At 46.3% G+C, this 123,890-nt stretch overlaps 1 protein-coding gene across 3 annotated transcripts; it reads left to right on the forward strand.

Annotated features, from left to right (window-relative positions):
• Nucleotides 1-24,175: 24,175 nt before the first annotated feature.
• Nucleotides 24,176-116,720, forward strand: LOC132871398 (uncharacterized). Of its 3 annotated transcripts, none has more exons than XM_060905526.1 (4): nt 24,176-24,260; nt 114,307-114,533; nt 114,806-115,031; nt 115,705-116,720. In XM_060905526.1, the coding sequence occupies exons 3-4, from the start codon at nt 114,836-114,838 to the stop codon at nt 116,226-116,228; spliced, it is 720 nt and encodes a 239-aa protein (XP_060761509.1). In that variant the 5' UTR covers nt 24,176-24,260; nt 114,307-114,533; nt 114,806-114,835; the 3' UTR covers nt 116,229-116,720. The 3 variants fall into 3 exon arrangements, with proteins under 3 accessions (XP_060761509.1, XP_060761508.1, XP_060761507.1); XM_060905525.1 differs by lacking the exon at nt 24,176-24,260 and adding an exon at nt 104,895-104,969; XM_060905524.1 differs by lacking the exon at nt 24,176-24,260 and having other exon boundaries at nt 114,280-114,533.
• The last annotated feature ends 7,170 nt before the right edge of the window (nt 116,721-123,890 follow it).

The following is a 123,890-nucleotide window of genomic DNA, read 5'->3' on the forward strand; positions in this document are numbered from 1 at the left end:
AAACAGCCTGTCTAGTAAACATCCGGACCAGCAGACCACTCGAACTAGTCTGCATGGACTACTTGTCCTTAGAGCCTGATGGCCGCAGAAAGAAGAACATCCTTGTCATCACTGACCATTTTACAAAGTACGCTGTTGCCGTATTGACCACTGACCAAAAGGCCAAGACAGTAGCCAAGGCTTTGTGGAACAACTTTTTTGTCCATTACGGCCTGCCTGAGCGTTTACATAGTGACCAAGGTCGCGACTTTGAGTCTGCAGCAATCAAAGACCTTTGCCTCCTCTTAGGAATTAAAAAGACAAGAACTACTCCCTACCATCTGTGTGGTAATCCCGTGGAGCGGTTTAACCATACACTTTTGGAGATGCTGGGTACCCTTGCGGAAGAAAACAAAGTCAAGTGGCATGACTATGTTCAACCTTTAGTACACGCATACAATTGCACCAAAAATGACACAACAGGCTTTTCTCCCTACCAGCTAATGTTTGGGAGGCAGCCAAGCTTACCTATCGACGTTGCATTTGGCATCAATCCAGCGGGTCAGAACAAAGTTACTCACACAGACTATATGAAACGTCTCAAGGAGAACCTGCAAGAGAGCTACAAAATTGCAATTGAACATAGTGAGAAAATTGCCCTGAAAAACAAAGAAAGATATGACATGAAAGTAAGAGAAACTGTCCTGGATAAAGGAGACCGTGTCTTGGTCAAGAACGTTGGATTGAAGGGAAAACACAAGATAGCGGATCGTTGGAGCCAAACTGTTTACAAAGTGGTGAAGCGCATCAATGATTCTCCTGTCTGTCATCGCCCCAGTCAACTCTGATAGTCCCCAAAGGACGCTGCACCGTGACTTGCTCTTACCTTGTGGCTTCCTAGCACCATCCATCAAAACAGAAGTGACTCAGCACAAGCAAAAGAAAACTGCAACCCAACCTGCTCAGAGTCCAGCATGTGAGGAGGGCGAGCTGAGAGATCCCTGTGAAAGTGAGGAAGAAGTTGTCGACTACTCTGGTGTCCCTGACACAACTTACCCGTCAATCACCATTGTGCATGAAATCCCTCAGACTAGAGCAACTGCTCCAATGAATCCTGCACCGGCCAACCTCCGACCTGAAGCTGAGGTGTTCCAGCCTGCTGGAAGTCAGCAGCAAGAGCTCAGCATGGATGAGTCTTCTAACTCCTGTGAAGATGAACTGGAAGAGGGTGAATCGTCTGCTGATCTAGAAGAGGAGAAGGAAAAGACCAGCCTTGTGGAAGAGGAGAATGAGTCAGAAACAGTGCCTGAAACGGAAGGAAGAGTTGAGCAGGAATCTGGAAAAGAGAGAAACCATGATGAGTCATCTGAACATGAGCTTGAGGATCCTAGAGTGGATGATGTCCAAGAGAGAGAAGACACAGAAGTGAGACGATCAACCAGACATAGGGCAGAACCTGACCGACTTACGTACCAGACGTTAGGAAATCCCCTGACTTTAGTAATGCAGTCTTTATTTAAAGGACTTGACCAAACTTTTACTAAAGCTTTAGATTTATCTCCCGTGATTAGTCCTACTCTCTTAGATGTAGGCCACTTAACCACTGTTTAAGTTAGGAGTACATGCAGAGACACATGCACATTCAGGAGGGGAGGATGTAGCCCACCTAAATTGCACTGGGTTATTGCATGTAGTTAGAAGTATTTCCCCCCTGTCCACTAGATGGCGCTGTGCCGATAGTAAATCAGTGCATTACACTCGAGAAGAAGGCACCACGGCGGCATTTTGTTTTCAGCAGCAGATAGAGTTGCAACGAGTGGGAAAAGATGAACAATATTTTGATACTCTAGAGTTAATTTTTGAAGCAATCCTTTATTTCTAACATTCAAGAAGAGGTTTTCAGTTGATATACTGTTTCTGAAGCTGTATTTTGTGTTTTTATCATTTCATCTCTGATTGGTTTTTTTGTTGTGCATTCTTCTGCCACATTTGAGAGAGAGAGAGAGAGAGACGGCGAGCCAGTGATTCCGCTGAGGAGTGTGACTGTATGTGTTCATCAATCTGTGAGCCCATGACCTGGACGCATCCTGGCTACATTTCCTTGGATTACAGATAAGATTTTGAAATCTCCATCACTTACATACTACCCGGGTAGTGATTTAAAAGGCCTTGTTTTCATTTTTTTCTTTATTCAACAATACAAAGTATGTACAAGGAAGATCCTTTTTTTCCCATTTTTCTACTTTTTTTTCCTTTTTTTGAGGATTTAAAGGGCACTTATTGCACTTTCAACTGAAGCTTTTGAGTTTGAACATTGGGGTTAAACATTGGACATCAAACTTTGGGATTGAACTTTATTGAACTGTATTGAACATTGGGTAACTGACTGACTAAACATTTATACTGACTGACTACTAAGGGCTTTACTTTTTTTCTATTGTGGTTCACTATCTTTCTGTGTGTTTAATAAATGTTACTACCTCTTTCCTCATTTAAATACTGGTCGTTGCCAATTCTCTCCTTATAGTCGAACCTAGCTCTGATTACTCTGGTAATATAGTGGTCTCATATTACGTTAACTAAGAAGCGTTACATTTGGTTTCGGGATCAGCATGATGATACCTTGAGTCATAGTTGTTGGAAGAGCTTCACTGTCAATGCTTTATGAGAAGACCTTCACAAAAAAGGGAGACAGTTCTTCATCAAACCTTTTATAAAACTCTGAAGTTAAACCATCACATCCTGGGCTTTTATTTTTAAAGATTATGAATTGCTTTTATCACCTCATCAAGGGAGATGGTACAGTCACAGGTATCCCTATCTTCTGAGGAAATCATTTTACACTGGCTGATTGAATCTATAAATGAGTTGGTAGCTGCTTCAGAATATTTAGACATGTATAAGTTGCTATAAAAACTGTAGCAAATGGAAGCTATATCTTTAGCATCATCAAATTTGTTTATCCCTTTTAAGTTTATCAACTGTGGCAAGCGCAGCCCTATTTCTTTCCAGTCTAAAAAAATAGGCTGAGTTTTGTTCACCCTCCTCTAACCACTTGGTTCTAGATCGAATATATGCTCCTTTAGCTCTTTCTTTATCTAAATCATCTAGTTTTTTTTAATTATTATTTTATGTATTCAGATCTCTCCCTGGCGGTGTTCAGGAGAGAACTATTCAATTTCCAAAATGAAGCTTTTGGACTTGCTGAGTGACCTCCAGACAATCATACTGATAAATGGATTGCTCTGTGATCAGTCAGAGGAGTGCTATAAATATGACCTGAAACGTTATAATTTAGCAGACACTGAGAAAGTAACCAGTAGTCGATTCTAGACTGCCTTCAGCAGCCCTTATTGGACCAGGTATACAGCCTAACATTTGGAAACAATTCCCTCCAAACATCAGTTAGATTGAATTTTTCCATAAAACATTTTAAGGTGGGGTTGAGAGATACTGATTTCCTCGGAGGCCATCTATCTAAGATATTGTTTAATGCTATGTTAAAATCCCCCCTAAGATTAAAGAGGCATTAGGATATTTGGTGAACTAGTCAGAAATTTTCTCTTCTAAGGTATCAAAGAGGGTGGTATTCTCCATGAAAGAGTAGTATCCATAGATATTAATTATACTAATGTTAATATTATTTATGGCTATTATCATAATAAAGTGACCTGAGGAATCTTGGTCTCAATAATATTTCCATTAAAGTTATATTTAAAAATTCCTACTCCAGCTGAATGCTCAGATCCGTGAGCTAACCATATATCATTTCCGCACTGACCTCCAAAAGCTTATATCACTGGGTGTTGAGTGACATTCTTGAAAGAAAGAAAAATCTGCCTTGTACTTCTTTGCAAACAAAAATAATGCCTTATGTTTCGTATTATTTTTAAGACCCCTAGCATTGATAGACAACAAAGATAAAGACATTAAATAATAATATGAAAAAAATTTTGAAAACTAGAGAATTTCAACTTTTTCTCACAACACTTGATGCAAATGAACTCTACAACAGATCAATGAACCTATAGCCTGAGCAGTAAGGGCAAGTAGGTCAATGCATATACGCTAACTTATCTTCAGTAAGTAAAAATTCAACCATTTGGTTGAAATCCAAACACTATTTAACCCTCTCAGAAAAAAAAAAGATGACCATATAACTTGAATATAAAAGTAACACTGTAGTATTGGACCAGGTGGGTGGAGCACAGAAGCACGGCAGGCCAGAACTGAGTTCTCAATGAACTATTTATTGTTAGCTTTTCAGCCTTTTATCACTTCCCAGCCATGCACGCGCGCGACACACACACACACACACACACACACACACACACACACACACACACACACACACAAGTGTTCTGGTTGGGGAGAGCTCCCTTTCTCTGCTCTCCTCTCCTTTTAAAGGGCGCGGTCACTGGGGAAGACACACAAACACAGGTTAATCCCCATCAGGTGCAATGATTCCACCACTTACCTTCCCTGACTCCGCCCTCCATTCACAGACTGACGCTTGGCCATGCCCCCACCACCACATACCCCCACCGCCCGACTCAGGCCAGGGAGCCGTCCGGCCTGTAGCCGACTCCCCCCCCTTGACGGGAGAGGAAATCCGCCACGACCATCTGCGCCCCTGGCCTGTGGACCACCTTGAACTTAAACAGCTGGAGTGCCAGATACCAATGGGTGATCTGCGCATTGGCATCCTTCATGCTGTGGAGCCACTGCAGGGGCGCATGGTCCGAACAGAGGGTGAAAGGGCACCCCAGCAAGTAGTAGCAGAGGGCGAGGACCGCCCACTTGATGGCGAAGCACTCCTTTTCGATCGTGTTGTACCTGCCCTCGCGGACTGACAGCTTCCGGCTGATGTACAGCACTGGGTGGTCCTCCCCCCCCCCCACGTCCTGGGACAGAACAGCCCCCAGCCCTCTGTCTGACGTGTCTGTCTGCAAAATAAAGGGGAGAGAAAAGTCAGGGGAGTGTAACAGTGGCCCCCCACACAGTGCAGCCTTTACCTCCGAGAAAGCCCTCTGGCATTGCTCTGTCCACTGGATCGGATCTGGTGCCCCCTTTTTAGTGAGATCAGTCAGCGGGCTGGTGACGTCCAAATAATTAGGTATAAACCTACGATAGTAGCCAGCCAGCCCTAGGAACTGTCTCACACCCTTTTTGGTCTTGGGCCGGCCACAATCACTGCTGTCTTATTAATTTGTTTATTTGCATTTATTAATTTGTTAATTTGTCTTATTAATTTAAGCTGTGGGCGGCACGGTGGTGTAGTGGTTAGCACTGTCGCCTCGCAGCAAGAAGATCCGGGTTCGAGCCCCGTGGCCGGCGAGGGCCTTTCTGTGCGGAGTTTGCATGTCCTCCCCGTGTCCGTGTGGGTTTCCTCCGGGTGCTCCGGTTTCCCCCACAGTCCAAAGACATGCAGGTTAGGTTAACTGGTGACTCTAAATTGACCGTAGGTGTGAGTGTGAATGATTGTTTGTCTTTATGTGTCAGCCCTGTGATGACCTGGCAACTTGTCCAGGGAGTACCCCACCTTTCACCTGTAGTCAGCTGGGATAGGCTCCAGCTTGCCTGCGACCCTGTAGAACAGGATAAAGTGGCTAGAGATAATGAGATGAATTTAAGCTGTTCACAAGCCACAGTCCTTGATACTGAAACCTGGGATTGAACCACAGATTTTAGATTTTTACTCTAACACTCTCCCTACTGAGCTATTTCAGCAACTCCTGGGGCAAGTACATCATGGCTCTATCCAAACAGTTGGATACAAAATTTGTCCCTTGTCAAATACATACAGCAAGCCGAAATTTTGTTTTGAGATTACATTGCAGGCAGTTAGCAGACACTCTTATTATGGGGCTGTGGTTACAGCACTGCTTTTTCCAGGTCACTCTTGAATGCTGGATCAGTGGAAAATATCGATGGAGAAAGAGTGCTTGGCCATCAATTGGGCAGTCCTCACTCTCCGGTACTACCTGCTCGGACACCCATTCACCCTCTGTTCCAACCAGTGGGACCACCACGTGGATCCCTCTGGGTATCGCCCATCAGCACTTTAAATTTGATTTGGCCCACAGGCTGGGGGCTGCATATAGTGGTGGCGGATTACCTCTCCTGCCAGGAGTGGGGAGTTTTATAGATAAAATTAGGGCTGTTGAAGTTAATGCAAATTCCTTTTAACGCCACCATTTTTTCCCCATGTGTGATTAATGCATGCATTTTCTGTGCCCCTCCCCTGTTGTTTCAGAAATCAGGAAGTGACGTAGAGAGAGCGAGCAATGTAGTGAGTGGCTGGTCGGCATAAGTCATGATAAAGTGCACTTATGTACAGAATCAACTTATATCATTGCATTCTGATTGTTTATATAAAATGTGTGTATTTTTATATGCTTTTGATGGTCCAATGGGGAGAAAAGAGGATGTGTTAAGGTGTGTATGTGTGTGTAAGTGCACAGGCTGCACACTGGAGTGAGAGTTTGTTTTATTCTGAGAAATTTGTGAGTTATTTAAAAGTGTTTATAAATGCAGTTTTTGCTCATGAATATTCTGTATATTTACCAGTTATTGCATTTTACTAGAAAACATCTTTATGAGCTGTGTGGTTTAACAAATGCATTTATTTGGGTTTTGTATTTTTATTTTCTTTATTTAAAGACTTCCAATATTGCTGTCCAGAGTCCACATCACATAGTTTCTTTAGTTTATTTTATTGCATAGTTTGAGGTTGGATTCTAAATAGAGAACTCCAGGAAAATACTACATTGTTTTGTTCACACTGAATTGTGCTAAACCATCAAATTTAAGTTAACACTGCTTTGTTTTTTTTTTAAATGCAGTGGGGGAATAAAATACCCACAAAAATCATTTTTGATGTGTCCAGCCTTATCCTTCCTGACCTGGCCACATACATTTGCATAAAGCAAACATATTTATCCACTCCCACTTCCCAAAACTTGAAAAGTATCCCTTTAAGGTTGTTGTACTTAGAGTGGGTGGGCAGAGCACAGACGTACGGCAGGCCAGAACTGAGTTACAAAAGCTCTTTATTGTGACACTTTTCAGTCATCCACAAACTTCCAGTCACACAGACACGCACACACACATCAGTTGTCTGGTTGGGGAGAGAGCTCCCTTCCTCTGCTCTCTCTCTCCTTATATAGGGCACGGTCATGGGCAGACACACAAACAGGTTAATTGATATCAGGTAAGGTGATTCTGCCACTTACCTTCCCTGACTCCGCCCTCCGTTCACAGACCGACGCTTGACCACACCTCTGCTGCCACATCCCCCCACTGCCCGACTCAGGCTGGGGAGCCATCCGGCCTGCAGCCGACCCCCCCCCCCCCCCTTGATGGGAGAGGAAGTCAGCCATGACCATCTGCGCCCCCAGCCTGTGGATCACCTTGAACTTAAATGGCTGGAGTGCCAGATACCAGTGGGTGATCCGCACGTTGGCATCCTTCATGCAGTGGAGCCACTGGAGGAGCGTGTGGTCCAAACAGAGGGTGAAAGGGTGTCCCAGTAGGTAGTAGCGGAGGGCGAGGACTGCCCACTTGATGGCAAGGCACTCTTTCTCTATAGTGCTATAGCGGCCCTCATGCACCGACAGCTTTCTGCTGATGTACAGCATGGGGCGATCCTCCCCCTCCACCTCCTGGGACAAAACAGCCCCCAACCCTCTGTCCGACACGTCCGTCTGCAAAACAAAGGGGAGAGCGAAGTCAGGGGAGTGTAACAGTGGCCCCCCAAACAGTGCAGCCTTTACCTCCGAGAAAGCCTGCTGGCATTGCTCTGTCCACTGGACCGGATCTCGTGCCCCCTTTTTAGTGAGATCAGTCAGTGGGCTGGTGATGTCTGAATAATTAGGTATAAACCTATGATAGTAGCCAGCCAGCCCCAGGAACTGTCTCACCCCCTTTTTGGTCTTGGGCCTCGGGGAGGCTGCAATCGCTGCTGTCTTATTAATTTGGGGATGCACCTGCCCATTGCCCAAGTGGAATCCCAGGTACCGTACTTCCACCTGCCCAATCACACACTTCTTCGGGTTGGCCGTGAGACCCGCTCACCTCAGCAACCTAAGGACAGCCCTTAGATGTTGCAAATGCTGCTGCCAGTCATTACTATAATGTCATCCAGGTATGCGGCCACGTATGTGGCATGGGGGCGGAGGACCCCCATGACTTTTCTATCATCCACACAGAACCGGACCGACCTGTAAGGTCTTGGGGACCAAGACCACTGGGCTGCTCCAGTCACTGTGGGACTCCTCGACGATGCCCATGTCAAGCATGGCCTCGAGTTCTTTGGGGTCTCTTTGGGGCCTCGAGTTCTTTGGGGTCTCTTTGGGGATTCTGACTCGGGAGATGATGTGGAAGAGCACGTCCGCAATACTACATGCTGAGATAATGCGAAGAGGCACTGCTTCTGGGTATCGCGTTGCATAGTCCACCAGAACTAAAATAAAGCCATACCCTTACGTTGACCGATCTAATGACCTGATGAGATCCATCCCAATTCTTTCAAACAGGGTCTCAATTAATGGCACAGGGTGCAAAGGTGCTTTTGGAATGGGCGCTGGATTTACTAACTGCCATTTGCAGCATGCCGTACACCACCTACAGACATCGCCGCGAATCCCCGGCCAATAGAACCGGGCCATTATTCGGGCTAGTGTCTTATCCTGCCCCAAGTGTCCAGCCATGAGATTAAAGTGAGCCGCCTGGAATACAAATTCCTGGCAGCTCTTTGGGATCAAAAGTTGTGTAATCGTTTCCTTAGTCTGAGTGTCCTGTGTCACTCGGTATAATCTATCCTTCATAATGGAGAAATAGGGGAAGGATGGGGTGACGTTTGGCTGGAGCGTTTGACCATCGATTACTCTCACTTGGTCATACGCATGCCGCAGAGTCTCGTCTCGTGACTGTTCTAACGGGAAATCCGCGAGGGATTCCCCGAGAGAGGGAGGAGGAGCCTGCTGCTCCTCACTCTGATGCGGAGATGATGTAGACGGCTCTGTGACAGCTGCTCCCGCCAATGCCACACCGGGACCTCCCCATGCTGAACTACGGCAGGACCCACTCTTCACTAAATGACTTATTAACTCCCGAAACCCCGGCCAATCAGTCCCCAAAATTATCGAGTGGGTAAGGCGAGGATTAACTGCCGCCTTTACACTAAATTTTTCCCCTCGAAATAAAATGTGGACTGACACTAAAGGGTCGTTGTGAACATCCCCATGCACACACAACACCTTCACCAATTTTGCTCCCCCCAATGCCTTGTCTTGCACCAGGCTTTGGTGGATTGAGGTCTGATTACAGCCAGAGTCCACCAAAGCCTGATATGTATCCCCTTGGACACTCACTGGTATGCGATATGCTCCGGCCTGATCGAGGGTGGTTCCTGGCGCATCAGGGATCCGGACCACTGCGCCCACCTCCCTTGCCAAGCACTGATGCTGGAGGTGCCCCGGCTCCCTGCAGCACCAGCAAACCAGCCCGGGCTCTCTCTCTGCACCAGCGCTCTGGGGCTCACTCACCTGGGGGGGGAGACAGACACGGAAGCGGGAAACAGGAGGGCACCGCGGGTGCGGCGGGCCAGCTGGGGTGGAGCTGGCCCTCGCCTCCGTGGTGGGGGAACGGGGAGAGGACGAGACACAGAAGGGGAGGGGGAGAGAGAGACAGAGAGAGAGGAGAAGATGAGATCTGCGATCCTGCCATGGGAACAGCCGCCAAATGATCCTCCGCCAACTCGATGGCCTGATCCAGCGACGCCGGGCGATGGCACTGGACCCACTCCGCAGTCCCTTCAGGAAGTCGAACGATGAACTGCTCCAGTGCCACCAGATTGACTATTCCCTTGGCGTCGCGGTTGTCAGCCCTCAGCCACCGCCAGCAGGCGTCCCAGAGTTGCTGGCCAAATGCGAATGGGTGGCCGAGCTCCTCGAGGTGTAGAGCACGGAAGCGCTGGTGTTGTTGTTCTGGGTTGCGCCCCACACGCTGGAGGACGGCCCGGCACAGGTCCGTGTAGACCAGCCGGCTGTCGGCGGGGAGCTGTAGCGCTGCCAGCTGCGCCTCACCCATTAGCAGGGGGAGGAGGCATGCCGCGCACTGTTCCACCGGCCAGCCCCAGGCCTTTGCTGCTTGTTCGAAGAGTGCTAGGAAGGCTTCGGAGTCATCGTGCGGGCCCATCTTCATTAGGGTGAGGTGGTGGGCCCCGCCGTTGTGAGGAGGTGCCAGAACGCCTGATGATCTTCCTGTTGCACCAGCACCAGGGCCTCAAACCTTTGTGCTTGCTCCTTTCGGAGGGCGACCAGCGCCTGGTGCTGGCTCTGTTGGGCCATGGCGAGGGCATGGATCAGGTCCGCGAAGGGGGAGGACTCCATGAGGTTGTTCTCCTCTGTGCTCCTTCCCAGGTTTTGGCACCGCTGTCGTACTTAGAGCGGGTGGCCAGAGCACAGAAGTATGGCAGGCCAGAACTGAGTTACAAAAGCTCTTTATTGTGACACTTTTCAGTCATCCACAAACTTCCAGCCACACAGACATGCACACACACATCAGTTGTCTGGTTGGGGAGAGAGCTCCCTTCCTCTGCTTTCTCTCTCCTTATATAGGGCGCAGTCACTGGGCAGACACACAAACGCAGGTTAATTGACATCAGGTGTAGTGATTCTGCCACTTACCTTCCCTCACTCCGCTCTCCATTCACAGACCGACGCTTGCCCACGTCCCCGCTGCCACAAAGGTATATTTAGAACAGATAAATTATATATGATTAATTTGAAATTGTGAGTTAACTATCAATCAAAACTTGTATTCAATCAAACCCAACTCAGGAAAATAATCTAGGAATTGATTTAGTGAAATTGCTGTTGTGAAAATTCACATGAGGCTAAAGGCAAGGCAAGGCAAGTTTATTTATATAGCACATTTCATACACAATGGCAGTTCAATGTGCTTTACAGAAGTAGAAACAAAAACAGTAAACAATAGAGAAATAAAATTACATAAAATAATTTTATCTTTATTCTAAAATAATTAATTAAAAGAATTAAAAGAAAATAAGAATTAAACAATAGTAGAAATAAAATATTAAAATGCCAAAAAGAAAAAGGAGAAAGAGAAAGAGGAAAAAAAAACCTAGCAGAATAAAATAGAATAAAGTTAAAATAAATTTAAAACATGCAGAGAAAAAGATTATAAAAAAATGTAAAATATTAATTATTTAACAGAAAGCATCTGAAAACAGCTTGGTCTTTAACCTAGATTTGAAGCTGCCAACAGCAGGAGCATTTTTAATGTCCTCTGGCAGTTGGTTCCATAGCTGTACTGCATAGTAGCTAAAAGCTGCTTCACCACACTTTGTTTTAACAACTGGTTTTAATAGTAAATTTTTCTGTTGCGATCTGGTAGATCTGATTGGGTTCGGCCGCTGCAACATATCAGAGAGGTAATTGGGCCCTGTACCATTTAGAGATTTGTACACCAGCAGCAATACTTTAAAGTCAATTCTGTAGCTTACTGGAAGCCAGTGAAGGGACCTTAGAATTGGAGTAATGTGCTCTGTTCTTTTTGTTCGTGTGAGAACCCTCGCCGCTGCATTTTGAACCAGCTGAAGTCGTTTGATGGTCTTTTTTGGCAGGCCTGTGAAAAGGCCATTGCAGTAATCAACCCTACTAGAGATGAAGGCATGTATTAGTTTTTCCAAATCATGTTTTGACATAAGTCCTCTTAGTTTGGAAATGTTTTTTAGGTGATAAAATGCCGTTTTAGTGAATGCTTTCATGTGACTGTCAAAGTTTAGCTCACTGTCAATGAAAACACCAAGATTTTTAACCATTTCTTTAGTTTTAATCCCTTTTGTGTCAAGAATAGTGGTAATCCTGAGTCTTTCATCTTTTTTTCCAAATAGAATTATTTCTGTTTTATCTGTGTTCAGCTGAAGAAAATTTTGTGACATCCAGCTATTGATTTGATCGATACACTGGTAGAGACATTCAAGGGGGGCATAATCATTTGGTGATAGAGCAAAATAAATTTGGGTATCATCTGCATAGCAGTGATACAAAATTGAATTTTTATTGATAATTTGCCCAAGTGGGAGCATATAAAGGTTGAAAAGTAATGGTCCAAGAATCGACCCCTGGGGGACACCACAGGTCAAGGGCATTGACGTTGAGGAACAATTTCCCAGGGTAACAAAGAAGCTTCTATCTTTTAAGTATGATTTTAACCAATTGATAACTTTACCAGTCAATCCAACCCAGTGTTCAAGTCGATATAGCAGTATGTTGTGATCAACAGTATCAAAAGCTGCACTGAGGTCCAGTAACACCAGGACCGATGTTTTGCCTGCATCAGTATTAAGACGTATGTCATTTATAACTTTAATCAGCACTGTTTCAGTGCTATGATTGGCACGAAATCCTGACTGAAAATTATCAAAACGGCTGTTTGATATCAAGAAGGCAGTTAATTGATTGAAGACAATTTTTTCCAGGATTTTCCCGATAAATGGTAGATTTGATATTGGCCTGTAATTATTTAACACTGAAGGATCCAGATTATTTTTTTTAAGAAGGGGTTTTACAACAGCTTTTTTTAGGGACACAGGAACAACGCCAGTCTCCAAGGATGTATTTATAATTTGAAGCACATCTGTAATTATAAGATGAAGAACAGACTTAAAAAAGTTGGTGGGCAGAATGTCCAGTTCAGATGTTGAGGAACTGAGATTTTGTACAGTTTTTTCAAGAGTCTCATAATCAATTAAACAAAATTCTGACATTGTGTTAAAGTTATCTATCTGTGTCATTGGTGATTGCAGTTTTTCAATTTTTTGCATCTGAGATATATTATGAGAAATATTCTGCCGTATTTTATCAATTTTACCTTTGAAGAAGGATGCAAACTCATTGCATTTATTAACTGAGAGAAGTTCAGGTGCTAATTGTGGTGGGGGATTAGTTAGCTTCTCTACTGTTGAAAATAGCACACGGGCATTGTTCATATTCCTGCTGATGATGTTGGAGAAGAAAGACTGTCTTGCTTTACGAATTTCATAATTATAATTACAAAGCATCTCTTTATGGATTTGATAATGGATGTGAAGTTTAGATTTGCGCCATTTTCTTTCAGTCTTTCTACATTCTCTCTTTAGCAGTTTAACAGCCGGGTACTGCTTCCATGGTGCTTTCTGCTTATCATTGATTCTTTTGATTTTGAATGGAGCAATATCATCCATAATTTGGGTCATATTTAAATTAAAAAATTCCAGTAAATCATCTACAGAGTCTGACATTTTGGTTGAGTTCTGAGAGAGAGCTTGCTTAAAAAGAGCACATGTGTTGTCGTTTATGACTCTCCTGCCTATAGTCGTTGAGCTATTCTGAATGTGAGGAGACATAGAAACTTCAAAGAAAACACAGAAATGGTCAGATAAGGCCAGGTCAACAACAGTATAAGAAACAGTAAGACCCTTTGTGATGACGAGGTCAAGAGTATGACCACGAGAGTGGGTCGGTCCCTGTACATGTTGTACTAGGTTAAAGTTATCAATAATTGCAAATAGTTCTTTGGCATAAATGTTATCAGTATTATCTACATGTAAGTTAAAATCCCCAGATATAATAAGACAATCAAACTCTAAGCAAATGACTGATAACAATTCACCAAACTCTTCAAGAAAGACTTTGGCTGAATGTCTCGGAGGCCTATAAATAGTTAATAATAATATGTTAGGAGAGCATGTAACAAGTGCACATAAGTGTTCAAAGGACATAAAATCACCAAGTGAGGATTGTTTACATTGAAAATATTTGCGATCCCTCCACCTTTCCCTTGTCGGGTAACATTCAAAAAATTAAAATTTGGGGGAGCTGCTTCGATAAGGGTGGTAGCACTATTTGCTTGATCCAGCCAGGTTTCAGTTAGAAGCAAAAAATCAAGATTGTGTTTACAAATAAGATCATTAATTAAAAATGACTTGTTTAAAAGTGATCTAATATTCAAAAGGGCTAGTTTTACAGTAATATTTGATTGTGCACTCTGATGCTGTTTTAAAACAGGAAGGAGATTAGATTGGTTCACCCCCAGGGTTAAATGTGCTCTATGTTTTCTGTTTCTTATCAACACAGGAATAGTGTTAACATCGGATCCCTGCTTTTTTCTACATCCATTTGCAGGGACCCAGAGTACATCAAACAAGACTTTCTAAATGTTCCATTTGGTTTGAGGGTGAAAGGACTGGAGATGACATGTATCTTTTGGATGGTGAAAAAGATTTGTAGCCAGCTGAAAGTCCTGGACGAACACAATTTTGATGAACTGGGTACACTGCTTGTCGCGACAAATTTGGACTAGAAAAAGAGAGCGTAGCCATAGGAAACAGTTTTTTCATGCTATTTGGGAAATCCATCCGAGGAGAAGTGGAGTCGTCTGTCCTTGAATGTTGGGAGGCCTGCAAGTCAGATGTTTGTGTGTCCTTGATGACGACTTGCAAAGATGATTGTTTAGGCTTTGTAACTATGTCAGTCTGCGACATCTTATCAACTGTTTTCCTCGGTGCTGGCTGAGAAAAGATTGCAAGTTTGTAGTGGTCTGCTAAGACTTTGGCTCCAATCCAGCTGAGTTCAGTGCTATTTGGCTTGTAGAATTCTTTGCGATTCCAAAAAAGATTAAAATTGTCTATGAAATTCATACCAAATGAAGAACAAGTTTTTCCAAGCCAGGTGTTAAGACTGAAGAGTCGAGAAAAAGCAAAACTTCCTCTCGCTGGGAGTGGGCCACTGATAAAAGATTGAATTCCAGTCTTGTAGAGCTCAGAAAAAAGTTTTCTGAAATCATCTTGGACAAACAGCTGTTCTCTGAAAACATCGTTTGCTCCCACATGTACAACAATACGCTTAATCGTTTTATGCTCGGACATGAGTTTCAAAATGCTGTCTTTGGTGTCAGAGATGGATGCATTTGGAAGACAACAAATAATCATCTCATACCCTTTTAATTGTCTTACAGTGGAATCACCAAGAACAAGGGTTGTGGGATCAGGTGGTGTTACGAGCTGCTTTTTGCCTCTTCTCACAGCTCTTCAATCTTGGTGCGATCTCTTTTTACTATGTGTTTGTCCACTTGACAAATCCTCTTCCACATCCCTGAGGCATTCAAATTTGTTCTGAAGCTTTATGGGCTGTGGATTTTCCATAGGATTGTAGATCCTATTGTAATTTGTAGAACGAGCTGGTGTTGAAGTAATTACTCTTCTGTTTTTGTTTTTAGGCTTAGCACCCATCATTTGCCAGTTTTCAGTACTCACAGCTTGAGTTATGAATTCTTCCACTTGGTCTGCAATGTCCTCAGTCTGTCGGAGCGCAATCTCTGCATTCTCAGCCACTGTTTCTGTACTCCTTTCCTGAGATATCGCTTTTAATTCGTCCGTTTTTGGCAGAGCATTAATCTTTGATTCCAGAATAGAAATCCTCTGTTCTAATTCCATGCATTTTCTGCAGGATTTTTTGCTTCCTGGCATTTTTAAAAAAAAAAAGTGGAAATTAAAATTAAATTTAAAAGCTTATAAAGATGAAGAAGAGAGAGAGAGAAAAAAAGTGGAAATTCAATGAGAAAGTAAGGTATAGAAATAAAGATTAAGATAAAGAAAGTTAACCTCATCACTTCATCCATTTAACCATATTTATAGAACATTATATCATTAAAATAATCTTTTCTCAGGACATATTCTCTTTTATTAAATTGCACCAAATAATACGATGTATAATCATTTCAATTTTCACAGTCAATGAATTCCGTTGCCAATATGAGGTACAACTATTTCATCAGCTAATAAATCTCTGTTCAGCTCCAAGGTTTCAGAAATCTGATATTCAAAGCAATGTAAAGATGAATTAAAAACTAAAATATTTTGTTTTATCAATCCAAAGACAGGCAATGCACCATTAACTTCAGCGATAATCGGAGTCTTTACCATTAATAAACTTGTTGCCATAAAGGATGAGCCACTTGACAGAGACAACATACTGAATTTCATCAACCTCTAATCTTTGACTGAATGTATTCCAAATTTGACACCTCAGAGACAGGACCCAATTCCTTTTCCTGTGCAAAAATGGCATGTCCAACACTTATTTCATTTTATATACTTTCTGTAATTTGATTGTGGTCTACAAGTGATTTGCATATATTTGTGTAGTTAAATTTTTAAGACCACTTAAAAAATGGTGCTTAGAATGTTCTTAAAGATAGAAAACAAAAGCTCGTTGTAGAGATCAGAGCGGGTGGGTGGAGCACAGAAGTATGGCAGGCCAGAACTGAGTTCCAAAAACACTTTTTATTTGCACTTTTCAGCTGCAAAAACACACACTCCCAGCCACATGCATACACACACACACAAGTCATCTGGTTGGGGAGAGAGCTCTCTTCCTCTGCTCTCTCTCTCCTTATATAGGGCACAGTCACTGGGGAAGGCACACAAACACAGGTTAACTAACATCAGGTGTAGTGATTCTGCCACTTACCTTCCCTGACTCCGCCCTCCTGTCACAGACTGATGCTTGACCATGCCCCCACTGCCACATACCCCCACTGCCTGACTCAGGCCGGGCAGCCATCCGGCCCGCAGCCGACTCCCCCCCCCCCCTTGATGGGAGAGGAAGTCCGCCACGACCATCTGCACCCTCAGCCTGTGGACCACCTTGAAGTTAAAGGGTTGGAGTGCCAGATACCAACGGGTGATCCACGCATTGGCATCCTTCATGCGGTGGAGCCACTGGAGGGGCACATGGTCCGAACAGAGGGTGAAAGGGCATCCCAGCAGGTAGTAACGGAGGGCAAGGACCACCCACTTGATGGCCAGGCACTCCTTCTCTATGGTGCTGTAGCGCCCCTCATGCACTGACAGCTTCCGGCTTATGTAAAGCACTGGGCAATCCTCCCCCTCCACCTCCTGGGACAAAACAGCCCCCAGCCCTCTGTCCAATGCGTCTGTCTGCAATATAAAAGAGAGAGAAAAGTCAGGGGAGTGCAACAGTGGCCCCCCACACAGTGCAGTCTTTACCTCAGAAAAAGCCTGCTGGCATTGCTCCGTCCACTGGACCGGATCTGGTGCCCCCATTTTAGTGAGATCAGTCAGCGGGCTGGTGATGTCCGAATAATTAGGTATAAACCTACAATAGGAGCCAGCCAGCCCCAGGAACTGTCTCACCCCCTTTTTGGTCTTGGGCCTCGGGCAGGCCGCAATCACTGCCATCTTGTTAATTTGGGGACGCACCTGCCCATTGCCCAAGTGGAAGCCCAGATACCGTACTTCCACCCGCCCAATCGCACACTTCTTTGGGTTGGCTGTGAGACCCGCTCACCTCAGCGACCTAAGGATGGCCCTCAGATATTGCAGGTGCCATGGCCAGTCATTACTATGGATAATAACGTCATCGAGGTATGCGGCTGCATAGGTGGCGTGGGGGCGGAGGACCCTATCTATCAGCTGCTGGAAAGTAGCCGGTGCCCCAAACAGCCCAAAAGGAAGTGTGACAAACTGGTGTAAGCCAAACGGTGTGGAAAAGGCTGTTTTTTCTTGGAATAATGGAGTCAAGGGGATCTGCCAATATCCCTTTGTCAAATCCAGTGTCGAATAAAAATGAGCCGTGCCTAGTTGATCAAGTAACTCATCAATACGAGGCATTGGGTATGCATCAAATTTAGACACCGCATTGACTTTTCTATAGTCCACACAGAACCGGACCGACCTATCAGCCTTGGGAACCAGGACCACTGGGCTGCTCCAGTCACTGTGGGACTCCTTGATGATGCCCATGTCGAGCATGGCCTCGAGTTCTTCCCGAACCACCTTTTTTTTTTGTGTGTTCGGGCAGCCTGTAAGGGTGGCTGTGCACTACTACCCCCGGGGGCGTCTCAATGTGGTGTTCTATGAGGTGGGTGCGGCTGGGCAGGGGTGAGAACACATCCGAAAATTTGGCTTGCAACTGCGCAACCTCCAAGAGTTGGGTCGAGGAGAGGTGGTCTCCACAGGGGACCGGAGTGGTAGTCAATGTTCCCTTTTGAACCTCTTGCCCCAGCTCCGCCTTCTCTGGAACCAGTGACACCAACACCATGGGGACCTCCTCGTTCCAGAGTTTTAACAGATTGAGGTGGTAAATCTGTAATGCCCCACCCCTGTCCATTTGCCTCACCTCATAGTCGACGTCCCCGACTCGCCGTGTGACCTCAAAGGGTCCTTGCCACTTGGCGACCAATTTGGAGCTCGACGTGGCAACAGCATGAGCACTTCATCTCCCTGTGCGAACTCCCTAAGGTGCGTGCCCCTGTCGTACAGGCGGATTTGCCATTCTTGGGCCTGCCGCAAATTCTCCTGGGTTAGGTGCGTGAGAGTGTGGAGTTTTGCGTGCAGGTCGAGAACTTATTGAATTGTATTTTTGCTGGTTGAAGGTCCCTCCTCCCAATTTTCCCACAGCACATCTAGGATGCCACGCAGCTTACGCCCATATAATAATTCAAATGGGGAGAACCCCATGGAGGCTTGTGGGACCTCTCGCACTGCGAAAAGCAGGGGTTCAAGCCATTTATCCCAATTACGTGTGTCCTCGCTTACAAATTTTTTAATTATGTTTTTGAGGGTGCGACTAAACCGTCCGTTTGTGGGTGATAAATGCTGGTGCCGATCAGCTTGATTCCCAATAACCCATACAATTCGCTCAGTGTGCGTGACATAAATGAGGTGCCTTGGTCTGTTAGAATCTCTTTGGGGATTCCAACTTGGGAGATGACGTGGAACAGCACTTCTGCAATACTGCGTGTTGAGATATTGCGCAGAGGCACTGCTTCCGGGTATCGCGTTCCATAGTCCACCAGGACTAAAATAAAGCGATACCCTCATGTTGACCAATCTAATGGCCCGACGAGATCCATCCCAATTCTTTCGAACGGGGTCTCAATTAATGGTAGAGGACGCAAAGGCGCTTTTGGAATGGCCACTGGATTTACTAACTGGCATTCGCGGCATGCCGTACACCACCTATGGACATCACCGTGAATCCCTGGCCAATAGAACCGGGCCATTATTCAGGCTAGTGTCTTATCCTGCCCTAAGTGTCCAGCCATGGGATTAAAGTGAGCCACCTGGAATACTAATTCCCGCCGGCTCTTTGGAATCAAAAGCTGCGTGATCTGCTCTTTAGTCTGAGTGTCCTGCGTCACTTGGTATAATCTATCTTTCATAATAGAGAAATAGGGGAAGGACAGGGTGGCGTTTGGCTGGAGTGCTTGACCATCGATTACTCTCACTTGGTCAAACGCATGCCGCAGAGTCTTGTCTCGCACCTGCTCTAATGGGAAATCCTCTAGGGATTCCCCGAGAGAGGGAGGAGGAGCCTGCTGCTCCTCACTCTGACGCAGAGATGACGTAGACATCTGTGACAGCTGCTCCCACCAATGCGACACCGGGACCTCCCCCCGCTAAGCTACAGCAGGACCCACTCTTTACTAAATGACTCATTAACTCCCCAAATTCCAGCCAATCAGTCCAATCAGGCAAGGATTAACCGCCGCCTTTACACTAAATTTCTCCCCTCAAAATAAAATGTGGACAGACACTAAAGGGTAGTTGTGAACATCCCCATGCACACACAACACCTTCACCAATTGTGTTCCCCCCCAATGCCTCATCTTGCACCAGGCTTTGGTGGATTGAGGTCTGATTACAGCCAGAGTCCACCAAAGCCTGATACGTATCCCCTTGGATACTCACCGGTATGTGATATGCTCCGGCCCAATCGAGGGCGGCTCCTGGCGTGTCGGGGATCCGGACCACCGTGCCCACCTCCTTTGCTGAGCATTGATGCTGGACATGCCCCGGCTCCCCGCAGTGCCAGCAAACCGGCCCAGGCTTTCTCTCTGCACCAGTACTCTGGGGCTCACTCACCTGAGGGGGGGGGAGAGACAGACACGGAAGCGGGAAATGGGAGGGCACCGCAGGTGCGGCGGACTGGCTGTGCCCCATCACCTCGGTGGGAGAATGGGGCGAGGCCGAGACACAGAAAGGGAGGGGGAGAGAGAGAGAGAGAGAGAGAGGAGAGACGCGAAGAGGGGATCTGTGATCCTGCCATGGGAACAGCCACCAAATGATCCTCCGCCAACTCGATGGCCTGATCCAGCGACGCCGGGCGATGGCACTGGACCCACTCCGCCATTCCTTTGGGAAGTTGCGCGATGAACTGCTCCAGTGCCACCAGGGCGATGACTCCCTCGGCGTCGCGGTTGTCAGCCCTCAGCCACCGCCTGCAGGCGTCCCAGAGTTGCTGGCCAAACACGAACAGGCGGCCGACCTCCTCTAGGCACAGAGCGCGGAAACGCTGATGATGTTGTTCGGGGGTGCGTACCACACGCTGGAGGACGGCCCGGCGCAGGTCCGCGTAGACCAGCCGGCTGTCGGCAGGGAGCTGTAGCGCGGCCAGCTGCGCCTCACCCGTTAGCAGGGGGAGGAGGCGCGCTGCGCGCTGTTCCACTGGCCACCCTGAGGCCTCTGCTGCTTGTTCAAATAGCATGAGGAAGGCCTCGGGGTCGTCGTGCGGGCCCATCTTTGTTAGGGTGAGGTGGAGTGGGCCCGCAGCGGTGGAGATGGTGGACTCCGCCGATGTGAGGAGGTGCCGGAACGCCTGACGATCTTCCTGTTGCGCCAGCACCAGGGCCTCGAACCATTGTTCTTGCTCCTTTCGGAGGGCGAGCAGCGCCTGGTGCTGGCTCTGTTGGGCCATGGTGAGGGTGTGGATCAGGTCTGCGAAGGGGGAGGACTCCATGGGGCTGTTCTCCTCCGTGCTCGGTTCCCGGGTTTCGGCACCACTGTAGAGATCAGAGCAGGTGGGTGGAGCACAGAAGTACGGCAGGCCAGAAGTGAGTTCCAAAAACTCTTTTTATTTGCACTTTTCAGCTGCAAAAACACACTCTCCCAGCACACACACACACACACACACACACACACACACACACACATAAGTCATCTGGTTGGGGAGAGAGCTCTCTTCCTCTGCTTTCTCTCTCCTTATATAGGGCGCGGTCACTGGGGAAGGCACACAAACACATTTTAACTAACATCAGGTGTAGTGATTGTCACTTACCTTCCCTGACTCCGCCCTCCTGTCACAGACCGATGCTTGACCATGCCCCCACTGCCACACTCATTTTTAGGGGTAATAGTTATCAGTGGCATTTTGTTAATAAGGGAATGACTCAAGGAAGTGTAAGTCACCTACATCTTTTTAATTTGTTTATTATTGTTCCCATTTCCGGTTGAGAGTATGCTGTGCATGTTTCGGCTTCCGCTTCTCACTGTAGCTTTTTATTTTTCTCCCCCCTTTGTTTTTCTATTTGTGTTTTGTATAGTTTGATGTTTGTTCTTTATTTGAATGTTTTGTCCGGTGGTTGTGTTGGAGCTCCAGACCCAGTTTTGGGTGTCAGTTCCCTTCAGGCCTTGGTCTGCCATGGGTGATGCCTGTGTTCCTCGCAATGGACTGCAGTGAGGTCATTGCTCTTTTAACATCATGGTCATCTAGCGCTCTGTGCAGTGGTGCTTCTGTGCTCGGTGCGCTGTTCTGAATGATGTTGCCTGATGATGTCGTGGTGGCTGTGCAGACAGTGTGGGACATACCTTCGTGCGCCTTTTGGTGGGACTGTGGGTAGCAATGCCACTGGAATTACATCCTAAGCCTCTTTTTGTGCTTTTTTTTTGTAATTGTAAAGTGGCCTTGGGTGTGAGAAAGGCACTATGCAAGTTGAAATTATTATTATTATTATTATTATTTACGATCTTGATATTGTTGAAAATGAACTGAGTCAGGGCGGCATGGTGGTGTAGTGGTTAGCGCTGTCGCCTCATAGCAAGAAGGTCCGGGTTTGAGCCCTGTGGCCGGTGAGGGCCTTTTTGTGCGGAGTTTGCATGTTCTCCCCGTGTCCGTGTGGGTTTCCTCCGGGTGCTCCGGTTTCCCCCACAGTCCAAAGACATGCAGGTTAGGTTAACTGGTGACTCTAAAATTGACCATAGGTGTGAATGTGAGTGTGAATGGTTGTCTGTGTCTATGTGTCAGCCCTGTGATGACCTGGCGACATGTCTAGGGTGTACCCCACTTTTCGCCTGTAGTCAGCTGGGATAGGCTCCAGCTTGCCTGCCTGCCCTACAATATTAATAAAAGTAATTAATTAGTTATTTATCAGAAAACTAAGGGAGACATGAATTCAGATTGTAGCATAAAGCAAGTAGAGAGGCTTAAAGGGCATATCACGGGTAAATTCAGGAGCAAGATCAATGTAATTCTCCAATTTTATATTAAACTTTGGTCAAATATCTATAACAATCTGCATTCTCTGAAATTTTTCTTACCTTGTGCAATACCAGAAAAATTCAGTTGAAATCAAGCCATTTGAGGCAAATTGGTCCGCCTCTGAAAAAACTTGCCATTTGGATTTCCCGCCAAACATTGATTTTCATGACGTCATGTGCGGGACGCCTCCCTCTGAATCCTACGTCAGCGCTGGTTTGTTTATGAGAAAACTACCTGGTGGTTTTCTGCAAATTTCTTCAACATTTATCATGTAATTATTAAAATTGTTAACAGATGTATCGTGGCGGCATGGTGGTGTAGTGGTTAGCGCTGTCGCCTCACAGCAAGAAGGTCCTGGGTTCGAGCCCCGGGGCCGGCGAGGGCCTTTCTGTGTGGAGTTTGCATGTTCTCCCCATGTCCGCGTGGGTTTCCTCCGGGTACTCCGGTTTCCCCCACAGCCCAAAGACATGCAGGTTAGGTTAACTGGTGACTCTAAAATTGACCGTAGGTGTGAATGTGAGTGTGAATGGTTGTCTGTGTCTATGTGTCAGCCCTGTGATGACCTGGCAACTTGTCTAGGGTGAACCCCGCCTTTCACCCGTAGGCAGCTGGGATAGGCTCCAGCTTGCCTGCGACCCTGTAGAAGGATAAAGCGGCTAGAGATAATGAGATGAGATGAGATGTATCGTAGGAGGGTGTAGCAACACCAATCTTGAGGGGATTAGTACTCAGCGTTTCCCAAAAGACCGGACAACGAGAGAGAAATGGGAGCGCTTGGTCTACACAGGCTGTGCACTGAAACCATGCAAAGCTCACGCAGCCTGCTGGCGTTTTTACAGGTGATGTCACGAATCTGGCTCAAGATTCCCTTGGGATTTTTCCAGACATATTTTATTTTATTTTTTTCTGCTGTAGACAGATGGCCTTGTGCAAAATTCCCCTTCTGGATGAGTGTGTAAAGGGACATACTTTCATGTATATTAAAAAAAAAAAAAATTGGTCCAGGATATGCACTTTAAAATACTAAGTGTAACTTTTCAGAGTAATAAGAAATTTAAAGAGCATGTTAAGGGAAAACTCATAGAAGCAAACAAGTGTCTATATGCCCTTAGATCCTTACATAAGGATGGTGACCAGCAACCGGATATGAATTTTATGTTTTTGTAATTATCTATAGTTTTACCAAAAATTAAAATAATACAATTTATTTAATGCCTATTTATTTAATGCCTAACCCTAACCCTAACCCTAAACAAATATGCTCTAAGCACTTTACAATCACAAACTAATAAATAATTCAGTAACTAATTAAAAAGGCTAACTAAATAAAAAAAATAAATTTATTTAAAAAAACCTATAGATTAAAAGCAAGCCTAAAAAAATGCGTCTACTGAAAGCAAGGGTTCACATACTTTTGCCACTCACAGATATGTAATATTGGATCATTTTCCTCAATAAATAAATGACCAAGTATAATATTTTTGTCTCATTTGTTTAACTGGGTTCTCTTTATCTACTTTTAGGACTTGTGTGAAAATCTGATGATGTTTTGGGTCATATTTATGCAGAAATATAGAAAATTCTAAATAGTTTGTCTGTAGTATTTCTATTATTTATTATTTATATTATTATTTCAGAGGACAGTGGACTTCCTGGTTGAGTTGCTATGCACTTCCTGGTTCCTGAGTTGTTTACAACGAGTCCTTTTTTTCCCGCAAGCATTGGCGTTAATTACTAATCTTTTTTTTATTTTCTTTTTGTTTCTACAAATAATTTTCCAGTATTATCTTCATTTTTATTGCACTGTCGCTTTCCTTTTTCCTCGGAAGAACGCCGAGACCGGAAGCTTTCTTTTTCTCCTCCTGCATAAAGACCACAAGTGGAGGCCATCCACATCGGATCTGCTTTAATATCGACAGATCTTCGATTAAGGTACGTGAATCCTTTCATCATGGCACACCTTCAGCCTGTTCAGTATGCTGAGTGCAGGATGTTTAGTAGGGATGAGCGAGTACAGTATTATCTGTATCTGTTAACCATATGAATTATCTGTATCCGTACCCGGAAGCGGGCGGGGCATAACCTGGAAGTGGGTCTGGTTGTCTTGAAACGGGCGGAGTTTTAACCAGTATGTTATTTTAAGCATGTAATTGATATGGGTTGATCAGAAATTGTTATATTTATTGCTGATTAGAAAACTATTTACAGGACCGCATCAGGATTGAGCTTCAGATCACTGGTTTTGATCACGATAGCAAACGAACTATTTACAGAACAAGTTTTACAACAATGAAATGTAATGAACAAGAGTTTTCCTACTCAACATAACTTTCTTTTTTAACTTTTAATTTTTTTATGATCAGTGGGATTTTTTTTTTTTGGTTCTTTCTTTTTTAATTTCCACAACAGGTGTGTGTGAGTAAGAGAGAGACAGAGAGAGATAGAGGGGGACTGTGTGTAAGAGAGAAACAGAGAGAGAGATGGGAGGGAGTGTGTGTGTGTGAGTAAGAGAGACAGAGAGAGAGAGGGGGAGTGTGTGTGTGTGTGTGTGTGTGTAAGAGAGAGAGAGAGGGGGAGTGTGTGTGTGAGAGTAAGAGAGAGGGGGAGTGTGTGTGTGTGTGTGTGTGAGTAAGAGAGAGGGGGAGTGTGTGTGTGTGAGTGAGAGAGAGGGGGAGTGTGTGTGTGTGAGTGAGAGAGAGGGGAAGTGTGTGTGTGTGTGTGTGTGTGAGTAAGGGGGGGGGAGTGTGTGTGTGTGTGTGTGTGTGAGTAAGGGGGGGGAGTGTGTGTGTGTGTGTGTGTGTGTGTTTGTGTGAGTAAGAGAGAGGCAGGGGGGAGTGTGTGTGTGTGTGTGTGTGTGAGTAAGAGAGAGGCAGGGGGGAGTGTGTGTGTGAGTAAGAGAGAGGGAGGGGGGAGTGTGTGTGTGTGTGTGAGTAAGAGGGGGGGAGTGTGTGTGTGAGTAAGAGAGGGGGAGGGGGGAGTGTGTGTGTGTGTGTGTGTGTGTGTGTGAGTAAGAGGGGGGGAGTGTGTGTGTGAGTAAGAGAGGGGGAGGGGGGAGTGTGTGTGTGTGAGTAAGAGAGAGGGAGGGGGGAGTGTGTGTGTGTGAGTAAGAGGGGGGGAGTGTGTGTGTGAGTAAGAGAGGGGGAGGGGGGAGTGTGTGTGTGTGAGTAAGAGAGAGGGAGGGGGGAGTGTGTGTGTGAGTAAGAGAGAGGGAGGGGGAGTGTGTGTGTGAGTAAGAGAGAGGGAGGGGGAGTGTGTGTGTGTGTGTGTGTGTGTGTAAGAGAGTGGGGGAGTGTGTGTGTGAGTAAGAGAGACGGGAGTGTGTGTGTGTGAGTAAGAGAGAGGGGGAGTGTGTGTGTGTGAGTAAGAGAGAGACAGAGAGAGAGATAGAGGGGGGAGTGTGTGTGAGTAAGAGAGAGACAGAGGGGGGAGTGTGTGTGAGTAAGAGAGAGACAGAGAGATAAAGGGGGAGTGTGTGTGTGAGTAAGAGAGAGACAGAGAGAGGGGGAGTGTGTGTGAGTAAGAGAGAGAGAGGGGGAGTGTGTGTGTGTGTGTGAGTAAGAGAGAGGGAGGGGGGAGTGTGTGTGTGAGTGAGAGAGAGAGGGGGGAGTGTGTGTGAGTAAGAGAGAGGGAGGGGGGAGTGTGTGTGTGTGTGTGAGTGAGAGAGAGAGAGAGAGAGAGGGGGGGGGAGTGTGTGTGTGAGTAAGAGAGAGCGAGGGGGGGAGTGTGTGTGTGTGTGTGTGTGTGAGAGAGAGAGAGAGAGGGGGGAGTGTGTGTGTGTGAGAGAGAGAGAGAGGGGGGGAGTGTGTGTGTGAGTAAGAGAGAGACAGAGAGAGAGAGATGGGGGGGAATGTGTGTGAGTAAAGGCCAATTTATGCTGACAACCCAGTCCTCGCAGATAGCATCGCAGACAGTGTCTGCGTAGCCCCCCCACCTTCGCAGATGCTCTGCGTGCACCTCCCAAAAATTGTGACCACCGCAGAAGCCTCGCAGACAGCGTCGCAGACAAGAGGACTCTGATTGGTCCACTCTACATCCACTGTACACGCACTTCCGCTTCCCTACTTTCCCGGTTTGTTTTGTTTTCACGACCGCCGTTTTTAAAAACACGAGCGAAGATGGAGCAGCACGAAGAGCGGTTGATCGAGGAAGTGAGGAAGTACATACATCTATACGACTCCAGTTCTAGTCATTATAAGTAACCGGAGAATAAACACTCCACTAACCACACCCACCAACTACTCCTAGCGATTTCGTGACTTCGCGCCCCCTTGCGTTGTGGCAGTGAATAACATTGCGCACGCCTATACTCCCCGCTCAATGATAAATTACAACTGTCTGCGAAAAGCTATCTGCGAAAGCCTTGTCACAAGAGCATGCAGAGGCCTTAAGAGAGACAGAGAGAGAGATGGGGGAGTCTGTGTGTGTGTGTGTGTGTGTGTGTGTGTGTGTGTGAGAAAGACAGAGAGAGAGATGGGGAAGTGTGTGTGAGTAAGAGAGAGACATAGGGGGAAGTGTGTGTGAGTAAGAGAGAGACAGAGAGAGGGGGAAGTGTGTGTGAGTAAGAGAGAGACAGAGAGAGAAAGGGGGAGTGTGTGTGAGTAAGAGAGAGAGAGGGGGAGTGTGTGTGAGTAAGAGAGAGAGAGGGGGAGTGTGTGTGTGTGTGTGTGTGAGTAAGAGAGAGAGGGGGGAGTGTGTATGAGTGAGAGAGAGAGAGAGAGAGAGAGAGGGGGAGTGTGTGTGTGTGTGTGTGTGTGTGAGAGAGTAAGAGAGAGAGAGGGGGAGTGTGTGTTATTAAGAGAGAGACAGAGAGAGAGAGAGGGGGAGTGTGTGTGATTAAGAGAGAGACAGAGAGAGAGAGGGGGAGTGTGTGTGAGTAAGAGAGAGACAGAGAGAGAAAGGGGGAGTGTGTGTGAGTAAGAGAGAGACAGAGAGAGAGGGGGGAGTGTGTGTGTGTGAGTAAGCGAGAGACAGAGAGAGAGGGGGAGTGTGTGTGTGTGTGTGTGTGTGTGGCTTAATTTGTAATACTTATACCACTACTACCTTTATTTTTACATGAATTACAGCAAGAAAGTGTCAGACACTCAATGCGTGAAGTCAAAAAAACTGTTTTTAACCGATGGTTAAAAAAAATCTCCGACAGACAGAGACGCAACGCGAGTCGCTTTCTACCAAGCACCACGTCTGAATGAACCCACGTTTACTAGAACTCTACTACAACCCCGATTCCAAAAAAGTTGGGACAAAGTACAAATTGTAAATAAAAATGGAATGCAATGATGTGGAAGTTTCAAAATTCCATATTTTATTCAGAATAGAACATAGATGACATATCAAATGTTTAAACTGAGAAAATGTATAATTTAAAGAGAAAAAATAGATGATTTTAAATTTCATGACAACACATCTCAAAAAAGTTGGGACAAAGCCATGTTTACCACTGTGAGACATCCCCTTTTCTCTTTACAACAGTCTGTAAACGTCTGGGGACTGAGGAGACAAGTTGCTCAAGTTTAGGGATAGGAATGTTAACCCATTCTTGTCTAATGTAGGATTCTAATTGCTCAACTGTCTTAGGTCTTTTTTGTCGTATCTTCCATTTTATGATGCGCCAAACGTTTTCTATGGGTGAAAGATCTGGACTGCAGGCTGGCCAGTTCAGTACCCGGACCCTTCTTCTACGCAGCCATGATGCTGTAATTGATGCAGTATGTGGTTTGGCATTGTCATGTTGGAAAATGCAAGGTCTTCCCTGAAAGAGACGTCGTCTGGATGAATTTAAATTGGCGAAGGCGATGTCCGATGCTGTAGTATGTTCTGGCCCCATCCCAATGCAGCGTGGCGATATAGCTTACAGCAGGTTATGTTCGCTGAACTGCTGGCTGTCCAGGTGGTGCTCTGAAAACAGTGTGTGCTTTATAGATAATTGGGCTAATTTTGAGGGCACTGCTGGCCTGTTAGGGCAGGACGGTATCCATCCCACTCGGGAAGGTGCTGCTCTCATTTCCTGCAGCATAGGTCATAGTCTCAGAACAGGCCTAGTTAATTCCTGAAAATCCATAGCCAAGGCCAGGGAGCAGACGAACAGGCTAAACCGACTGTCTGTTAGTCATCACTCAGAGTCCACTACATTGAGACTGTGTCTGTTCCCCAGGCTAAACAAAAAGGTAGAAATTTTCAGAGAGTTTGGTCCAGTAACCTAATCAATATAAAATTAGATCATACTGACTGTACAGCTGGCCAGCACCTTTTATCTAAAGGTGGGGCTATTAAATATTAGATCTCTTACATCTAAAGCGCTAATGGTTAATGAACTCATTACTGATCAGGAGTTTAATGTACTTTGTTTAACTGAAACATGGATTAAGCCAAATGAATATATAGCATTAAATGAAGCGAGTCCTCCTGGATACAGTTATATACACCAGCCTCGTCTAACTGGCAGAGGAGGTGGTGTTGTGGTTATTTATAATGATTATCTAAGTATAACACAAAAACCTGGTTATAAATTTAATACATTGAGTATGAGGAACTTCAAATGTATGTAGCCTCGAAATATAAGTCTACCCAGTTTATTCCATTGCTTATTATTTACAGGCCCCCGGGGCCATATTCTGAGTTTCTTTCTGAATTTGCAGATTTTATCTCAGATCTGGTTATTTCCTTAGACAAAGCTTTAGTTGTCGGAGATTTTAATATTCATTTCAATAACCCAGAAGACCCTTTAAAAACAGTGTTTGTGTCCATTTTAGATTCAGTAAGGATTAATCAGAATGTCATAGGACCGACCCATAATGGTGGTCACACCCTCGATCTAATACTAACATTCAGGTTAAACATAGACAATATAGTCATACTTCCACAGTCTGAAGTTCTCGGATCGTTATCTCATCTCATTCAAACTATGTCGGAGTAATAATATATGCACCTCACCACGCTACTGTATTAAATGTACATTTGCGTCAACTACTGCACAGAGCTTTATAAATGATCTCCCAGAGGTATCAACTTTGATTGGGTCACTGTCAGCCCCTGCGGAACTTGATCAGGCAACTGAATGCTTAGCGTTAACATTCTGCCATACCTTAGTGTCACATGGGTTCTGTGACGAAATGATGACGCAGCCAAGAATTGCAACTTCGGTGCAAGGATGGTGGTTTATTTACAGTCCAGATTTTCCTGCAAGTGAGCAAAAATAAAAAATAAAAAAATAAAGTTGGAATTTCAAAATGTTACAAAGTAAGGTATGCCTATGAATTTAACAAAAAAAAAAGACAGAAAGGTAACTAGACTAAAATAGCAAGAAAGTTTCCAGTCTGAAGAGCAAAACACTGCACAGCTCAGGACTACAAACCAGACTGCAATGAAAATGGCCAGACAGTTAACTACCTCCTTCAGAGGACTTAAATAGTCACTAGCCCCTCCCCCTACAATTAACACAAACAGCTGTAGACAGACAAAACCCCATTTATCCTCCATTTACCTAACAATGGCAATATTTATACATAGCAAAAGTCTTACTGTGGCAGCGGGGGCGTGGTCAAGCGCCGGTCTGTGACAGGAGGGCGGAGTCAGGGAAGGTAAGTGGCAGAATCACTACACCTGATGGCAATTAACCTGTGTTTGTGCGTGTCTTCCCAGTGACCGCGCCCTATTTAATGAGGGAGAATGAGAGCGGAAGGGAGCTTCCCCAGAGGAGACTACAGTGTGTGTGTCTCTGTCTCTCTGATTGCTTATTTAATTGTCAGACTGAAAAGTGCGGCAATAAAGCCTCCTGTTCACCCTGATCTCTGTCCTGCCGTCCTCTGTGCTCCACCCACATGCAGGGAATGTTTACAGTGGTGCCGAAACCCGGGAAAGTGGAGCACCAACCAAGCAGCCCCATGGAATCCTCCCCGTTCACCGACCTGGTCCACGCCCTCGCCACAGCTCAGCAAAGCCAGCACCAGGCACTCGTCGCACTCCGGAAGGAACAAGAGCGGCACTTCGAAGCCCTGGTGCTGGCCCAGCAGGAAGACCGTGAGGCGTTCCAGCACCTCCTCGCGTTGGCGGGGTCCACCAGCGCTCCGGCCGTGGGCCTGTCTCCCCTCACTGTCACCAAGATGGGCCCGCAGGACAACCCCGAGGCATTCATCACGCTGTTCGAACAGGTCGCAGAAGTCTTGGGGTGGCCGATGGAGCAGCGCGCGGCACGCCTTCTCCCCCTCCTAACGGGAGAGGCACAGCTGGCCGCACTACAGCTCCCCGCCGACCGCCGGCTGGCCTACGTGGACCTTCGCCGGGCAGTCCTCCAGCGCATGGGGCGCACACCAAAGTAACAGCGCCAGCGCTTCCGCGCTCTGCGATTGGAGGAAGTCGGCCGGTCGTTCGCGTTCGGCCAGCAGCTCCGGGACGCCTGCTGGCGCTGGTTGAGGGCCAACGATCGCAACACCGAGGGGATCATCGACCAGGTGGTGCTGGAACAGTTCATCGCCCGCTTACCAGCAGGAACCGCGGAGTGGGTCCAGTGCCACCGCCCAGCATCACTGGATCAGGCAGTCGAGCTGGCGGAGGATCATTTGGCAGCTGTTCCGGCGGCAGGACAGCAGATGATGTCGACCCCTCTCTCCTCTTCTCCCTCTCCCCCTCCTTCTGTGTCCCGTCCTTGCCCCATTCCCCCACCGCAGAGACGGGGGCCGGCTCCACCCCAGCCGGCCCGCCGCACCCGCGGTGCCCTCCCATTTCTCCCTTCTGCGTCTGTCTCTCCCCCCCGTCAGGTGAGTGAGCCCCAGAACACTGGTGCAGAGGGAAAGCCCGGGCCGGTTTGCTGGCACTGCGGGGAGCCAGGCCACCTTCAACAACAGTGCACAGCAATGGGAGTGGGCACGGTGGTTCGGATCCCCGACGCGCCAGAGGCTGCCCTCGATCGGGCTGGAGCGTATCGCATACCGGTGAGTATCCAAGGGGATACATGTCAGGCGTTGGTGGATTCTGGTTGTAACCAGACCTCAATTCACCAAAGCCTGGTGCAAAACAAGGCATTCGGGGGAGCACAGGGGGTGAAGGTGTTGTGTGTGCACGGGGATGTTCACCGCTACCCTTTGGTGTCGGTCCACATTATTTTCAGAGGGGAAAAATTTATAGTGAAGGTGGCGGTTAATCCTCGCCTTACCCACTCTTTGATTTTGGGGACTGATTGGCCAGGATTTCGGGGTTTAATGACACGCCTAGTAAAGAGTGAGTCCTGCCATTTGACAGGGGGAGATCCCGGTGTTGCTTTGGCGGGAGCAGCTGTCACAGAGCCGTCTACGTCATCTCCGTGTCAGAGTGAGGAGCTGCCGGCTCCTCCTCTCTATATTGGGGAATCCCTCGCGGATTTCCCATTAGAACAATCGCGAGACGAGACTCTGTGATATGCATTTGACCAAGTGAGAGTAATCTATGGTCAAACGCTCCAGCCGAACGCCACCCCGTCCTTCCCCTACTTCGCAGTTATGAAGGATAGATTATACTGAGTGACACAGAACACTCAAACGAAAGAGCGAGTCACACAGCTTTTAATTCCGAAGAGCCCCCAGGAATTGGTATTCCAGGCGGCTCACTTTAATCCCATGGCTGGACACTTAGGGCAGGATAAGACACTAGCCCGAATAATGGCCCGATTCTATTGGCTGGGGATTCACGGCGATGTTCGTAGGTGGTGTACGGCATGCCGCGAATGCCAGTTAGTAAATCCAGCGGCCATTCCAAAAGCGCCTTTGCATCCTCTTCCATTAATCAAGACCCCGTTGGAGAGAATTGGGATAGATCTCGTGGGGCCATTAGATCAGTCAGCACGAGGGTACCGCTTTATATTAGTTCTGGTGGACTATGCAACGCGATACCCGGAAGCCGTGCCTCTGCGCAATATCTCAGCACGCAGTATTGCAGAGGCGCTCTTCCGCGTCATCTCCCGAGTTGGAATCCTGAAAGAGATTCTGACTGATCAAGGCACCACGTTTATGTCACGAACACTACGCGAGCTGTATGGGTTATTGGGGATTAAGCCGATCCGCACCAGTGTGTATCACCCACAAACAGACGGTTTAGTGGAACGGTTCAACCGCACCCTCAAAAATATTATCAAAAAATTCGTAAGTGAGGACGCACGTAATTGGGATAAGTGGCTCGAATCCTTGTTGTTCTCAGTGCGAGAGGTCCCCCAAGCCTCCACGGGGTTCTCCCCGTTCGAATTATTATATGGGCGTAAGCTGCGTGGCGTCCTGGATGTGCTGCGGGAAAATTGGGAGGAGGGTCCTTCACAAAGCAAAAACGAAATTCAATACGTTATAGACCTGCGTGCAAAACTCCACACGCTCACCCACCTAACTCAGGAGAATTTGCGGCAGGCCCAGGAATGGCAAGCCCGCCTGTACAACAAGGGTACGCGCCTTAGAGAATTCACTCCGGGAGATAAGGTACTCATACTGTTGCCCACGTCGAGCTCCAAATTGATCGCCAAGTGGCAAGGACCCTTTGAGGTCACACGGTGAGTTGGGGACGTCGACTATGAGGTGAGGCGAACGGACAGGGGTGGGGCGCTACAGATTTACCACCTCAGTCTGCTTAAACTCTGGAACGAGGAGGTCCCCATGGCATTGGTGTCGGTAGTTCCGGAGAAGGTGGAGCTGGGGCCGGAGGTTCAAAAAGGAACATTGGCATCACGTACCTCTCCGGTCCCCTGTGGAGACCACCTCTCCCCGACCCAACTCACGGAGGTCACCCAGTTGCAGGCCGAGTTTTCGGATGTGTTCTCGCCCCTGCCCGGCTGCACTAACCTCATAGAGCACCACATAGAGATGCCCCCGGGGGTGGCAGTGTGTAGCCGCCCTTACAGGCTACCCGAACACAAAAAAAAGGTGGTTCGGGAAGAACTTCAGACCATGCTCGAAATGGGCATCGTTGAGGAGTCCCACAGTGACTGGAGCAGCCCGGTGGTCTTGGTCCCCAAGGCTGATGGGTCGGTCCGGTTCTGTGTGGACTATAGAAAAGTCAACGCGGTGTCTAAATTCGACGCGTACCCAATGCCTCGGGTTGATGAGTTGCTCGATTGACTAGGCACGGCTCGCTTTTATTCGACACTGGATTTGACGAAGGGATATTGGCAGATCCCCTTGACTCCATTATCCCGGGAAAAAATGGCCTTTTCCACACCGTTCGGCTTGCACCAATTCATCACACTTCCTTTTGGGCTGTTTGGGGTGCCTGCTACATTTCAGCAGCTGATGGACAGGGTCCTCCGCCCCCACACCACCTATGCAGCCGCATACCTCGATGATATCATCGTTTATAGTAATGACTGGCAGCGGCACTTACAACACCTGAGGGCCGTCCTTAAGTCGCTGAGGCGAGCGGGTCTCACAGCCAACCCGAAGAAGTGTGCGATTGGGCGGGTGGAAGTACGGTATCTGGGCTTCCACTTGGGCAACGGGTAGGTGCGTCCTCAAATTAACAAGACAGCAGCAATTGCGGCCTGCCCGAGGCCCAAGACCAAAAATGGGGTGAGACAGTTCATGGGGCTGGCTGGCTACTATCGTAGGTTTATACCTAATTATTCAGACGTCACCAGCCCGCTGACTGATCTCACTAAAAAGGGGGCACCAGATCCGGTCCAGTGGACGGAGCAATGCCAGCGGGCTTTCACTGAGGTAAAGGCTGCACTGTGTGTGGGGCCACTATTACACTCCCCTGACTTTTCTCTCCCTTTTGTGTTACAGACCGACGCGTCGGACAGAGGGCTGGGGGCGGTTTTGTCCCAGGAGGTGGAGAGGACCGCCCCGTCCTGTATATTAGCAGGAAGCTGTCAGTGCGTGAGGGGCGCTACAGCACAATTGAAAAAGAGTGTCTAGTGATCAAGTGGGCGATCCTCGCCCTCCGTTACTACCTGCTGGGGCGCCCTTTCACCCTCTGGTCAGACCACCCAGTGGCTCCACCGCATGAAGGATGCCAATGCGTGGATCACCTGTTGGTATCTGGCACTCCAACCCGTCAATTTCAAAGTGGTCCACAGGCCGGGGGCGCAGATGGTCATGGCGGACTTCCTCTCCCGTCAAGGGGGGGGGGGGGGGGGGGGAGTCGGCTGCAGGCAGGATGGCCGCCCGGCCTGAGTCGGGTGGTGGGGGTATGTGGTAGCGGGGGTGTGGTCAAGCACCGGTCTGTGACAGGAGGGTGGAGTCAGGGACGGTAAGTGGCAGAATCACTACACCTGACGGCAATTAACCTGTGTTTGTGTGTGTCTTCCCAGTGACCGCGCCCTATTTAAGGAGGGAGAGTGAGAGTGGAAGGGAGCTTCCCCAGAGGAGACTACAGTGTGTGTGTCTCTGTCTCTCTGATTGCTTATTTAATTGTCAGACTGAAAAGTGCGGCAATAAAGCCTCCTGTTCACCCTGATCTCTGTCCTGCCGTCCTCTGTGCTCCACCCACACGCAGGGAACGTTTACACTTACATTTCTCTCATACAAAACAACTATTTACATTACAAAACCTTGGCTTCACCACAATTCTTAATTTACTCTTAATTATCTTAATTGGATGAAATCATTAGCCTGTAATGAAACTGGCACTACAAAGACAGCCGGCTTCCACAGTTTGGGTCCTTTGGTCACCTGGAAGTGCTGCAGGAGAGAACAGAATCAAACAAACATGGCTCCCACTCACCACGCTAAGATAAGTTAATAAAGATTGTATTGAAACCCATGTGTGTGTGATTATTTAACGATGAGGTACTTTTGTTATTAAACTATTGCTATAAACAACTTGTGTGTGCACCCACAGAGTTAGTTAGCTGGTAATTTAGCAGTAGCTCAACATAAATGATATGTATGGTATCAGGTGCTGGTGTGTAGTGTGGTGCATTGGCGCCTGGTGCCGGTACTGAAAGAGCTCCGTGTGACATTACCACCCTCCTCTCCTAGGGTGGCAATATTGGGCAGCCTGGACAGGTAGTCAGCGGCAACGTTCTGCTGGCCTTGCTTGTAATGGACACAGAACTGGAAAGGCTGCAACTCCAAGTACCATCTTGTCACCCGGGCATTCTTGTTCTTCATGGTGTTCATCCATGTCAGTGCTCTGTGGTCTGTGTAAAGATCAAAATCCCGGCCCAACAGATAATACCTCGAATTATCTAATGCCCACTTAATTGCAAGGCATTCCTTCTCCACAGCTGAATACCTTGTTTCTCATGGCAGCAGTTTCCTACTGAGGTATAGGACAGGCCGTTCTTCACCTCATTCTCCTTGTGCAAGCACAGCTCCCAGGCCACATCCGGAAGCATCCACCTCGACAAGGAAGCGCTTTTTGAAGTCAGGGGTCTGGAGTACAGGAGAGGCACACAAACACTCCTTCAAAGAATTAAAGGCAGCTTCACATTCATCAGTCCAAATGACAGGGTTACTGGCAGATTTCTTAGTGAGATCAGTTAATGGAACAGCAATGGTAGCACACTGAGGAATAAATCTTCAGTACCAGCCAATCATGCCGAGGAAAGATTTTACTTGGGTCTTGGTTGTTGGATGTGGACTATCCCTGATTGCTTGTACCTTGTCCACTTGCAGTCTGATGGTGCCTTTTCCCAACTGGTATCCCAGGTACCTTGTTTCTGTTCTTGCCCACTCGCACTTCTACACATTCAGCGTCAGACCCGCTTGCTGGATCTTCTCAAGGACATGATGCAGGTGCTCCAGATGTTGCTGCCAGGTGTTACTAAAAATCACAACATCATCTAAATATGCAGCACTATAGTCAGAGCAATCTTTGAGTACTCGGTCCATTAACCGCTGAAAACTGGCAGGTGCGCCATGAAGGCCAAAGGGCATCATGCGGAACTGGAAAAGGCCCATAGGTGTGCGGAAAGCAGTGTAGGCTTTGGACTTCTCCTCTCAAGGGACCTGCCAATACCCTTTACAGAGGTCTAAAGTTGTAATGAAATTGGCATGGCCTACCTTCTTCAGCAGCTCATCTATGCGTGGCATTGGATAGGCGTCGGAGTGAGCAATGACATTCAATCTCCGGAAGTCAAGGCACACCCGTATGGACCCATCCTTCTTTGGCATGATCACGATCGGGCTGCTCCATTCACTGGCTGATGGCTCTATCACACCTAGGTCCAGCATGTCATGAACCTCCTTCTCTGGAGCCTCAACCAGCCTCTCAGGAATGCGATAAGGTGGCTGTCTGATGGGGATCTGGTCAGGTTTGAGACAGATGGTGTGTTCCAGGAGTGTGGTTTTCCATGGCTTCTGCTGGAAGAGGGCAGGATAATGGCTGAACAGATCAAACAAGTTCATTTGTTTCTCACCATCCAGGTGTGGCAGGGTCACCTCCGTCTCACCACTCCATGCCTGCAACAGCTCCTCCGGCTCCGCCTCCTCCTCCACGTACTGGACAAACAGCGCCGTCTTGTTGTCTTTGTGGTCTGCTCGCTCATGCCAGGCCCTGAGGAGATTCACATGGTAAGTTTGAAGAGGCGTACCCTTCTCTGGATGGTGGACTTCATACGTTGTCGGGCTGATCTTTTGCTGGATGGTGTATGGCCCTTGCCACTTGGCCAACAACTTGCTAGAAGAACAGGGCAACAACAGGAGCACTTTTTGGCCTACTTGAAACGCCCTCATCCGTGCATTTTGGTCATACCACCTCTTCTGGTCATGTTGGGCTGCCTGAAGATTCTCCTGGGCTTCTTGCTGGTACTTCTCCAGCCGGTTCCGCATCTGGAGTACATACTGCATGATGCCTTGGCTGTTGGGCTCGGTGGTGGTGGTGCTTTCCCACGAACTCTTCAGGAGGTCTAGTGGCCCCCTCACTGACCATCCGTACAAGAGCTCGAACAGTGAAAAGCCAGTTGACGCTTGAGGTACTTCCCGATAAGCGAACAACAGGAAAGGCAGCCACTTGTCCCAATCCCGGCCTGTGTCATCCACAAACTTGCGGAGCATTGACTTCAAGGTTTGATTAAACTGCTCAATGAGCCCGTCGGTTTGGGGATGATATGGTGTGGTCTTCAGGGCCTTGATCCCCAGCTGCCGGTAGAGCTGCATCATCAGGCGTGAGGTGAAGTTGGTGCCTTGGTCAGTGATTTCATCAGGAATGCCAACTCTGGAAAACAACTGAACAAGAGCACTGATCACCTTGGGTGTAGTTATGCTTCACAGTGGAAAGGCTTCTGGGAACCTGGTGGCATAATCGCACACCACCAGTATGTACCTGTACCCAGAGCTGCTTGTCTCCAAGGGTCCCACAATGTCCATGGCAATTCTGTGGAAAGGAGAGGAGATGACGGGCAGTGGACACAATGGAGCTCTTTCAGACCTGCGGACACCAGAAGTTTTTTGACAGACAGGACATGTTTTACAGTAGTGTTGTGTGTCAGTGTACATTGTTGGCCAGAAGAATCTAGCACCTAACCTAAGATAGGTTTTCTGCTGCCCCAAATGCCCAGCCCATGGGACAGTGTGTGCTAGATGGAGAACAAGAGGTCTACAGGTAACTGGAACTACCAGTCGTTTCACACCTGCATCTGACTGATTGTACAGAATATCATTTTCAATCAGGTACCTGTCTGGAGCAAACTTCTCAGTGATGTTAGACTCTGCTTTTTGGAACAGTGAGCTAAGTGTGGTGTCTGCCTGTTGCAGTTTAACAATGTCATGTGGCACATCCCAATCAACATTCAACCCCTCAGTGTCAACTTTCTGAAACAACCCCCCATGGCTATACTTCTCTAAGCGTCACTGGCAACGCGACTTCCGGGGCCCTTTACCACCATCCTGGATCAGGTCATCAGACAGATTGGGTAATGGCTCCACAGCTTTCTGCGAGTGGGTTACCACAGGGCATGACACATCCACATCATTGGCAACAGATCCCAGTAAGTCATTCCACACTGGTACATCCCTCCCCAGGATAACATCAAAAGGTAAGTTTTCAACCACCACCATTTCCAGTAAGTATTTCACCCCATCAATTTCAACAGTAAGCTCTGCTAGTGGATGTTGCTTTTTATCTCCATGTACGCAATTTCTTTCTGGTTCTGATAGTCAAGACAGTTTAAAGGTACATGACACATTTTGATTAAAGACACAGCACTACCAGTATCCATCATAGCATCAAGTGTAACCCCATTAACTTTTACTTTTTGGTTTACTGGTTCCATGTTATTAACCTCAGATCTGGCATCCCCCTCCCGTGGCACATAAAACCCAGACAGTTTTGGCTTCCTTAAGGGACAAACAGATGCCTTGTGGCCTTTCTGTTGACAGAAAAAACATATCAATTCAGACCTCCCATTACCCCCAATTGTGTGTGCAGTATTGTTACCTCCCACGGTGTGAGTAGCATCCCCACCCCCAGAGTTACCTGCACTTGGCTTATAGCCCTGTGATGGCTTGTGAGGGAATGATGGGTGGTTGGGTGTCACCTTGTGGGCATTAATGTACTGCAATGCCAGCTTAGCAGCAGTCTTTCCATCTTCTGGCTCATGTTCACGGACCCAGGTCCGCACCTCTGGGGACAGGACATTCAACAGCTGCTCCATTATCACCTTCTCACCGATCTCCTCCTTGGTATGTTTTTCTGGTTGCACCCACCAATGGAAGAGATGCTTCAAGCGATGATAGGTCTCCATCGGTGTTTCTCCAGCTGGTACCATGCTCCTCCTAAACCGCTGTCGATACGTCTCCTTGGTGATGTCAAATTTCATCAGAAGGGCCTCCTTCAGCTTCTGGAAGTCATCTGCATGGTCCTCATCCATTGCCGAATATGCTTCCAGGGCCTTGCCAGTGAGCAGTGGAATCAGTCTGACTGCCCACTCCCATTCTGGCCACTGCCATGTACGTGCGAGATGCTCAAACCTCAGCAGGAAATTCTCCATATCTTCTCCCTGCTGGTAAGGGTGCAGCTTTGGTTCGCGAGGTCATCCTGGGTACATCGTCATCTGTGGGTATGCAGGGCTGGCTGGTGCTGGCGGCAGGTGTGCTGGGACGGCTGACAGGAATGCTGGCGCTACTGCATTGGATGCTGGAGGAGTTGGTGAGTATGCTGGTGAGTCTTCTGGATTTGCTGCATGGGGCTGGGTAGTGGGGTCTGGCTCTGGCTTCTGGGGTCCTCCGGATGGCTGGGATGGAGTTACTGGTGGCAGGTGGAATCTTGGGCTTTTCTCTTCAAGCATGCTGGAAGATGCCAGTTGGTGTAAGAGAGGATGTTCTTGGCGAGGTCGCATTGCTGTGAGAAAATTGCATAGTTCTTCCCGCATGGCCTCATCACGTCGCATCTGTGCCTCCTGACAAACCTCATCTCGCATCTGCTGGGCTGTGAGGAAGTCTCGTACCAAGTCTGTTAGTGATGTGGCCACTACTGAGGAAGCTGGAACACCACCCTTTGTCTTCCATCTGGCCCCCTTTGCATTGTAGTCCTGGACGTCTGCTTCTGTTTGCTCTTGCTCTGTTCCCGACTGAGCTGTTTCCCAGGCCTCATCCTTCACTTGCCTGGAGGTAGCAGCTCGGGTGAGTGGCTTGTTGATGTTGCTTTTCTTTTGGGTTGTCAGAACTGGTTTTCTTCGGCTGGCCATCCCACTTCTGACACCATATGTCACATGGGTTCTGTGACAAAATGATGACGCAGCCAAGAATTGCAACTTCGGTGCAAGGATGGTGGTTTATTTACAGTCCAGATTTTCCCGCAAGTGAGCAAAAATAAAAAATAAAAAAATAAAGTTGGAATTTCAAAATGTTACAAAGTAAGGTATGCCTATGAATTTAACAAAAAAAAAGACAGAAAGGTAACTAGACTAAAATAGCAAGAAAGTTTCCAGTCTGAAGAGCAAAACACTGCACAGCTCAGGACTACAAACCAGACTGCAATGAAAATGGCCAGACAGTGAACTACCTCCTTCAGAGGGCTTAAATAGTCACTAGCCCCTCCCCCTACAATTAACACAAACAGCTGTAGACAGACAAAACCCCATTTATCCTCCATTTACATAACAATGGCAATATTTAAACATAGCAAAAGTCTTACATTTCTCTCATACAAAACAACTATTTACATTACAAAACCTTGGCTTCACCACAATTCTTAATTTACTCTTAATTATCTTAATTGGATGAAATCATTAGCTTGTAATGAAATGGGCACTACAAAGACAGCCGGCTTCCACAGTTCGGGTCCTTTGGTCACCTGGAAGTGCTGCAGGAGAGAACAGAAGCAAACAAACATGGCTCCCACTCAGGGGTTAAATTAGGATTGGTTATGTGGGGGGGCTCTGCCTCGTACCCGCCCCTGCCCCCGCCGCCCTGCCCCAATATACTTTTTGGAAAATAACCCTCTAATTTGATAACCATATCATATTGCACAGAGATATACACCTTATCTGTGTGTTGTAGGCCTATGTGTGTCTTGTAGTGCCCCCCTACACATTATGGCAGTTTGAATGTAGATTGGTTGGCCAGTGTAACAGATTGTACAGGTTGTTGTACATTGGTTTGAAGGAAATGATTAGTGGGGGGTCTGGGGGTCCTCCCCCAGAAGTTTTTTTTATTATCATACATGTTATTTGCTGAATTCTGGTGCATTTTAATAAGTTGCTAGCTGACTTTACAGAGGTAGGTTGAGCAATATCATGTTAAATCTTGTCACATGCCTACAGGTGAAAAATGTGAAGGAGAAATGTTCAGTGAGAAAATTTGAAGGCTTGCACAATCTTAAACCAAAACAGTTGATTTATTTTGGAGGATAAATGTTAAATATGCCAAAACACTGTCAGTCAAATTGTCAATCAAATATATTCATGCAGTGAATGCAACCAAATACAAACAACACTATAACATTGGAAGCATTTATTATTATTGTTATTATTATGTATTCAATTATTTATTTGGCATGTGGTGCTTTTTGTATTGTCTAGAACATACATAAGATGAGCATATTATAGCAGCAAAATAGAAGCACAATCATTTGAATGCAGCAAAAGTGTCCAAACTACTAATTTAAGGTCAGACAATGTAAGTGATCCTGTAGTAAACAATATAACTGTATCAGATCATCAATTAGAATGTTTTACTCCCCACTAGAAGTCCCAGACAGGGGCCATTTGGCCTTTTTACCTAGAAAACCCACAAGAGGGTCAATTGGCCCCAAGTCCTCCCTGTAGACATTCATTTTGTTATGGAAATGTGGCTGTTAGTTACCTTACAGCTTAGAAATGAAATCTTACAATGCCTGTTGAATGTTGAATCTCTGCATCTTCGTTCCTTGGAGAGGAGCTTCTTTCACCACAAAATTCTTGAGGGAACTGAAGCGATAGTCCATGTGCACTGAGGTATTTATCCATCAAACAATTGTCTGGTTATGGTCACATGGGACATTCACATGTTCACATTTTAGAATAGAATGTGTTTTTATTCCTCATTCTCACATTCACACAGAAGCTGTTGAATGTTGAATCTCTGCATCTTCGTTCCTTGGAGAGGAGCTTCTTTCACCACAAAATTCTTGAGGGAACTGAAGCGATAGTCCATGTGCACTGAGGTATTTATCCATCAAACAATTGTCTGGTTGCAGTCACATGAGTCGTTATGGTCACATGGGACATTCACATGTTCACATTTTAGAATAGAATGTGTTTTTATTCCTCATTCTCACATTCACACAGAAGTAGCCAACATGACTTCACCACTGAAGTGTGAAGTGTGTGAAATGTGACCTCCTCACCCCACAAACTGCCACTAACAGCCTCATTACCATAACAAAATGAGTGATTAGTGTATTGGGGAAAAGTGGTCGGGCCAAATGGCCCCTATGTGGGTCTTCTAGGTAGACAGAAAAATGCTGGGACTTCTGGTGTTAAAGAAACTGAATTACTTTCATTAATCTTGGCATCAAAAGCCTCAGCTTGCGTACTAGATCCATTACGTACCTGTCTATTCAAACAGATAATACCTGAAGTAATTGAACCGCTTCTAAAAATAATAAATTATTCTCTCACGATTGGCTATGTACCCAAATCCTTTAAACTAGCAGTTATCAAACCCCTGATTAAGAAACCTGACCTTGATCCCTGTCAGCTGTCCAATTATCGGCCAATATCAAACCTCCCCTTTATCTCCACTGAAACGTTTAGTCATTCCAGCACGTTCAGTAAATGTTTAGTCATTCTTCCTCCGTCACTAGCGATAGCTCTATTAGCTTTACTTGTGATAAGTGCAGATTAGTTAGCTCTCTGACAGAGAAGATTACAGTGCTAGAAGCGCGTGTCCAGGCTTTAGAGCAGGTTAGTGAGCGTGAGAACAGTGTAGTTTCTGTTAGGGAAAGTCTGGACGCCCTAGGTGGAGTTAGCAATCCCCCAACTCCGGCATTAGAGCCCTTACAGCGGGGCGAATGGGTGACGGCTCGGCGGCATAAGCGTAGAGCCAAAGCTACTGCTGAGGCTCGCCCACGGGAGCACCACTCCTCTCCGCGTCACGTGTCAAACAGGTTTGCTCTCCTTAGTGATGCACCCACTGAGAAACCTGAAAGAGCTCTGGTTATAGGGGACTCTATCATACGGCACGTGAAATTAGCTCAGCCTTTAGGGGCACCAGCAGCTTTAGTCAGGTGTATACCGGGAGCCAGGGCACCGGACATAGCAGGTAATCTTAGGGTCCTAGGCAAGCACAGGTTCTCAAAGATAGTTCTCCATGCAGGAGCTAATGATATACGCCTTCGTCAGTCTGAGGTTACTAAGAGTAACTTTGTAGAGGTGTTTAAATTAGCGAAGGCGATGTCCGATGCTGTAGTATGCTCTGGCCCCATCCCAATGCGGCGTGGCGATGTAGCTTACAGCAGGTTATGGTCGCTGAACTGCTGGCTGTCCAGGTGGTGCTCTGAAAACAGTGTGGGCTTTATAGATAATTGGGCTAATTTTGAGGGCACTGCTGGCCTGTTAGGGCGGGACGGTATCCATCCCACTAGGGAAGGTGCTGCTCTCATTTCCTGCAGCATAGGTCATAGTCTCAGAACAGGCCTAGTTAATTTCTGACAATCCATAGCCAAGGCCAGGGAGCAGACGAACAGGCTAAACCGACTGTCTGCTAGCTGCACAGAGTCGTCACTCAGGGCCCACTACATCGAGACTGTGTCTGTTCCCCGAGCTCAACAAAAAGGTAGAAATTTTCAGAGAGTTTGTTCCAGTAACCTAATCAATATAAAATTAGATCATACTGACTGTACAGCTGCTGCCAGCACCTTTGATCTAAAGGTGGGGCTATTAAATATTAGATCTCTTACATCTAAAGCGCTAATGGTTAATGAACTCATTACTGATCAGGAGTTTAATGTACTGTGTTTAACAGAAACATGGATTAAGCCAACTGAATATATAGCATTAAATGAAGCGAGTCCTCCTGGATACAGTTATATACACCAGCCTCGTCTAACTGGCAGAGGAGGAGGCGTCGCGGTTATTTATAACGATTATCTAGGTGTAACACACAAACCTGGTTATAAATTTAATACATTTGAAGCTCTTCATATTCATATAATGTATGTAGCCTCGAAAAATAAGTCTACCCAGTTAATTCCATTGCTTATTATTTACAGGCCCCCGGGGCCATATTCTGAGTTTCTTTCTGAATTTGCAGATTTTATCTCAGATTTGGTTATTTCCTTAGACAAAGCTTTAGTTGTCGGAGATTTTAATATTCACTTCGATAACCCAGAAGACCCTTTAAAAACAGCATTTGTGTCCATCTTAGATTCAGTCAGGATTAAGCAGAATGTCATAGGACCGACCCATAATGGTGGTCACACCCTTGAACTAATACTAACATTCAGATTAAACGTAGACAATATAGTCATACTTCCACAGTCTGAAGTTATCTCAGATCATTGTCTCATCTCATTCAAAATATGTCTGAGTAATAATATATGCACCTCACCACGCTACTGTATTAAACGTACTTTCACGTCAACTACTGCACAGAGCTTTATAAATGATCTCCCAGAGCTGTCAACTTTGATTGGGTCACTGTCAGCCCCTGCAGAACTTGATCAGGCAACTGAATGCTTAGAGTCAACATTCCGCCATACTTTAGATAATGTAGCTCCTCTAAAAAGGAAAATGGTCAGAGACAAAAAATTAGCACCCTGGTATAATGATGACACTCGCACATTAAAACAGACCACTCAAAAATTGGAACATAAATGGCATCAAACAAAATTGGTAGTGTTCAAATTAGCTTGGAAGGAGAGCTTCCTGAAGTATAGAAAAGCTCTTAGTGCTGTGAGATCAACATATTTCTCTTCCCTAATAGAAGATAACAAAAATAATCCTAGATTCCTATTTAATACTGTAGCAAAATTAACCAGGAATAAGTCCACTATCAACACATGCACACCTGCAGTATGTAGTAGCAATGACTTCATGAATTTTTTTTAATGACAAAATTGAGAATATCCGACAAAAAATTCAAACTACTAATTTAAGGTTAGACAATGAAAGTGACCTTGTAGTTAACAATATAACTGTATCAGATCATCAGTTAGAATGTTTTACTCCCCTAAAAGAAACTGAATTACTTTCATTAATCTCTACATCAAAAGCCTCAACTTGCGTACTAGATCCCTTACCGACACATCTATTCAAACAGATAATGCCTGGAGTAATTGAACCGCTTCTAAAAATAATAAATTCTTCTCTTATGATTGGCTATGTACCCAAATCCTTTAAACTAGCAGTTATCAAACCCCTGATTAAAAAACCTGTCCTTGATCCCTGTCAGCTGTCCAATTATCGGCCAATATCAAACCTCCCCTTTATCTCCAAGATCCTTGAAAAAGCTGTGGCACAGCAGTTATGCTCATATTTACATAGGAATAACATCCATGAAATGTATCAGTCAGGATTTAGACCTCATCATAGCACAGAGACAGCACTGGTTAAAGTAGTAAACGACCTACTGTTGGCGTCTGATCAGGGCTGTGTCTCGCTACTTGTGTTGCTTGACCTTAGTGCAGCATTTGATACCATTGATCATTCCATTCTTCTGGATAGACTAGAAAATGTTGTGGGAGTTAAGGGAATGGCCCTCTCCTGGCTCAGGTCTTATCTAACTGATCGTTATCAGTATGTTGATATAAATGGTGATATTTCTAGACGTACCGAGGTAAAGTTTGGTGTTCCACAAGGTTCTGTCTTGGGTCCACTGCTTTTTTCTCTATATAGGTTACCTCTGGGCGATATTATTCATAAACATTGTATTAGTTTCCACTGTTATGCTGATGACACGCAGTTGTATGTCTCTGCAAAACCTGATGAGAGACACCAGCTTAATAAAATTGAGGAATGTGTTAAGGACATTAGACACTGGATGCTTATAAATTTCCTTCTGCTTAACTCTGACAAGACTGAAGTACTTGTGCTAGGACCACATACAGCTAGAAGTAAGTTTTCTGATTCCACAGTAACTCTGGATGGCCTTTCTGTTTCTTCACGTGCAGCAGTAAAAGACCTCGGAGTGATTATTGACCCCAGTCTTTCATTCGAAACTCACATTGATAACATCACCCGGATAGCTTTCTTTCATCTCAGAAATATTGCAAAGATAAGAAATTTAATGTCATTGCATGATGCAGAAAAACTAGTCCATGCTTTCGTTCCCTCCAGGTTGGATTATTGTAATGCCTTACTGTCTGGATGTTCCAATAAGTGCATAAACAAGCTCCAGTTAGTTCAAAATGCCGCAGCAAGAGTCCTTACTAGAACTAGAAAATATGACCACATCACGCCTGTCTTATCCACACTGCATTGGCTCCCAATCAAATTTCGTATTGATTATAAAATACTACTATTGACCTTTAAAGCACTAAATGGTCTTGCACCACAGTACCTGAGTGAACTTCTGCTCCTCTATGACCCGCCACGCCTACTTAGATCAAAAGGTGCAGGCTATCTGCTGGTACCTCGTATAGTGAAGGCTACATCAGGGGGCAGAGCCTTTTCTTACAAAGCCCCACTGTTATGGAACAGCCTTCCAAGTAATGTTCGGGAATCAGACACAGTCTCAGCATTTAAGTCTAGGCTGAAAACATATCTGTTTAGTCAAGTCTTTTGTTAATGGTGTTTATGCAGTAAAGGAGTAGATCTGGAGGGTCCTCAGACATAGAGTGTTTTGGTAAACTGGGATGTATGGATGCTGTCAGTCCCCACTCGCTTGCTCACTCCAGTTTGACGACGGTGTAGTGGCTGGCTGCTTTATGTCCCGGGGCTCCCTCATGCCTGTGTTACCTTCTGGCTCTCTCCTTTTAGTTATGCTGTCATAGTTAGTTGCCGGAGTCCCTGCTTGTACTCGGTGCAATATGTATACTGTTCCTACTTATTCAGGTGACATTGGGCATACCTAACCACCTGTGTTTTCTTTCTCTCCCCCCCACCCCAAATCTGTCCCTCCGAGTTACATGGAGTCAACAGGAAATCTTTTGGTGGAGACGGTGGGGACCTCGACTGGCTATCGTAGCCTGCAGGGAATCGGCCGTCAGACATTCTGTCGCATGTCCCAGACCCGGTGAAATGTAACTGAATTGTCTTGGCCAGGCCTAAGGGTCCCATCTGCATCTCATCATTGCTGAGGAGTGTGCTCCCATCACCCAATCAAGCATCCAGCCAGAGCAGGTCATGATATATTTTTTACCATATTAACATGCCATTGTGTGTTATGCCTGATGTAAAGACTCTCGTCTCTGCGAGCCTACCACACAGATTTAATACTTGTCATTTTTAGAGCATACCTAACAACGTGTTTTCTTTCTCTCTCTCTCTCTCCCCCCCATCTGTCCCTCTGAGTTACATGTTGATCCTGGGATTGAGATGCTGGCCTCTTCTGCCCCTCGGACCTGCTTGATCCATCCTGGTGCCCTGTGTCTGGTCAGAGTTTTATCGCCCCACTCCTGTAAAGGACGGCCCCATGAGGACAGTTGAGGGTTATACCTGTTAAAACTGTTAATATTATAGTCAGGCTGTCTGTTGTTGCCCAAATGAGGATGGGTTCCCTTTTGAGTCTGGTTCCTCTCGAGGTTTCTTCCTCATGTCGTCTGAGGGAGTTTTTCCTTGCCACCGTCGCCACAGGCTTGCTCATTGGGGATAGATTAGGGATAAAATTAGCTCATGTTTTAAGTCATTCAAATTCTGTAAAGCTGCTTTGCGACAATGTTTATTGTTAAAAGCGCTGTACAAATGAACTTGATTTTGATTTAATCAAGCTCCAGTTAGTTCAAAATGCAGCTGCAAGAGTCCTTACTAGAACTAGAAAATATGACCACTTCACGCCTGTCTTATCCACACTGTATTAGCTCCCAATCAAATTCCATATTGATTATAAAATACTACTATTGATCTTTAAAGCACTAAATGGTCTCGCACCACAGTACCTAAGTGAACTTCTGCTCCTTTATGACCCACCACGCCTACTTAGATCAAAAGGTGCAGGCTATCTGCTGGTACCTCGTATAGTGAAGGCAACATTAGGGGGCAGAGCCTTTTCTTACAAAGCCCCATGGTTATGGAACAGCCTTCCAAGTAATGTTCAGGAATCAGACACAGTCTCAGCGTTTAAATCTAGGCTGAAAACATATCTGTTTAGTCAAGCCTTTTGTTAATGGTGTTTATGAGGTAAAGGAGTAGATCTGGAGGGTCCTCTGACATAGTGTTTTGGTAAACTGGGATGTATGGATGCTGTCAGTCCCCCACTCGCTTGCTCACTCAAGTTTGTTGACAGTGTAGTTGCTGCTGCTTTATGTCCCAGGGCTCCCTCATGCCTGTGTTACCTTCTGGCTCTCCCCTTTTAGTTATGCTGCCATAGTTAGTTGCTGGAGTCCCTGCTTGTACTCAGTGCAATATGTATACTGTTCCTACTTATTCAGGTGACATTGGGCATACCTAACAACCTGTGTTTTCTCTCCCTCTCTCTCTCTTCCCCCCTTCCCCCAAATCTGTCCCTCTGAGTTACATGGAGTCAACAGGAAATCTTTTGGTGGAGTGGGTGGAGACCTCGACTGGGTCTCATAGCCTGCAGGGAATCGGCCGTCAGACATTCTGTCGCATGTCCCAGACCCGGTGAAATGTAACTGAATTGTCTTGGCCAGCCCTAATCTGCATCTGCCTGCACTCACTCTGATCTCTAATCTATAATTCCAACTGTCTCATTGCTGAGGAGTGTGCACCCATCACCCAATCAAGCATCCAGCCAGAGCAGGTCATAATATTTTTTAACCATATTAACATGCCATTGTTGTATTATGCCTGATGTCAGGACTCTCGTCTCTGCGAGCCTACCACACAGACTTAATACTTGTTATTTTTAGACATAGACACCTGTTGCCTACACTATTGCACTTTACATTGCACATTATATTGCACATTGTCCGGTATTGCTTATTGTTAGGCTCGGCTACTGCTCTAAATTTTTTAAAATTTAATGAAAATAAAACTGAGGTCTTAGTCTTTTGGCCCAGTGCTGCTTGTGGAGACTTAGGCCCCCTTGAATCATATGTCAAAGACACTGTAAAAAACCTTGGTGTAACTTTAGACTGTAATTTTAAATTGGAGAAACAAATAAATACAGTTGTAAAATCTAGTTTTTTCCAGTTAAGGCTTTTATCCTTGGGGTTGGGGCTCGTTTGCGAGTGCTTGGTGGCCGAGCTTTTGCCCATGGGGCCCGGCCGGGCTTAGCCTGAAGAGGTGATGTGGGCCCGACCTCCTGTGGGTTCACCATCCACAGAGGTAGCAGTAGGGGACTGGTGCAGTGTGGATTGGGTGTCAGTCAAAGGCAGGGGCCTCGACGACCTGATCCCCGGACACAGTGGCTAGCTGTTGGGACATGGAATGTCACTTCGCTGGGGGGGAAAGAGCCTGAGCTTGTGCGGGAGGTTGAGAGGTACCGGCTAGAGATAGTCGGGCTCACCTCCACGCACAGCTTGGGCTCTGGAACCCAGCTCCTCGAGAGGGACTGGACTCTCCACTTCTCTGGAGTCGCCCATGGTGAGCGGCGGCGGGCTGGTGTGGGCTTGCTTATAGCTCCTCAGCTCAGCTGCCATGTGTTGGAGTTTACCCCAGTGAACGAGAGGGTCGCCTCTCTGCGCCTTCGGATTGGGGAGAGGGCTCTTTCTGTTGTTTGTGCCTATGGGCCGAATTGCAGTATAGAGTATCCGGCCTTCTTGGAGTCCCTGGGAGAGGTACTGAGGGGTGCTCAGACTGGGGACTCCATTGTGCTACTGGGGGACTTCAATGCTCACGTGGGCGCCAACAGTGTCACCTGGAGGGGCGTGGTTGGGAGGAACGGCCTCCCCGATCTGAACCCGAGTGGTGTTTTGTTATTGGACTTCTGTGCTAGTCACGGTTTGTCCATAACGAACACCATGTTCGAGCATAGGGGTGTCCATAAGTGCACGTGGCACCAGGACACCTTAGGTCGGAGGTCGATGATCGACTTTGTAGTCATTTCATCTGATCTCCGGCCCTATGTCTTGGACACTCGGGTGAAGAGAGGGGCTGAGCTGTCAACTGATCACCACCTGGTGGTGAGTTGGATCCGCTGGCAGAGGAGGAAGCTGGACAGACCTGGCGGGCCCAAACGTATGGTGAGGGTCTGCTGGGAACATCTGGCCGAGCACTCTGTCGGGGAGGTCTTTAACTCCCACCTCCGGGAGAGCTTTTCCCAGCTTCCGAGGGAGGCAGGGGACATTGAGTCTGAGTGGACCATGTTCTCTGCCTCCATTGTGGAAGCAGCTGTTCGGAGCTGTGGCCGCAAGGTCTCCGGTGCCTGTCATGGCAGCAATCCCCGAACCCGGTGGTGGACACCAGTAGTAAGGGATGCCGTCAAGCTGAAGAAGGAGTCCTATCAGGCCATGTTGACCTCCGGGACTCCTGAGGCAGCTGACGGGTATCGGCAGGCCAGGCGTGCTGCAGCTCGGGCAGTTGCGGAGGCAAAAACTCAGAACTGGGAGGAGTTCGGGGAGGCCATGGAGAAGGACTATCAGTCGGCCTCGAAGAAATTCTGGCAAACTGTCCGGCGCCTCAGGAGGGGGAAGCAGTACTCTGCCAACACTGTTTACAGTGCGGGTGGGGAGCTGTTGACCTCGACTGGGAACATTGTTGGGTGGTGGAAGGAATACTTTGAGGATCTCCTCAATCCCACCATCATGTCTTCCATTGAGGAGACTGAGGCTGATGACTCAGAGGTGGACTCGTCCATTACCCAAGCCGAAGTCACTGAGGTGGTTTGCAAGCTCCTCGGTGGCAAGGCACCGGGGTGGATGAGATCCGCCCTGAGTATCTCAAGTCTCTGGATGTTGTAGGGCTGTCTTGGTTCACATGCCTCTGCAACATCGCATGGCGGTCGGGGACAGTGCCTCTGGAGTGGCAGACTGGGGTGGTGGTCCCTCTTTTTAAGAAAGGGGCCTGGAGAGTGTGCTCCAATTATAGGGGAATCACACTGTGGCAGTGGGGGCGTGGTCAAGCGCTGGTCTGTGACAGGAGGGCGGAGTCGGGGAAGGTAAGTGGCAGAATCGCTATACGTGAGGGTACTTAACCTGTGTTTGGTGTGTGTTTTCCCCAGTAAACCGTGCCCTACTTAAGGAGGGAGAGGGAGAGCGGAGGAGAGCTTCCCCAGAGGAGACTACAGTGTGTGTGCGTGCGTGTCTCTGACTGTTGGGTTACTTTCTCCAACTGAAAAGTATGGCAATAAAGCCTTCTGTTAACCTTGATCTCTGTCCTGCCGTCATCTGTGATCCACCCACACATTATTCATGCTACAGTGGTGCCAAAACCCGGGAAGGTGGAGCATCACTCCTGCAGCCCCATGGAATCCTCCCCGTTTGCGGAATTGGTCCACGCCCTCACCACGGCTCAGCAGAGCCAGCACCAGGCACTCGTCACGCTCCGGAAGGAGCACGAGCGCCGCTTCAAAGCCCTGGTGCTGGCTCAGCAGGAAGATCGAGAGGCATTCCGGCATCTCCTCGCGTCGGCGGGGTCCACCAGCACCCCGGCCGTGGGCCCATCTCCCCTCACCTTAACCAGGATGACCCCGAGGCTTTCATCACGTTGTTCGAGCAGGTCGCCGAAGCCTCGGGGTGGCCGATGGAGCAGCGCGCAGCGCGCCTCCTCCCCCTCCTGACGGGAGAGGCGCAGCTGGCCACACTACAGCTCCCCGCCGATCGCCGGCTGGCCTACGCCGACCTTCGCCGGGCTGTCCTCCAGTGCGTGGGGCGCACGCTGGAGCAGCAGCGCCAGCGCTTCCGCGTGCTGCGGATGGAGGAAGTCGGCAGCCCGTTCGCGTTTGGCCAGCAGCTCCAGGACGCCTGCTGGTGGTGGCTGAGGGCCAAAGATCGCAACACTGAGGGAATCATCGACCAGGTGGCGCTGGAACAGTTCATCGCCCGCTTACCAGCCGGAACCGCGGAGTGGGTCTAGTGCCACCGCCCGGCGTCGCTGGATCAGGCCATAGGACTGGCGGAGGATCATCTGGCGGCTGTTCCGGCGGCAGGACAACCAATGACATCGTCTTCTCTCTCCTCTTCTCTCTCTCTTTCTCCCCCCCTCCTCCCGTGTCCCGTCCTCGCCCCATTCCCCCACCACGGAGGCGGGGGCCGGCTCCACCCCAGCCGGCCCGCCGCACCCGTGGTGCCCTCCCGTTTCTCCCTTCTGTGTCTGTCTCTCCCCCCCCCTCAGGTGAGTGAGCCTCAGAACACAGCTGCAGAGGGAAGGCCCGGGCCGGTTTGCTGGCGCTGCAGGGAACCAGGCCACCTGCAGCAACAGTGTGCAGCGATGGAGGTGGGGGCGGTGGTGCGGATCCCCGACGAGCCAGAAGCTGCCCTCGATTGGGCCGGAGCGTATCGCATACCAGTAAGTGTACAAGGGGCTACATATCAGGCATTGGTGGATTCAGGCTGCAATCAGACCTCGATCCGCCAAAGCCTGGTGCAAGATGAGGCATTGGGGGGAGCACAAGGGGTGAAGGTGTTGTGTGCACACGGGGATATTCACAGCTACCCGTTGGTGTCGGTCCACATACATTTCAGAGGGGAAAAATCGATAGTGAAGGCGGCGGTTAATCCTCGCCTTACCCACTCTTTGATCATGGGGACTGATTGGCCGGGATTTCGGGGTTTGATGGCACACCTAGTAAAGAGTGGGTCCTGCCGGTTGACGGGGGAGGGTCCCGGTGTCGCTTTGGCTGGAGCTGCGGTTGCAGAGCCGTCTACATCATCTCTGCGACAGAGTGAGGAGCCCCCGGCCCCTCCTCTTTCTATTGGGGAATCCCTCGCGGATTTCCCACTGGAACAATCGCGAGACGAGACTCTGCGACACACGTTTGACCAAGTGAGAGTAATTGATGGTCAAACGCTCCAGCCGAACGCCACCTCGTCCTTCCCCTATTTTTCCATTTTGAAGGATAGGTTATACCGAGTGACGCAGGACACTCAGATGAAAGAGCGAGTCACCCAGTTGTTAATTCCAAAGAGCCGCCGGGAATTGGTATTCCAGGCGGCTCACTTTAATCCCATGGCTGGACACCTCGGGCAGGATAAGACACTCGCCCGGATAATGGCCCGATTCTATTGACCGGGGATTCGTGGCGACGTCCGTAAGTGGTGTACGGCGTGCCGCGAATGCCAGTTAGTAAATCCAGCGGCCATTCCAAAAGCGCCCTTGCGCCCCCTACCATTAATCGAGACCCCGTTCGAAAGAATTGGGATGGATCTCGTCAGGCCATTAGATCGGTCAACACGAGGGTACCGCTTTATATTAGTTCTGGTGGACTATGCAACATGATACCCGGAAGCGGTGCCTCTTCGTAATATCTCAGCACACAGTATTGCAGAGGCCCTCTTCCACATCATCTCCCGGGTTGGAATCCCGAAAGAGATTCTGACTGACCAAGGCACCTCGTTTATGTCACGAACACTGAGTGAACTGTATGGGCTACTGGGTATTAAGCCGATCCGCACCAGCGTTTATCACCCACAGACGGACGGTTTAGTTGAACGGTTCAATCGCACCCTCAAGAATATTATCAAAAAATTCGTAAGTGAGGACGCACGTAACTGGGATAAGTGGCTCGAACCCTTGTTGTTTGCAGTGCGAGAGGTCCCCCAAGCCTCCACGGGGTTCTCCCCGTTTGAATTATTATATGGGCGTAAGCCGCGCGGCATCTTAGATGTGCTGCGGGAAAATTGGGAGGAGGGACCTTCACAGAGCAAAAACGAAATTCAGTATGTTATGGATTTGTGCGCAAAACTCCACATGCTCACCCACCTAACTCAGGAGAATTTGCAGCAGGCCCAGGAACGGCAAACCTGCCTGTACAACAAGGGCACGCGCCTTAGAGAGTTCACTCCGGGAGATAAGGTACTTGTCCTGTTGCCCACGTCGAGCTCCAAATTAATCGCCAAGTGGCAAGGACCCTTTGAGGTCACACGGCGAGTTGGGGACATCGACTATGAGGTTAGGTGAATGGACAGGGAGGGGGCGCTACAGATCTACCACCTCAATCTGCTAAAACTCTGGAACGAGGAGGTCCCCGTGGCATTGGTGTCGGTAGTTCCGGAGAAGGTGGAGCTGGGGCCGGAGGTCCAAAAAGGGACATTGGCATCTCGTACCTCTCTGGTCCTCTGTGGAGACCACCTCTCCCCGACCCAACTCATGGAGGTCGCCCAGTTGCAGGCCGAGTTTTCGGATGTGTTCTCGCCCCTGCCCGGTCACACTAACCTCATAGAACACCACATAGAGACGCCCCCGGGGGTGGTAGTGCGTAGCCGTCCTTATAGATTACCCGAACACAAAAAAAAGGTGGTTCGGGAAGAACTTCAGGCCATGCTCGAAATGGGCATCGTCGAGGAGTCCCACAGTGACTGGAGCAGCCCGGTGGTCTTGGTTCCTAAGGCCGACGGCTCGGTCCAGTTCTGCGTGGACTATAGAAAAGTCAATGCGGTGTCTAAATTCGACGCGTACCCAATGCCTCGTATTGATGAGCTGCTCGATCGACTAGGCATGGCTCGCTTTTACTCGACACTGGATTTGACAAAGGGATATTGGCAGATCCCCTTGACTCCATTATCCCAGGAAAAAATGGCCTTTTCCACACCGTTCGGCTTACACCAGTTCGTTACACTTCCTTTTTGGCTGTTTGGGGTGCCCGCTACGTTTCAGCGGCTGATGGACTGGGTCCTCCGGCCCCACGCCACCTATGCGGCCGCTTACGTAGACGACATCATTATTTATAGTAATGACTGGCAGCAGCACCTGCAACACCTGAGGGCCGTCCTTAGGTCGCTGAGGCGGGCGGGGCTCACTGCCAACCCAAAGAAGTGTGCGATTGGGCAGGTGGAAGTATGGTATCTGGGCTTCCACTTGGGTAACGGGCAGGTGCGTCCCCAAATTAATAAGACAGCAGCGATTGCGGCCTGCCCGAGGCCCAAGACTAAAAAGGGGGTGAGACAGTTCCTGGGGCTGGCTGGCTATTATCGTAGGTTTATACCTAATTATTCGGACGTCACCAGCCCGCTGACTGACCTCACTAAAAAGGGGGCGCCAGATCCGGTCCAGTGGACGGAGCAGTGCCAGCGGGCTTTCTCTGAGGTAAAGGCTGCACTGTGTGGGGGGCCACTTTTGCACTCCCCTGATTTCTCTCTCCCTTTTTTGTTGCAGACGGATGCGTTGGACAGAGGGCTGGGAGCTGTTTTGTCCCAGCGGGTGGAGGGAGAGGATCGCCCCGTCCTATACATCAGCTGAAAGCTGTCAGTGCGTGAGGGGTGCTACAGCACAATCGAGAAAGAGTGCCTGGCGATCAAGTGGGTGGTCCTCGCCCTCTGTTACTACCTGCTGGGGCACTCTTTCACCCTCTGTTTGGACCACACACCCCTCCAGTGGCTCCACCGCGTGAAGGATGCCAACGCACGGATCACCCGTTGGTATCTGGCACTCCAACCCTTCAACTTCAAGGTGGTCCACAGGCCGGGGGCGCAGATGGTCGGGGCGGACTTCCTCTCCCATCAAGGGGGGGGGGGAGTCAGCTGCGGGCCGGACGGGCGCCCGGCCTGAGTCGGGCGGTGGGGGTATGTGGCAGCGGGGGCGTGGTCAAGCACCGGTCTGTGACAGGAGGGTGGAGTTGGGGAAGGTAAGTGGCAGAATCGCTACACCTGAGGGTAATTAACCTGTGTTTTGTGTGTGTTTTCCCTAGTAAACCGCGCCCTACTTAAGGAGGGAGAGGGAGAGCGGAGGGGAGCTTCCCCAGAGGAGAGTACAGTGTGTGTGCGTGCGTGTCTCTGACTGTTGGGTTACTTTGTCCAACTGAAAAGTACGGCAATAAAGCCTTCTGTTAACCTTGATCTCTGTCCTGCCGTCCTCTGTGCTCCACCCACACGTTATTCACGCTACACACACTTCTCAGCCTCCCGGGGAAGGTTTACTCCAGGGTACTGGAGAGGAGAATTCGACCAATAGTCGAACCTCGGATCCAGGAGGAACAATGCGGTTTTCATCCTGGTCGCGGAACACTGGACCAGCTCTATACCCTTCATAGGGTGCTCGAGGGTTCATGGGAGTTTGCCCAACCAGTCCACATGTGCTTTGGATCTGGATAAGGCATTCGACCGTGTCCCCCATGGTATTCTGTGGGGGGTGCTTCGGGAGTATGGGGTTCGGGGCTCTTTGCTAAGGGCTGTCCGGTCCCTGTACGAACGGAGCAGGAGTCTGGTTCGCATTGCCGGCAGTAAGTCAGACCTGTTCCCAGTGCATGTTGGACTCCGGCAGGGCTGCCCTTTGTCACCGGTTCTGTTCATAATTTTTATGGACAGAATTTCTAGGCGCAGCCAGGGTCCGGAAGGAATCCTGTTTGGGAACCATAGGATTTCATCTCTGCTTTTTGCGGATGATGTTGTCCTGTTGGCTTCTTCAAACCAGGACTTTCAACATGCACTGGGGTGGTTTGCAGTCGAGTGTGAAGCGGCTGGGATGAGAATCAGCACCTCCAAGTCCGAGGCCATGGTTCTTGACCGGAAAAGGGTGGCTTGCCCTCTCCAGGTTGGTGGAGAAGTCCTGCCTCAAGTGGAGGAGTTTAAGTATCTCGGGATCTTGTTCACGAGTGAGGGAAGGATGGAGCGTGAGATCGACAGGCGTATCGGTGCAGCCCCCGCAGTGATGCGGTCGCTTTACCAGTCCGTCATGGTGAAGAAGGAGCTGAGCCAAAAGGTGAAGCTCTCAATTTACCGGTCGATCTACGTTCCGACTCTCACCTATGGTCATGAGCTTTGGGTAATGACTGAAAGAACAAGATCGCGGATACAAGCAGCCGAAATGAGTTTCCTTCACAGGGTGGCTGGGCGCTCCCTTAGAGATAGGGTGAGAAGCACAGTCACTTGGGAGGAGCTCAGAGTAGAGCCGCTGCTCCTCCACATCGAGAGGAATCAGCTGAGGTGGCTCGGGCATCTTTTTTGGATGCCTCCTGGATGCCTCCCTGGGGAGGTGTTCCAGGCATGTCCCCCCAGGAGGAGGCCCCAGGGAAGACCCAGGACATGCTGGAGGGACTATGTCTCTCGGCTGGCCTGGGAACGCCTCGGTGTTCTTCCCGAGGAACTGGCCGAGGTGTCTGGGGAAAGGGAAATGTGGGCTTCCATGCTTAGACTGCTGCCCCCATGACCCAGTCCTGGATAAAGCAGAAGAAGACGAGACGAGCTTTTATCCAAGGTTAAGCCCTTCTTATCCTTCAAAAACTTTGAGATGGCTATTCATGCCTTTGTCTCTTCCCGCCTAGACTACTGCAATGCCCTATATGTGGGCATTAGCTGTTCCTCCTTATTCCGTCTTCAACTAGTTCAGAATGCTGCAGCCCGCCTTCTAACCAGAACACGAAGGTGGGAGCATATTACACCTGTGCTTGCAGCCCATCACTGGCTCCCTGTCAGTTAGAGAATAAATTTTAAAATTCTTTCATTTGTTTTCAAATATTTACATGGTCTGGCTCCACTTTATATATCAGATCTTCTAAAGGTTCAGACAACATCTAGGGCATGTAGGTCAGCCGAGCAACTCTGTCTTGTTGTTCCTCATTCTAGGCTAAAAAGCAGAGGTGACCGGGCTTTTGCAGTGATTGCACCAAAGCTCTGGAATGAGCTGCCACTGCACATACACCTGGCTCCTTCCTTGGCTGTTTTTAAATCTCATCTAAAAACCCATTTTTATGCCCTGGCATTCAATACAGCATGAATTATTTATCTGTATGTATGTGTATATTGTTATGCTCACTTTTTGTTGTCTTTTCTGTTGTCTATTAAGTCATACAACTTTGCCTGTCCAGCACTTTGGTCAGCTGTTGTTGTTGTTTTTAAAGTGCTTTATAAATAAACGTGACTTGACTTGACTTCCCATCCTCTGTCCTCCTGTTACCCTTCCTCCCCCCCCCCCCCCCCCCCCCCCCCCAGAGAGGAGTTGTACAGTCTGATGGTGTGAGGGACAAAGGAGTTTTTAAGTCTGTTCATCCTGCACTTGGGAAGGAGCATTCTGTCACTGAACAGGCTCCTCTGGTTACTGATGACGGTGTGCAGAGGGTGACTAGCATTGTCCATGATGTTCAATAGTTTGTCCATAGTCCTCTTCTCTGCCACCGTCACCAGAGAGTCCAGCTTCACGCCGACCACAGAGCCGGCCCACCTGATCAGTTTGTCCAGCCTGGATGTGTCCTTCTTGGATGTGCTGCCCCCCCAGCACACCACAGTGTAAAACAGGACACTGGCCACCACAGACTGATAGAACATCCACAGGAGTTTTCTGCAGATATTAAAGGACTGCAGCCTCCCAAGGAAGTATAGCCTGCTCTGTCCCTTCCTGTATAAGTGTTTGGTGTTGCAAGCTCTGTCCAGTTTGCTGTCCAGCCACAGCCTGAGGTACTTGTAGGAATCTGGAGCCTCCACCTTGACTCCTTTGATCAGAACTGGTTGTGACCTTAGTCTGGACCCCCCAAAGTCAATGACCAGCTCCTTGGTCTTCGAAGTGTTGAGCTGCAGATGGTTTCTGTTGCACCACACAGTAAAGTCCCTCACCAGGCTCCTTTACTCCTCCTCTCTGTCATCACTGATACATCCAACGATGGCTGTGTCATCGGCGAACTTCTCAATGTGACACAGCTCCAAGTTGTAGCAGAAGTCCACGGTGTACAGGGTGAAGAGAAGAGGGGCCAGCACCGTGCCCTGGGGTGCTCCAGTGCTGCTAATCACAGTGTCAGATGTGATGTCCTTCAGCCTGACATACTGCGGCCTGTTGATGAGGTAGCTGGAGATCCAAGTGACCAGGCAGGGGTCCACTTGCATCCTGTTCAGTTTGTCCTGAAGCAAAAGGGGCTGGATGGTGTTGAAGGCACTCAAGAAGTCCAAGAAGAGGATCCTCACTGTGCCATTTCCCTTATCCAGATGTGAGTGGGCTCGGTGTAGCAGGTAGAGGATAGTGTCTTCCACACCGACCACCTGCCCAGTATGCAAACTGCAGACAGTCCTGGGCATGTTGTTCCCGGGGTCTGAGGAGGCTGGGTAAGAGCCGCTCCAATGTCTTCATCAGATGTGAAGTGAGCACCACCGGTCTGAAGTCATTCAGCTCGCTGGGCCAATTCTTTTTGGGAACTGGAACGATACATGATGTCTTCCAGAGGGTGAGCACTCTCCCCAGCTGCAAGCTGAGGTTGAAGATGCATTGGAGTGCTTCACCCAGTTTAGCAGCGCAGGTCTTCAGTAGTTGGGGACACACTTTGTTCGGGCCTGCTGCTTTCCTGGGGTGAAGCTTCCTCAGTTGACCTCTGACCTGGTCTGCAGTAATGCATGGAGGAGTCTGTGTTGAGGTGGGGGATGAGGGGGCTGCTGTGATGACTGGGGGGAGGTGTGTTGAGGGAAGGAGAGATGGCTGCAGTGAGGTGGAGGGTGGGGGGGACATGGGCTGGTTGATCTGGTTGAAGAAGTCATTCAGAGCGGAGTCTCCGGGCCAAAACCAGCAGGGTCAAGGACAGTTTCTTTCACCAGGTGGTCAGGAGGCTCAACTCCCTCCCTGTTCTGCCCCTACTCTCCCCTCTGCCCCCTGCCACAGATTCTGCCCACACACACCCCTGCCCCCCCTTCAGCATCTAACATCATGTCACCCTCACAGTCCCCCCCCCCAACACACACACACACACACACACACACACACACACACACACACATACATACTCTCAACATTCATTCGCACACTGAACTCAGGGACTGCACATTTCACTTTACCTCACTCATTTGCACTATTCCACACTACCTCACCTTAACAGCTATTAGTTTATTGTTTATACTGGTTATTTCATGTTTACCTGCTATACCTCAAGTGCCCATGACTGTTTATTTTATGTCCTTTTGCTCCAATTTGTGTGTGTGTGTGTGTGTGTGTGTGTGTGTATGAGTGTTTAGTCTATGTCTAGTTCTTATCTAGAGTGTTTATACTGTTTATATTGTTTATTTCAATTATTCTATTTTTTATTTATTGCATTGCCTGTTTGCAACGTGGGTCAGAGAGGACTGAAATTTTATCTTTGCTGTTGACAATAAAGTTGACTTGACTTGATTCAGCTCATTTGCCCTCTCCATTGTCCCCTCAATGACTCTGGTCTTTGTATTGTGGCCTGTGATGGTTTTCACACCTTCCCAGACCTCCCTCATGCTGTTCTCCTTCAGATTCTGCTCTACCTTTCTCCTGTAGTTGTCCTTAGCTTCCCTCATGCAGCGTTTCACCTCCTGCTGTGCTGCTTTCATTACCTCCCTATCCCTGCTCCTGAAGGTGACCTTCTTCTTGTTGAGGACAACTTTGACTTCCTGTGTTACCCATGGCTTGTTATTAGGGTAAAACCATACAGTCTTAGTGGGGGAGACCACGTATGCACAGAAGTTGAGGTAATCTGTCAGACAGTGTGTCAGCCCCTCTATGTCCTCACAGTATGGGCTAAGCAGCACATCCCAGTCCGTGATGCCATAGCAGTCTCTGAGGGCATCTTCCATTTCAAGGGACCACCTCCTGATGGAGCTAGTTGTTGCAGACTGCCTTTGAACCAGGGGATGTACTTCAGCTATAAAAGAACCATGTTATGGTCAGACTTCCCTAGTGGGGAGAGGGGTGCGACTCTGTATGCATCCCTCATATTAGCATACAGCAAGTCAGTTGTCCTGTTGTTCCTTGTTGGACAGTCCACAACCTGGTAAAAAGCAGCCAAAGTAGAGTCCAAAGTAGTGTGACTAAAGTCCCCAGAAATGATCATAAATGCCTCAGGGTGCTGTGTCTGCAGCCTTGCTGTGACAGAGTGAATCCTCTCACATGCAGTGGCTGTCTCAGCCCTCGGAGGGATATAAACACAGATGGTGATCACGTGACTGAACTCCCTCGGCAGATAATATGGCCGCAGGCTAATGTCTAGCAGCTCTAAGTCTGGGCAACATAAAACTGTCTTTATGGAGATATGTCCTGGGTTACACCAGCGGTTGTTGACATAAATGATGAGTCCCCCACCTTTGCTTTTCCTGCATGCGTTAGTGTCTCTGTCTGCTCTCACAGCAGTGAATCCCCGCAGATCCACATTAGCATCTGGTACAAGGTGTGTTAGCCATGTCTCCATAAAGATGAATAAGCTGCTCTCCCAATAAATCCGCTGGTTGTTCAGTGCGGATAGCTCATCGACTTTATTCAGCAGCGAGTTCACATTCCCCATGATAATGGAGGGAATGGATGGTTTGCAGCGCTGCCAGTTGTCCGCTAGCCTAGCCTTTAGCTTAGCTCCGGTTTTGCAGCCCCTGGGTTTCCTCCTCAACTTCTCCAGGATGGGGTGTCGTATCCCGGCTCGTTCCATTGTTTTCAGGGCCAGCAGCTCCTCTCTCGACTAAGCAAGAAAACTGGCTCCTGGTTGCGTGTTAAAGTTAAAAATATCCATGTGATATAAGTAAAACACACTATGTCTTTGTAAATTAGATTAGATTAGATTACACTTTATTGATACCTTTGGGAGGGTTCCCTCAGGGAAATTAAGATTCCAACAGCATCATTACAGCATAAACAGAGAACAGAAATAGAGGAAAACTTCTAGATAAATTAAGTATTTACATATACAAATATAAAAAGAATAAGATATGGGGAAGAGAGGAAGGGGAGGGGGAGGAGGAAAAAAAGGGGGGGCGGCAGGAGAAATATTGCACTTTATATTGCACATTGTCTGGTATTGCTTATTGTTAGGCTAGGCTACTGCTCCTTCCCATCCTCTGTCCTCCTGTTACCCGTCCTCCCCCCCAGAAAGGAGTTGTACAGTCTGAAGGTGTGAGGAACAAAGGAGTTTTTGAGTCTGTTCGTCCTGCACTTGGGAAGGAGCATTCTGTCACTGAACAGGCTCCTCTGGTTGCTGATAATGGTGTGCAGAGGGTGACTGGCATCATCCATGATGTTCAATAGTTTGTCCATAGACCTCTTCTCTGCCACTGTCAACAGAGTCCAGTTTCACGCTGACCACAGAGCCGGCCCGCCTGATCAGTTTGTCCAGCCTGGATGTGTCCTTCTTGGATGTGCTGCCCCCCCCAGCACACCACAGTGTAAAACAGGACACTGGCCACCACAGACTGATAGAACTTCCACAGGAGTTTCCTGCAGATGTTAAAGGACCGCAGCCTCCTAAGGAAGTATAGCCTGCTCTGTCCCTTCCTGTATAAGTGTTTGGTGTTGCAAGCTCTGTCCAGTTTGCTGTCCAGCCACAGCCTGAGGTACTTGTAGGAATCCACAGCCTCCACCTTGACTTCCTTGAGCAGAACTGGTCGTGACCTTAGTCTGGACCTCCCAAAGTCAATGACCAGCTCCTTGGTCTTCGAAGTGTTGAGCTGCAGATGGTTTCTGTTGCACCACACAGCAAAGTCCCTCACCAGGCTCCTATACTCCTCCTCTCTGTCATCACTGATATACTCAACGATGGCTGTGTCATCGGCAAACTTCTGAATGTGACACAGCTCCGAGTTGTAGCAGAAGTCCACGGTGTACAGGGTGAAGAGAAGAGGGGCTAGGACCGTGCCCTGGGGTGCTCCGGTGCTGCTAATCACAGTCTCAGACGTGATGTCCTTCAGCCTGACATACTGTGGCCTGTCAGTGAGGTAGCTGGAGATCCAGGTGACCAGGCAGGGGTCCACTCGCATCCTGTTCAGTTTGTCCTGAAGCAATAGGGGCTGGATGGTGTTGAAGGCACTCAAGAAGTCCAAGAAGAGGATCCTCACTGTGCCATTTCCCTTATCCAGATGTGAGTGGGCTCGGTGTAGCAGGTAGAGGATGACGTCTTCAACACCTGCCCGGTACGCAAACTGCAGACAGTCCTGGGCATGCTGTACCTGGGGTCTGAGGAGGCTGAGTAAGAGCCGCTCCAATGTCTTCATCAGATGTGAAGTGAGTGCCACCGGTCTGAAGTTGTTCAGCTTGCTGGGCCAATTCTTTTTGGGAACTGGAATGATACATGATGTCTTCCAGAGGATGAGCACTCTCCCCAGCTGCAGGTTGAGGTTGAAGATGCATTGGAGTGTGGGGGCGTCGTGGCTCAGGTGGTTAAGGCGCCATACCATGAATGCGGGCGACCCGGGTTCGATTCCGGCCCGAGGTCATTTCCCGATCCCTTCCCGTCTCTCTCCCGCTCATTTCCTGTCTCTACACTGTCCTATCCAATAAAGGTGCAAAAAGCCCAAAAAAATATCTTTAAAAAAAAAAAAAAAAGAAGATGCATTGGAGTGGTTCACCCAGTTCAGCAGCGCAGGTCTTCAGTAGTCGGGGACACACCTTATTCGGGCCTGCTGCTTTCCTGGGGTGACGCTTCCTCAGTTGACCTCTGACCTGGTCTGCAGTAATGCATGGAGGAGTCTGTGTTGAGGTGGGGGATGAGGGGGAGGAGGGGGCTGCTGTGATGACTGGGGGGAGGTGTGTTGAGGGAAGAAGAAGAGATGCCTGCAGTGAGATAGAGGGTGGGGGGGATGTGGGCTGGTTGAACCGAATGAAGAAGTCATTCAACTCATTCGCCCTCTCCACTGTCCCTTCAACAACTCTGGTCTTTGTATTGTGGCCTGTGATAGTTTTCACACTTTCCCAGACCTCCCTCATGCTGTTCTCCTTCAGCTTCTGCTTTACCTTTCTCCTGTAGTTGTCCTTAGCTTCCCTCACACAGCATTTCATGTCCTGCTGTGCTGCTTTCATTGCCCCCCTATCCCTGCTCCTGAAGGTGGCCTTCTTCCTGTTGAGGACAGCTTTGACTTCCTGTGTTACCCATGGCTTGTTATTAGGGTAACACCGTACAGTCTTAGCGGGGGAGACCACATCTGCACAGAAGTTCAGGTAATCCATCAGACAGTGTGTCATCCCCTCTATGTCCTCACAGTGTGGGCTAAGCAGCACATCCCAGTCCGTGATGTCATAGCAGTCCCTGAGGGCATCTTCTATTTCAGGGGACCACCTCCTGATGGTGCTAGTTGTTGCAGGCTGCCTTTGAACCAGGGGGGTGTACTTCGGCTGTAGAAGAACCAGGTTGTGGTTAGATTTCCCTAGTGGGGAGAGGGGTGTGACTCTGTATGCATCCCTCACATTAGCATACAGCAAGTCAATTATCCTGTTGTTCCTTGTTGGACAATCCACAGCCTGGTAAAAAGCAGCCAAAGTAGAGTCCAAAGTAGCATAATTAAAGTCCCCAGAAATGATCATAAATGCCTCAGGGTGCTGTGTCTGCAGCCTTGCTGTGACAGAGTGAATCCTCTCACATGCAGCGGCTGTGTCTGCCCTCAGAGGGATGTAAACACAGATGGTGATCACGTGACTGAACTCCCTCGGCAGATAATATGGCCGCAGGCTAATAGCTAGCAGCTCCAAGTCCGGGCAAAATAAAACTGTCTTTATGGAGATATGTCCCGGGTTACACCAGCAGTTGTTAACATAAATGATGAGTCCCCCACCTTTGCTTTTCCCACGTGTGTGTCTCTATTGGCTCTCACAGATGTGAATCCCTGCAGGTCCACATTAGCATCTGGTATGAAGTGTGTTAGCCATGTCTCCGTAAAGATAAATAAGCTGCTCTCCTGGTAAATCTGCTGGTTGTTCAGAGCGGAAAGCTCATCGACTTTATTCAGCAGCAAGTTCACATTCCCCATGATAACAGAGGGAATGGATGGTTTGCAGTGCCACTGCTTGTCCGCTAGCCTAGCCTTTAGCTTAGCCCCAGCTTTGCAGCCCCTGGGTTTCCTCCTCAACTTGGCCGGGATGGGGTGTCGTATCCCAGCTCATCCCATTGTTTTCAGGGCCAGCAGCTCCTCTCTCAAATAAGTGAGAAAACTGGCTCCTGGTTGTGTGTTAAAGTTAAAAATATCCATGTTATATAAGTAAAACACACTGTCTTCGTAAGAAGAGCAGAAAAGTAAAAAAAAGGTGGAAAAAAGAGGTTTAAAGAACTAAAAACTACAGAGCTACTGGAGAGGCAGCCATCTCGCACAGTGCCCCACACTCAATACCATAGATGCTGTGATACTGCAATAAAGCCTAGATTCAAAATTACAGAACTGGCCCATACCCATCTTCAAAAGAAGTTGTTCCATGGTGGCAGTCACAAAGGGTTTGGGACATAAAAGCTGGCTTGCCTTCCTTTGAGACAGTCTACAGTATGCATATCAGTTTGGAAGTTGTCACTGAAGAATGCAAAGGTCCCACTGAGATTTGAACTCATATCACTGAATTCAGACTCCCAAGTGTTAACCATTACACCATGGAATCAAAGTTTAGCAATGCACTTGTTTTAACCACCAAATTACTGGCATTGACCTGGCCAAAAAAAAAAAGGAAACATCACACTGGCCACAGACTGAGATACACAGAAGCCACACTTCTCAATGCTGAAACCCGAGATTGAACCAGGAACCTTTAGAACCATCAGCTCATCCACCATTAAAATGCAACTCCAAGATGTTACTGTGACTCTTTGAGCTTGGTTTTGTGTCAAACAATTCTGACTGGTTATCTTCAGATTGCTAGCTACAGAGGCCTTCGACTGCTTTTTCAAGCGAATTTGTTCCCACAACATAGCCTTTAATCTGAGGAACCAGGCAACTGCTGTCTTAAGACACCTCCAATCAGAGAAATAAATGATGAACTGGTTAGCAGGATTAAACTTATCATGCACATTAATAACATTTGTGGTCATCTCACATCTAACCTCTGGATCGTTGAACTCCACTGAAATGTCCAACACTACTTTGGGCCAATCCTCCTCATTCTTCCAAATAAATGCATGCCCCTCAAGCCACCGCTCATTCTTCAGCAAGTCTGCCACCTTCAATCCTCTTGATGCATCATCTGCTGGATTGTCTTTGGTGCGGACATGTCGCCACTGTGATGGCTCGGATGCTTCTCTAATGGCTGAGACTCTATATGCCACAAATGTTTGAAAACACCTATCCTCATTATTGATATACTTCAACACTGAAGTGCTGTCAGTCCAGAAAACTGAACCATCCAGTTGGAATTTAAGCTCTGCCTTTAACATCAAATCTATTCTGACAGCAAGGACAGCTGCAGTCAATTCCAGCCAGGGAATAGTAGCAGCCTTCAGTGGAGTCACTCTGGCCTTACCCAGAAGAAAGGAAACCTGAATGTCACCATGCGGATGTATGTTGCAGTTCCATAGCCGCCTTCGCTAGTATCTGCAAAGTGATGTAATTGAGCATACTTGATCTTGCCAAAATTTCCAGGCTTGATGCACCTGGTAACACTAAATGCTGCAAGCAGATCCAAATTCTCCAACCCATGCTTTCCACTGATGTAAAATGTCATGTGGCAGATCATAATCCCAACCACATCTCCTCCTACACAGTTCTTGCTGCATCATCTTGGCAAGGAAGGTGACAGGTGCCAGGAAACCCAGATGATCGTACACCAAGCTGGTGACTGACAGCATGCCATGTCTGGTGAGAGGCTGCTGCTTCATTTCCATCATAACCCCTTGGCTGCCACCCATAATTAATTGTAATGTGCTGGGCATATAGGTCAAAATTGGGATATTTTGATAATCTTTCTCTAACTTGTTCAGAACTTTATATTTTTAATATTTGTATAGAAAAATCACAAAAAACACTGTTGTAGAGTAAAAATAACTTTAGTAATCAAAAACAACTTCAAAAACATCCAAAAAATGGGTCTTTTCAATGAGAACCTGTCCATAAACATGAATTACTAGTACTTGAAAACACAATGTACACCAAGGGTCCATGTATTCCAAGTACATGTAACTAGGTACCATTTCTATGATTGTCTTTGGTTTGACCCAACTGTGAGTAGAGCTCATGATATCCCAAATGAAAGGCAGACATACTAACCACTAGACCAACTCACGGTAATACAAGCCTCTGAAGTAAAAGTGATGTGCCATGTAAGGTACATAAAAGGAGGTGTTTATGACTAGTAGCATACCTCATAAGGCACAGCAGTAAAATATTTCATGATGTATATGACTCGTCCAAGGGCAATGAAGGGGTTAAACTTAAGAGTCTGTCTCCACACACCACTGCAGACCTAAAGCTCTTTCCACTGGGAGTTGGTCTCAATCCAGGTCCAACTCCTTTAGGTCTTGAGCCCTTTTATCTTCTGCAATGGGCTGCAAAACAACATGGTTATTGATAATCCATTTTTCCAAGAGAAAACCCCCCCTTTAAGCATAAAGCAGTGAGTTCTTCAATCACATAGATAGCTTCTTGTGCCGTGACCAGTGTTGTATAAAGTACTGGGAAATCACACTCAAGTAAAAGTATTGGTACCCTTCCAAAAAATGACTTTGGTCAAAGTCACTGACTGAAATGTTACTTGAGTTAAAGTCTTAAAGTATCTGACATTTCTTGCACTTAAGTATGACAAGTAATGCAAAAATAAATGTACTCAAGTAATGTAATTAAAAGTACACGTAAAAGTAAACAAGCAAAGGCAATCTGAATTTGTAATATTTTTAATATTTTGGTAAACTGAAGGTAATTTGTCACCAATGGTTCATGACAAGCAATTACACTGCTGAAAATAGAGGTGCACACACAACCATTATAAACAAGAAAAAAATAAATTGGGAGAAAAATGAAGCTGCCTATCTGGCATCTGAAGATGGAGACCACAGTTTTGACACTTTTTTTCTCATTTTTTCCTTTGTTTTTTAAACTAAGAGAAAGTACTGAAAATTAGGCATACATCACACCATTAAGAAAAAAAACATTAAAAAAAGCTGCTACTGTTATTGCACTTTATAAACTATGGAGGTGCATACACGACCAATTGCTGTCATAATAATCAAAAGAAAAAAGTAATTTGGAGAAAACTGAAGCTTATCTGGCATCTGAAGAGGGTGACCACAGTTTGAAACCTTTTTTTGAAAAAATAAAATAGTACTGAAAATGAGGCGTACATCACACCATCAAGACAAAATATAAAACAAAAAAGAGCTGCTACCGTTATTGCACTTTATAAACTAAATCTTAACATTTAACATAGCACCAACAGATTTTCTTTTTGCACATTCAAGCCCCACTTCCCCATCCCCAATACACACTTTTGCCCTTGACCTTTTTATTCTTCCCCTCTAACTTAAACCTCCTTTGAGGTCATCCTTGCACATAACCCCCACCATCACTTGAAACTGTAAAACTTTTTGTTCATCTTCAAAAGCAGCTGGCTTTCAAAATGCCTAGAATTTAGCCATACTCTTCGTGGGCTGAAAACAAGCCCTGCTATGCTGAACAGCCTTTCGCATGCTGCTGATGCTGGCAGTGGAGTGTTGAGCTTGACAGACAGCTTGCAAACAGAAGGGAAGGACTTCAGCAAGTCCATGTGGTCAGCTGAGCAGGACAGGTAGGCATCCAACTGTTTGGCACCATCTTGGGTCTTCGACACCTGCAGGGACAAGAAGAAGTCATCCTCATCTGATGAACTCGACCTGGTCGCACCCGGCTGGAGGGAGGGATCCCCTATATGCTGCTTGATGTAATCGATTCCTGAAATATAGAAAGTTACAGTACTTAAATGATGCAATGCAACCTTCTACCATGTTGTGATATCAGCGTAAGGAAGTGAAACAAAGTATTATTTGAATTTTTTTTTTTGCACTCATTCATTGTCCAATTTCATGCACCTACAACAAACATGCAAAACTGTTAATATTACAAAGTGTTGAGACACAAACACACTTTTAACTATATGCATGCCTTACCCATTTTGATGGTAGCGTCGTCCTTCGTCCATGTCGTTTGGAATTTGGGAAGAAGAATTGCAGCTGCAACCAGCTCAGCATCCCTGAACATGTGCCCAAAACGGTTCTGAATTCCAGACTGTAGAGCATCAACAAGAGGCCTGCAGTACTTCAGCTGCAACTTGACCTTGTCAAGTTTGACCATCAGCAGGTGGATTGTAGGAAGTAGCCACCCCATTTGTGCGTTGGTCTCTGCTTGCAGTATGTTGGTTGCTTGGGCAACAGGGCTCATTACAGCAGCATATTCAGTGAGAAATGCAAGTTCTGCTGGGTTGAACCTGTGTTGACAAAAAAAGAACACACACGACACCCGGATATTTGTTAGATGGAACCAAGAATTATACATGAACACTAAATAGAAATTTCACAGTTCTGATACAATGTGAAAAAAATAGCACCTATGATGAAAAACAAAAAACACTGGAAATCTGTCTTGTTTATCTGTATCTGTTATTCCATATTTACTTTAATAAAAAACATACAATTCTTAGGTCTACTTACATTGGGACCTTCAGGTCGGTGGCAATAGCTCTTAGGGCCCCCTCTCCCTTCTCTTTATTAATCCGGAGTATGCGTTCCACGGCCATGAACAAGGAATTCCACCTTGTTTTATTTGGTCTTAGAAGCTGAATGGAACAGACATCTTCAATCATCTCAGCTGCAAGTGTGGATCTTCCACATTTGTTCCATAGGCCGTAACACTTGCCAAACATTGCATGGTGCAGCTTTTTGTATGCATCATTGGAGGTTGCATTTGTGGAATCTTCACTAGCGATTAGATTTAAGATATGACAAGCACAGCGTTGGTGTCTCGGTAGTTGAAATTCAAAGCCATCATCTTCATTTAGAAGAGCTGCTGTATCAACGTACTGTACATCTTCGTCCTCATCCACTCCACCATCATCTTCCTCTTCAGACTGTGCAGACTCTTCAGCTTCCTCAACTCCCTCCGCATTGTTGTTCTCATCTTCCCCAAACACTCGGAAAGCCTTGACAAAGTTCGAACCATTATCAGTGGTCGTCCTCACAATCTTGCCTCGAATCTCAAATTCCACATGTATGTCATTCAGAGCATTGGCTAGCAAGTCAAATGTGTGTGAACCCCTCAACTGTCTGCAAGCTAAGGCTGCTGAACATCTTTGAAGAGTCTCAGGGTCAATCCAGTGTGCAGTAACACAGATGAAGCCTTGCCTTTTGACAGACCAACAGTCGGTAGTAGTGGCAATGTGGTCGACCCCCTTCATTGCCTCAGTCAGAGCCGTTTTCATTTGTTTGAAGCCATCATCAATCATGGAGGTGAGAGTCACCTGCGACATCATTTTGGCATTAGGGACAAGGTCTTTAACTAATTCTCTGAAAGGTTCCTGCTCAACTACAGAAAATGGCCGAAGCCCATGTACAACGTATTTAACGAAGGCCTTGTCAATTCTCTTCTGAGGTGTCATGGTCAAGGACTGTGTTAACGTGGCCTGCTTGCTGGTGGTGGATGCTCCACTGACCCTTTTCCGCTTTGCTGTGGTCAGCTCGATGTATTTTTGAACATGGTGCGGATGCTTTCTCTGAAACAGACAAAAAAGGACACACTATATTTAGTCAAACTGAACACAAATTAACTCACCCACACATTACTTACAAACAGTGCATCACATTTACCAATTTGCTTAAGTTGCTAAATAAAACATGCTGTACACATAAAACATAGGCTTACATTTAGTGCCAATGATGAATTGGTTGGAAATGAATATTTAAAATTGGACTTATTTAAAAAGAGCATTTAACTTGTGATATAGTAATATTTAGGATAGTAGAAAATCATAGTATGATTTTGTTTAATTTACTGTCTTGCAGTATAGTCTGGATTATCATGAAGACAGTAAAAATTGTTTGAAGAATCTGTGATTTACATCACAGCTTAAATGTATTTGAATGTCAAATATTCAAAACCAAACTGTAGGTTATGTCGCCATGGGCATCGCACCAGCTAGCACTGAAATTTGACAGTGTAGCAGTTCACCAAGACAGAATTGCAAGCTTTGCTAACCCTTGCTTTGTTACTTAGATAGCAGAAGCACACACAAAGCTTGTTTCAATTGTGTTAATGTTTTTTTTTCCATTTTGAACTTGTATGCCAGTTTTCCCTATTCGTCCTCCTTACACTTACAGCTATGCCTTTCCTTGAGCTGAAAAGGCTCGCAGCTAGGTAGCCTGCTACAGCCAACAAATGCCAAAACCACATGGAACCGAAGAACAAAGTTCGTTTGTACAGGAATGCTCAAGGTTTCACAATTGTGTCTAGAATATTCATACTATGGTTGCTGAAATGGGAATATACTGTAACAATTTCATAAACCTAGAACTTACCTCGATGTGTTTCTTTAGATTGGATGGGGAGCTTCTATAAGATAGAATTTCCACGTTTTTTGGAAGGCATAAGAGGCACTTCATTCGATAGGACGAATCCTTCACATCAACGTAAGAGAACGTTGTGTTCAAATACGGCCAGGGGTGCTCATCATCAGGTTCCTCTTCATTTGTAGCCGAAGTAGCTGCTGTCTCCGTCTCCTCTTCCATCAGGGCTGTTGATTGCGGAGCTAGCTTTCTGCTTACTGCGTGAAGCCAACAGGTGTAGCCTATTGGTTGTCATGCGCAAGTGGTGAACAAGCCCAGGCACGTCCTGACTTCGTTGCAGTCAGTGGGGTTAAAACGTTTTTTTTTCCCTTTCTTTTTTTGTAACAAGTAACTAAACGGCTCTTTGAAAATGTATCAGAGTAAAAGTATGCAATTAAGTTAAAAAATATAGTGAAGTAAAAGTGAAAGTTCTCAAAAATTTGAAAACTCAAGTAAAGTACAAAATCTCCCAAAATGTACTTAAGTACAGTAGTGAAGTATTTTTACTTCGTTACTATACAACACTGGCTGTGACTGATCTCTTTAAACAATCATCTCATCTCATTATCTCAAGCTGCTTCATCCTGTTCTACAGGGTCGCAGGCAAGCTGGAGCCTATCCCAGCTGACTACGGGCGAAAGGCGGGGTACACCCTGGACAAGTCGCCAGGTCATCACAGGGCTGACACACAGACAACCATTCACACTCATACCTTTGGTCAATTTAGAGTCACCAGTTAACCTAACCTGCATGTCTTTGGGGGAAACTGGAGCACCCGGAGGAAACCCACACGGACATGGGGAGAACATGCAAACTCCGCACAGAAAGGCCCTCGCCGGCCATGGGGCTCGAACCCAGACCTTCTTGCTGTGAGGCAACAGTGCTAAGCGCTAACCACTTACCACTACACCACTGTGCCGCCTAGGAGAAACATAATATTAATTATTTGCTCTTTTATTATCAAGCACAAAACTATTGATAAATCACAGCTTTTGGATCCCAGAAAAAGGCAGCCTTGCCCCAGGGCTCATCTCGCATGACATCTCATCTCATTATCTCTAGCCACTTTATCCTGTTCTACAGGGTCACAGGCAAGCTGGAGCCTATCCCAGCTGACTACGGGCAAAAGGCGGGGTACACCCTGGACAAGTTGCTAGGTCATCACAGGGCTGACACATAGACACAGACAACCATTCACACTCACACCTACGGTCAATTTAGAGTCACCAGTTAACCTAACCTGCATGTCTTTGGACTGTGGGGGAAACCGGAGCACCCAGAGGAAACCCACGCGGACACGGGGAGAACATGCAAACTCCACACAGAAAGGCCCTCGCCAGCCATGGGGCTTGAACCCGGACCTTCTTGCTGTGAGGCGACAGCGCTAACCACTACACCACCATGCCGCCCCCGCATGACATCTGTAATAGAAACTTTCAATAAACACTTCATAACACTTAGCAGTCGTCTTTTCAGTTATTTATTATAGTAAATCATATAAAAGGAATATAAGATAGGAAAGAAAGAAAATTAATGCAGAACATCACCTCTAGTGATGTGAGAGTATGCGCGCGCTCTCCGAGTTGTGTTTTTGTGGCTGTTATCTATTATACTCTAAAGGCATTCCCTTACTGCTTGCATCTTCACGTGATTGGCTCAAGATTTTCTATGAAGCTTTGTTAAAGCATGCACCTGGCATTCTCTGAGATGTGCAGGAACTCAGACACCCTGCTTATCACCTAGCCTGGGAAATCCCATGCTGCTTTGCACAATCGTTCCGATCTGAAAAGACAGCATGGAAACTATGGTCTAAAGGCTCGCCTGAGTTAGGGAGCCAATCAGAGAGTGGGGAGGGGTGGAAAGACAGTGACACGTACTACTCAACAAACGGAAGCTTGTAGTTTATTTGGGACTGTTTACGGATCACATTTAACATGGCGGCGAGCGATACGAACCGAACTTTCAATCAAGCTTTAGACACTGTTCTGAATAGTTTAGAGCAGTAATCATTCGGTGCCATTGTTTTCCTATTTTTGTTTTGCCTTCTCTTTCCTTCTCTTCTTCGCCTCTTCATCTTCTTCGTCGCTCTAACTACGTCACCGGGTACAACTGCCATGATTGGCCATGGGCTACGTATACGCCAAATGATAGACATTCGCAACGTCCAATAAACGGCCGTTGACAATCGTAAACCACACCTCCCCTACGAGAAATTCAATAGGCGGATTCCAGACCATATTTCACTTGTGATATGGTCTGGTGTTAACCAGACTACTTATCACCAGCCAAGGCCACAGAAAGGCAATTACAGCATTGGAAAAATAACTTTTCTCAGTACACTAAGTCCCTTGAGCTTAACATACAGAAGCACAGAGAATAATAATGTTTGTCCATTAATTTTCCTTTACATTTCCCCCCTTATTATCCTATAGGATAATAATTGCTAAAAGGAAAGAACTGTACACAGTTTCAGTGATAGGAGTTCCCAGAGAGATTCGACTTAACACGTCATTGAGTGTACAGGGATAATGCTAAGGCTGTTTTTATAAGACATAGACGTCTTAAATGAATGCTAGCAAGCCATATACATAGATCAGGAATAATAGAACAGGAAACAATCATAATGAAAGTGTTTTAAGTCAGGACTAGTTTTATGTCAACTGTGCTGATGTCATCGAACGGTGGGTTATAGTCTTCATGTGAGTTTGGAGGCCAGTCAGGCAAGTCATCTGAGTCTATTTTCACCATATGGTAACCGATATTTGTCAGCTGCCTCTGAAACACAGACATACAACATTGACAGAAAACAGGGAGCAAACATAGCATCACAATCACTAAGCCCAGGACCGGTATGGTGGATAGAATTAGAGTCTTCCATCCACTAAACCAATGCCACCAGCTGTCTTTGTCTCCTCCATGTTCGTCTGCTCGTAATTGTTCAGCAACCTTGCGCATCTTGTTCAGTGCCTCAGTGATGTTACCATGATTCCCATTATTTTCAGGAATGTACATACAATAGTGTTCTCCTATCATGACACACACTCCACCTTCCTTTGCCAAAAGGATGTCGAGGGCCATGCGATTCTGTGTTGTCATTAATTTGAGTGCGGTCAATTCAGTTCTCACACCCTTCATGGCCTCTATGGTTGAATTCACGAACTGCGCCAGTCTATAATGCACCACCTCAAGTTCATTCCAGAGTTGTGTTGTCCTGTACTGTGGAAACAGTGCCTGGAAGAATTTCTTCACCTTGGGTTGCAGCTGATGTTCTGGAGGAGGAAAATCATCGTCGACACTTCTGCGCCGTCTGCCACTCATCTTAGGGGTTGCTATTATTAGGTGGGCATCTAATTGGATCAGGGCACACGTGCCTTTCCAATCTACCAGAAGAAAGTTATACACATGGTGACCACACTTCCATTGCCAGCCTGGGTAATAGAAGGTTGGACCCGCTAACTGAGTTAGATTCCCTCCTGGTCCTAAGTCACCTCCTATTGTCGCTTTTCTGCCTTGCTTGTACAGTGCCACTTTGGCCCGTGCAGGTCACATTTGGATTTGGGACTGAACCCTGCACTGTGCAAACGGTTGAACACCTAGTTTCCTTGACCTTCCCTACGAGGTTAGAGTTCGGATCGCCCTTTCGCCCTGCACATAAGGTATAATTTATCCCCTTTCCTGGTTCATTTACACTAATTTCTACCCTCGGGTCGTCTCCCCCACCTTGATACGTGACACTACAGCCTTTTTCTACATCATTACAGACAGCTTCCATCACAGCTCGCCATGCTTGCACAGTATCTTCATCCGTTGTGTTGGCGATCTCGAACACGAATGGTTGTGTAACGGTGTGTGGCAGGGTTGAGTAAACTAGACAATTTGACCTGTTAGCTTGTTTAGCTGTAAAATTAGCATACTGCCAATACAAATTATGAGTTGGGTGTCTCCCTTGTCTCGATTCTGTGTCAGTCTGGGTTTCCTGTATCGACCACCACATGAATCCTCCCGTGAGCCCCAGTAGGATCAAGATGCTCAGGCCCACGACTGGACCTAGTTTATAATGATTTACCCCCTTCATTTTATGTTAACTAGGTCTCCGAGTTAACCCTTGCCCTTCTTGATGTGTATTGGTGCTCAGAGGGCGGGCATGCCCTATCAGCCCTCGTCCCACCTCACCAGAGCTTGGAGAAACTCAGGACTTCTGAAACCAGTTTTACTGACTAGATACTAAAATACTCTTCTCTATTGAGGGTGCAACAGAGTTACTGTGCTGCCACACTCAGTTCCGCAGAACTTGCTTACCATGTGGTTTGGATCAAGGTAGGAAAGCGGTCATATGGGGCACCTTCTAAATGATAATCGTTTACCTCTCCTCCTGAGTCTCGGGTTACCACTTGTCCCACCTTATGGTTGGGGTTCTATTCTCAGATGTACTCAATTAACACTTCTCTCTCCTCAAGCTTTAGTCAGCATCTGGGTCACTTAGGCCTTCTTTTCCCTCCTGCTCAGCCGGTTCAGGAACCCTCCTGCAGTGGCTAGCGTGGATCCATGTCATTCTGCCTGTGACCTTCACTGCCATTGGGGTCGTGAGCAGGACCTGGAATGGGCCATTCCACCGTGGCTTGTTCCACTTGGTTTGTCGGAAGTCCTTCACCACGATTCAATCCCCTGGTTGTAGATCGTGCAGAGGTCCCTCAGCGGGTTTGGGAAGTGCTTCTTTTACCTGTTTGTGGATAGATTTCAAAGCAGAGGACAACGTTGCACAGTAATTCAACATTGCATCATCACACAGTGTGGTGTCCGGCAGTGTTCCTTGAGCTGGCCCTATCCCCGTGTTGGGTACTCGTCCAAACAGAATTTCAAATGGGCTTAACCCATGTTTAGGCCTAGTTTGCATCCTCATTTGTGTGAGTACTACAGGGAGGACCTTTGTCCATCCCAGCCCTGTTTCTGCACAAGCTTTGCTTAGTTTATTTTTAAGTGACCCATTTTCCCTCTCTACTGCTCCTGCACTGGCAGGATGATAGGCACAATGTTGTTTCAGGTCTGCTCCTATTAATGCTCCTATTTTCTTTAGGGCTGCATTAACAAAGGGTGTTCCATTGTCACTTTAGATTTTGCTAGGTATACCCCACCTAGGAATTACATCTCTCAGGAGTGCTTTGACTACCGCCTCTGAGTCTTGTTTAGCTGTGGGGAATACTTCAACCCATTTTGAAAACATGTCAATGTAAGGTATTAAGTGTATGTAAGTGTATTACTGGTGCCACTAGGTGTTGCTGTTGGACTACATTTTGATAGGAGTTCGATAGTTTGGAATTGCTTTTTGGTCCCTCTGTTATCCCATATGGTTGATACATGATTGTAGTTCGTTTGCTATTTTCTTTAGTATTGACAATCAACCCTATAGGTAAGCCACATACTTTTCCCTCAGATTTAAACTATAAAATATTTGAAATATGACCCCATGAAAGTTTGTTTTGTTGAGTTATTTTGTATGTTGAAATATTAAGCTCTTAGGAGCTGAATGATTTGTGAATCTAACACTTGTATTTTTTGTATTATAAATGGTTTACACTATGACTGAAAATGAATGCTAACGTCAATGGGAATTTGTATGGAGCTGTATTAGCCTTTTATAGCAACGTCTTTTTTTTTTTTACTGTTTGAAAACTTATTCCAGTATTAACAATCAACCCTATAGATGTGTACTCCAGAAAAGCAACAATAAATCAACCCCATCGATCCCGAACCCCTCCGTGTGCGTCTGAGTTCTTCCAACCGGCTGTGCCCCCGTCAGCCGCCCACTACACAATAACACAACACCGAGCCAATGGTGTGTGGAGGTGCCAGAGAGCCGGCAGGCGAGCACGGAGTGACAGAAGAACAGGGTTACGTCTTGGTGCCGTGACCCAGATGGTGGCGTTGCATTCTGAGGAGGATATCGCACATCCAGACTGGTATCGAATATTGAACTGTGAACTGTTTATCTGATGAATGGACTTTTGCCAGTGATTTCGTGATCTTCATCCCTTTATATCCTTTAATGACTTTTATGACTCTAAATCATTTTTCTATTGCAATTTCAGTATTTTTCTGTGTATTTTGAGTATTTATGAGTGACATTTAAGTGGTATTACTGAATTTTTATGATATATGATGTCTTTTGGAGTTTATTTATGCTTGTTACTGCAGGTAACTGATATTTAGTGACATTTTGAGCTTAAAACTGAAGTGAACTGATAGTATTTAGCTGAGCAGCCTTTTATTACTTATTTCACTTACTTTACTTGCTTTAAAGAACTGATATAATTGCTTACTCTATTAGTATTGAATCACACACTCATCATTTTGAAACATTTTATTTGTGCACACAGTACATATCCACGTACATATTACATTGCTATGACATTTCATTTGCTCTCCACATTCTACATATAAACAAGATGACACAGAATTACACTGACCCAGCACTTGAGTTGCAGTCCCCCTCCACTGTGATGTCCAGCCTCTTACCTCCAGCTGCTGTAGCTGCTGATGTGCTGCCACCCCTTGAGCGACACACTACCCCGCCCCTCATGTGCCTGTCTTACATGGATCAGCACATCACCTCAGCCCTTCCATCCAGGCTGCTTGGCTCCAGGGCTCCAGGACAGGTACCCCCACTCTGCCTTGACACCAGCCCTGTCACTAATCCCAGCAGTTTAACAGAGCAATTGGCAGGTGCTACTCTTCCCAACCCCAGTGTACATGGCTCCACAGGCCCCCTGCCTCTGCAAATAACCTCCTCTAGTGTCAGCACCATACCAGCAGCTCCATACCTGCCCACTAAGCCCTTCCCAGTTGCTCACCCCTATGCACCCCAGTCAATGAGACCAAGCCCTCAGGTCCTTCTAAGCTACCCACACTCCACCCCTGCTACCCAGGTGCCCGAGCCATGTTTTCAACCACCACTGTCAGTGAGCACAACCAGCAGTCCCGCCACTACAACGCAGGCCCCCCAAGTGCATTTTTCTTACACTGCTCTGAGTCCATTGCCTCTACCCACTCCTCATGTGAGTGCCCCAAACACAAACACCTATAGCCCCCAAGTAGTGTTAGAGCATACCACTGCTGGTGTACACCCTGGCCCCTCACATTGCCCAGTCTGTACACTTATCCACATGTGCCCCAGTCAGTCGTCCCTGTTCAAGCCATGGCCAGCCAAGTCCCCCCAGTGTCAGCTTATGGTGGCTTCATGCAAACTTATCAAGTGAAAAATGTCCCAGTTTTCACCGGAAGCCCTGACTGTAAGATCCTAGTGGAGGACTGGATACGTGGCATGCAATACCTTCTAGAAGCGATAGAGCTCCCTCTGTACTTGCGTTTTTCCATGGTGGTGAGGCACCTGAGTGGTGAGGCTCAAAAGTTGGTTCCAAACCTGCCTGCCCATACCCAGACCCCAGATAAAGCCTTTGAGGAACTGAAAGCAGAGTATGGTGACACCCGAGGTTCACTAGACCCATTGGCTGACTTCTATGAGCGGAGCCAGAACCCCGGTGAGTCCACCTGCTCCTTTGCCATAGCTCTAGAGTCAAAATTGCAGGATGTGGAGGAGAAGCAGAGGGGTGGCAGGCCCTTCCCTGATCGTAACAGCAAACTCATCCGACAGTTCATGAGAGGCCTCACTGATGAAGAAGTGTATTTGAGAATAGCACCCATGACACCCTGTCTTATGAGTTTTTGAGAGCTGCAGTCTGAGCTTCGCAACATGGCAAGAGAAAGCAAAAGGTTCCAGCCCCAAAACAGAACAAAGAAGGCAGTAACACAAGTTCATGTCATGTCAGAGGAAAGAGAAAATGTGGAAAGTTCTCAATTGTCTGAGCTGACAGAGATGATACAGAGGCTAGCTCGCAATCAGGAGGAACAGATGGCAAAGTTGTCCCACCTTGAGCTAAGAATAGCTTTGCCACCTCCTGCCCCCCTACCAGCAGCCCAGCCAGCACCGGTGAGAGCAGCCCTGCGCCCAAACTTCATCTGTCACTGTTGTGGTAAGCCTGGCCACACCGCCCTGATCGAAAGCCAGGCTTCAGTGTGGCTTCCCCAGGACCTCCTGGTTGCCAAAGTCCTTGCCGACATACAGAGAGGGTGTGCTCCAGTCAGAGTGATGAATCTCTCCCAGCATGTCATAACCATCAAGCCCCACACTCACCTGGCCAATGCAGTCCTGGTACAAAGTGTCATGGAGTTTCCTGAGAACAAACAGGGTGAAGCTGGCAATGAAGGTGCATGCCTCAGTTTGGGCCAAGTCGTGACAAGTTGTGGAGTGGACATAAGTGAAGCAGCTGTGGAGAATGAAGACCAGCATGCCTGCCTCCAAGAGCTGCTTGACAAGAATGCAGATGTGTTCTCCCAGCATTCCCTGGACTACGGTCACACCACAACCATACAGCATGAGATTCCACTGGTGGACTCCAGGCCCTTCCGACTGCCATACCAGAAGATACCCCCATCCCAGTTTCAAGACGTGCACCAGATGCTGACTGAGATGGAGGCAGCAGGGGTCATCCGTCCCAGTAAGAGCCCTTATGCCTCACCAGTGGTGGTCATGACCAAGAAAGATGGATCGCTGAGACTGTGCATTGACTACAGAAAACTCAATTCCTGCAGCACCAGGGACGCATTCCCTCTACCAAGGATTGAGGAGGCCCTTGAGTCATTGGGGCAAGCCAAGTACTTCTCCACACTTGACCTTACCTCCAGTTACTGGCAGGTGGAAGTTGCAGAACACGATAAGCACAAGACCGCGTTCAGCACTCCCATGGGGCTTTTCGAGGTGAACAGAATGTCATTTGGCCTCCAAAATGCTCCCTCCACCTTCCAAAGACTGATGACCTGCTGCTTCGGTGACTTGAACTTCACACAACTTCTTATTTATTTGGATTATTTGATAATTTTTTCCTCATCTTTTGATGAACACTTGGAAAGACTGCAACGGGTTTTTGACAGACTTAGGGAGCATGGCCTGAAGCTTAAGCCCTCAAAGTGCCAGTTTGTTTGGAAGGAAGTGAACTACCTCGGTCACGTGGTGTTGGCATACAGCATCAGGACAGACCCAGAGAAGATCAGCTGGGTGAAGGACTGGCCGCAGCCAACAGATTGAAAGGAAGTACTCCAGTTCCTCAGGTTTGCTGGCTACTACAGATGGTACGTGAAGTCCTACTCCAGTCTGGCTGCTCCCTTGTACCACCTCACCTCAGGGGACCCCAGAATGAAGAAGAGAGGGGTCCAGAAAAGTCCACGCCCCGAGAAACCCTTTCTGTGGACTGCTGAATGTGAGGAGGCCTTCCAGGCACTGAAAGTGAAGCTGACCAACACACCGGTGCTGGGCTATCCAGACTACAGTCTACCGTTCCTGCTGCAGACTGACGCATCCAGAGATGGGCTCGGTGCTGTGCTCGCACAGATCCAGGGTGGAACAGAGAGAGTTGTCACGTATGCCAGCAGAGGCTTGACCCCTCCTGAGACAAGGTATCCTGCACACAAGCTCGAGTTCCTTGCTCTTAAGTGGGCAGTCACAGACAAATTTCATGACCACCTTTATGGGCGCAAGTTCTCGGTTCTCACAGACAACAATCCCCTGAAGTACGTGATGACCACAGCCAAACTCGACGCCACCAGCCAGTGGTGGGTTTCTCACCTGTCAATATATGACTTCGACATCCAGTACCGGAGAGGACAAGACAACTCCAATGCCGATGCCCTCTCACATCTGTCCTACCAGGAAGTCACTGAGATCCTGCAGACCTGCCCTCAGCAAGTGAATGACTCTGGGCAGAGGCATGATGTGGCACAAGTCACCCAGGGAGTGGAGTCCTCCACTGTGGAGATTGCTGCTGCGATGGAGGAGCCCGAGAGCCGTCAGTCACCAGAGTCCAGTGAGCCATATGCAGAGGTGGGAATGGAGGCACTGCCTGCCATGACAACACAGGAGATCTGAGCAGCGCAAAAAGAAGACCCAGCCATCGGCCCAGTCCTGCACTTCAAGACCCGCAACCAGAGCGCAAGTGGGGGCCTTCTCTTAAAAGAGTGGAGGAGACTGGTGGTGCGAAATGGTGTCATGTACCGCCGGGTCCGGGACTGCCATAGAGGACAGGTGGAGCAGCTAATACTGCCAGAGAGGCTGCATGAAGCTGTGAAAACCGCTCTTCATGATGACTCTGGGCACTTGGGATTCGAGAGAACGCTGCAGATGATACGGGAGAGATTCTACTGGCCAAGAATGTTCCAGGAGGTCAAAGCCTGGTGTGAACAGTATGAGCGATGTTGCCTGAGAAAGACCCCCATGGCCAACGTCAGGGCTCCCCTAGTCAGTATCCACACAAGTGCACCCATGGAGCTGGTCTGCATTGACTTTCTGATGCTTGAGAAGTCCAAAGATGGCCTGGAGAATGTGCTCATTGTCACTGACCACTTTTCCCGTTATGCGCAGGCCTACCCCACCAGAGACCAAAAGGCGGGCACAGTGGCCAGAGTACTGTGGAAGAACTTCTTCTGTCGGTTTGGCTTCCCCACAAAGCTGCAGACTTGCAGACTATTACAGACTTGCAATCTTTTCTCAGCCAGCATTGAGGAAAACAGTTGATAAGATGTCGCAGATGGACAAAGTTACAAAAAACAATACCTCTGCAAAGCCAAAACAATCATCTTTGCAAGTCGTCATCAAGGACACACAGACATCTGACCTGCCAGACTGCCAAGATTCAAAGACAGACTGCCAAAAATCAGAGACAAACTGCCATACAAAGAACTCACCAATTTCTCGCTCTTCTGACTTCACTGCGCCATCTCCCACACGCATGGATTTCCCAAATAGTATGCAAAGATTGCTCCAAATGGCTACACTCTCTTTTTCCAGCCCAAATCTGTCGCGACAAGCAGTGTACCCAGTTCATCAAAACTGTGTTCGCCCAGGACTTTCAGCTGGCTCACCATCTAAAAGATACATGTCATCTCCAATCCTTTCACCCTCAAACCAAATGGAACATTTAGAAAGTCTTGTTTGATGTACTCTGGGTCGCTGCAAATGGGTGTAGTTTTGAAAACCAGCTGGGACCCAATATGCCGATGCCATTCTCTCTTCCTGTGTTGATAAGAAATAGAAAACATAGAGCACATTTAACCCAGGGGGTAAACCAATCTAATCTCCTTCCTGTTTTAAAACAATATCAGAGTGCACAAGCAGATATTACTGCTAGACTTTCTGTAAAGCTAGCTCTTCTGAACGTTAGATCACTTTTAAACAAGTCATTTTTAATTAATGATCTTATCTGCAAACACAATCTTGATTTTTTGCTTCTAACTGAAACTTGGCTGGATCAAGCAAATAGTGCTACCACCCTTATTGAAGCAGCTCCCCCAAATTTTAATTTTTTGAATGTTACCCGACAAGGGAAAGGTGGAGGGATCGCAAATATATTCAAAGTTTCTTTTCAATGTAAACAATCCTCACTTGGTGATTTTACATCCTTTGAACACTTAGGTGCACTTGTTACATGCTCTCCTAACATATTATTATTAACTATTTATAGGCCTCTGAGACATTCAGCCAAAGTCTTTCTTGAAGAGTTTGGTGAACTGTTGTCAGTCATTTGCTTAGAGTTTGATTGTCTTATTATATCTGGGGATTTTAACTTGCATGTAGATAATACTGAAAACACTTATGCCAAAGAACTACTTGCACTTATTGACAACTTCAACCTAGTACAACATGTACAGGGGCCGACCCACTCTCGTGGTCATACCCTTGACCTCGTCATCACAAAGGGTCTTACTGTTTCTACTACTGATGTTGACCTGGCCTTATCTGATCATTTTTGTGTTTTCTCTGATGTTTCTATGTCTCCTCATATTCAGAACAGCTCAATGACTATGGGTAGGAGAGTCATAAAAGACAACACATGTGCTCTCTTTGAGCAAGCTCTCTCTCAGAACTCAACCAAAATGTCAGACTCTGTAGATGATTTACTGGAAATTTTTTAATTTAAATATGACCCAAATTATGGATGATATTGCTCCATTCAAAATCAAAAGAGTCAATGATAAGCAGAAAGCACCATGGAAGCAGTACCCGGCTGTTAAACTGCTAAAGAGAGAATGTAGAAAGACTGAAAGAAAATGGCGCAAATCTAAACTTCACATCCATTATCAAATCCATAAAGAGATGCTTTGTAATTATAATTATGAAATTCATAAAGCAAGACAGTCTTTCTTCTCCAACATCATAAACAGGAATATGAACAATGCCCGTGTGCTATTTTCAACAGTAGAGAAGCTAACTAATCCCCCACCACAATTAGCACCTGAATTTCTCTCAGTTAATAAATGCAATGAGTTTGCATCCTTCTTCAAAGGTAAAATTGATAAAATACGGCAGAATATTGCTCATAATATATCTCAGTTGCAAAAAATTGAAATACTGCAATCACCAATGACACAGATGGATAACTTAAACACAATGTCAGAATTTTGTTTAATTGATTATGAGACTCTTGAAAAAACTGTACAAAATCTCAGTTCCTCAACATCTGAATTGGACATTCTGCCCACCAACTTTTTTAAGTCTGTTCTTCATCTTATAATTACAGATGTGCTTCAAATTATAAATACATCCCTAGAGACTGGTGTTGTTCCTGTGTCCCTGAAAAAAGCCGTTGTAAAGCCCCTACTTAAAAAAATTTATCTGGATCCTTCAGTATTAAATAACTACAGGCCAATATCAAATTTACCATTCATCGGGAAAATCCTTGAAAAAATTGTCTTCAATCAGTTAACTGCCTTCTTGATATCAAACAGCCGTTTTGATAATTTTCAGTCAGGATTTCATGCCAATCATAGCACTGAAACAGCGCTGATTAAAGTTATAAATGACATACATCTTAATACTGATGCAGGCAAAACATCGGTCCTGGTGTTACTGGACCTCAGTGCAGCTTTTGATCCTGTTGATCACAACATACTGCTATATTGACTTGAACACTGGGTTGGGTTGACTGGTAAAGTCATCAATTGGTTAAAATCATACTTAGAAGATAGAAGCTTCTTTGTTACCATGGGAAATTGTTCCTCAACGTCAATGTCCTTGACCTGTGGTGTCCCCCAGGGGTCGATTCTTGGACCATTACTATTCAACCTTTATATGCTCCCACTTGGGCAAATTATCAATAACAATTCAATTTTGTATCACTGCTATGCAGATGACACCCAAATTTATTTTGCTTTATCACCTAATGATTATGCCCCCCTTGAATGTCTCCACCAGTGTATCGATCAAATCAACAACTGGATGTCACAAAATTTTCTTCAGCTGAACACAGATAAAACAGAAGTAATTCTATTTGGAAAAAAAGATGAAAAACTCAGGATTACCACTATTCTTGACACAAAAGGGATTAAAACTAAAGAAATGGTTAAAAATCTTGGTGTTTTCATTGACAGCGAGCTAAACTTTGACAGTCACATAAAAGCAATCACTAAAACGGCATTTTATCACCTAAAAACATTTCCAAACTAAGAGGACTTATGTCAAAAAATGATCTGGAAAAACTGATACATGCCTTCATCTCTAGTAGGGTTGATTACTGCAATGGCCTTTTCACAGGCCTGCCAAAAAAGACCATCAAACGACTTCAGCTGGTTCAAAATGCAGCGGCTAGGGTTCTCACACGAACAAAAAGAACAGAGCACATTACTCCAATTCTAAGGTCCCTTCACTGGCTTCCAGTAAGCTACAGAATTGACTTTAAAGCATTGCTGCTGGTGTACAAATCTCTAAATGGTACAGGGCCCAATTACCTCTCTGATATGTTGCAGCGGTTTAACCCAATCAGATCTACCAGATCGCAACAGAAAAATTTACTATTAAAACCTGTTGTTAAAACAAAGTATGGTGAAGCAGCTTTTAGCTACTATGCAGTGCAGCTATGGAACCAACTGCCAGAGGACATTAAAAATGCTCCTGCTGTTGGCAGCTTCAAATCTAGGTTAAAGACCAAGCTGTTTTCAGATGCTTTCTGTTAAATAATTAATATTGTCTTCTTTACATGTTTTATAATCTTTACTTTTACAGTCTCTGCATGTTTCAAATTTTACTTAACTTTTATTCTATTTTATTCTGCTGGGTTTTTTCCCCTATTTGAACTTCTACTTCATTTTATTATTTTATTTCTACTATTGTTTAATTCTTATTATATTTCTTCCCATTTATTTTATGTAATTTTATTCTCTATTGTTTACTGTTTTGCTTTTACTTCTGTAAAGCACATTGAACTGCCACTGTGTATGAAATGTGCTATATAAATAAACTTGCCTTGCCTTGCCTTGCCTTGCCTTGCAGATCAGGGGCGCAACTTCGAAAGTGCCATTGTGAGGGAGCTATGCAAGTGTACCGGCATCACTAAAACACACACAACACCCTACCACCCCCAGGGCAATGGGACAACCGAAAGGTTCAACCGCACCCTGATGAACATGCTTGGAACACTAGAACCTCACTTGAAGCCCCGCTGGCATGAACATGGGGATGCCATGACCCATGCCTACAATTGCTCACAACACGACTCCACGGGGTATAGCCCATACTACCTGATGTTCGGTAGACATCCAAGACTCCCAGTTGACCTGATCTTCCAGTCCTCCACTGTTAATAAGCCCTGTGAGTACAGTGACTACGTCCAAACGCTGCATGATTCTCTGACGCAGGCCTATGCCCTGGCTAGCCAGACATCTCAGCATGCCAAGGAACATCAGAAAATGTACTATGACCGGAAGGCCAGGAGTGAAGACTTCGACACAGGGGACAGAGTCTTAGTCAAGGTTTGTCATGTGGAGGGGAGGCAGAAGTTGGGAGACCGGTGGGAGTCATGCCCATACGTCGTTGTGAAGAAGCAGCCCAACTTACCTGTTTACGTGGTGCGCCCTGAGAGTGGAGGTCCTGAGAGAGTTGTTCACTGAAACCTCCTTACCCAGTGCATGTTCCTCCCGGTGGAGCGAAGCAGCAGAGTGGTCTTGGAGGAGGGCCGGTCAGATAGTGAGCCATGTGAGACCGATGGAGAAGAGGAAATGGAGAGTGGCAGTATAGAAGCAGTGAGAGATGGAGTGGCAACTGAGACAGATGAGGAGGAACAGTGCAGTATGGAGCAGGCCAATGTGGAGGCACAGGCAGATACCCCAGTGACCAGTGATGGAGCCGCTTCCCCTGAAACGAGTAACATCCCAAGGAGGTACCTGAGAAGGAATCGACATCCCCCCCTGAAACTGTCATATAAGTGTCATATCGTGAAAACTGAGACTGACCAAGAGAAGATAGAGAGAGGAAGGAAATTGTGGCAAAGAGCCAAAGCGAGAAGAGCGGCTGGATAAACTAGGACCACTAGTGCACACACCTAGATGACTGCTAGTCCCATGTATGCACTTAATACTACACACATATCACACACCACACACTTTTCTTTTTTTCTCTTTTGTTTAAATCTCTGAGAGTATGGTATATATATGTTTGGGTGAGTCTAATGGCGAGGACGCCATCTCTTAAAGAAGGGGTGGATGTAAGGTATTAAGTGTATGTAAGTGTATTGCTGGCGCCACTAGGTGTCACTGTTGGACTACGTTTTGATAGGAGTTAGGTATTTTGGAATTGCTTTTTGGTCCCTCTGTTACCCCGTAGGGTTGATACATGATTGTAGTTCGTTCACCATTTTCTTTAGTATCGACAATCAACCCTATAGGTAAGCCACGTACTTTTCCCTCAGATTTAAACTATAAAATATTTGAAATATGACCCCATGAAAGTTCGTTTTGTTGAGTTATTTTGTATGTTGACATATTAAGCTCTTAGGAGCTGAGTGATTTGTGAATCAAACACTTGTATTTTTTGTATTATAAACGGTTTACACTAGGACTGAAAATGAATGCTAACATCAATGGGAATTTGTATGGAGCTGTATTAGCCTTTTATAGCAACGTCTTTTTTTTTTACTGTTTGAAAACTTATTCCAGTATTGACAATCAACCCTATAGATGTGTACTCCAGAAAAGCAACAATAAATCAACCCCATCGATCCCGAACCCCTCCGTGTGCATCTGAGTTCTTCTAACCGGCTGTGCCAACATCAGCCGCCCACTACACAGTAACACAATGCAGAGCCAACGGCGTGTGGAGGTGCCAGAGAGCCGGCAGGCAAGTGCGGAGTGACAGAAGAACAGGGTTACATCAACTATTACCAGGCAATAACTTTTCCCTTCACTAGGTGTCAGTTCAATAAAGTCCATTTGGAGGTGATCAAATGGTTTGTCTGGTATTGGGTGTGCTGCTTGAGTTAGTCTGATTCCTTGACCTGCATTATGCTGTGCACATATCAAGCATTGCTTGCAAAATTTTGCAGCATAATTTGAAAACCCCTTTGTGAACCATCTCTTTGTTACTTCTGCTACCATCCCCCCTTTTGACACATGGGTGAGTCCATGTGCCAATTTTGCATAGAAAGGGAACATGTATTTTGGTACAACCCCGATTCCAAAAAAGTTGGGACAAAGTACAAATTGTAAATAAAAACGGAATGCAATAATTTACAAATCTCAAAAACTGATATTGTATTCACAATAGAACATAGACAACATATCAAATGTCGAAAGTGAGACATTTTGAAATTTCATGCCAAATATTGGCTCATTTGAAATTTTATGACAGCAACACATCTCAGAAAAGTTGGGACAGGGGCAATAAGAGGCTGGAAAAGTTAAAGGTACAAAAAAAGGAACAGCTGGAGGACCAAATTGCAACTCATTAGGTCAATTGGCAATAGGTCATTAACATGACTGGGTATAAAAAGAGCATCTTGGAGTGGCAGCGGCTCTCAGAAGTAAAGATGGGAAGAGGATCACCAATCCCCCTAATTCTGCGCCGACAAATAGTGGAGCAATATCAGAAAGGAGTTCAACAGTGTAAAATTGCAAAGAGTTTGAACATATCATCATCTACAGTGCATAATATCATCAAAAGATTCAGAGAATCTGGAAGAATCTCTGTGCGTAAGGGTCAAGGCCGGAAAACCATACCGGGTGCCCGTGATCTTTGGGCCCTTAGACGGCACTGCATCACATACAGGCATGCTTCTGTATTGGAAATCACAAAATGGGTTCAGGAATATTTCCAGAGAACATTATCTGTGAACACAATTCACCGTGCCATCCGCCGTTGCCAGCTAAAACTCTATAGTTCAAAGAAGAAGCCGTATCTAAACATGATCCAGAAGCGCAGACGTCTTCTCTGGGCCAAGGCTCAATTAAAATGGACTGTGACAAAGTGGAAAACTGTTCTGTGGTCAGATGAATCAAAATTTGAAGTCCTTTATGGAAATCAGGGCCGCCGTGCCATTTGGACTAAAGAGGAGAAGGATGACCCGAGTTGTTATCAGCGCTCAGTTCAGAAGCCTGCATCTCTGATGGTATGGGGTTGCATTAGTGCGTGTGGCATGGGCAGCTTACACATCTGGAAAGACACCATCAATGCTGAAAGGTATATCCAGGTTCTAGAGCAACATATGCTCCCATCCAGACGACGTCTCTTTCAGGGAAGACCTTGCATTTTCCAACATGACAATGCCAAACCACATACTGCATCAATTACAGCATCATGGCTGCATAGAAGAAGGGTCCGGGTACTGAACTGGCCAGCCTGCAGTCCAGATCTTTCACCCATAGAAAACATTTGGCGCATCATAAAATGGAAGATACGACAAAAAAGACCTAAGACAGTTGAGCAACTAGAATCCTACATTAGACAAGAATGGGTTAACATTTGTAGGTTGAATTGGGATTAATTAAATTATAAATTATGTAATAATTGATAATTAAATTAATCAATTTATAAATAAAGATCAGTCTCATAAAATCTTAAATTATTAATCTTAACACTCACCGTGAATGGTTACATTCAAGATTAATGGTAGCTCTGTATTAGATGGGAAACCCAGTTGTATACAAAAGCTAAATTCTGAAGGAAAAAGGAGTTCTAAATAGTTGACCTTGTGAATAAACAACAGGAACAAGTAAAATGCAATTCAATTTTATTAGCTTTTATTTGTCTACTACTCACTAATAATAATAATCTCAAAATACATTCAATGTCGGCAAAGGTAATAACAAGACAAACAATGGAACAATTACACCTGGACTATAAATTTGAGGGAAAGAGAGAGAAAGAGATAGAAGGAAAAAGAAAAAAAATCCCTTGTGTGTGCGTGTGTGTGAGGCTAGGGCAAGCCGATGCGTGTGTGTGTGTGTGTGTGTGTGTGACCTAGCTTGTCGTTAGCTAAAACAAAGGAATGTTAGCTAAAACAAAGGAATGTTAGCTAAATAGAACAAAGGATTAGCTCTGTGGCTAATGTGTGCTTTGTGTAGGTATCTGTGGGCAGATGCTAATGACTAGCCACTCTGGCAATGCTTAAACAAAATGGCGGTCAGTGCCTAGGTGTCGTATCACAGGTAACTCAATGAGGAAGGTATCAAAATGGCGTCGGAAAAATGGCGCCTGCAGGCCTAGTCAAGAACACAAGCCTACGAGCTAGCGTATCACCCTGAGGTAGCTAGCAATAAGTTGCTAAGGAGAATCTGACCACGCTACAGCTGGATCCAAACACTGCACTTAACAATTTCCAACAGACTGTCTAGGCAAAGAACTCAACGCGAGAGAGAGAGTGTGAGAGAGAGAGAGAGAGAGAGAGAGTGTGTATATGTGTTGGATGGAGAGAGCTAGGCCTTGTAGCGGTCTAGCCTCGGAGCTTAAAATAACAAACTTGTCGCTGCGCTGCTAATCAGATAGGGAAGCTAGCAATGGAGTTAAGGAAAGATCTCATGCAAGATACCCTGTCTAACAAGTTCAAAGAAAAAAAAAAAAACAGAACCAAAACAAACAATAAAAACAAACAAACACCTTCCGTGTCTGAGCGGGTATGCTAAATAGCTCAAAGCTTAAACATGACCCTAACAACCATCTGAATAAGCTACAAATTAAAAATTTGCCCAAGTGCCTACTCAATGCGATGGAAGTTCTTTCTCCGATGTCCGCGCTGAGGGTCGCAGTCCGAGGAGAGGAGGTTAGCGGCGCGTTGCGTCCAACCGCGGCTAACGAAGCAGGGAGATGAAGGCCTAGCTGGCCCACGGTGCTTCAGGAGAAACCTCCGGTGATGCGTCGACGAGGAAAAGGCTGAGAGGAGCGAAGCTGTCCGCGAATGCCTCTTAGCGTGGAAAACTACTTAACTGTAGTTAAACTTTGCAAAGGTTTAGAATCAAAACCACTATATCGCTGAAACTTAGCGGGTCGTTCAAAAGTTCGGCCGAAACTAATTTGAACAGGCTGTTCTCAGACAATAGCGGTTAGTCTCAACACTGTAGGCGAGCGTGCCTACAGTCCGTCCAACCACTCCAGTAGTCAGAACATGAGAGAGCGAATCGAGGCGCTCTCAATACAGTTAAAGCAGTTCCACGCCACGTCACATCCGGGTGGAGCGCGCAAGGAAATTGTGGGATCGTTATAGGGGGCGCTGGCGAGTTACCAACACATTCCTATCCCTAAACTTGAGCAACTTGTCTCCTCAGTCCCCAGACGTTTACAGACTGTTGTAAAGAGAAAAGGGGATGTCTCACAGTGGTAAACATGGCCTTGTCCCAACTTTTTTGAGATGTGTTGTTGTCATGAAATTTAAAATCACCTAATTTTTCTCTTTAAATGAGACATTTTCTCAGTTTAAACATTTGATATGTCATCTATGGTCTATTCTGAATAAAATATGGAATTTTGAAACTTCCACATCATTGCATTCTGTTTTTATTTACAATTTGTACTTTGCCCCAACTTTTTTGGAATTGGGGTTGTAGACAGGGACAGCCCGAGGGACAAACCCAGACCAAGTTTGCAAAGATACAGCCTGCCTGTTTCCAGACTCGTCTCTCATCCTGAGTGGCAGTGCTCTGAAGGTCTGCTAGCTGTAAACAAGGGGTAGAAACCTGAGGAAAAGCAAGGTTAGAGGGTGAACTGGAAGCCAAGGCTGCACACTTAGCTGCCACGTCCACCCTGGCATTCCCTTGAGACACAAGATCAGTATTGTTAGCATGGGCAGCACACTTACACACAGCAATGGCTCTAGGGAGTAGAATAGCATCCAACAACTCAGAGACCAGTTTATGATGTGCAATGGGCGATCCTGTGCTAGTGAGAAAATTTGTGTTTCCAAATGGTGCCAAAATCGTGCACAACGCCAAATGCATACCTACTGTCCGTAAAAATATTGACAGATTGCCCTGCCACCAATTTGCATGCCTCAATGAGGGCACAGAGCTCTGCGGCCTGCACTGACAGGTTCGAGGGCAGACATGATGCCTTGAGGACCTCGTGATCTGAGACTATGGCAAAACCTACTTTGTTCTTTCCTATCTCTGGGTCTCTGGAGGCTGAACCATCCACATAGAGGATCATGTCTGGATTTTCCAAAGGGTCGCTCTTTAAGTCTGCCATGGGGGAACAAAAATCGTTAGTGAGAGCAACACAGTCATGTGGCTCTCCATCATCCTCTGTAGGGAGAAGAGAGGCAGGATTCAGAACAGTACAACGTTTCACAATGATGTTAGGCATATCAAGTATGACCGTGTTATACTTCAACCATCTCTGTGCTGACAAATGTGATGTCTTTTTCTCCAACAGAAGCAGGGAGACAGCATGTGGGACCAAAAGGATGAGGTTAGAATACCCCACAATATTTCTGGAGGCAGTTACCGCCTTTTCAGCTGCAGCAACTGCATGCAGGCAAACAGGAAGTCCAGCTGCCACTGGATCCAGCCTGCTGGAGAAGTAGGCTACAGGTCTCAATCTATCCCCATGTTTCTGCAAAAGAACAGAGGTCATAAAACCCAGTAAACCCAGTAAATGACTCCTGAAGATATTCTGTTCCGTCTGACTCTGTCTGCTCTCCAGCCCCGGTAACCTGATCTGCCTTCTGTCCTGTCGACTCTGCCTCTTGCCTGCCTCTCCTGTACCTTCGCCTGATCTCCAGCTCGCCCAGCCCTGCTGCCTCTCCATCTGCCTGGTGTGAGCAGCCCTGCCTGGAGCCCTACTCTTCTGCCCTGGTAACCTGACCCTGCATCTCTGTCCCCTTTCTCGCTACCTGATTTGTGACTCTGTGTTCCAGCCTGCTCTCTATCTCCTGCCTGCTGAGGGACTGCTTGCTGGGAGACTGCCTGAAACCCAAGAGCTGTCAGCCTACAGCCACACCTCTCTGACTACGCCTGATCCTGTCTGATCTCAGAAGCTAAGCAGGGTTGGGCCTGGTCAGTACTTGGATGGGAGACTTCAGACGTCACCACCACACTCCCACCAGCCATCCTTGCCTCTCAGTCCTCCTGCCACTGAACTTCACACACACATTCTCCCAACTCCCTTTTCCCCTGTTATTAATAAACTGTGGTTCGAGTGCATTTGATCTCATCTCCTGTCCGTTCTTTGACAGAATGATCTGACCAACATGGAGCCAGTGCCTGAACCCTCTGCTCTAGACCGGCTGCAGTGCACGGAAGGAGATGTCTGCCAATATTGCAGCCCTGATTCAGCTTGGTCATCAGCAGCAACAACGACTGGACCAAGCACTCCAGCTGCTCACCGCCCTAGTACCCCCAGCTCCTCTGAGTCAACCACCGCCGCCCCTCATTGCATCAGCCCCTGTCATATCCACCGCTGACGTGCCAGCTCCGGGAGGTGCTCCTGCTGCACTCGATGCCCTGGAACCCAAGGTCGGCAGTCCGGAGCGTTTTGATGGTGACCCCTCCCAAGTACGTGCTTTCCTGACCAGCTGCCAGTTGCTGTTCGACCTGCAGCCCAGAACCTTCGCGTCGGAGGCGGTGAAGGTGGCCTTCGTCATCACTTGTCTGACTGGCCGCGCCCGCCTGTGGGGGACTGCTGAGTATGAATGCCGGACACCGGTGTGTGCCTCCTTCTCCCTGTTTGCAGCGGAGATGACTAAGGTCTTCGACTTGGGCTCGTCGTCAGTAGAGGCATCCGGAGGACTGATGAGTATTCGCCAAGGCAGACAAACAGTGGCTGACTACTCGATCGATTTCCGGACCTTGGCCCGGCGCAGCAAGTGGAACATGCAGGCGCTGGTGGACGCCTTTCTGCGCAGCCTGGCCGACTACATGAAGGATGAATTGGTCTCGCACAAACAACCATCGACACTCGATGAGGCCATTGCCCTGGCCGTCTGCATTGACCGCCGGGTCCAGACCCATCGACGAGAGAGGGCCCGCCAGACTCAGCCAGTCACCAGCACACGGAGTAACCCAGCCCCTTCTACGTCTCCTGCTGGTTCTCCGCCAAGCCTTCTGGACCAGTCAGAGCTCATAGGGATTGGCCGTGCTTCCCTCAGCCCGGCAGAGCGCCAGCGTCGGATCACCTCCAATCTGTGCCTGTACTGTGGGGGTGACGGTCACTGTGCTGCCTCTTGCCCAGTAAAAGCCCAAGCTCACCGGACATAGGAGGGGCCCGGCTGAGCTCAATGACCATCCATTCCTCCACCAGCCAGAAACCTATGCTCCAAGTTTGTCTTCGTCTGTCGGATTCCACCCACACCCTGGCCGCCCTGGTTGACTCTGGCACCGAGGCTAACATCATGGACACCGAGCTTGCGTACCAGTTGGGTCTGCAAAGCCATCACTTATCCTCTCCCATTCCAGCCAGGGCACTGGATGGCCATCTCCTTGGCACCGTCACCCACCTCACTGCCCCTGTTCCGATGACTCTGTCAGGCAACCACCATGAAACCATCCAGTTTCACCTGCTCCGTTCCCACGGCCAACCTCTCATCCTGGGCTATCCATGGCTCCGCCAGCACAGTCCTCACATCGACTGGGCCACTGGAGCGATAAGAGAATGGGGCAAGGACTGCCACTGGACCTGCTTACGAGCCGCCACTCTACACCCCCATACTCCACCTGCCAGCTCAGCCGCTGACCTCACTAATGTCCCAGTGTGTTATCACAGCCTTCGGGAGGCCACTTCCTTGCCTCCTCACCGGCCCTACGACTGCGCCATTGATCTCCTCCCAGGCACTGCACCACCCAAGGGCAGTCTCTACTCTCTGTCCGCCCCAGAGAGGAAGGCGATGGAGGACTACATCAGTGACTCTCTGGCTGCCGGCCTCATCCGTCCATCCTCCTCTCCCGCCGGCACTGGGTTCTTCTTCGTGGGAAAGAAGGATGGATCCCTGCGCCCCTGCATCGATTACAGGGGTCTCAACGACATCACCGTCAAGAACCGATACCCTCTCCCACTGCTCACCTCTGCCTTCGAGCTGCTCCAGGGAGCCACGGTCTTTACCAAACTCGATCTCCGGAATGCCTACCACCTGGTTCAGATAAGGGAGGGAGACGAGTGGAAGACCGCGTTCAACACCCCGTACACATACCGGTGGGTCATTATGAATACCGGGTGATGCTGTTTGGCCTTACCAACACGCCAGCGGTGTTCCAGGCTCTGGTGAATGATGTCCTGCGAGATATGTTGAACAAGTTCGTGTTCATTTTCCTCGACGACATCCTGATCTTCTCCCAAACCCTGTCCGAACACACCCAGCATGTCCAGCAAGTGCTCTGTCATCTCCTTGAAAACTCCCTCTTCGTCAAGGTGGAGAAGTGTGTGTTTCATGCCAAGTCTGTGGAGTTCCTGGGATACATCGTGGCAGAGGGGAGCATCCAGATGGACCCTGCCAAAGTCTCAGCAGTAACTTCATGGCCAGTACCAGAGAGCAGGAAGAAGCTTCAGCAGTTCCTGGGCTTCGCAAATTTCTACAGGAAATTCATTCATAATTACAGCACCATTGCGTCACCCCTCACCGCCTTGACCAGCACCAAACAGCCCTTTGCCTGGACTCCGGCTGCCAATGAAGCCTTTGCCACCCTCAAGGCTCGGTTCACCACTGCTCCCGTCCTCCAGATGCCAGATGCGGAGCGGCAATTCATTGTAGAGGTGGACGCCTCGGATGTGGGAGTTGGGGCAGTGCTCTCACAGAGGTCAGCGGATGACAACAAACTCCACCCCTGTGCGTTCTTCTCCCACTGGCTATCGCCGGCCGACCACAATTACGACATAGGCAACCGGGAACTGCTGGCGGTCAAGCTTGCCCTGGAGGAATGGCGTCACTGGCTGGAGGGGTGCGTAGTCCCATTCCTGGTCTGGACAGACCATAAGAATCTGGAATACATCTGCACTGCCAAACGACTCAACCCCAGACAGGCCCGTTGGGCTCTCTTTTTCACCAGATTCAATTTCACCCTTTCGTACCGGCCCGGATCTTGCAACACCAAGCCTGACGCACTCTCCCGCCAGTTCCAGAAGGATGATGCCCCCTCCAAGGATCCGTCTCCCATCCTACCTGACCCCTGTATTGTTGCTGCTCTGACCTGGGACATCAAAGAACGAGTGCGGGAAGCCCTCTGTGACCAACCCAGCCCCAGTGCATGCCCCACTAGTCACCTCTTTGTTCCTGAAGACCTGCGATCCCAGGTTATACAATGGGGACACGACTCCCATCTAGCCTGCCACCCTGGTTCCACTCGCACCTACCACCTGCTCGCCCAATGATTCTGGTGGCCTACTATGAGCAGGGATGTGCGAGACTTCGTCCGAGCCTGCCCTACCTGTAATAAGTCCTCCAGCCGGCCTCCTGCCGGTTTGCTCCAGCCTCTGCCCGTGCCAGTGCGACCCTGGTCCCACATTTCCCTGGATTTTGTTATGGGTCTGCCCCCTTCTAACGGGATGATGGTCATACTCACCATCGTGGACCGCTTTAGCAAGATGGCACACTTTGTTCCCCTCCCAAAACTACCGTCGGCCAAAGAGACTGCCCAGATCGTCCTGCAGCATGTCTTCCGCATCCATGGGCTGCCCAAGGACATTGTTTCGGACCGGGGGCCACAATTCGCCTCCTCTTTCTGGAAGGAGTTCTGTCACCTACTCGGGGCCACTGCCAGCCTCACCTCTGGATTCTGACCCCAGTCCAATGGCCAGTCAGAGCGGACTAACCAGGAGTTGGAGAAGGCACTTCGGTGCATGGCGTCACGCAACCCTAGGGCCTGATGCGAGCACCTGCTGTGGGTGGAATACTCTCACAACTCCCTCACCAGCTCAGCCACTGGGCTGTCCCCATTCCACTGCGTGTATGGCTACCAACCCCCCCTGTTCCCCAGCCAGGAGGGAGAGGTCACCTGCCCTGACGCCCTCACCTATGCACGCCGATGCCACCGCACCTGGTCTCAAGCCAGCACTGCACTCCTCAAGTCAGTCACCAGCTACTCTACTGGAGCCAACCAGTGGAGGATGCCTGCGCCCACCTACCGGGTGGGCCAGAAGGTGTGGTTATCAGCCAAGGACCTGCCCCTCCAGGTGGAGTCTCGTAAGCTGGCACCTCGGTTCGTCGGACCATTCCTGATCCAGAGGATAATCAGCCAGTCTGCTGTTCGGCTCCGACTGCCCAAGTCAATGAGAGTGCACCCCACCTTCCACGTCTCTAAGATTAAGCCAGTGCATGAAAGCCCGCTGGTCCCAGCTGCACCTTCTCCTCCTCCTCCTCATCTCATCGATGGTGGCCCGGTCTACTCCGTCCGGCGACTGCTGAAGTCACGGCGCAGGGGCAGGGGCCTCCAATACCTGGTGGATTGGGAGGGCTATGGTCCTGAGGAGAGGATGTGGGTCCCTGCTAGGAGAATCATAGATCGTACCCTCATCAGCACCTTTCATTGCCTGCATCCGGACCAGCCAGCCAACCGGAGGGGTCGACCAAAGGGTCCTTATCAGAATGATGATGCGCCAACCGCTACTGTCCCCGAGTCCAATTCCGAACCAGATCCTGAGGCCTTGGACACTGACCAGTCAGAGGAGTTCTGACCCTCCACCGGTATTCCCCCTCCTCCTGCCCGTCTTTGTGGATCTGTGGCTAGGGACTTCGGGAGCCGTCCCTTGGGGGGGGTTCGGTCATGGTCCTACCTGTGGGCTTCTCTCTTCAGGTAACATCTCCACTCAGCATTACCGGCCATGCCCGCACTCACTTCCTCTTATTTACTTTCAGTGACTGTCATTGGCTGTTGCCGATCACCTGCTTTCCCCCTGTGTGTATTTATACTGCAGTTCTCCCAAGCTTCTTTGTCAGATCATCTGCAACTCTCAGCGTGATAACCTGCTCTGTGTTCCTACTACTCTGACTCCTGAAGATATTCTGTTCCGTCTGACTCTGTCTGCTCTCCAGCCCCGGTAACCTGATCTGCCTTCTGTCCTGTCGACTCTGCCTCTTGCCTGCCTCTCCTGTACCTTCGCCTGATCTCCAGCTCACCCAGCCCTGCTGCTCGCCTGCCTCTCCATCTGCCTGGTGTGAGCAGCCCTGCCTGGAGCCCTACTCTTCTGCCTTGGTAACCTGACCCTGCATTTCTGTCCCCTTTCTCGCTACCTGATTTGTGACTCTGTGTTCCAGCCTGCTCTCTATCTCCTGCCTGCTGAGGGACTGCTTGCTGGGAGACTACCTGAAACCCAAGAGCTGTCAGCCTACAGCCACACCTCTCTGACTATGCCTGATCCTGTCTGATTTCAGAAGCTAAGCAGGGTCAGGCCTGGACAATACTTGGATGGGAGACTTCAGACGTCACCACCACGCCATCCCTGCCTCTCAGTCCTCCTGCCACTGAAGGCAAGGCAAGTTTATTTATATAGCACATTTCATACACAATGGCAGTTCAATGTGCTTTACAGAAGTAAAAACAAAAACAGTAAACAATAGAGAAATAAAATTACATAAAATAATTTTATCTTTATTCTAAAATAATTAATTAAAAGAATTAAAAGAATTAAAAGAAAATAATAAGAATTAAACAATAGTAGAAATAAAATATTAAAATGCCAAAAAGAAAAAGGAGAAAAAGAAAGAGAAAGGGGAAAAAAACTAGCAGAATAAAATAGAATAAAGTTAAAGTAAATCTAAAACATGCAGAGAAAGTAAAGATTATAAAAAATGTAAAAATATTAATTATTTAACAGAAAGCATCTGAAAACAGCTTGGTCTTTAACCTAGATTTGAAGCTGCCAACAGCAGGAGCATTTTTAATGTCCTCTGGCAGTTGGTTCCATAGCTGTACTGCATAGTAGCTAAAAGCTGCTTCACCACACTTTGTTTTAACAACTGGTTTTAATAGTAAATTTTTCTGTTGCGATCTGGTAGATCTGATTGGGTTAGGCCGCTGCAACATATCAGAGAAGTAATTGGGCCCTGTACCATTTAGAGATTTGTACACCAGCAGCAATGCTTTAAAGTCAATTCTGTAGCTTACTGGAAGCCAGTGAAGGGACCTTAGAATTGGAGTAATGTGCTCTGTTCTTTTTGTTCGTGTGAGAACCCTAGCTGCTGCATTTTGAACCAGCTGAAGTCGTTTGATGGTCTTTTTTGGCAGGCCTGTGAAAAGGCCATTGCAGTAATCAACCCTACTAGAGATGAAGGCATGTATTAGTTTTTCCAGATCATGTTTTGACATAAGTCCTCTTAGTTTGGAAATGTTTTTTAGGTGATAAAATGCCGTTTTAGTGATTGCTTTCATGTGACTGTCAAAGTTTAGCTCGCTGTCAATGAAAACACCAAGATTTTTAACCATTTCTTTAGTTTTAATCCCTTTTGTGTCAAGAATAGTGGTAATCCTGAGTCTTTCATCTTTTTTTCCCAAATAGAATTACTTCTGTTTTATCTGTGTTCAGCTGAAGAAAATTTTGTGACATCCAGCTATTGTATTGATCGATACACTGGTAGAGACATTCAAGGGGGGCATAATCATTTGGTGATAGAGCAAAATAAATTTGGGTATCATCTGCATAGCAGTGATACAAAATTGAATTTTTATTGATAATTTGCCCAAGTGGGAGCATATAAAGGTTGAAAAGTAATGGTCCAAGAATCAACCCCTGGGGGACACCACAGGTCAAGGACATTGACGTTGAGGAACAATTTCCCATGGTAACAAAGAAGCTTCTATCTTTTAAGTATGATTTTAACCAATTGATGACTTTACCAGTCAACCCAACCCAGTGTTCAAGTCGATATAGCAGTATGTTGTGATCAACAGTATCAAAAGCTGCACTGAGGTCCAGTAATACCAGGACCGATGTTTTGCCTGCATCAGTATTAAGACGTATGTCATTTATAACTTTAATCAGCGCTGTTTCAGTGCTATGATTGGCACAAAATCCTGACTGAAATTTATCAAAACGGCTGTTTGATATCAAGAAGGCAGTTAATTGATTGAAGACAATTTTTTCCAGGATTTTCCTGATGAATGGTAGATTTGATATTGGCCTGTAATTATTTAACACTGAAGGATCCAGATTATTTTTTTTAAAGAAGGGGCTTTACAACAGCTTTTTTTAGGGACACAGGAACAACACCAGTCTCCAAGGATGTATTTATAATTTGAAGCACATCTGTAATTATAAGATGAAGAACAGACTTAAAAAAGTTGGTGGGCAAAATGTCCAGTTCAGATGTTGAGGAACTGAGATTTTGTACAGTTTTTTCAAGAGTCTCATAATCAATTAAACAAAATTCTGACATTGTGTTAAAGTTATCTTTCTGTGTCATTGGTGATTGCAGTTTTTCAATTTTTTGCAACTGAGATATATTATGAGAAATATTCTGCCGTATTTTATCAATTTTACCTTTGAAGAAGGATGCAAACTCATTGCATTTATTAACTGAGAGAAGTTCAGGTGCTAATTGTGGTGGGGGATTAGTTAGCTTCTCTACTGTTGAAAATAGCACACGGGCATTGTTCATATTCCTGCTGATGATATTGGAGAAGAAAGACTGTCTTGCTTTACGAATTTCATAATTATAATTACAAAGCATCTCTTTATGGATTTGATAATGGATGTGAAGTTTAGATTTGCGCCATTTTCTTTCAGTCTTTCTACATTCTCTCTTTAGCAGTTTAACAGCCGGGTACTGCTTCCATGGTGCTTTCTGCTTATCATTGACTCTTTTTATTTTGAATGGAGCAATATCATCCATAATTTGGGTCATATTTAAATTAAAAAATTCCAGTAAATCATCTACAGAGTCTGACATTTTGGTTGAGTTCTGAGAGAGAGCTTGCTTAAAAAGAGCACGTGTTGTCGTTTATGACTCTCCTGCCTATAGTCGTTGAGCTATTCTGAATGTGAGGAGACATAGAAACTTCAAAGAAAACACAGAAATGATCAGATAAGGCCAGGTCAACAACAGTATAAGAAACAGTAAGACCCTTTGTGATGACGAGGTCAAGAGTATGACCACGAGAGTGGGTCAGTCCCTGTACATGTTGTACTAGGTTAAAGTTATCAATAATTGCAAATAGTTCTTTGGCATAAATGTTATCAGTATTATCTACATGCAAGTTAAAATCCCCAGATATAATAAGACAATCAAACTCTAAGCAAATGACTGATAACAATTCACCAAACTCTTGAAGAAAGACTTTGGCTGAATGTCTCGGAGGCCTGTAAATAGTTAATAATAATATGTTAGGAGAGCATGTAACAAGTGCAGATAAGTGTTCAAAGGACATAAAATCACCAAGTGAGGATTGTTTACATTGAAAAGAGACTTTGAATATATTTGCGATCCCTCCACCTTTCCCTTGTCGGGTAACATTCAAAAAATTAAAATTTGGGGGAGCTGATTCGATAAGGGTGGTAGCACTATTTGCTTGATCCAGCCAGGTTTCAGTTAGAAGCAAAAAATCAAGATTGTGTTTGCAAATAAGATCATTAATTAAAAATGACTTGTTTAAAAGTGATCTAATGTTCAGAAGGGCTAGTTTTACAGTAATATTTGGTTGTGCACTCTGATGCTGTTTTAATACAGGAAGGAGATTAGATTGGTTCACCCCCAGGGTTAAATGTGCTCTATGTTTTCTGTTTCTTATCAACACAGGAATAGTGTCAACATCGGATCCCTGCTTTTTTCTACATCCATTTGCAGGGACCCAGAGTACATCAAACAAGACTTTCTAAATGTTCCATTTGGTTTGAGGGTGAAAGGACTGGAGATGACATGTATCTTTTGGATGGTGAAAAAGATTTGTAGCCAGCTGAAAGTCCTGGACGAACACAATTTTGATGAACTGGGTACACTGCTTGTCGTGACAAATTTGGGCTGGAAAAAGAGAGTGTAGCCATAGGAAGCAATTTTTTCATGCTATTTGGGAAATCCATCCGAGGAGAAGTGGAGTCGTCTGTCCTTGAATGTTGGGAGGCCTGCAAGTCAGATGTTTGTGTGTCCTTGATGACGACTTGCAAAGATGATTGTTTAGGCTTTGTAACTATGTCAGTCTGCGACATCTTATCAACTGTTTTCCTCGGTGCTGGCTGAGAAAAGATTGCAAGTTTGTAGTGGTCTGCTAAGACTTTGGCTCCAATCCAGCTGAGTTCAGTGCTATTTGGCTTGTAGAATTCTTTGCGATTCCAGAAAAGATTAAAATTGTCTATGAAATTCATACCAAATGAAGAACAAGTTTTTCCAAGCCAGGTGTTAAGACTGAAGAGTCGAGAAAAGGCAAAACTTCCTCTCGCTGGGAGTGGGCCACTGATAAAAGATTGAATTCCAGTCTTATAGAGCTCAGAAAAAAGTTTTCTGAAATCATCTTGGACAAACAGCTGTTCTCTGAAAACATCGTTTGCTCCCACATGTACAACAATATGCTTAATCGTTTTATGCTCGGACATGAGTTTCAAAATGCTGTCTTTGGTGTCAGAGATGGATGCATTTGGAAGACAACAAATAATCATCTCATAACCTTTTAATTGTCTTACAGTGGAATCACCAAGAACAAGGGTTGTGGGATCAGGTGGTGTTACGAGCTGCTTTTTGCCTCTTCTCACAGCTCTTCGATCTTGGTGCGATCTCTTTTTACTATGTGTTTGTCCACTTGACAAATCCTCTTCCACATCCCTGAGGCATTCAAATTTGTTCTGAAGCTTTATGGGCTGTGGATTTTCCATAGGATTGTAGATCCTATTGTAATTTGTAGAACGAGCTGGTGTTGAAGTAATTACTCTTCTGTTTTTGTTTTTGGGCTTAGCACCCATCATTTGCCAGTTTTCAGTACTCATATTTTGTACAGCTTGAGTTATGAATTCTTCCACTTGGTCTGCAATGTCCTCAGTCTGTCGGAGCGCAATCTCTGCATTCTCAGCCACTGTTTCTGTACTCCTTTCCTGAGATATCGCTTTTAATTCGTCCGTCTTTGGCAGAGCATTAATCTTTGATTCCAGAATAGAAATCCTCTGTTCTAATTCCATGCATTTTCTGCAGGATTTTTTGCTTCCTGGCATTTAAAAAAAAAAGTGGAAATTAAAATTAAATTAAAAGCTTATAAAGATGAAGAAAAGAGAAAAAAGTGGAAATTCAATGAGAAAGTAAAGTATAGAAATAAAGATTAAGAAAGCAGGAGCAAAGCAAAGAAGCGTCCTACTCGCTTGAGTAGGAGGAGCAAGAGAGCCCACTGAACTTCACACACACACATATTCTCCCAACTCCCTTTTCCCCTGTTATTAATAAACTGTGGTTCGAGGGCATTTGATCTCCTCTCCTGTCTGGTCTTTGACACACATACCCAAAAATGACAAAACTTGTTTCACAGTGATCAGCTTGGGAATTTTCTGAATAGCTGAGACTCTGTCCGCAGACAGCATTTTCCCCTCCCCTGTGATATCATGCCCCAAGAAATGCACCTTCTGTTTTGGAAACTGTAATTTTGTGAGGCTAGCCTTATGACCTTCCTTAGCGAGGTGTCGCAGTAGCGTTACAGTGTCATCTTCACATTGAGCTTTAGTTGGGGCACAAATCATTAAATTGTCAACATACTGCAGCAAAGCTGATCTTGGTGACAAAGCTAACGAAGCGAGGCTGTCTCTGAGGCACTGGTTGTATATGGTTGGGGACTCACAGTAACCCTGGCACAAATGAGTGAAAGTGTATGGACGACCATCATACATAAAGGCAAACCAATACTGGCTGTCTTTATGTATAGGAATAGAAAAGAATGCATTTGCTAGGTCCACCACTGAAAACCACTTACTGTCAGTGGGCACCTGGCCCAAAATGGTGTATGGGTAAGGGATGTCAGGTGCGCGTGGAGCAACCGCAGCATTGACTGCTTGCAGATCTTGGACAAACCTCCATTCATTGGGCTGGGATGGTTTTCTTGCCTTCTTAACTGGAAAAATAGGAGTGCGCACTGGAGAGTCTGGGCAAGGGACAATTACACCTGTCTTCAGCAACGAATCAAATACCAGTTTTATACCTGCGATTGCTTCTGGTTTGAGTGGGTACTGGGTCTGTCTAGGCCTGAAATCTGATTTGGGGGTGATCACCACTGGTTCAGCATTCTTTATTAGGCCCACATCATGTTTACCCTTTGCCCAAACAGAATTTGGAACTCCCACCAATTTGGGGTGCACCTCTGCTGGAGCTATGCCTGGGGTCATATCTCAACTGCCTGTTCCTCGTAATAAAAGGGGACTCATGAGACTTTTGGGAATGTGTGGGTTTTATCGTAAATTCGTTCCTAACTTTGCTGTGGTTACAGGGCCTTTGACAGATCTTTTGAGGAAATCTGTAAAGTTTGAGTGGTCAGGCTCATGTCAAGTTGCATTTGAGCAGCTCAAAGCCATCTTGAGTAATGAACCCGTTTTGGTTGCTCCCGATTTTTCGTTGCCCTTCAAATTAGCTGTTGACACGTGCGATGTCAGAGTAGGTGCTGTTCTCTTACAGAAGGATAAGTCGGGAGTGGACAGACCAGTTGCCTACTTTTCAAAAAAGCTAAATAGACATCAGCGGATGTATTCTACTGTCGAAAAGGAGGTGTTGGCTCTAGTTCTCGCCATCCAACATTTTGAGATCTATGTGTCGAATGGTGTGCAAGAAGTGAAAGTATATACTGATCATAACCCGCTTACCTTCTTAGAGAAATTTAAAACCAAGAATCAGAGAATATTCCGTTGGGATCTAGTTCTTCAACCTTACAACCTCACAATCGAGCACGTCGCTGGAAAGAACAACGTAATTGCTGATGCTCTTTCCAGGGTCGGGGCAGGCTGAAAGAGGCAATGTTTAGTATTAATGCGCTTGAAGGATGATATTCTGAGTCCTGAGTGATGAGTACACAGTGAGTAAATTGATAGTGAGCTTATGTTAATAGTGTAAATTGATATTTTTGTAGAAAAAAAATAGAAAAAAGGATTAATAAAAGGGAAAAAAATATATAAATATTTTTTTGTTTGGGGGGGAGGTGTTATGAATATACACCCAGGTACACATACACTGACACCGTTTGGTTTATTTGTTTACTTTTCTGGCACTGCTGCACAGGCAATGCGTGTAGCTGATGGTCCCTTATGGGGGGGTGGGGCTCCACCCTCAAATGTATTAATGAGGACACCTGTGCGGAGAAGGTGTGTGGTGTTGGGAATGGCGTTCGGCGAGTGAGCAGAGTCAAGCTCTGAAGACGGCAGTGGAAGTTGTTGAAACGTGTGTCCAGGCCTGGTGAAGTGCCAGAGGCCTCAGACGGCTTTTTCCTCTCCTGGATTTGGAGGTGGACGTTTCTGTTTGCTGTGACGGGTTTTGCTTTTTATTTTTTGCTTGGGTAGGCTAGCCTAGTTTTGTTTTGCACGTCGCTTGAGTTATCCACGCCGGGACAACGCCGAACACCCCAACATCTGTGAGAACTGTACCTGGGAAACATCCTGTTTTAAAACGATATAAAACAAACCTTGAACTACCTCGACGAGAGGACAACCGAGTGAACTGCGCGGGCTCGCCCAGTGATACTGCAGCCCAGACGGACACGGGCAGAGGTAAGCTCACCCTCCTTTGGGGGACCTCAGTCAAGTGCCAGTAGCATTTGTTTACAGCCATACACTACAAACACACCACGTTACATTTCTTTCCCTAACACGCATACATATTGGGGGGTAAACGAGCCAGGAGGGGAACGGAACGTAACACTGTATTCACTGTATTCACTGCTTTAGATGGGTTAAATGCAGAGGAGGAATTTCATTGTGCTTGAGTGTACATGTGACAAATAAAGGCTTCTTCTTCTTTGGCTTGCAAACCTAATAAAATTAAAAAGGCAATAGTTTGGAAACTATTTAATATTAGTTTAGTGTGGGGGCAGTATTGCCAGTTGGCAAACTGAGGATAGGGGGAAAGGGGGTTTATGAAATTAATAATCTAGGGGAAGTGCTGCTGAAATTTTTTGCTCATTTGAAAGTAATGCCCACCCTAAAGGGAAAATTAAAGTTTTTTGTTCATGTCCAGTTTAATATCAATTCTTATTGTAATCACATCAAATTTTTAATGCCGATATACAACCCCAATTCCAAAAATGTTAGGACAAAATAGAAATTGTGAATAAAAACTAGTGCTGTCAAGCGATTAAAATATTTAATCGCGATTAATGTCGCGACTGTCATAGTTAACTCGCGATTAATCGCAATTTAATCGCACATTTTTGTCACATGAAAAACCATTGTAATTCTCTTATCAGCATAAAAAAAGTGAATGGGCTTGCTTTGTACCAATGTTTTTTTTTTTTTATTGCAGAGCATAACACTACGGAGCCGTAGAGGGGACATGGTGAATAAAAAAATAAAGCGTGGGAACGACTTATAAGGCGTGTGCACGAGATATTAATGCGCGCGCACGAGTTATAACCCGTGCGCACGCTTTGCGTTAAGGCGTGCGCTCGGGTAATTAAAAGTAAGGGGACGAGTTACTACGGCTCCATATAACACGTCTTGTCACAGCCACTGCAAAGTCGGTCTGGAGCCACCGATGGGAAAACGAAACTGAAGCCGAGCACCATGGCTCTTCGTCCTGAGGCGCGGCAGCGCGAGCTGCCCGCGCTGGTTCTTTGGGGGGAGGGCAGAGGACTCTGGCTGTGCGGGGCGTGACATTACAGTCTAGCAAAGTCTCTGTTCTGTTCCAAGTTCCTGGCAGTTTCAAAAGCTTATGAAAACCTACATCGTGTCACAGAGCGTTAATCTCACGATAAAAAAATTATCGCCATTAAAATTTAGTCAAGTTAACGTGTTAATAACACGACATTTTTGACAGCACTAATAAAAACGGAATGCAATAATTTACAAATCTCAAAAACTGATATTGTATTCACTGAGCACTGAGGACTGAGCACTTCTGGGGCGCTCCAAAGCGTGCGACCCAGCAGCCTAGTGTCTCTATCTTTGTAACTTTCTACCTTTTAAAAAGGACTATTTTAAATCTTACCTCGCTTGTGAATGTGTACTGTCAGTGATTTTTAGCCATGCAAATTATGGGAGCTCTCTTGGAACTTCTAGTGATCTTTCTCTTGGTAACGTTGTTACTGGGCTCTCCTACCTGTTGGGAAGCAGGTGGACGTGGAGTCACCGGGAGAGCTATATATAGCAGAGAGTTTCTCCTCTCGCTACGGACTTCAATAGCCGGGGTTATCCCTGCTACCATCCCGAGGGCGCTGTACAAACTGGCCTTGAAGCCTCAGAAAAGGGGAAGGAGAGGTGGCCTACGCCGGAGACTTAAAAACATTCGGTTGGATAATCACTGCAAGTTACCACCGCTCCCCACTATACTGCTATCAAATGTGCAATCCATCCGTAATAAGACTGACGAACTGGAACTATGGACTAAGACCAGAAGGGAGATCAGGGAGTCATGTCTACTTGCTTTCACGGAATCATGGCTCACCGACCTAGATCGAGACGAGGATTTGTCAATAACTGGGTTCGGAAGCCCAATTCGGCTTGACAGGTCACCGGAGACGATGGGGAAGAACAGAGGAGGAGGGGTGTGTTTCTATATCAATGAGCGGTATTGCAACATCGTAACGGTCAGAGAAAAAATCTGTACCGCCAACATAGAACTACTTTCCATCTCACTCCATCCCATCTACCTTCCGCGTGAGTTCCAACAATTTTTTTATACACTGGTATATATTCACCCACGAGCAAATGCGGCAGCTGCTGCTCAGCTGATTGCAGACACTACACACAAACTGGACGAAATTTGCCCCGATGCACCTAAATTCATCTTGGGAGATTTTAATCACTGTGATGTGAGGAGGACTATGAGAACTTATGAACAATATGTAACTTGTACTACAACACAGAAAAAGACCTCTATTGATCTTTGCTATGGGTCAGTAGGTGGAGTTTACAGATCCATACCCATGCCTTCCTTGGGAGCTTCCTACCATAACAGTGTTTACCTTATGCCAGTGTATAAACCCTCTTTCAGACGCTTAGAACATGAGGAGAGAATTGTGAAACTGTGGTCAGAGGATAGTATCTCTTCTCTGCAAGCATGTTTCGAGTGTACTGACTGAGAGTGCTTTCAGGAGGGGTCTGAGAACATTGATGAACTAGCAGACACTGTATCATCATACATCACATTCTGTGTGGACATGGTCATCCCAACTAAGAAGATTGTCACTTTTCTGAACAATAAGCCATGGGTGATGAAGGAACTTAAGTCTGTGATTAACAAGAAAAAGAGGACTTTTTACACTGGGGACATTTGGGAGATTAAAGCTGTGTCCAAAGAAGTAAAAAATGAGATTAGGAAGGCTAAAATGAAATATAGAAGGAAAGTGGAAGAACAATACAGTGGAGGGGATCTTAGAGCAGCCTGGCGAGGAATAAAGTCAATGGCATTTTTAAATCAACATACTGAATGTAGAATGCCTATTACTGTTAATGGTGTTGAGTCATGTGATCTTCCAAATGCTTTCAATTTATTTTATTCACGTTTTGAATCCTCTGACTTTCTTGACAATATTTCTATGTGGAGAAACACTCTGGTTCCTAATAATGACCTAATGATATCTCAGGAGCAAGTAACATCTCTGTTTAAGAAGGTCAATATTAGGAAAGCCGCTGGCCCTGATGCTGTTTGTGGCCGCACACTACGCTATTGTGCAGACCAGCTAAGTGGAGTATTCACCTCCCTCTTTAATATGTGTGCAAAACAAGGCCAGGTTCCCCAAATATGGAAGAGCTCCACTATAATACCATTAGCTAAATTAAATAAACCCAAGGAGCTAAAAGATTTTAGACCGGTAGCTCTTACATCTCTAGTGATGAAGAATTTTGAAAAAATCCTTAAGGCTGAAATTATGTCTTTGGTCACTGGTAAGCTGGATCCATTACAGTTTGCTTATCAAACTGGTAGAAGTGTAGATGATGCGAAACTTTTTATTTTAGATACAATACATAAACACCTGGAGAAGCCTGGCTCCCATGTTAGACTGTTATTTGCAGATTTTTCTTCTGCTTTTAACAAAATGCAGCCACATATCTTGATTGAAAGACTAGCTCATGTTTTTCAATTACCAAATCAACTATTGTTGCTGCTTTTAAATTTTTTAACAGATAGAACACAGAGAGTCTTAGTAAATGGTCACCTGTCCCAAGCTATTACTTCAAATACTGGCTTGCCGCGGGGCGGCACGGTGGTGTAGTGGTTAGCGCTGTTGCCTCACAGCAAGAAGGTCCGGGTTCGAGCCCCGTGGCCGGCGAGGGCCTTTCTGTGCGGAGTTTGCATGTTCTCCCCGTGTCCGCGTGGGTTTCCTCCGGGTGCTCCGGTTTCCCCCACAGTCCAAAGACATGCAGGTTAGGTTAACTGGTGACTCTAAATTGACCGTAGGTGTGAATGTGAGTGTGAATGGTTGTCTGTGTCTATGTGTCAGCCCTGTGATGACCTGGCGACTTGTCCAGGGTGTACCCCGCCTTTCGCCCATAGTCAGCTGGGATAGGCTCCAGCTTGCCTGTGACCCTGTAGAAGGATAAAGCAGCTACAGATAATGAGATGAGATGAGACAGACAGCTGCAGGTCTTTCCAACAAGGAAGCTACTTGGTTAAGTTTTCAGATGACACTGCGCTGCTATCATTGTTCCAAGGTCCGCATTCCAGTCATGGGCTAGCATTGACATCATTTGTGGAGTGGTGCGACAACAACTTTTTAGATCTAAATGTTGATAAAACAAAATAACTCATAATAGATTTTAGGAGGGCTAAGGCAGAGCCAAAGGCAAGTGTCATACATGGGGAGGATGTGGAAATCGTCGCCACATACAAATACCTAGGTACAATATTTGACAGTGAGCTGAAATTTCACATAAACACAGAGACAATCGTTAAAAAGGGACAACAGAGAATTTATCTACTGAGAATGCTAAACTCTTTCAGTGTTTCTAAAACTATTTTGCGTAACTTTTATCAGTCTTTTATTGAAAGTCTTTTAACTTTTTCTTTTTTATGTTGGTTCAACAGTATATCAGTCAAAGACAAGAACAGTCTCAGTAGCATAGTTAACACTTGCTCAAAGATTACTGGAATCCAACTAAACAGTCTGAGTGGTCTGTTTAACAAACAGGCGGTCCATAAAGCCAGAAGTATTATCAGTCAGCCTGATCATGTCTTAGGTGGAGATTTTTCCTTAATGCCCTCAGGGAGGTGCTATTATTCTGTCATGACAAAAACAAAGAGGTACTCTAACTCCTTTACCCCTGCAACCATTAGATTATTAAATAAGATGGTAGGTGTAGAGTACACCAGAGAGCACACCAGTGAGGACTGGTTCTACTAAGGGTTGTTTAGTACTGACAGGACAGGATGTGATGTTTGACTGAATGTGTGTGTATTGGATGTATGTCTTACTTTCTTCCTATTTATTGTATTCTTATTTCTTTACTTTTTATTTATGCTATTTATTGTTTTGTTGATTGATGGAGACTAGGACTGACAAACTAACTTGCCCATTGATGGGACAAATAAAGTTTTCTGAATCTGAATCTGAATCAATAGAACATAGACAACATATCAAATGTCGAAAGTGAGACATTTTGAAATTTCATGCCAAATATTGGCTCATTTGAAATTTCATGACAGCAACACATCTCAAAAAAGTTGGGACAGGAGCAATAAGAGGCTGGAAAAGTTAAAGGTACAAAAAAGGAACAGCTGGAGGACCAAAGTGCAACTCATTAGGTCAATTGGCAATACCATTGCAGCCATTGAATTTGTTCCACATTTCTGTGACTGGCCCTCTGCAGGCCCTTGGCCATCCCCTGACTGGTTCGTGACTGTCTGCCGATTGGTCAGTGCAGATAATTTATCCCCCACAATGACGTAGTCAATGCAGTCCTGACTGGTGACGCCCCTAAGCAGCTTGTGTGAAAACCAGCTGCTATCCCTCATTTTTCCACGGGGAGGAGCAGTGATTGTCCGTTTCACAAAGCAGGTTTATCAAACGCTGAGAACAGCTGTTTTCAGTTAGTTAATTCAACCCGGAGGAGTTTCACCGTGATCTTTCGATTACGTTCATTATGTCTTATATTAAATATAGTTAGTTTTTGTTTTTTTCTTTTTTATCAGACATCTAATTTTTGGGTTTGTTTACCTGACATGTTTCGACGTACAACTTCCGTCTTCCTCAGAGTGTCACCGGATGTTATTGGTGACGCATCTTTTATCAGCTGCTGTTTCTGAAGGCAAACCCGAACAATAAAAGAAAAGGCACAACAGGAAAATTATAAGTCAGCTATAACAGATCATTGAAAAAGGGAAAATCACATTATGGACTGGGGGAATGCCAGAGTCATCCACACAGAAGATAACAAACATCAGCGCTGGATCAGGGAGGCCATGGAGATCCGTAAGCGAAGCCCGAGGACCATCAACCGGGATGAGGGAGCATACATGCTCTCCCATACCTGGAGTGACATCTTGCAGGGGACGAACAGACAGTATAAGGCGTGACCGACCTGTCAAACCAGACAGGAAGGCCATGCCTTCAGAAACAGCAGCTGATAAAAGATGCGTCACCAATAACATCCGGTGACACTCTGAGGAAGACGGAAGTTGTACGTCGAAACATGTCAGGTAAACAAACCCAAAAATTAGATGTCTGATAAAAAAGAAAAAAACAAAAACTAACTAGTTTCACCGTGAGTTAAAAAGCCATAAGATTTTAATGCGCTCATACAGCGAGTTTGAATATGTTTATATATAATTGAAATAAAAGATAGATTGATTGATTGAATCAAACCATGTTTCAGGAGTTACCAGTACAAGACATGTGCAGTAACCACCAGACTACCAAGACCTGCAGTTTTGCCTGCTCCTGCACTGAAAAAAGTAACCTACCATATAGAATTTACCCAATAAATCTGAGGTAACAATTTGCATTGACTTGTTTGGGGTAGATTTCATTCCATATATTGAGTATAAAATAACTGAAATAAAATGCTATGAAATACTTAAATTGGGTAAAATTTACCTCACATTTATGTATCTATTCAACAGCTACTTTCTCATTGAAATTGGGTAAAATTATTTCTTGTTTGCTAGTAGGTAATACCTGATAATTACTAATCAAAGGTAATTAATATCACTTACGGTAGTAACCATTACTTATTCGGAGAAGGTAAGATGTACCCCCCCCCCCCCCAAAAAAAAGACTTTCAGATGGTTCATCATCTCAATGTTTTTAATCCATAAAATCATCAAAAAAAACCACAGAATAAAGTGCAGTACAACAGCTTCACACAACATTTCAATTAATGAATCTGTTTTATAACTCACTAACTAACACCTTCAAATGTTGTTTCTGGACTGACCAAATCTGCAGTCCAGGTGCATTTATACAACAAATAACTGAACCGCCTTGTTTATATGCAGCAATGATGCACCAAATGATCAAAAAACACAAAATAAAGTGCAGTACAACAGCTTCACACAACATTTCAAGTAATGAACCTGTTTTACGGTATACCATAGCTCACTAAACTACCGTAACAGCCGGAGAGAGAGGAAGATGGCAGTCCGAGAGTTCCCTGGCTGACTGTAATAATTCCTAAATATTCCTTGGCTGACTGCAATAATCGAGTAAATTTTATCTGGTTTGCTTAGATTATATTTACCACTCTCCAAAATCACTTCTTACAGTGCACACTGAAAAAAGTAACCTACGGTATAGAATTTACCCAATAAATCTGAGGTAACAATTTGCATTGACTTGTTTGGGGTAGATTTCATTCCATATATTGAGTATAAAATAACTGAAATAAAAAGCTATGAAATACTTAAATAAATTGGGTAAAATTTCCCTCACATTTATGTATCTATTCAACAGCTATTTTCTCACTGAAATTGGGTAAAATTATCTCTTGTTTGCTAGTAGGTAATACCTGATAATTACTAATCAAAGGTAATTAATATCACTTAGTAACCATTACTTATTCGGAGAAGCTAAGATGTACCCCCCAAAAAAAGACTTTCAGATGGTTCATCACCTCAATGTTTTTAATCCATAAGATCATAAAAAAAACAGAATGAAGTGCAGTACAACAGCTTCACACAACATTTCAAGTAATGTTTTTTTTATGAGAGAAGCGCCATCTTATGGCGACACCATGGAATTGAATGAATGGGCATGTTTAGAATTAAAATAGGAGAGGGAGGGGGTCTGAGCCATGCATGGCAGCCCCCTGGCGTTCAGCTGGGAACTGCACGGCAGTCGCATGGCAGTCGCATGGCGTGCGGCTGGAACGGGAAAAATTCAATGGCTGCTACCGTAGGTCATTAACATGACTGGGTATAAAAAGAGCATCTTGGAGTGGCAGCAGCTCTCAGAAGTAAAGATGGGAAGAGGATCACCAATCCCCCTAATTCTGCGCTGACAAATAGTGGAGCAATAGCAGAAAGGAGTTCGACAGTCTAAAATTGCAAAGAGTTTGAACATATCATCATCTACAGTGCATAATATCATCAAAAGATTCAGAGAATCTGGAAGAATCTCTGTGCATAAGGGTCAAGGCCGGAAAACCATACTGGGTGCCCGTGATCTTCGGGCCCTTAGATGGCACTGCATCACATACAGGCATGCTTCTGTATTGGAAATCACAAAATGGGCTCAGGAATATTTCCAGAGAACATTATCTGTGAACACAATTCACCGTGCCATCCGCCGTTGCCAGCTAAAACTCTATAGTTCAAAGAAGAAGCCATATCTAAACATGATCCAAAAGCGCAGATGTCTTCTCTGGGCCAAGGCTCATTTAAAATGGACTGTGGCAAAGTGGAAAACTGTTCTGTGGTCAGACGAATCAAAATTTGAAGTTCTTTATGGAAATCAGGGACGCCATGTCATTCAGACTAAAGAGGAGAAGGACGACCCAAGTTGTTATCAGTGCTCAGTTCAGATGCCTGCATCTCTGATGGTATGGGGTTGCATTAGTGCGTGTGGCATGGGCAGCTTACACATCTGGAAAGACACCATCAATGCTGAAAGGTATATCCAGGTTCTAGAGTAACATACGCTCCCATCCAGACGACGTCTCTTTCAGGGAAGACCTTGCATTTTACAACATGACAATGCCAAACCACATACTGCATCAATTACAGCATCATGGCTGCGTAGAAGAAGGGTCCGGGTACTGAACTGGCCAGCCTGCAGTCCAGATCTTTCACCCATAGAAAACATTTGGCGCATCATAAAACGGAAGATACGACAAAAAAGACCTAAGACAGTTGAACAACTAGAATCCTACATTAGACAAGAATGGGTTAACATTCCTATCCCTAAACTTGAGCAACTTGTCTCCTCAGTCCCCAGACGTTTACAGACTGTTGTAAAGAGAAAAGGGGATGTCTCACAGTGGTAAACATGGCCTTGTCCCAACTTTTTTGAGATGTGTTGTTGTCATGAATTTAAAATCACCTAATTTTTCTCTTTAAATGATACATTTTCTCAGTTTAAACATTTGATATGTCATCTATGTTCTATTCTGAATAAAATATGGAATTTTGAAACTTCCACATCATTGCATTCTGTTTTTATTTACAATTTGTACTTTGTCCCAACTTTACTGGAATCGGGGTTGTATTTTAGCATGCACAAGAATGTTACAGGAATAATTTGCTGTAATTAGTATTTTTCTGTGAAGATTGAGAATGCTTTGTGACTGTACTAAATCTTTCAGATGAGCTTTGGTATACGCATTGCTACCATTTCTTGTTTTAATTAACTATCTTGATACTTTTTTTAAAACAACCTTCAATACCTGTGGATTGATTCTAAATTTATTCAAAATTTACTAATAAAAATCATTAAGCTGTTTTACTTTTAATCAGGCCAATGGCTTCGTGCCATAGTTCAAGGCTAAGGATCCGTCTTTTAGAGACACACACTCCGCCTTACTCCATCCCCACTGCACAAAAAAAGGAAAACTGCCGCTGAGGCAACACGCGATTGGAAAGACCGACTGCAACAAAATGAACCTGAGAGATGGGCTGAATACATCCAAAGAGGCAGAGAGGCAACAAAAGCCTACAGAAAAAATTGTTCTGAACAAAAGAAGGTACATTTTTCCAAAAACCTAAATCAAAGTGTGCATTAGACATATATTTTGCAAATGCATCTATTGTTGATATATTTGTCAATAAGAATATGTGTATGGCAGTATAAATGAATGAAGCGAAGGATACCTGAATATTACAATTCGTGCAAGTTTCATTTTTATGTAACAGGGTTATTCATCATAACGTGTTGAAAAGTTGCCAAATACAAAGCTAACTTTTGTGTGTGTGTGTGTGTGTGTGTGTGTGTGTGTGTGTGTGTGTGTGTGTGCAGGCCATTCAGAGAGAACAAAGCAGGCTTCGGATGCAGGCGATGAGAGCCCAAAAAAAAGCAGAGCAGCCAGAGCAACCTAGATTGACTCAAGCTGCTAAAGAGGAGCAGAGAGAGAAATGGAGGCAGGAGAAGGCAAAGTGGTGGGTGAGCTTACACCCCCAGAAACAACACCATCAGAGGGAGAAGAGAGCCCAGCCGGAAAGAGAAAAGCGAGCGAACAAAAGAGGTACCATGTATTGTCTAGTAGTAATAATAAACTTAAATCTAGTTAGGAAAGTGGGAAGTAAATTCCACTTAGTTATAATGTTTGGTGTAAGTTGTAATTTCTCAGAGCTCTCTATTTTAAGTGACACTTAAAATATAAAGCTGTAAAAGCCATTTAATCTGAATGTCATGGCCACTAATGACATTGTTCAGTTGCTTTCTGGAAATATCTCCCATCTATTTGTGTTTACCGGTAGTGAAAAATTATGATAATGATAATGAAGTTTATCATAATGAAGATATCATAATGAAGTTCATTATCTTAATATTATTAAGATAATAATATTAACATAAACTTTTCTATTTAAAATATTGATTGAATGATTTTTCTTTGAATGTTCTAGTGCATGCAATCAAAAAAAGATTTTTAAAGATGTTGATGTGAATGATTATCATAATTTTTTTTATAAACTGTAGACTGATGGATGTTTTAGAATTGTCACTTTGTGTTATATCCTGGTTATGAAATTAATCATAGCTGTTTAATTCTGCATGTACACTGCAAATTAAACATTACAGTAGAAATATATTGATGATCATTATATTTAAATAGTATTATTGAAAATATATTTTTTACAAGTTACTTGTGTTTCAAAAATTGTTACAAGTTTATTTAATCATTTTTACTGTTTCAGTATCTGCAGCTGCTGCTTCCCAGCCATCCAGCAGCATACCACAGGCTTCCACTTGCACCCCATTGTCATCATGGAGTCAAGGAGCCAGAAAAAAGGCAAAGGCTCGGGCCTATGCAACTTTTCCACACAGTCCTTCCAGACTCGTAGAGACTCTGAATGATATTGTACATTCCCTTGCACCTCGTAAGAAGCAGCTATTCAAAACGCTCCAGCCAGAGTCATTAGAACACAGGATTGGGAAATCTGTGATATTTGAGCTGAAAAAGAACAACACAAGGCGAAATAAAGATCTGCTTCACACTCGCCATGTTCTCCTCAATACCTGTCAAAAATACCTGAATCTTCGAGGATCCAGCAACATCCGAGCAGTCAGCAAGGGGAGCATTTTGTCACTGGCTGCATCAAAGCACATGAAACGAGAGAAGATGAAAAAGAGATTGAGGAATATTACAAAAGTGTTTCCTGCCCCATCCCTGACAAAAAGCTTGTCTCATCAAAAACCGGCCAGGCTGCATCACTGTTGACGAAGCCCTTGAGAGAAGTCTACGATGACTTTGTTGCCACACAACCAGCAGGGTCAACGAGGGTCAGCTTCTCTCACTTTGCCAAGTGCAAACCCAGGTACATTTATCCACGGCAAGACTGGTGGCTGAGAATGTGTCTGTGTGAGTATTGCACAAACATTGACCTGAAGCTTCATATCCTAAATGCCATCACTGGAAGGACAGACAATGCTGCTCGCATCAGGCATGGCTACCATGCCATCGATCTCCTGACCTGTGGTCGGGATGACGGAATATGGCAAAAGAAGTGTGCATACAGGGAGTGTGTAGAGTGCCAAGACCAGACACTGAAGCAGCACACAGCGCGGCTCCTACAACACCAGCGCCCCCTGACCTGGTTGTAATCAAAATATAATTTAACTTTAAGTTGTGAGAATAATTGCATTTTAATGCAGAGTGTAAATCTGCAACTTGTTCAGATGTGATATAAGTAATGATATCGTCACTGTAAAAAGAAACTAGTAAAGAAAAAAACATGTATTTCCATGTTACGTGAGTGATGAAAAAGCAAATAATTGAATAAATCAATGGGATATTGTGTGACAGTTTCAAACTTTTGTCTGTGTATTACTATTATGCTAATTGATAATTTAGTACAAAATAAGGGGTGTATCTACATGATATCCTGCAGGCACAACAAAGTAAAGTTTAATAAAATGTATGATAACTGATGAACATTTGAAACTCATCTCATCTCATTATCTCTAGCCGCTTTATCCTTCTACAGGGTCGCAGGCAAGCTGGAGCCTATCCCAGCTGACTACGGGCGAAAGGCAGGGTACACCCTGGACAAGTCACCAGGTCATCACAGGGCTGACACATAGACACAGACAACCATTCACACTCACACCTACGGTCAATTTAGAGTCACCAGTTAACCTAACCTGCATGTCTTTGGACTGTGGGGGAAACCGGAGCACCCGGAGGAAACCCACGCGGACACGGGGAGAACATGCAAACTCCACACAGAAAGGCCCTCGCCGGCCCCGGGGCTCGAACCCAGGACCTTCTTGCTGTGAGGCGACAGCGTTAACCACTACACCACCGTGCCGCCACATTCGAAACTAAGGAGTAAAATTTAAAAATAATGATAACAAATATGTTTTTGTTTTTCTGTCCAATAATTGCATTTAAAGAAACAAATATATGCACAGAAAAAGATATTCCTTGGTTATAAAAGAGGGTTTTTAAATGCATGCATGTTTCCATGTTATGCGAGTGAACTTCAGAACATCGTTAAAATTTTCCACAGTGGAGGCCAGATAAAGCAAGATGCTATCTTTATTCTTATTAAACATGACAAAAGAAACATTGAGTGTTAAGTAAATGCAAAAAAAATTGTAAAATTAGAAAATGTATTTTTTGACCATAATGTCCCAAATGAGAGACCAGTTTCTGAGACAGACCCATATACAAACTACTTGGCACTAATGTTTCCTTCAGATCATAAGGAATAGGTGCATATAAATTACAACAAAACAAACAAACAAACAAAAGTAAAACACATTTATGAGGCTCAGGCTTTCCTTGTAAATCATGCTCTTCAATTATGTTTAAAAGTTTAATTGCATCTTTCATTTTCGTGACCTGAATGGCTTTAGTGTAAGAAAGAAACTCATTATGAAATCCACAACACCTGGGTTTCACCTTCATGTACTTCCATCTGTGGATATAGAATTTACAAAGGATAATAATGACATTCACCAAAAAGTCATTTTTCCTGTTGTCCATAAACAATGTCCTTTTGAGTAAAGTTTTCCAACTGAAAAACCTTCAGGTCAAGCCAGTCATGTCCATCCAGTCACAAGGCTTCTGCAGACATACACTGGAAAAATAAATGATCAGACGTTTCATTATTTTCACAAAACACACAATTCCTGGTTTCAATAATTAACCACTGTTGCAACAGATCACTGGATGGTACACTCCATTTAGAGTTTGAAAATGTATTTCTCTGGCTTTGGGATCTCGTCTCGTCTTCATCTGCTTATCTGGGGCCGGGTCGCGGAGGCAGCAGTCTGAGTATGGAAGCCCAAACTTCCCTTTCCCCAGACACCTCGGCCAGCTCCTCGGGGAGAACACTGAGGCACTCCCAGGCCAGCCGAGAGACATAGCCCCTCCAGCGTGTCCTGGGTCTTCCTCGGGGCCTCCTCCCAGGGGAACATGCCTGGAATACCTCCCCAGGGAGGCGTCCAGGAGGCATCCGAAAGAGATGCCCAAGCCACCTCAGCTGATTCCTCTCGATGTGGAGGAGCAGCATCTCTACTCCGAGCTCCTTCCGAGTGACTGTGCTTCTCACCCTATCTCTAAGGGAGTGCCCAGCCACCCTGCGAAGGAAACTCATTTCGTCCGCTTGTATCCGCAATCTTGTTCTTTCGGTCATTACCCAAAGCTCATGACCATAGGTGAGAGTCGGAATGTAGATCGACTGGTAAATCAAGAGCTTTGCCTTTTGGCTTAGCTCCTTCACCACAACAGACTGGTAAAGCGACTGCATCAGTGCGGAGGCTGCACCGATCCGCCTGTCCACCTCACGCTCTATCCTTCCCTCACTCGTGAACAAGATCCCGAGATACTTAAACTCCTCCACTTGAGGCAGGACTTCTCCACCAACCTGGAGAGGGCAAGCCACCCTTTTCCGGTCGAGAACCATGGCCTCAGACTTGGAGGTGCAGGATTCCTTCTGGCCCCTGGCTGTGCCTAGAAATTCTGTCCATAAAAATTATGAACAGAACCGGTGACAAAGGGCAGCCCTGCCGGAGTCCAACATGCACTGGGAACATGTCTGACTTACTGCCGGCAATGCGAACCAGACTCCTGCTCCGTTCGTACAGGGACCGGACAGCCCTTAGCAAAGAGCCCCGAACCCCATACTCCCGAAGCACCCCCCACAGAATACCACGAGGGACACGGTCGAATGCCTTCTCCAGATCCACAAAGCACATGTGGACTGGTTGGGCAAACTCCCATGAACCCTCGAGCACCCTATGAAGGGTATAGAGCTGGTCCAGTGTTCCGCGACCAGGACGAAAACTGCATTCTTCCTCCTGGATCCGAGGTTCGACTATCCGTCGAATTCTCCTCTCCAGTACCCTGGAGTAAACCTTCCCTGGGAGGCTGAGAAGTGTGATTCCCCTATAATTGGAGCACACTCTCCGGTCCCCTTTCTTAAAAAGAGGGACCACCACCCCAGTCTGCCACATGAGAGGCACAGTCCCCGACCACCATGTGATGTTGCAGAGGCGTGTCAGCCAAGACAGCCCCACCACATCCAGAGACTTGAGATACTCAGGGCGGATCTCATCCACCCCCGGTGCCTTGCCACCGAGGAGCTTGCAAACCACCTCAGTGACTTCGGCTTGGGTAATGGAGGAGTCCACCTCTGAGTCCTCAGCCTTTACCTCCTCAATGGGAGACATGATGGTGGGATTGAGGAGATCCTCAAAGTATTCCTTCCACCGCCCGACAATGTCCCCAGTTGAGGTCAACAGCTCCCCACCCACACTGTAAACAGTGTTGGCAGAGTACTGCTTCCCCCTCCTGAGGCACCGGACGGTTTGCCAGAATTTCTTTGAGGCCGACTGATAGTCCTTCTCCATGGCCTCCCTGAACTCCTCCCAGTTCTGAGTTTTTGCCTCTGCAACTGCCCGAGCTGCAGCACGCCTGGCCTGCCGATACCTGTCAGCTGCCTCAGGAGTCCCCGAGGTCAACATGGCCTGATAGGACTCCTTCTTCAGCTTGACGGCATCCCTTACTTCCGGTGTCCGCCACTGGGTTCGGGGATTGCCGCCACGACAGGCACCAGAGACCTTGCGGCCACAGCTCCGAACAGCTGTGTCTACAATGGAGGTAGAGAACATGGTCCACTCAGACTCAATGTCCCCCGCCTCCCTTGGAAGCTGGGAGAAGCTTTCCCGGAGGTGGGAGTTAAAGACCTCCCTGACAGACTGGTCGGCCAGACGTTCCCAGCAGACCCTCACCATACATTTGGGCCTGCCAGGTCTGTCCAGCTTCCTCCTCTGCCAGCAGATCCAACTCACCACCAGGTGGTGATCAATTGACAGCTCAGCCCCTCTCTTCACCTGAGTGTCCAAGACATAGGGCCGGAGATCAGATGAAATGACAACAAAGTCGATCATCGACCTCCGACCTAAGGTGTCCTGGTGCCACGTGCACTTATGGACACCCCTATACATGGTGTTTGTTATGGACAAACCGTGACTAGCACAGAAGTCCAATAACAAAACACTGCTCAGGTTCAGATCAGGGAGGCCGTTCCTCCCAACCACGCCCCTCCAGGTGTCACTGTCATCGCCCACGTGAGCATTGAAGTCCCCCAGTAGAACAATGGAGTCCCCAGTCTGAGCACCTCTCAGTACCTCTCCCAGGGACTCCAAGAAGGCTGGATACTCTATACTGCTATTCGGCCCGTAGGCACAAACAACAGCAAGAGCCCTCTCCCCAATCCGAAGGCGCAGAGAGATGACCTTCTCATTCACTGGGGTAAACTCCAACACATGGTGGCTGAGCTGGGAGCTATAAGCAAGCCCACACCAGCCCGCCACTGCTCACCATGGGCAACTCCAGAGAAGTGGAGAGTCCAGCCCCTCTCGAGGAGCTGGGTTCCAGAGCCCAAGCTGTGCATGGAGGTGAGCCTGACTATCTCTAGCTGGTACCTCTCAACCTCCCGCACAAGCTCAGGCTCTTTCCCCCCCAGCGAAGTGACATTCCATGTCCCAACAGCTAGCCGCTGTGTTTGGGGATCAGGTCATCGAGGCCCCTGCCTTCGACTGCCACCCAATCCACACTACACCGGCCCCCTACGGCTACCACCCACAGGAGGTAGGGCCCACGTCACCGCTTCAGGCTGAGCCCGGCCGGGCCCCGTGGGCAAAGGCCCGGCCACCAAGCGCTCGCATACGAGCCCCAACCCCGGGCCTGACTCCAGGGTGGGGCCCCGGCTGCGCCATACCGGGCGACATCACGGTCCTTGATTGATTATTCTCCATAAGGGTTTTGGTGAACTGCTCTTGGTCTGGCCTGTCACCTAGGACCTGTCTGCCTTGGGAGACCCTAACAGGGGCATAATGCCCCTGACAACATAGCTCCTAGGATCATTCAAGCACACAAACCCCTCCACCACAATAAGGTGGCAGTTCTAGAAGGGGTGGCTTTGGGATTTATCAGGAATTGTATGTAGTTTCTTTGTAAAATATGAAGTTATTTTTGAGTAAATTTGTAAGATGCAATTTCTATAACAAATGGGGTACAACATTGATTGATTCTTTATTATCATTGCACATTACTATACAACAAAACACTGTTTGAGGGCTCAGATCACAGCAGCATATCAATAAATTATCTCATCTCATTATCTCTAGCCGCTTTATCCTTCTACAGGGTCGCAGGCAAGCTGGAGCCTATCCCAGCTGACTACGGGCGAAAGGCGGGGCACACCCTGGACAAGTCGCCAGGTCATCACAGGGCTGACACATAGACACAGACAACCATTCACACTCACACCTATGGTCAATTTAGAGTCACCAGTTAACCTAACCTGCATGTCTTTGGACTGTGGGGGAAACCGGAGCACCCGGAGGAAACCCACGCGGACACGGGGAGAACATGCAAACTCTGCACAGAAAGGCCCTCGCTGGCCACGGGGCTCGAACCTGGACCTTCTTGCTGTGAGGTGACAGTGCTAACCACTACACTACCGTGCCACCCTCAATAAATTATATATATATATATATATATATATATATATATATATATATATATGGGGCGGCACGGTGGTGTAGTGGTTAGCGCTGTTGCCTCACAGCAAGAAGGTCCTGGGCTCGAGCCCCGGGGCCGGCGAGGGCCCTTCTGTGCGGAGCTTGCATGTTCTCCCCGTGTCCGCGTGGGTTTCCTTCGGGTGCTCCGGTTTCCCCCACAGTCCAAAGACATGCAGGTTAGGTTAACTGGTGACTCTAAATTGACTGTAGATGTGAGTGTGAATGTTTGTCTGTGTCTATGTGTCAGCCCTGTGATGACCTGGCGACTTGTCCAGGGTGTACCCCGCCTTTCGCCCGTAGTCAGCTGGGATAGGCTCCAGCTTGCCTGCGACCCTGTAGAAGGATAAAGCGGCTAGAGATAATGAGATGAGATGATATATATATATATATATATATATATACACACACCCTCTTAAAAGCAGCATAATGGCATATAGACCCCCTCGCAGTAAACGTCATTCATACGTAAGAGGAAATTGCACGCGCAGCCTGGACTCAAAAAAGACTCAGCGATGCCTAGTTGTTGTGTTGTCAGGTGTCAGAATCATAGCAGTGATGTGCAGAATTCCAGCAGGATCTCACCCATTCCAAAAAAATTGCCTACGTCTATGGCTACAAGCCATCAAACATGTAGACTGGGATGAAAGCACTATCAAAAATGCGTGGGTTTGCAGTGCCCACTTCATCACAGATAAGATCAGGCTATTTATTAAATCTTTCTTTTTTATTCTTTCTAATCTTCGTTTATTGATGTAGCAAAATACTTTGGTAACGTTTGTCTGATTAGCTGGGTCATAGTTACACAATGTAATGAATATTGTTAGCATGTTAACTTAGCTTTGCATGCAATTTTGTTTGTAGGAGAGGTCTCACTTGACTCAAGCAGTCCAGATTTTGTGCCATCATTATTTGTGTATGCCGAAAATCACAATTTTAAAGCAAGGATGGAAAGGTAAAATTGTGTGCCCTCACTCTAAATGCCAACTTATGTTGACTGCTCTAACCTAGCTCCCGCCCCGTTCAGTTTCATTTCTGGTCTCTGCCTCTCGCTTTTTATGCAGCTCTGATTTCTCTTAGCTGCACTCTTTACACTATCATTCCTTTCATGCCATTACCTCCTGCAAATTGCTGTTTAGTGTTGGTATTTGCTGTTGTAGCTAAAGCCACATTGCCATCACATCACTGGCATAATTTGATTAAAACAAAATGAATATGAATGTCCCATTGTTAATCAAGTTGTACATGCCCGCACATAACATAATCATATGCGTCTAAAGACTTGTAGGCACGAAGTTTTTCGTGGGTGTACACTGAAGTCTTGTCAATAAGGTACGAGTATATATCTGGCCATTGTATACCAGGGAACTTACTAACATTGTCCATCCACTCTTTAATTAAATACGGATCCAGTAGGCGATGTCCACTTGTTAGAGTTAACTTATTTATGTAGCATTCTCGATCTTGTAACGACAATTGTTTTGCATAATCTGACAGCTCATAATGCCGGTCTATGGGCAGCGCCATTGTTTCTGAGTCCAGGCTGCGCGCGCATCCTGGCAACGGTCAGTTTGTTTACAAACATGCGAAGGGGTCTATAAGCAGTCGTATAAATTGTAGTATGTAATTATTTAATGTGGCCAAACACAATAAGGTGCAGAGTGTGAGTCCAAGTCCAGATCAAGCTTCCAGCAGAGCTTTTACAGCCCTGGGGAAGAAGCTATTTTGGTGTCTTGCTGTTTGTGACTTTATGACCCTAAGCCTTCCATAGGGAAGGGTGTCAAAAAGACATTGTCCGGGGTGAGTGCAGTCAGTCCTAATCTTTGTGGCTCTTTTTCTCAGCCTGGTA

The sequence above is a fragment of the Neoarius graeffei genome, chromosome 23, assembly GCF_027579695.1.
Source record: "Neoarius graeffei isolate fNeoGra1 chromosome 23, fNeoGra1.pri, whole genome shotgun sequence".
Classification (NCBI taxonomy): Eukaryota; Metazoa; Chordata; class Actinopteri; order Siluriformes; family Ariidae; genus Neoarius; species Neoarius graeffei.

What these genes read in the sequence shown, in the direction of transcription:
- LOC132871398 (XM_060905526.1), top strand. Translation starts at nt 114,836, where the DNA reads ATGCAGGCGATGAGAGCCCAAAAAAAAGCAGAGCAGCCAGAGCAACCT. An exon ending in AAAGCGAGCGAACAAAAGAG is followed by an intron (nt 115,032 to 115,704) that starts GTACCATGTATT and finishes TTACTGTTTCAG; the next exon opens with TATCTGCAGCTGCTGCTTCC.